This window comes from Pinus tabuliformis, chromosome 1_2 (assembly GCF_031772625.1).
Source record: "Pinus tabuliformis cultivar Carrire ecotype Pingquan chromosome 1_2, CPIR1, whole genome shotgun sequence".
Taxonomy (NCBI): domain Eukaryota; kingdom Viridiplantae; phylum Streptophyta; class Pinopsida; order Pinales; family Pinaceae; genus Pinus; species Pinus tabuliformis.
Window position 1 is genome coordinate 691,248,965 of NC_142298.1, and position 144,179 is coordinate 691,393,143.

The following is a 144,179-nucleotide window of genomic DNA, read 5'->3' on the forward strand; positions in this document are numbered from 1 at the left end:
AATTGATGTTATGAAAGCTAATGTGAGAAGGAAGTGGCACTTCTTGTTAAACCTCGGATATGTTTTCATTCCATCATGTTGATACTTGCATTCATGGCCTGTAGGTTGCATATCCACCAAGTGTTTGACAAACTGTTAGTCCCGGTTGTGTTGGTTAGGTCAAGTCCTGGTTTTAGTTTTTGGTTTACAGGCATTGCTTCTATATTATTTACCTTCTCTCAAAGTTTCATTGAGTTTTGGGTAGAGACCTGAGTCTTGGCCCTAAAAAAGTGACACAAAATTCGGATTCACTGCACAAAACTGAGCAAAAAATTCCATATTCGCATGGAAGCAGACTCATGCATGCAACTAGGAACCCATAGTCTCATGGAGGCCTTGGAAAGGGAGCGAATGGGGCTCTACCATAGGGAAAAAGTGAGTTTTCTCAGGGGTTGGACTCCTAGAGGGGTTGGGTTACTCCTAGAGGTCTCGTGGCACCTGAGGCAAGTTAGTAAGGTCTTAAGTTGTCAACTTCAGTTCAGTAAGGTCACCTAGGAGTTTGAGTCTTATTATAGTGACCCTCAACTCATGTTTATCTTGAATAGGCTGGTTAAAGTCGGTAGATATGGGAGGAGGCATTATAGGGTGGTATCAAAGCTTGGTTTTTCTCTCTTTGGGTAAGTCTAAATTTTGTTAAGGTTATGGTTTTCATGCATGGGATCATGGTATATAGTTGGTATGGTCATGCATGGTGATGTTGTGACATTACGTTAATACATGGATATGGTTATGATTATACATGTACATCCTAATGTGGATTGTTGCAGATGAGATAAGCCTCCCCTGAACATCACTGAGGTATGGGTTTGATTTTGGTATCTATTTGGTTTATCTAACATGGTATACTTGTAAGGAGAAGAAAATTCAAGATGACAAGAAAAATGGTAGACTATAGTTCCCGTGACACTTCCTACAGATCAGTTGGGAAATAAGGAGAAGAGTATTCTCCTGGTATAGAAGATACATTGAGGATCTTGAGGGCAGAGATCATAAGTTTCAAAGTTGACAATGACAGGTTGGTTGAGGCTTAGGAAAGACTTGCAATGGCTTAGGAGAAGTAGGTAGAGGTTATTGCAACAATCCTTTAGAGCTTGTCATAGTTGCATAAATAGGGATAGATGAGAATCTATCAAGAACAGGAAGAGAAAAAAAATGGAGCCTATTTTAGAAAATATCGTTCCAAATATAAATTGGATAGAGGGGACACAATCATAGGTGACAAATAAATGGATACACCTAGTAGGAGGACTGGTATGTATACACATAATTCTAGTTCCACATCCAAGAGACATCACCACAGTCATCACCCTCATCATCCTTATAGGAAGAGGGAGTATTTACCTGAGGAATTCAAGAAAGTGAAGCCTCCTACATTTTATGGAGAGATGAAAAATCCAGAAGATGTAGAGGCATGGTTTCTTGGAATGAAGAAATTATTCATATTGCATAGCTATTCAAAAAACATGATGTAACATCATCCTCCCACATTCACCCAAGTAACCATGACAACTAGGGTAAACATGAGATGAGAGGCTACTATGATGAGATTTGACCTCCTAGGTAACCTTAAGGAAGTGGAATCGATGAAACATCACACATAGTCATCCAACATTATCAGCAGAACCCTCAAGACACAAGTCAGCCACTCAGACACCTTGTCCCTGAGTCCCACTATTGTTCTGGACCTTTGAGGCCATATTCTCTCTAATTCTATGGGAAAGAGGGAGACTAGAGACCTAAAGTCACTCTCATAGGCCTACCTACTAGCGACTATGGACCAAACTTTCTAATTTTATGCTAGCAACCCCAGGAATTAAACCACATTTTTAGGCCTAAAGCCCAGGCCACTACCCAGAATGGAATGAAATCTCAAAATCAAACAAAGTATAGGGAAACAATGATGCAAAAGTAAATAGATGATCAAGGCCTTAACCAGACCCCTACTAGCCATGACAGGAATTTCATCAAACATATTGACAACATGTCACCTATAGGTGTAAACGACAGAATTAAGTGTAGGGATCTCATACTTATCTAAGAATCACCATGAACCATTGTTTCCACATGTCATTTGTTGCCTTATCACTTATTAGGTCATAGATACTGTATCAATTCAAATACAAGTAAAAACATGTTGAGAGCCATGCATAGCTGTTGTCAAAAGATATACATCTAACCAACATAATAGGAACATAATTACATTTAACATACTAGCCATCAAAATCCATATATATATATCTATATATATATATATATATATATATATATATCAGTACATTTACACATAAAAATTAATGGAATTAATTTCTCATTAATCAATGCAATGAACCAACTAGAGATGGGACTACCACGTTCCACCTAACCATAGATTGGTTGAGCCAAGTCTCTCTTTCGTTGATCACCCATGTGCCATATTCAAAGCATGAATGTGGAACTCATAGAACACATCAAAAACACTAATCAATGTGGATGCCACTGGAGTTCTCCACCTACACCGTGAGGAATTTGAGTGCCTCCTAGTCCTCAGGCTTTATCGTGAATCTGCAGTCTGATCTAGGGATGCCCTACATCGAGACATACTCTCCAAGTTTTACCGTGCATTACATACCAGAATCACTAGGCCCAACAAAGAGAAAATCCACCTCTTGGATTTACCGTATATCCCGCCATTCATCAACAAATATTCCTATGCCCACCGAGGCACACAATATGGATTTACTGCAACCCACAATCTAGTTCATGGGTTACTAGGCCAGTGGTTTCATTCATCCTTAGTCTGGTTCAGGGACCACTACACCATGTTTTTGTCAATTCGGATATCCATCCCACTCAACTTTGAATCCAATCCAACTATCCCAAATAAACCGAATGAGAGAACCCATCTCATCAAAGCTATCAGGAAATGGTAAGGCTAGGCTAAAAATATTGTCACACATGGAAAAACCCATGCCATGGTAGAAAATAAACACATGCAATCCCATGCATGCCAAATCTAGCAAGGAAAATACACATGCAAGTCGATACCTGCAATGAAGCCCACTGTAGCTGCTTAATCCTTCCTTTCCCTACTTGATCTTTGCTTCCTCTTGCCTTCTTTTCCTTTCTTTCTCCAATGCCAAAGTGCTCCAAGAAAACTCTAAGTGTCTAAGAGTATGAAAGAGAGAGAGAGAATAATGCAAGAGCTCCAAAGCTAAACTGAAAAAGGGTTACCAACTGATCCTCATAAGACTTTTTATGAATGAGGCCTTTATTTTCTTCATTTTCCGTTATTTTTCTTCATTTTCCTCCTCACATGCAATGTGTGACCTTCACCTCCTTTTATTCCTAATTTCCATTATTTTAATAAATAATTGTGCCAAAAAAACCATTTTTCCTTTCCAAAGCCTTAGCCATTTCCTTTTCCAATTTCCTTAGCCATAAACAACCAAATGAACACCCCCTAGGATCTCCTGCCCAACATTCAGCTTGGAATAAGTGTCCCATTCATCCGTGGTTTTTTTTATAACTTTTATTACATGAAACTTTCACCAGGGCTGTTACAGAACCCTCCCCCTTGGGGGACACTGTCCTCGGTGTTCAATCACACATTTACCTCAACAACCTTCTAAAAGAATACATACTTCTCATGGAGCTTTATAACACAACTCGATGCAATATTTACAATGAAATATCTACTCAAGAGAAAAGAACATCATGACAACATGACAACATACCACATAGTGGAGCTTTATATCACAACTCATTACGATATTTACAATGATCATCCTGCTAAGTGCCAATCCACATGACATCATAACATCATGATAACATAACCACATGATATCATAATAACATGATAACATAACGATAATGGCATGACACCCATACCGCATAGTGGATCTTTATAACACATCTCATTACGATATTTACATCAATACATAGGTGTACATATAGCAACATCACCATAAATATAGATACCAAAAGATATGCCAAATCATATACCAAAACATATATCAAACATATACTAACATCATATATAAGCATATATCAAAACATCATATAGCATGTATCAACCATCATAAAGCATATATTGATCACCAGAAAGCATATACTAAACCAACATAAAGCAAATAATAAACCACCTTTAAGCATATACCATGCCATCATAAGAAAATACTAAACCAGCATAAAGTAACTACCAAACCACCATATCAAATTTTCTTTGCCTCAACTGGCAAACAAGGAAGGATACATGGCCTGCATCCGATCTGTCATCTCCCATGTAGTTTTATGAGGCCCAAAGTGCTTCCATTGCACTTTAACTTGCTCGATTTCTTGTTTCCAGAGCATGAGCACCTTTTTTTGCAATATACATTGAAGTTCCAACTGGAATTATCCATTTGGTTCCACCTACAATACAGACCAGTCAATTACATGATCAACATCCTTAACATACTTTTTAAGCAAATATACATGGAAAACATCATGGAATTTCATTGTCGAAGGTAGTGCAAGCCAATATGCTACTGGCCTAATCCTCTCAATGATACTGAAGGGTCCATAAAACCGTGGTGTTGGATTGGCACATGAGAAAATCTGCAAGGATCTCTTCTTTGGTTTGATGAGCAAGTACACTTGTTCCCCAACCTGGAACTCCTTAAACAACCTATTCCTATCTGCATAACTCTTCTTCCTATCCTGTGTTGCCTTGAGATTCTTCTTGATCACCTGCATCTATTATTCCATGTCCGCCAACATATCTAGTCCAATCAATACTCTGCTAACTAGATCATGCCAACTGATAGGAATGTTACAACTCTACCCATATAGTGCCTCAAAAGGACTCATCCTCAATGACTCCTAATAACCGTTGTTGTATGAAAACTCTGCCAAAGGGAGATACTCTTCCCACTTCCTCTGTTGTTGCATCAAATACATTCTTAACATATCTTCTAATATCATGTTGACCCTCTTTGTTTCATCTGTCTGCGGATGATAATCTATGTTGAAGGCTAACTCTCTGCCCAAACCTACAAATAACTCCTTCCAAAACTTGGAAGTGAACTTCACATCCTTGTCTGACACAATCTTCTTTGGAACACCAGGTAGTCTAACCACATATCTGATGAACACCTATGCCACATCACTAGTTGAGAATGTAGACTTCACTAGAATGAAGTGTGCAACCTTTGTTAACATGTCCACAACGACCATGATGGAATCATGCTGCTTCACTATCTTCGGAAACCCTGTAATGAAATCCTCCCATTTCCATTATGGAATTGCAATCAACTGTAGTAGTCCACATAGATGTTTACACTCTGCCTTCACTCATTGACAATCAAAACATCTAGCAACAAACTCTACTACATCCCTCTTCAAATTCAATCAATAGTAATATCTCTTCACTGCAATCAATGTCTTCTAATAACCTGGGTGACCAGAATATGATTTCGCATGAAATTCCTTCAATATCACCTTCTTGAGCTCACTTCTATATAGTACATATATCCTATCTAGAAACCTAACCAATCCATCTGTTGTAAGACGATAGCCCATGACCTATGTACCTGCACCTGTACCTATACCTATACTTGTGCCTGTACCTATACCACTACATGTACCTATACCTATACTATCACCCTGCTGCAACCTATGCAAAATCTCCATATACATGACATCCTATTGTAATATCTGCAAGATCCTATCTTGTAAGTCCACCCCATAGGAGCTCATAACTTCCAAGTGATGTACCTATACCCATGTACTAAGAGCATCTGCCACCCTGTTCTCTTTACCTTTCATGTACCTAACCTCGAAATCAGACTCACTGATCATGCCAGCCATCTAGCCTGCCTGGCATTCAGATTCTGCTGGTCAAACAAATACCTCAACCCAATTGTTATAGGAAAATTTGGGCACATCAACCCCGACTTCCAGATCCATATTATTAAGGTCCATCAACCCCTAGTTCAATTGTTTTCATTCCCTAATGAAGTTAACCTACATCATGCTTGCCTCCCAAGATTTTCCATGTCACCATTCATCCAAAAAATGCCCCTAAGGAGATCAACACAGGTGGCCTTCTATCATGCTGCAATGCATTGTAGGAACTACATTATCTGGGTGCTATGCATCGCACCTAGCCTTTGTTCTACCTGCGCTGAGCGAGATTCATCGAATTTTTGAAATGAATCCATTGGATTCCTCATCCAATGGATGCTTCTGGAAGTTTCCAGATGGATTGAGCTCGCTTTTGGATGAGGAAGGAGATGAATGAACCTTAATCCATTATCCCTTCCTCCATGGAACCACTTCCCAATTTTGGAAAAGCATTCATGAGGGCCATTAATGGCTTAACCTCCTCTATTCAGCTATAAATTGACTAAGCATTCAAAGGCTAGTCTAGGTAGAGGTTGGAATTTCTGGAGCTAAGGAAATGTTGTTTGAATGAGATTAGTAAGAGTATTGTAATGATGTCGAATTGTTGCTTCATGAGGAGAGAAGGGTTTGAAGCTGGAAAGACGACACTTAATCGAGCATGCATCTACATGGGTTTTAATCTTTCCTTCTATTAATAAAGAATTCTCAGCTTTTTCCATTCATGTGTTTATATGGTGTATATCATATTCTTGATTCTATGATATGTTTAGTTAACAGATCGAAATTATTGTATGCTTTGATGGGTTTCTGTCTCGGCTTGTGTGCAAGTACTTTCCAAGTGAGTTAAGTATGAAAAGGAGTGGCGGAATCAATCAAAGGAGAGAGGGATCAAGTGAAAGTTATAGGTTAGTACCTTTTTTCTTCTTTCTCTTATCTGTTAACTATAGGAAAGGCCATGAATTACTTTGTCTATTATTTCTAGACTAGCTACTAGGTCTAGAGGGTTAGCCGTTTGAAGTACACTAAATTTTCCCAAAACACCAATGTGATCACTCATAAGCACAAACTATCTACCAAGAAGATAGTGCATCCACATCTTCAGTGCATGTATAATCATTGCTAGCTCAAGATCATGTGTCGAGTAGTTCTTCTCGTGCTCGTTTAGTTTTCGGGACTCATAGCATACCATCTGTCCATCCTGCATAAGGACTCCACCAATCCCTCTCTTGCAAGCATCTATGCATACCACAAACTCTTTGTCCGTATTTTCAATCTGTAGTACTGGTGCATGTGTCAACAACTGCTTAAGCTGCTCAAAGCTATCCTCTCACTCCTGTGTCCATTCAGACTTCTTACCTTTACTTTGCAATGATGTAATGGGATAAGCAATCTGTGAGAAGTTCATGATGAACCTCCTATAATAGCCTGCCAGACCCATGAAATAGCTTACCTCATCCACATTCTTAAGAGCTACCCATTCCATGATGGCCCTTATCTTCTTTGGATCTACTGCAATGCCCTCCTTGGAGACCACATGCCCCAAGTAGTGTACCTCGGTCTGAAAGAAGATACACTTGTTGAGATTAGAATACAAGTGATGCTCCCTCAACAATCTCAATACTGTTGCTAAATTCTCGTCATGCTCTTCCTCATTTTTAGAATATACCAGTATATCATCAATGAACACAATAACAAACTTATCCAAATATGGACTCAACACACTATTCATCAAACACATGAATGTAGTTGGAGCATTATTTAAGCCAAATGAAACAACAACAAAATGATAATGCCCATACTTGGTCTTGAATGTAGTCTTGTAAATGTGCTCTTCTTTGATGTGTACTTGATGGTATCTAGATCTTAAGTCAATATTCGAGAACATTATTGCTCCCTTCAACTGATCAAACAAGTCATCAATCCTCGACAAAGGATATATGTTCTTGATACTGACTTTGTTCAATTTCCTGTAATCAATGCATAATATAATAGTACCATCTTTCTTCCTCACAAACAAGACCGGTGTGCCCCAAGTTGGTACACTTGGCATAATGTATCCTTTGTCCAACAATTTCTTCAGCTGCAACTTTAACTCAACCAACTCAGGTGTGCACATCATGTAAGGTACTTTCGATGATGGAGATGCCCCTGGCATGAACTCAATAGAAAAGTCTACCTCTTTTTGAGGTGGCAACTTTGTAATGTCCTTAGGGAATAAATCCTGAAACTGCTGCAACACTGGATATTTGTTCAACACATTCACACCCTCATTCTCCTTACCCTTATCACTAGAAATGTGTACTGCAAATAGTTTGCACCCTTTTCTATGGCTACTCTTTTCTTGCATAGTTGTCACCATCCTAACTGATGTGGCTTTATTTTTACCTTGCAAGACTCTTGGTTCTCCATTGTCATCAACACACTCAATAGCTTTTTTATAGCAGTCAACCTTGGTTCTATATAGATACAACCAATCGATGCCCAAAAACATAATGTATGCTCCCAACAGTAACACATTCAAATGTGCTACTGTAGGCATACCATTTAAATCAAATGTGAAAGCTCTTACCCAATGATGAACTCGCTTCTTTGTACATGTAGCCAACTGCACTAACTAAGACTTTTCATTCAAATCCTTATTCAAACCACACTTATCCACCAAGTTAGGACTAACATAGCTATAATTAGATCCAAGGTCAATAAAAATAGAAATAACTTGATCACAAATCTTACTGTCCATCTTAATGATAGATTCCTGGTGTTCTCCTTTCCCATTGTCCACTTCTACATAGATACATGGAATACTTTGGCCAACATCCCCAATAGTATGTGCCTCATGTTCACTATATATCTTAGGCCTTCCACCCTGATTTTGCAGAAAATTTCTCCAAACGTGTTATTCACCACATGTCCAACACTCCAACTAACCAGTGCCCTCACCTCTATGTTGTTGTTGCTGCTGTTGTGACCCATGTCCCTGTCTAGTTGCATTAAATCTCTTTTGTGGAACCACATTTTCTTTCCCATCTGCATGTTGAGGCCTTGTCCTCTTAGACTTCCATTTACCTCTACCTTTGTCTTTTCCTTTCCATTCATGCTAAGATTCATTTTTATGCTTAGATTGTTCATAGTAATGCTTCAGTTTTCAAATAACTTCCTTAAGTGTCTGAGGCTCATCATACTCAATCCAATCTCTAAATACTAATGGAAAACCATTGACAAACCTTTGAACTTTATCCTTATCATCGGTAAGATACAGTACATACCTCAATAGTTACAGAAACTTGGTTGTGTACTCTTCATCTGTCAGTGATCCCATCTTTAACTCATATAATTCTTTTTCCTTACTCTCGTAGTACTTCTTCCTGAAAAGTCTCTTGAACTCCCACCAGCTCAAGTCATTTGTCCTGATGTCTCTAACATGCTTAACATCTTCCGACCTGATGTCTTCTTTACCTTTCAATATTGAGATAGATATTCTAGCATTCATGTTATATGTGTAGTCATGAAACTCAAAGAATTTTTTCATCCCAAGTATCCAAGCCTCTACATATTCCGGCTTCTTCACATCTCCATCAAAATTAGGTGGTTTTTCTTTATTGAATTCATCTAGTAAGTATCCCCTATCATTCCTCTTGTAAGGATGATAGAGATGGCGATCATGATGTCTATCAAAACCAAAACTAGAATAATACATGTACTCATCCCCCTCCATTTTTGAGTGTCTAAAAACCTACCATCTCTCACTGTATCAGATTTATCCGACCTGTGTTTACCAGGAGATCTACTGACATATGCTCCATTAGTCCCATCCTCATGTGCATGGTTGATCCAAAGCGGCCCTTGTCGCTATAGTTCTGACAAACTCTGAAGAAGTGTAGCATTCACCTCTGCTTTCCTCTCTTGTGATTGTATGATCCGATCATTATTTTCCTTACAACTCCTTATCTCTTCCTTCAATATTCTCAATGTATTGGCTAAATCAGAGGTATGCCCCACACCACGCTTCTCATTTGACGCATAGGGAGATTCTACATAATCTACCACCTTGCTAGACATTTGATCTCTTTCTTTGTGCAATGCATAATATGTCAGATAAACCAAATCACAATAAACCAACGTGCCTTACTATAGCTTGGGAAGGATACCTTGTCTGGAAGATCACCAAATCAAAGTGATACTTTTATAACATAATCATAACAGCATATAGAAATTCGCAAGTAATATTATCAACACATAATCACCACTCTAGCTAGGGTTCGGTCATCAATGCAAGGCCATATCAAAAATGCATGCTATGACCTTATACATGACAACAACCATTACTCCATTATACACATTGCTGCATGCAACCAACAATATGCATAAGAAATTCCTAGCCAACTACAAATATGTATAAATGCATGTATTCGAACATAATCGATCAATTCTTGCAATTAACCTATAAGACTGATACATGCAATCAAAATATTCAAAATGTATCCTAACATAAAAGGATGTAAGCAGGTGACAGAAAATCAACATGTAAGCGAAAAATAACCATATATAGTTAGTCACATACTCATGTCAAATACTCTTCATGAAATCAACATCAAATTCTCCATGATAACCATACTACAACCCTAATCCAACATCAAACAAATGTAACAAGTATATAAGTGTAAGAGACACATGTTCAACTGACATGCATGCTTGACTAACACATTCAACCCATCAAGTTCAAGAGTTGAACATTGCTATGATACCACTTTGTAACATCCTCTTCCCACATCCACCCAAGTAACCATGCCAACCAGGGTAAACATGAGACGAGAAGCTACTAAAATTAGATTAGACCTCCTAGGTAACCTTAAGTAAGTGGAATCGATGGAACATCACACACAACCATCCAGCATCATCAGCAGAACCCTCAGGAGACAAGTCATCCACTCAGACAACCTGTCCCTAGGTCCAACTACTATTTTGGACCTCTGAGGCCATAGTCACTCTCATGCTATGGGAAAGAGGGTGACCAAAGTCCTAAATTCTCTCTCATAGGCCTTCCTGCCAGCGGTTATGGACCAAACCCCAGGAATTAAACCAATTTTTCAGGCCTAGAGACTAGGCCACTACCCAGAATGTAATGAAAGCTCAGAATCAAGTAAAGTACAGGGAAACAATGATGAAAAACTAAATAGTTGATCAAGGCCTTAACCAGACCCCTACTAGCCATGACAAGCATTTCATCAAACAAATTGACAACATGTATTCTACAAGTGTAAACGACAGAATTAAGTGTAGGGATCTCATACTTATTTGAGAATCGCCATGAACCATTTTTTACTCATGTCATTTGTTGCCTTATCACTTATTAGGTCATAGATACCATGTCCTTTCAAATACAAGTAAAAACACGTTGAGAGACATACATAGCTATTGTCACAAAATATACATCTAACCAGCATAATAGGAACAAAATTACAATGAACATATCAACCATAAAAATCTATATATATATATAAGTACATTTACACATGAAAATTAATGGAATGAATTTCTCATTAATCAATGCAATGAAACAACTGGTGATGGTACTCATAGAACACATCAAAAACACCAATCACTGTGGATTTCACTGGAGTTCTTCGCCTACACAGTGAGGAATTTGAGTGCCTCCTAGTCTCTTAGGCTTTACGATGCATCCATAGTCTGATCCATGGATCACTAGGCCCTACAATGATACACACTTTCCAGGCTTTGCCATGCATTCCATCCTAGAATTAGTAGGCCCAACAGAGAGAAAATCCACCTCTTGGCTTTACCATATATCCCACCATTCACTGACAAGGATTCCTAGGCCCATCTAGGCACACAATCTAGCTTTACCGCAACCCACATTCTGGTTCAGGGGTTACTAGGCTAGTGGCTTTATGCATGCTCAATCTGGTTCAGGGGCCACTACACCATGTGTTTGCCAAATTGGAGATCCACCCCACTCAGCTTTGAATCCAATCCAGCCATCCCACATAAACCAAATGAGAGAACCCATCACATCAAAGCTATCAGGAAATGGAAAGGCTAGGCTAAAAATACTCTCACACCTAGAGAAACCCATGGCATAGTAGAAAAGAAATACATGCAATTCCATGAATTCCAAATCAAGAAAGGAAAATAAGCATGCAAATCGATACCTGCAATGATTCTTGTTGTAGCTTCTTGATCTTGTCTTTCCCTACTTGATATTTGCTTCATCTTGCCTTTTTTACCTTTCTTGCTCCAATGCCAAAGTTATCCAAGAAAACTCTAAGTGTCTAAGAGTGTGAAAGAGGGAGAGAGAATAATGCAAGAGCTCCAAAGCTAAACTAAAAAAAATGGCTACCAACTGATCCTCAAAAGCCTTTTTATGAATGAGGCCTTTATTTTCTTCATTTTCCATTATTTTCCTTCATTTTCCTCCTCACATGCAACCTGTGACCTTTCACCTCCTTTTTCTCCTAATTTCAATTATTTTAATAAATAAATGTGCCAAAAATGCCATTTTACCTTTCCAAAGCCTAAGCCATTGAATTTTCCAATTTCATTAGCCTTAAAAAACTAAATGAAGACCCCCTAGGATGTCTTGCCCAACATTCATCTTGGAATAAGTGTCCCATTCATCCATGGTTATTGTTTTTAACTTTTATTACATGAAATTTTCACCAAGGTTGTTACACATGAAATCGAAGATAGCCACCTTCAATCTTAAAGGGAAAGCATATATATGGTCGAAATATGTGAAGAATTTCAATGGAATTCATTAAGAACACTTGATTTGGGATGAATTTGAGACGATATTCAAGAAGAAATAATTATCGAAGAGGTACTATGATGATAGATCTAGGGAGTTTTATGAGCTACAAACGGGTTCTATGACAGATGATGAGTATACTAGAAAATTCTTGGAGTTCTTAAGGTATGTGCCATATCTTAAGGAGGAGAAGGCTAAGATTTAGAGATTCATTAGCAGATTTACAACAACATATAGAGACTGAATTGAGTTTGATGAGCATAAGAAGCCATCTAAAAATTGAAGCATTTTTATAAGCAGTCAAAGCGAAAAGTTGAGCCTAAATGTAGCTTGAAAGGAAATGAGAAAGTAAAATGGAAATGGCCACCGAAGCAGGGAAGGCCTCAAGATGCAGGTGAGAAATAAATTGTTGCTACTTACAAGAAGTTTAATGCAGTTGAGAAGGGACAAGTGTAACATCCTGGAGAGAAGCAAACTATAAGTGATAGTAGAGCACTGTTGCAGTATTGGATATGTTGGAAATACCATCGTAAGAAGGGTTGTACATTGTATGATGGAGGTAGGCCTCATATATATAGTGCTCAGGAGGTGTAGATAGTTTGGGGATGTTGGTCATACTATTCCTCAGATTTATACAGTTTTGGACAATAGGCATAGGGATCACTAGGTATCTATCATTGAACTACATGGTAAGATTTGTGATCAAGTTATTTGTATTTTGATTGTTCCTAGATCTAATTATAGTTATGTTAATCCTGACCTGGTGGATAAGTGTGGCTTGAGATAAGAAGTTCATGTAGAGTCTTGGTTGGTGCAACTGGCTACACTTACAAAGAAGAGAGTTCATCATTAGGTAAGAGCTTGTGCATTTGAGTTGAATGGCATGCCTACAACAACACATTTGAATGTACTACCATTGGGATTGTATAGTATGATTTTGGGCATGGATTGTTTGTATATTCATAGGAACAAAGTGGATTTCTTATTGGGTGTGGAGCCTAGTTATCTTTTGTATTCAAAAGTATCGCCGCATTGGACCCCAATTCGTAATGTGGCGGCAATGTCGCCCATAAATATTCATTGCAGGCGGGGGGTCTAGGGGGAGTCCGGGGGGGTAGATACGACCTTTGGGAGCCCCCCTTAGCAGGGGGGTCAGGGGCAGTGCCCCCAAAGCTCAAAATAGATGTAAAATTGCCTTGTAAAATGTTATAATTTCGTATTCAATCTGGGTCGTTCATTAGGCGGAGATCTGACGGTAAAGGTTATGTTTAATTTAGGGTTTTTTCCCTAAAAGGCAACCCCTTGCTATATATGAGGGAATTGTATTGCGTCTATGTAGATCTGTATTCTGAGTGAGGAAGAGAGAGAAGATTGGGAGCAAAGAGGGACTTACAATAGATCTGCTATAGATTGTATCTCTTCAGTTTGCTAGATAATATAAAAGGAAGGACTAGCTGTTTCTTCATGGACGTAGCCCAAACTGGGTGAACCACGTATATCAGTGTGTCTATCTTGTTTTATGCATTTTATGTGTTTATATTTCTGCAATATTCTATGTGTTCCATTGCTCTGTAATATATAATTTTCTAACATTTCTATGACAAGGCTATTGAGTGCTTGGATGATATTGGAGAAAAGAGAATCTTGCATGGAAAGAAGAATCCTACATCAGTGAGGATGGTAAAAACTATGTAGGCTAAGTGTAGTTGCCGAAAAGGGTGTGTGATGTTTTGAGTTCATATTTCTAGTGACAAGGGTAAGGAAGTTGAGAATGCAGAAATATTCAAGAGGTACCCAGTATTGCAGCATTTTTAGGATGTGTTTCCAACAGATATTCCAAAGTTTCCTTCACAAAGGGAAGTAAACTTTTCTATTGAGTTGGTACTAGGGGCAGCACCAACATCAAAGGTACCTTATGAGATGAGCAAACTAGAGTTGGTAGATCTTAAGTTGTAGTTGAAGTAAATGCTTGGTAAGGGATACATTAGGCCAAGTGTATCACCTTGGGGTGCACTAGTATTGTTCGTGAAGAAGAAGGATGCTATTGTTAGATTGTGCATTGATTACAAGCAGTTGAACAACGTAACGATCAAGAATAGGTACCCATTTTCAAGGATTGATGAATTATTCGATCAGTTGAATGGAGAAGCAATGTTCTCAAAGATTGATTTGAGATCAGGATACCATTAGGTACACATCAAAGAAGAGGACATCAACAAGACTGCCTCCATGACCAGGTATAGGCATTATAAGTTTGTTGTAGTTCCATCTAGTTCGACTAATGGTCCAACTACTTTTATATTTCTGATGAATAGTGTGTTTTGTCCTTATCTAGACAAGTTTGTTATTATATTCATTGATCACATCTTGGTATATTCTAAGAATGAGGAAGAGAATGTCAAGTATTTAGCAATAGCATTGAGATTGATAAGAGAGCATCAGTTGTATGCTAATCTTAGCAAGTGTAGTTTCATTCGAACAGAAGTACACTACTTGGGATATGTTGTTTCCAATAATGGCATAGAAGTAGATTGAGAAAAGATAAAGGCTATCATGGAGTGGTAAGCTCCTAGAAATGTGGAGGAAGTCAGATCATTCGTGGGCTTAGTAGGTTACTACATGAGGTTCATTAGGAACTTCTCACAAATTGCATATCATATCACATCATTGTAGAGGAAAGGTAAGAAGTTTGAATGGAAAGAGGAATGTGTGGCAAGTTTTGAGTAGTTGAAGTAGTTCTTGACAAATTCTCTAGTGCTAAATATTGCAGATCTAGATAAATAATTTGTAGTATGTACAGATTCTCGCAAGAGAGGTCTTGGTAGAGTGTGTATGCAGGAGGGACAGGTGATATCCTATTGTTTTTTGTGGAGCCTGGTTATTTTCTTGATTGAGAGGTATCACCTCATTGGACCCCATTTCATAATGTGGCAGTAACTCCACCTATTATTTGCGCTGCAAGGGGGGTCCAAGGGGGGTGACCATGATCTCTAGGAGCCGGGGGAAGTTCCCCCGAAGCTAAAAATAGATGTAAAACTTCCTTGTAAAATGTTGTAATTTCGTAGTCAATATGGGCCATTCATTAGGCGAAAATTTTAGAGTAGAAATTATGTTTAATTTAGTGCTTTTTAACCTAGAAGGAAACCCCTCACTACATATGAGAGAATTGTATTGCGGCTGTAGATTTTCATTTTGAATGAGAAAAAGAGAGATTGTGTGAGAATGGAGAGGGAATTACAGCGGGTCTGTTGTAGGTTGTATCTCTTCATTTTGCTAGATAATATAAAAGGAAGGACTTGTTGTTCCTCTGTGGATATAGCCCAAATTGGGTGAACCATGTATATCTATGTCTCTCTTGTTTTATATATTTTTTGTGTTTATATTTCTGCAATATTTTATGTGTTCCATTGCTTTGTAATGTGTAATTTTCTAACAACTGGTATCAGAGCCAAAGGTCTATTTGGCTGATAAACTCGCAGGAGAGAAGGGTTCCTAGTTGGAGTGGGAGAAATGGCGAAAGATGGTAGGTTCAAGGTCGAAACATTTAATGGCCAAAACTACTAGTTGTGGAAGATGCAGATGGAAGATTATTTGTATCAAAAAGATTTGTACCTACCATTGAGCAGAAATAAAAAGAAGGCAAGTATGACAGACACAGAATGGGATATTCCCGACAAAAAGGCACTTGGAACAATACGACTGTTCCTAGAGGCATCGGTAGCATTTAATATATCAAAGGAAATGACAACAGAGGGTTTAATGTCGGCATTTACCAAACTATATGAAAAACCATCAGCTTCAAATAAGGTATTTCTTATGAAGCATTTATTTAATATGAAGATGTCAAAAGGTGGATCTATTGGTGATCATTTAAATGAATTTAATACCATTACCAATCAGTTAAGTTATGTAGGGGTAATTTTTGATGATGAAGTTAGGGCTCTATTATTTTTGTGCTCATTTCTAGAAAGTTGGAATGGTTTAGTTATAGCCATTAGTAACTTTGTCTCTGGATCTAGTACTTTAATGTTTGATGATGTTGTCAGTGCAATCCTTAGCGAGGAAATGCAACGGAAAATCTCTAGTCAGACATCAGGTAATGCTTTGACTATAGAGACTAAGGGAAGAAAAATGGAAAGAGGAAAGAGCTCAGGATATCATAGTAAGTCAAGGAAAGGAAGATCCAAGTCTAGATCAAGGATAGTGTGATGTAAATGTGGGAAGAAAGGACACATGAAGAAAGACTGCAAGTATCGGAAGGGAAAAGAAGGAGACACGCAGCAAGAAAAAAATCATGAAGTGAATGTGACAGGTGATGTGTTGCAAGATGATTTGATTCTTTCATTACAAAATATTATTGATGCCTGGGTGGTAGATTCAGGGGCCTCATCCATGCCACACCTGGTAGGAAACATTTTCATGATTATGTTCAATAACATTTTGGATAGGTTCGATTGGGTGATGACAAACCCTGTAAAATCATTGGAATGGGTATAGTTTTCATAAAACAATAGAATGGAAATCGATGGTTGTTGAAGGAGGTAAGGCATGTTCCAAATCTAAAGAAAAATCTAATTTCAACAAGGCAGTTGGAAGGTGAAGGCTTTGTAACTAATTTTACAGATAAAACCTGGAAGGTCACTAATGGATCCCTGGTAATAGCAAAAGGAGAAAAGGTTGGTACATTGTATTTATGCAATGGTATTTCTAATTATATTAATGCTTTAACCTCTAGAGGAGCAGATACAACATTGTGGCATCATAGGCTTGGTCACATGAGTGCAAAGGGGATTTAGATTCTTCACTCAAGGAATTTGTTGCCAGGTTTGAACCATGTTGATTTGGAATTATGTGATAATTGTGTTTATGGAAAGTAGAAGAGAGTAATATTCCTCAAAGTTGGTAAAGAAAAGAAGAGAAAAAATTTAGATCTTGTGCATATAGATGTATGAGGGCCTGCTCAGGTATCATCTCTCGGTGACTCTCATTATTATGTTACTTTGATTGATGATGCAACCAAAAAAACTTGGATTTATTGTATTCGAAATAAATCTGATGTATTTGATACTTTCAAGAAATGGAAAGCTTTGTTTGAAAATGAGACAGGAAAAAGGTTGAAGCGTCTCAAATCAGACAATGGAGGTGAATATTGCAAGAAATATTTTGATATGTATTTTTCAGAGAATGGAATTCGTAGAGAGAAGACAATTTCAGGAACACCACAAGAAAATGGTGTGTCAGAAAGGATGAACAAGATAATCATGGAGCATGCAAGGTGCATGAGATTGCATGTAGGATTGCCTTTACAATTTTGGGTAGATGTTGTAGATACTGTAGTTTATCTAATAAACAGAGGGCCTCCAAGTTCCTTGGATGGTGGTATGCCAGAGAAGGCATGGACAAGTAAAAAGGTAAACTACTCATTTTTAAATACTTTTAGTTTTGAAGCCTTTGTCCACATTAATAAAGAAAATAGAACAAGTCTTGAGGCAAAATCAAAGAAATGTACCTTTATTGGATATGGTGTTAATGATTTTGGTTATATATTTTATGATTATGAAAAACAAAAAATCATTAGGATTAGAGATGTCATATTCAATGAAAACGTTTTGTATAAGGATCATATGAAGGAAAAGAAACAAGAAAATGAAATCAGAGAATACACAGTGCTTGATGAGATCACAGAAAAAGTTAAGGTGCCTAAAAATCATAATGATCAACAACCAAAACAGCAACAGCAACCACAACATCAACAAGCACCTCAAACACTTGAAAGTGGTGTTAGAATATCTACTAGGATAAGTAGACCCCCTGAACGATACTCTCCTTCATTATATTATGTATTGTTGCCTGATTTTGGTGAACCATAATGTTATGAAGAAGTAGTGCAGGTAGAAACCAGGAAGAAGTGGGAGCAAGACATGAAAGAAGAGATGGACCCCTTAGTACATAACCATAATTGGGACTTAGTCAGGTTGTCTGCAGGTAAAACATCACGGCAGAATAAATGGGTTTACAAGTTGAAGGAAGAAGATGGAGATAGAAAAAGGTATAAAGCTAGACTTGTGGTGAAGGGGTTTGCATAGAAAAAGGGTATAGACTTTGATGAGATATTTTCTCTTGTTGTTAAAATGACTTCAATCAAAACTATTTTAAGTCTAGCGATAGCTAAAGATTTGCATCTTGAGAAATTATATGTAAAGACAACATATCTTCATGGGGATTTGGAGGAACAGATATAATGCAGCATCCACAAGGATATGAGGTAAAAGGGAAGGAGAAACTAGTGTTGATCTGAAAATGGGGCTCTTAGGCTTCTTGTCTAACTTACAAGAACCTCTCCCACTTCCAAAGCTTTAAATATTCCCAAGTCTTCATGATTAACCGATGCGGAATTAAAAATGCTTGAAAATATAGGTGTATGCTGGTATTTTATTTAAACTGATTATATACTTTAAAATATGTTGTTTGTGCTAATATGTAAATGTGCTTGAACTGATATATAAATACATATAATAGTAAATAATGCAACAGCAAAAACAAACACAGAACAACAATACTAATTTGGATTTCACCCAAAACTCTTGGGCTACATCTCCATAAGCTCTAGTCAACTCAACTAGGCTCTCTGGGATTATGGTATAAGTCCTTTTTATAAGCTCTTGGCTCAACTCCTACTGTTTTGCACAGAAACAGTGGCTCCAGACACCATGTCATTCCCTAGATCTTAAAGCTCTGGCTCTTGGCTCTGACTCTAGCTCTTGGCTCTTGGTTCTGGCTCTTAGCTCTGACTCTGGCTCTTGGCTCCTAGTTCTGGCTCTTGGATCTGACTCTTTAGCTCTGACTCTGGCTCTTCAGCTCTAGCTTCTTTACCCTCTACAACCTTCAACTCTCTGGCTTTTCACTTGAACTTCAAGTGACCCCAAAGGCTCCCTCAGCTGCTCTGTGTAGTAGCTCTTCGGCTCTACAACTACTTTCAGCATTTAGCTTCAACTTCCGCTTCCCTCAATTGAGCTCTTTGCCTCCTTTAAGGTGAGCTTCCAGCTTTTTGGCTGCCCCAGCTGTTTCTTTGTGTGCAATCATCCTTCTGTGGCTCTTCGGCTTCCCTGCGCATTGTCTGCTCGACTGCCCTCTCTGAGCATTAGTAATCATTGCTAAATACCCTCAGGGATGGACGCCACCTATTCTGTAACGGATGAGTGCATCAGGCTTGTGAAATCCCTGAAATGGCCGCTTTCTATTAACACAGAGAAATGCACTAACACGGGAAAAATCCAAAGAGAACACTATTCCCCGGACTTCAAATCTTCATAATTGTGCTTTATAACATTATCGGGTCCGCCCATAATCGCTATCACAAGTCGCTTCGGCCCTGTTCTAAGGTTTCCCTTCGTATTTTAAAAATACGTTAAAAACATTACAATCCCACAAATATGGCCTTATATCGGATTTGAAATGTTTATGGAATATCATCTTAAAGTGCTATCGAGTCCGGAAATCAGATTTCATATTTATATATAACATATATCCGCTCCTCTAGTATGGTCTATGCCAACGCCGATTGCGATTCGCCAATATCAGTGATTGTGGTATCGCATCGGCTTGGTCATATCACATGTTATGCCTACGATTTCTTCCCCTATCACCATTGATGCGATATGCCGATCGGATCTGAGCCATTTATCAGCCAGATCTGACGACTCTTGTTCATTATTATGTTGACCTCCGATAGGCTCAATTTTCGTTGTTTTCTCATGTTTTTTGCCTCTTTCCCAAAGAACAAAAGGGGAACTTCTTTTTATGATAACTCCTTCATCTGAAGTTTGTTTTCGCCCATTCAAGTTGTGTTGGATTCAGAATGAGGAGATCTCTACAATGAGACTATTTCCAAGAGCAGCCTGCAATTTTCATTTTCCTCTGATTTACAAAGGATTTGTGCCATTTGGCACCTTTTACCTCTTATATGAAGTCTTTTAGACTTAGAGGTTTATCCAAGATATATTTTTGGATCACGCCTTCCCACTAAAAGAACTTTTGGTCTCCAAAAGACTGATATACTAATCTGAACATTAAATGAGAGTGACTCACCCTCTTCTTTTCAGCCTCCCTACACTTGCCTTTGCATAGTGTCTATGAACCAAAGTTTTTGACCACTTCCCTTCTCTTGATGGGTTGGTCTTCTTGGGAAGAACTATCTTCCTCCTTGCCTTACTGTAGAAAGTCTACTGAAATGGTCACAGAAGGTAGTTTGAACTTCTTTGCCTTGATCATTGATCCAAGGTGGCTCAAACAAATGTGAAGTTCATCTACTCCACAAAACTTTCATTTGTACCTGTTTGAAAGGATGCCAACAACAACTATTAACAACAACAGGCATACAGACAAAAACTGGATGGACTAACTCCTGCTTCAACAAAAGAAATAGATTTCACATCTTGTGAACACCTCCATGTCTTATATTTGCATACAAATGATGGAATAGATAACAAGCCCACAAAACATGCCTTTAAACGAATGACCCTTCAAGTCAAGCATGTAGAAAAAGACCATTAGGAATCTTTTTCAAAAGATGAAACACTACATGATTATCTCCATTTGGAGACCAAGTTAACTTCTTCCACGTCAACAAGGCATCACATGCATGTCAAAGCAATCAACCCTGCAAGTTAATTACACATACATGTTCAAAAACAAGGAAATCATGAGCATCCCTGTGTTCATGCATATCAAGCTTATGCATGCATTTCATCATTCAACTTTCGCTTAAGCACACTATACTTTCGAAGTTGAAATGAAATATAATGTAGATGCACCAATAGACATGCAATATTAATCGGATAAGAACTCTAACTGTTCCTTCCCAATCCCTTTCAAAGGTACTACCTTTGTCTGCACATCAGCATCACCATGTGAATCATTCTGAGACACATCATTCATGGAATCTTCACTTCCATTTATGCCATCTTATTTTTCCACTTTCTTCAGCTTTTGTGGAAGCATTGTTGGATTCAGGGTCCAACATTTTGCAGCAAGATGTCCTTTCTTATGGCAGTAAGTGCGCTACATGTGCATCCTCTTGACAGCATTATTTGCCTTGTCCAATGGACCTTTGGCTTCTTGCTTCTTTTCCTTCTTCTGCTTCCTGTATGTGGCCATTCTCTTCCAACATCTAGAAACATTATGGTTATCCAACCACAATCATGCAACTCTTTCCCCATACTTATGTGGAAATTTATCATGCTTTGCAAAATCAAAAGGAAAATGTTTGGAACAAGATTTATACCTTTCACTTTCACCTTTATTTCCTTCATGCGGAGGTGAAGCAAATGAAGAAGTGCCTCCCTTTGGAACACCATCAATCTCTTCAAGGTTGTTGGAGTCTCCCCAACTCTCTGGTTCAAGTGTGTGCTTCTGAACACCTGCATCCTGCAAATGATGTTTCAAGCTATTGCATTCCTCCTTAATACAATCTTCACACTCTATAATGCAACCCCTCCTTGGAGTTGTTTCAATGGCCTTCATGGCAGCTTTGGAACACTTTCCATAAGACTATCCATAGCCAAGACCCAAATACTTAGGCCTTTCCTCAACCATTATTGGTTCAACAATACCTTGTGCATGCTTTCCCAAGCCCTTTCCTTCATAGCCCATCTTGGACATTAGCTTGGAACCTATGCCTTTAGTATGTTTTTCAAAAGAACCAATATAAGCATTCTCAGAGAAATTTGAAGACAAATTGGAATGGTTTACCTCTTCTTCAAGCTAATAATTGACTAAGGCTTCTTGGGCAAAAAAGTGTTGTGTCTCCTGTTATCACTCAGATTTTCCTTAGAAGTTATTAAAAGAAGGAAAGGATCCAAGGTAACCACAAACCAATCTTTTAAGTACAAAATCTAGCCAATCTGTACTCAGAGAGGGCTCTCTCTTTATGATTTAGCTATGTTTGATGGGATATTAGGCTAGTTATTAATGTTCAACGTTATTTTGTTTGAGAGTGGTGGAATTCTGAAACAAATGGGCAAACTAGTCTTCAGGCCATTGGGCTATGGAGTCAATCAGGGATAATTCACTGGATTAAGTCAAATTGTTGAGGTATGAGTCCAACAGGCAGGGTAATAGAGTAAAAACAAACATTGTGGCTTGAATGGATGATATTTCTTCTCAAAACAAGAGGGCAATCAAGAATCCTCAAGTTAGTATTGGAAAGAGGAAAGGAAGATAGGTCAACCAGCATAAGGCAATTAAGAATCCTATACCAGGGACTTATTAGAGAAAACTACAGGGATAGAGGAGAAATTAAGAATTCCTTTATCGAAATAGTTTAGAAGAAAACATGTAAATGGTATACTGTTGATAGCAGAGAGCAATAAAGCTAATTCTGATATACTTTGACTATTTTACCATTTATTTTTAAGATGGATGAAACATTGAGACATGTAGAAAACACATAAAATCACAAGGATAGAATACTTATTTGCAATTGGACTAAACATGAATCTGATGAAATGTTCTCAACTTTTATTCCTTTTCCCGCAAAAATCTAGTCTTGAGTACAAAAACTTTCTTAACTCGATAGCATAGGGTTACAGAAATGTTATAGAATCCACCCTTTAATACTTTGAATGGAGAAGTATTTGTACAAAAATTACATCAAAATACCTCATAACTACATGAGATTTATTCTAGGAAATACAAAATATATTTTACAAAAATATAGACAGATGTAAAATTGATGCTGCTGTCCCTTTATTCATGGAAGAGCTGGAGTTTGAAACTTGAATTTGTCTCTTGTTTTTGCTTTGGTAATTGTGTGTTGGATCTTGACTGATTTTTTTTCCTACTGATACTCTTTACCTATCCTTGATACTCTTTACATGTTCACCAGACTTTACATTCAGTAAACATTTTCCTTTTACCTCTTATTTACCATGGTAAACTATAGGATATCGGTCATATTGGTCCACCACTCTTCATTGGGTATCTTCATCTTGATAAGTTTCCTGTATATTTCATTAGCCTCAGTGTGCTTTGAAAAATTGGGCTGGGTTGTGAACAAGTGTTTTACTTCATGCTCAATATAGAAAAAGTTTTCCAAACCATCATATAGCACTTTCCCAGTAGGTAGTGCTTTCGATGAGGATGAGTTGGCTTGACTTTCAGTTTGCTGGTGTAATTTATCAATGTAGTCTATCTGAGTCATCAACTTGTCATTTATGACCAGTGGGTTTGGAAGTCCTTTACTTCTTAAGATGTCAAATTTCATCATGAACTCATCTATGTCTTCTTGTATGCTTTGACATGTTCTTTCTAAGTTAAGCATCAAGTTCTTTTTGGCAAGAACATTCTTCACTTCAAGGATAGTACAAGTTCGATCCTCGATGTCCCATTTTTCCAGCTGTTGTTTGCTCTTGCTATTCAAAAAGTTTATTAACCGGGTTTCCTCTTCAGGATTTTCTCAATTCTTCCCTAGTCTTTTGTATGGCCTCAATAGCAAGCTTGACCAACTCTATCTGTTCAAAGATAATCTGAATAGAAGACCAAATATCATTGATGGAATCAATGATATTGGTCCATAAAATTTTCTTGATATCTTTTAAGGGCTTTTCAAATGTCAAGTCCTTTTCTAATGTTCTGATCTGATCAGTCATTCCCCTAATCTTCCTTTTCTCTTCAGTATAGTTGATCTTAGTTATCTCACAATCATTCTCCAAGCTAGTAACCTTTTCCTTCAACTTTTGTATTTTAGTTGCTTGGATTTTCATTTCCTCCATGGACTTGATTAAGTCCTTTGTTTTCTGTGTTGAAGTGGCTGTTGTTGTTGATGTTCCTACTGTTGTTATTGCTGGAAGAGCAGTTGCTATGGGAATGTTGGGTGCCAAATCTGATGCTATCGTCGATGGCACTATTGTAGAAACTATTGGTACTATAGTCTGGGGTAGGGTGGTCAACTCACTCTGTCTACTCTGTAAAGATTTTTCTAATTATTGCTCAGTCTCTTTCAGTTGTTCATTTAACTTAAGGACCAAGTCAATAAGTTCTTCCTCATTTCGTTTCTCAATGATTTCAACAGTCTGTGGATGTATGAGGGGAGGGAGTTTGAGTTGTTTTCTAAGTGCATCAATTTCTTCATTTTTCTTCTTTATCAAACTATCAGCTGCCTTTACATCTTTGGGATTGTGTCCCAATTCAATCACCAGGTCTTCCAATGATTTTATCCTAGTATCCTTAGCCTGAGAAGAGGCTTTCTCCAACTGCAACTGTGTTGTGGTGTTACTCAAGGAATTCTGCAACTGATGTGCCATCATGGCTTTACTGGTTAGAGTGGAATAGACCATCTCACCCGTTTGTTTGTGGAGCTCAATCTGATCAATAGGGTGGATGTCTTTGGCAAGAACTTCAAAATTAGTTCTAAAATAATCAGCCATGGACTTTGGCTGCTGTACTGTTGGTTTCAAGACGCTCATTTTCATCTTTCCTTCTTTGATGTCAAAAGCTGACATCAACCTTGTCTGATTTGTGGGGGCCATTTTCAAGTAATGAGCATAGGTTTGTGCTTTCAATTGCTCATTTCTTGTTTTTATTTCCTTGTATTTGCCCTTGATATCTATGCTCTATTCAGAGGAAGCCCTGAAAGAAGACACCTCTCTACTTTGCTACCTCTCCAGTATATGCATATGTGAAAAGGATGGTGTCCCACCTGTAGGGATAGTTTGTGGACTCTCTTCCTTTTCTGTCATTATGTTTCCTGTAGTTTCTTCCCCGAACTCTTCTTCTGAATAAGGATTTAACCTATGCCTTTTAGCAAAAGGTTGATCTGTAGGCCTGGAAGGAGTGGCCTCTTCCCAGTCTCTTTTCAAATTTCTTTCCTCATTAAGAGGAGTTTGTAAGACTGGGGGATTACTCATGTTTGGTTGAGGTGGATTTGGCTGAGGTGGAGCCAATTCCTATGAGATTTCTAGTTGTTCTGACTCTTCTTGATGTGTTGAGGTCTCTAGCTGTCCTGAAGTATATAGTTGTCCTGATGTCTATGCACTATGTTCCTGTGGTGGCCTATGTGAATATTCTTTAGGCACCTGTACAAAGGAATCTAGATCAAGTCTCTTTTCTAAATCTTTCATGACATTTTCTACTTCAACCTTTTCACTATCCTGTTCTATGAGTGTTCCCTCCACCCATTCATTTTGATTAGCATACTGCTATATCTCTGGAATTCTATGATGAATGTAAGGGGACAGCTTATGTTTTAGCCTTCTGTCACAAATAAAGCTGTGAGGATCATAAGGCCAAATAAAACTATTCTTCAAATGCATCCTCTCTAGGATCTCCTCTGCTACTTGTCTTGCTTTTCTATTGTTACAAACAAATGGGCCTAGGTGATATTTGATCCTCAACTGGGATTTCTTTTTTGCTTTCATGAAGTGAATTTGATCAGAGTTGATCATTTGCCTGTAGTACTCCAGGGCAAATAATCGCATGGGGACATATTTGGGCAATTTGAAGGGAGGCAATTCACACCCATAGACTTTGATCTCGGAATGGTTCTGGTATAGGTACCAGTCCCCAAACTTGTATTGTTTTGACAACTGAAGGATCCTTTTGATATCATTACTAATTCTAGGAGGGGAACTTCCTATCAGCATGGTAGTTACAGGATGGACAAACTGATCAATAAAATCTGTATAAGAATAAGGGGAAGAAGGTGAATAGTGAAAAATGGAAGTCCAGAAAACAACAGACCTGGGATTTCCTCTGGTGTCAAGCTTTTGGATAGAGAAAGGGAATTTATTAGGATGGTAGTAGAGAAAAAGATGATACAAGACTGAAGAATACTTAAAGACTCTCTCATTCTCTAATCTCATGAATTTGTCATGTATCTTGTCTGCAATGAATGTGGCATAGTCAAATTTGGCTACAGGAGGTTAACCAGGGGTAAAAATAGTCATGAAGGCTAAGGTAAATTCATCTATATATTCACTGGTGGTAAAACCCATAATGCAGGCAATCATGATAACAATATCTTTACCCAAATCAATGAAAAAGCATGACATGCAGGGAGGGGGGTCTTTTGATATGTATCTTTCTACCATGAAAGTCTAACAGACTCAAGTGATTTCTGAACTAGAGAGCTTGGAGGATTTCTCAAGTAATTCTGCAATGGACAAGGGAGTGAGGTCCTGGCCAGGTTGTGATTGCAGAATTTCATTAATTGACTCAGTTGTGATGGTAAAAAGGACTTTCTGGTCAAGATACATCATGGCTCTGAGATTGGGATTGTAGTTAGCATGGCACTGATGGACAATATCTAGGAAAATGTGCACAATGGGGAATTGGTACTTAGAGAGTGGTTTAGGTGGTTGTCCTGGTACTTGCAGTAGAATTTCAAGGGGCTATCATCAAAATTAAGGTCTTTAATTTGAAAATCTTTATCGGCCAAGGGGAGGTAGTCCAAATCTTTGTGGGGAGCATTGAAAGGAGCAACGTTTAGGGCAACTAGGGTTTCCATCCCTGGTTCTTGTGTATTCAAGGAAGGAAGACGAGGTTTTTAAGGTTTTTCAGATGAAACAAGTACTTGAGGTAACCTTAGGGTCAAGGAACAGTTCAATTACACCAAATTACTTAAATTAAGAGCAGTTCGATGGAGGCTTTAGTTTGAAATAGGGATTTTTAGACTGAAATGTGGTAAATACCTGTTTTTGGATGGTTGAAGGGACAATTGCCTATGGTGACGGCTTTGCAAGGTGCGCATAGTAGACTGGAGTAGTTTGAAGTTCAGTAGCTGATGGTGGTTGATAGTTGGAAGCAAGTCGCTGGTCTGGACGTACTTTGTGAGTGCATGGGAGGCAGAACTTTCTTCCCTCGGTAAAAAGACAAACAATGGATGTTTTTTGTTTTATATACAAATTCAATGTCTTTTGGCGAGTTAAGGAAAACAACAGTTGGCTTTAACTGACTGATGGGACAACTTGTCATTTAGTGGAGGCAGTAAATGGGAGTGGTAATGGTTTTCATTGCACAACTTATGGGAGGCTGATGGTTTTGGACGAGGGTCATGTGATGCCACAGACTGGCTAACACGTAACATCGGCGAAAAGTAAAAAACCACTTACATCGCGCATTTAACGTTCGACCAAAAGGCTCGTGCGATGTGTGTGATAGTCGTTGGATCTAGGAAGGATGATTGGACGGTAGTCGGCATCGGGAAGTGGTGGAGGGTTAATGGAGGGACCCGATTGTAATTAAAAGGTCTTTAATTATATAGGGGGTGATGTGATTGGCGGGGAGGTTATTAATTAATCCCTTTTTAATACACCGAGGGTTTGGTTCTTAATTAATCGCGGATCAATTAATTAATCCAACTTAATTAATTTTATTTTAGTTTATTTCACAAACCATGGGGCGGGATATTTATTTATTTTTTCAGGAATTTTTTTATTAGTAATACGGGAAAGGGTAATTTGTTGTGGGAGTTAAATACATAATAAAAGTTAAAAGTTAATATGACTATGGAAAAAATGAAATGCGCTAAGTAAATGTTTATGAATATTCATCATATAACATAATAACTTAGGCTAAAATGTATTTGGGGGCTTTTGTATAAAAAAACATTTTAATTTTCCTAAGTAAAATCGTGATTTTACTTAGGAAAAGCATTTGAAGGGGATGAGTGAGTTATGAAGGGGGTGACTTTTGATGAAGGGGCTTTAGTACTTTGGTCCTTACAAGTTATTGGGCCAAGGGTCTGGTCCCTCCAGAAGTCAGAGAAATGCTCTAAGCCCCTTTAACTTTGGTTGTAGGTGCCTTTAGTACTTAGGGGAAATTAGTAAAAATTTAGGGAAAAATGAGTGAGGAAGTTAATTAGTTTAACTTTGATTTCTAATGTAATTGTATTCATTGTCATCCATGCTTTGTCCAAGTGATGAAAGAAAAATATTTGAGCTTTTAACTTAACCATTCATCCCACATTATTCTGCAATCAATCATCTACTTACCCTATCTACACATCCTACCATTTTGACTCCTGTATTATGGTGCACTTAAGCTAGCAAACCCTTATCAACTTTTCTTTTCTTTTACAATGAAAATCTATCTAAGTCTATCCTTATTACATCTAAGGGCTCAGATTAAACTATTGAGCTCCTTTTATTCACTCTACCTATCTACTTATTTGCCAAGATTAAATAGTTTGGTCATATTTTTATTCTCTATCTCTATAAACATGAAATTGAAAACATGGAATAACCAAGATTAAACTATTTCGTTACCATGAATTGTGGCCTAAGTAAAAAGTTGCACACAATCTTTATTATTCATAAAGTAAATAGTAGTGGCATTTGGGCTTGCACACTTTCATGGTCTTTTTATTTTTCTTGGGGTTCATTTTCTTTCATTTTTTCTAACCTTTTCATTCTTTTTGCCCTATGATTTTTCTTTTAGTCCATACCCTCTTTACATCTTTTAATTTCTTAATTTTTTACAAATATGGAAAAAATTTGCAACAAGCAAAGGTATGTACATATTTCAGAGCTAAACCAAGTCAATCATGATATATGACACCTATTGGTATAGGAACATAACAGTGGCTCCACTTGGGGATGGCTTTCCCTGGTGGAATGTCAAGAACTGTAGATCAATGGCCTTCTAAGAGACTGTGATTTTACTCTGCAATTTCCTTTTTCTTGCTGCCTTGTTTGTATGTACGATAGTAATACTTCTGAAGCTTAGGGCCTTCTCTTCGGGCTTCAACTCCAAAACTTAACCATCCAAACAATACTAAACTGTAAAAGGATATAATATATACAGTTAAAAACTTGGTAAGATTAGAAACTAGGGTCAATGTAATGCTTTAACATTCAAACATTGACTGGTCCTCCTTCGATCTCTGCACCATCCACATTTTTGAGAAAATATGAATTATTTCCTCTGAAGGCATATATTATGTATGGGCCTTTCCACAGGAAGTCAAACTTCCCATTCTTCCCTTTGTCCTCTCTTCTTGAATCCCACTTTAACACTTTGTCTCCCAGATAGAAGTCTTCTGCTTTGGTCCTTTTGTCAAAAATCTTCTTAAGTTTTTCTTCCTGTACTTGAGTTCTGTGGTATACTTCCTCTCTAGTTTGTTGTAAATGGATAGTCTGGTTAATTCTCCTATGTATATCATTCAATTCCACTTGGGCTTCTTGAATTAATTTCATGGCTGGAACTCCTAAAGATGAGGGGAAAACTTCCTCCATTCCATATACGAGCTCATAAGGACTGATCCCAATGGATTTCTTGGTTGTAAGCCTATCTGCCCACAAAGCATTGGTTAATTTCTTGTTCCAAGTTTTCTTATTATCTTCCAATAGTTTTTGGATAATATTGATTAGACTTTTGTTAGAAGATTTTGTAAGTCCATTCCCTTGAGGATAATAAGTTGTGGAATGACCAAGTGTTATATGATACTTGTGATAGAAATCAATCATTTTCTCTGACTTGAAGGCTGCAGCATTGTCTATAATAATTTTATTGGGGCAACCAAATCTGGACAGAATATTGGCCTCTAGAAAACCTATGATAATAGTGTCAGTGGCTTGTCTAGAGAGAATGGCTTCTATCCATTTGGTAAAGTAGTCAGTTGTAGTGAGTATCCATTTATGCTGGGCAGAAGAGGGTGGATGGATTTCTCCAATGAAGTCAAGACCCCATTGTTGAAAAGGTTTTTCTGTGGAAATAGGTTTCAAGGGCAAGGTTAAAAGTTTTCTTTTGCCTTCAAAGATCTGGAATTTATGGCATGAAGTTACAAATTTTTTCACATCTGCAAACAAGGTTGGCCAATAAAATCCAACTCTTAGAATTTTGTCTTCAATTGATTTCCAGTAGAGATGTCCACCACAATCCCCTACATGAAATTCTTGGAGTAGTTTATCAGTTTCTTCTTTTAATAAACAATTTAACAAAATACCTTTATGATTCTTCCAAAATAAAGTATTATCCATAATGCAAAATTTCAAAGCTTTCATTTTCAAAAACCTACTCTTAGTTCTGGATAACCCTGGAGGATCCTGCAAGTTTTGTAGAACATATATTATATCAGCATACCAAAGTGAGTTTAAAAAGGCCTGGCTAATATGTGGAGTCACCATCTCCTGTTTGTTATCTAGCTCTGTAATAAGATTTATGTCTAGGGCTTGACAATTTGTTTCTTCCATGAGTTTGGCCAACCCCTGACCTTTAATTAACTTGGTAGGTTTTATCACTATATCATATTCTAAAATAGTAGCTATCCATTTTACCCTTTTGCCATCAACTCCATCATGTGTCAAGATGTCTTTGACTACATCATTAGGAACATAAGATATTACATGAGAATACAAAATATAGACCCTAAAATCCTTAATAGCCTTTACGAAAGCAAAAGCTTGTTTCTCTATTATTTTATACTTTAATGATGCATCTTTGGTTTTTTGCATCCTTGATCATCCTTTTGTAGTAAAACTGCAGCTATGGTGTGTTCTGATGCAAAGGAAAAGATAATGAAGTCTCTATCAAATTTTGGGCTTGTGAGGACTAGTGTTTGAGTTAAGGCTAACTTAATTTCTTCAAATGATTGTTTAGCCTCTACTGTCCATTTAATGGTTGAATCCTTTTTCAACATGTTATTCAATAATCTAATTAGCTCAGCTAGGTTAGAGATGAATCTTCTTAAAAAAATTATTTTTCCTAAAAATGCCTAAAGTTCTTTGATGTTTCTGGGGTGAGGTATTTGCAAGATAGCTTCAATCCTGGTTGGGTCAATCTGGATTCCATCTTTAGAAATGATGTGACCTAATAGTTTCCCTTCTTCCAAACCAAATAAAGATTTCTTTGGGTTCAGAGAGACCATATTTCCTGCATTTAAGAAAAACTTGTCTAAGATGATCCAGGTGTTGTTGATCTGACTTAGAAAAAACTGTGATATCATCAAGACATATAACCAGGAAATCATGGATCTCCTTAGCAAAGGAAATATCCATCGCTCTTTGAAAGGTAGAACCTGCATTTTTCAATCCGAAAGGCATTTTAACATACATGAAGGTGCCCCATGGTGTTTTGAAAGCAGTTTTTGCTTGGTCATCAGGATGGACTAAAATTTGGTTCTAACCCGAGAATCCATCTAAAAGTGAAATCCTTGTGGAACCTACTACCCTTTGCAGTATGTGATCCATTTTAGGTAAGGGATAATTTTCTTTGAGTGAGACTTTGTTCAAATTTCTAAGGTCAACATACAGTATGATTTCTCCTGTTCTCTTTCTTGTAGGGACAAGATTAGATACCTAATCTGAAAAACCTAATAGGGGCAATGATTCCTACTTCATACATTCGTTTGATCTCTTTTTCAATGGAAGGTAATAAAACAGGATTAATTCTTCTTAACTTTTGCCTAAAATGTTTTTAATTTTCTTTCAAAGGGATAGTGTGTTGTATGATAGTGGTATCATAGGATTTTAAGTCTTCGTAACTCCAAGCAAAAACATCTTGGAATTCTCTCATAAGTTCAACATACTTCAGCTTTTCATCAGGAGGTAATGATTTAGATAATTTTATCAACTTTGGATTCTCCTGAGTTTCTATGTTGCATTCTTCAATGTCTGCTTTCAAAGGCTCCATCTTAGGCTTTTTAGGAATATCATTAGAATCAAATAAGTCCTCCAAAGGAGTTAATCCCTTGGGTAATTGATTATCTTTGAGATTTATGACTTCTGTTTCATCGTCAATTATTTCATCAACATCCATTTGCTTTAAGTCCTGAATATCTGTTTTTGCAAACGTAGTAGGGTGAAGCATGTTTATTGAGTTTTCTTCGAATTTGTTAACATCTACCTCATTAACATCATTAAAATTTGAAACTATGTCTACATCTATATTAGTGCTAGCAAATTATTCATCTAATGTTAGGAAGTGATTAATCTGATTATCATTTTCAAAAACTTGCCAATTCTTAAGATTATCAGGTATAGCTGGCCTATGTCTGACCTCAGTAGTGTATTGGTGATTGGGCTGAAAATGCAATTTGCAAGTGCTAGCAAACATGGCCAGGCTATGAGCTTGCATGTTATGTTTTCTAGGAATGGTGACAAGCCTAGTTTCTAAAAATGTGTTAAGGATTTCTACAACTGTACCTCTGTAAAGTCCAAATCTATCATCCCTTGTTAGATAAGCTCCTTTGATCTGTTTAACTATCAATTTTGAATCTCCCATAATTGACACCCTTATGGCTCCTAAGATCTTAACCAATTTGAGACCTAATAGGAGGGCTTCGTACTCTGCCATATTGTTTGTACATCTGAAATTTAACCTATAGGCATGGCCTTCTACATGATAATTTTCTAAATTGTATATCCAAACCCCTGCCCCTGCACCTAGTTTATTAACCGAACCATCAAACTCTAATTGCCATAAAATTTCATGTTCATAGTTTCATCTGGTGTGGTGGAAACTTCCTTAGCTAAGGCATCTGGGTTTTCTTTATCATCTGATATCTCTTGAATTTGGACAGTTAACTTTTCTTTTTCAATTTCTTTTGGTTCTGTTGTTAAAACTTTTGATTTTTCAATTTCTATTGGTTCTGCTGCTAAAACTTTTGGAATATCTGCTGGGTTAGTTTCTGCATTATAGAGAATAAAGGAATCCATATCAGAATGTATTGAGTAAATAGGAAAGTTTTGAGGCTTCTCCTAACTACTCACTACATACTTCATTAAAGTTTCTCTATATAGCTTCTTGGGTTGTCCAAAGACAGATATTGTCGCATAGGACATGTCTAATTGTAGAGATCCTTGAAGTTTAGCACCCCAGGATCTAGACAACAGCATGCCATACTTGGGTGGAATCTCTACTACCATTATGTCCATAAGTATTGTTTTGGGAGGGTATTGAACCAAAGAAACACATAAATCCTTTATAAGTCCTAAACATCTCACTTGACTGGAATCAAAGGAAAATAAATCCTTATAGGGTCTAGTGATGTCTAAATTAAGTTTCTCCATAACAGATTTGGGCATGAGATTGTGCGAGGCACCAGAGTCAAACATGGCACTATGCAAAATTTTTTCATGGATATTGAGACTGACATAGAAAGGTGGTATACCTCCTTCCAATGGTTTCCCATTTACTTTAGGGCCAAAAATCAAGTCGGGCTGGTCATCAAAAAGATTTACAGCGTCTTCATTTTCAATGATATTTAATGATTTATTTATCTCAGTCCTGTAAACATCATGTTTTTCCAGTTCTGTCAAAGGAATTGAAATTTTAAGCTTGGCTACCTCTGCTCCAAGATTAAAGGGCAAAGTTACTTTGTCTGTTTGAACTTTTGGATTTCTGGCAGCAGTGTTTTCTATGTTTTCTTCTCTTTCAAGGTTTGGGACATCCTTTGCTGATTTTTCTAACACTATCTTTGGAGATTCTTCCACTGTTTCCTTGGAGGGAAGGGAGGTGGAAGGTTGTTCATTGTTGGGTTGATTATCAGACACATCTTCTATGGTGGGGCTGGGAGGATTTTGGTTTGATCTGGAAAGGATCTGGAGTGTTTTTGTTATTGGAACTATTTTACCCTTTTTAGGCTGATTGGGACCTATTTTCTGGTTTATTTCTAGGTTATCAGTGTTTTTCCTGCTTCTCAAATTATACTGCTTATGTACCTCAAATATGGCAGAATCATACCCCTGTCTGAAGTCAAATGATTCCCCTGTTTGGGTTTTGAATTGTTGGAGTATATGAGACTCCTGATCATCCCGGCTTAGAAAAACATCTTCCGCATCATCAAGACCCATTAAATTTATCTGAGTGTCCTCTTCAGGGTTTTTCGAGCGTGAAGCTTCTGCGTAGTTTTCCTGGAAAGGTGGTCTGATATTCTAGTCAGGAATGTTCTTTCTAGCATTTGGGTTCTAAGTTTTCCTGAAGTTAGGATTTCTCCCTAAACTAGCTTGTTGGCCATCCCAAGGAGATTTCCTTTCAATAATGTCAACTCTGTCAAACAATTTGTCCATTCCTTTAACAATAGCATCAAGCTTTTGTTCAAAGGGTGTACTTTCATCCTTTGTAGGTATTCTTCTTTCATTCCTAGCTTTAGCTCTTTTGGAAAGTAGGTTAGCCTGAACACTTACAGCTACACTTTGCATATCTTCCAAAGAGGGGGGGTTTCTTTCTATTAACTGGAAAGCCATGTATAAATCAAATCCATCAGGAAATTTGATCAGGGCCAAGCCAAGTGGAGGTCTAAGGTCGAGCGGAATGGCACTATAAACACTGTTGAACCTAGTGCAATATTCCTGAACAATTTCATGAGGTCCCCTTTTAAGGTTCTCATATTTAGATAAAATCTGAAGAGGGTCTTTCCTTTTCTCCCACCTATTTAAGAATTGTTGGTAAAGAACTCTTAGGCTATCTATGCTTTGGGGATTTAATGATCTAAACTAGGTTCTAACTTCCCCAGATAAACTTTCAACAAAAATTCTCATTTGAACATTAGCAGTGTCTATCTCATATATCTCAAAGTAGTTAGTCATTTTCTTGGTGTGTTGCTGAGCTGTGTAGGTTCGAGTGCCATCAAAGGTAGTAATTTTACTCTGATATTCCTGAGGCATGGTACCTAGGGGAGCAGGCAACACAAGAGGAGCATATCTATTGGCCATGGTTCTAGACTAGGTAGAAACAGAAACTGGAGTTGGAGTAATAGGAGGTGTTTGGGTTGTGGATGGAGAACTAAAAGTAACAGTCAAGTGTGGAGTGGTGTTTTGTTGTGGAGAGGATGAAGGAATGAATGGGGGAGTGGTTTGGGTTTCAGAGGAGTGAAGGAATAATGATGAACTATCAGAAAAAGAAGTGGTTTCAGAAAGTTCAGGTGTTCTTTCAGTGGTAAGGGATGACTGAGAAGAGTTCTACAAATATTGATCAATTGACAAATTGGCTCGTTGGGTTTCAAGTTCTCTGAGGAATTCTAGATCTTGGACTAGGTCCAATAGCTCACTGTCAGATGTGGTTCTGAACAAAGAGAGTTAGAAATGTTAGTCAAAGGGAAGGTCTTCTAGGAAAATCCACTCAACAGGACATGAAAGGGATCTGAAAAATGGTTGAGGGCTGACAGAACTTTCTTGTCTTTAGATGATTCTAGGGATCAGGTTGGGATTCTCAAACACAGGTGGTGGATTAGGATCAGGATTAGCCCTGGTGTAATGAGTCCTTTCTGAAGCCAGATTTCAAATTTTTGAATGTTTTCTTATATAGAGTTTTTTTCAAAATAACTTCTAAAACCCTTTTAAGATGATTTAAAATCGAACTTTTGAGTTTCCTAAAGGTTTTATTTTAACTGACGATCTTATCTCCCCAGTATGGTCGCCATTATGTTATCACTCAGATTTCCCGTAGAAGTTATTAAAAGAAGGAAAGGATCTGAGGTAACCACAAACCAATCTTTTAAGTACAGAATCTAGCCAATCTATACTCAGAGAGGGCTCTCTCTTTATGATTTAGCTATGTTTGATGGGATATTAGGCTAGTTATTAATGTTCAAGGTTGTTTTGTTTGAGAGTGGTGGAATTCTGAAACAAATGGGCAAACTAGGCTTCAGGCCATTGGGCTATGGAGTCAACCAGGGATAATTCACTAGATTAAGTCAAATTGTTGAGGTATGAGTCCAACAGGCAGGGTAACAGAGTAAAAACAAACTTTGGGGCTTGAATGGATGATATTTCTTCTCAAAACAAGAGGGAAATCAAGAATCCTCAAGTTAGGATTGGAAAGAGGAAAGGAAGATAGGTCAACCAGCATAAGGAAATTAAGAATCCTATACCAGGGACTTATTAGAGAAAACTACAAGGATAGAGGAGCAATTAAGAATTACTTTAACGAAATAGTTTAGAAGAAAACATGTAAATGGTATATTGTTGATAGCAGAGAGCGATAAAGCTAATTCTTATATACTTTGACTATTTTACCATTTTGTTTTAAGATGCATGAAACGTTGACACATGTAGAAAACACATAACTTCACAAGGATAGAATACTTATTTGCAATTAGACTGCACATGAATCTGATGAAATATCCTCAAATTTTATTCATTTTCCAGCAAAAATCCAGTCTTGAGTACAAAAATTTTCTTAGCTCGATAGCATAGGGTTACAGAAATGTTATAGAATCCACCCTTTAATACTTCGAATGGAGAAGTATTTATACAAAAATTACATCAAAATATCTCATAACTACATGAGATTTATTCTAGGAAATACAAAATATCTTTTATAAAAATATGGAGAAAGATGTAAAACTGATTGCTACTGTCCCTTTATTCATGGAAGAGCTGGAGTTTGAAACTCAAATTTGTCTCTTGTTGTTGCTTTGGTAATTGTGTGCTGGATCTTGACTATTTTTTTTCCTACTGATACTCTTTACTTGTCCCTGATACTCTTTACCTGTTCACCAGACTTTACCTTCAGTAAACATTTTCTTTTTACCTCTGATTTACCATGGTAAATTACAGGATATCGGTCATATTGGTCAACCACTCTTCATTGGGTATCTTCATCCTAATAAGTTTCCTGTATATTTCCTCAGCCTCATTGTGCTTTGTAAAATTGGGCTGGGTCGTGAACAAGTATTTTACTTCATGCTCAATATAGAAAAGGTTTTCCAAACCATCATACAACACTTTTCCAGTAGGTGGTGCTTTCGTTGAGGATGAGTTGGCTTCACTTTTAGTTTGCTGGTGTAATTTGTCAATGTAGTCTATCTGAGTCATCAACTTTTCATTTATGACTAGTGGGTTTGGAAGTCCTTTACTTCTTAAGATGTCAAATTTCATCATGAACTCATCTGTCTTCTTGTATGCTTTTACATGTTCTTTCTAAGTTAAGCATCAAGTTCTTTTTGGTAAGAACTTTCTTCACTTGGAGGATAGTACTAGTTCAATCCTCAATGTCCCATTGTTCCAGCTGTTGTCTGCTCTGGCTATTCAAAAATTTTATTAACCGGGTTGCCTCTTTAGGATTTTCTCCCGATTCTTCCCTAATCTTTTGTATGGCCTCAATAGCAAGCTTGACCAACTCTATCTGTTCAAAGATAATCTGAATAGAAGACCAAATATCATTGATGGAATCAATGATATTGGTCCATAAAAATTTCCTGATATCTTTTAAGGGCTTTTCAAATGTCAAGTCCTTTTCTAATGTTCTGATCTAATCAATCATTCCCCTATTCTTTCTTTTTTCTTCAGTATAGTTGATCTTGGTTATCTCACAATCATGCTCCAAGCTAGTAACCTTTTCCTTCAATTTTTATATTTCAGTTGCTTGGATTTTCATTTCCTCCATGGACTTGATTAAGTCCTATGTTTGTTGTGTTGAAGTGGTTGTTGTTGTTGATGTACCTGCTGCTACTGTTGTTGGAAGAGCAGTTTCTAGGGGAATGTTCGGTGCCAAAGTTGATGCTATAGTCGATGGCACTACTGTAGAAATGATTGGTACTACTATTTGGGGTAGGGTGGTTGACTCACTCTGTCTACTTTGTAAAGAATTTTCTAATTCTTGCTCAGTCTCTTTCAATTGTTCATTTAACTTAAGGACCAAGTCCACAAGTTCTTCCTCATTTCATTTCTCAATGATTTCAGCAGTCTGTGGATGTATGAGGGGAGGGAGGTTGAGATGTTTTCTAAGTGCAGAAATGTCTTCATTTTTCTTCTTTATCAAACTCTCAACTACCTTAACATCTTTGGGATTGTGTCCCAATTCAATCGCCATGTCTTCCAATGATTTTATCCTAGTACCCTTAGCCTGAGAAGAGGCTTTCTCCAACTGCAATTGTGCTATGGTGTTACTCAAGGAATTCTACAACTGATGTGCCATCATGGCTTTACTGGTTAGAGTGGAATAGACCATCTCACCCGTTTGTTTCTGGAGCTCATTCTGATCAATAGGGTGGATGTCTTTGGCAAGAACTTCAAAATTAGTTCTAAAATAATTAGCCATGGACTTTGGTTGCTATACTATTGGTTTCAAGAAGCTCATTTGCATCTTTCCTTCTTTGATGTAAAAAGCTGACATCAAACTTGTCTGATTTGTGGGGGCCATTTTCAAGTAATGAGAATAGGTTTGTGCTTTCAATTGCTCATTTCTTGTTTTTATTTCCTTGTATTTGCCCTTGATATCTATGCTTTGCTCAGAGGAAGCCCTGAAATAAGACACTTTTGTACTTTGCTGCCTTTCCAGTATAAGCATATGTGAAGAGGATGGTATCCCACCTGTAGGGATAGTTTGTGGATTCTCTGCCTTTTCTGTCATTGTGTTTCCTGTAGTTTCTTCCACGAACTCTTCTTCTAAGTAAGGATTTAACCTATGCCTTTTAGAGAAAGGTTGATCTGTAGGCCTGGAAGGAGTGGCCTCTTCCCTGTCTCTTTTCAAATTTCTTTCCTCATTAAGAGAAGTCCGTAAAACTGGGGGATTGCTCATCTTTGGCTGAGGTGGAGCCAATTCTTCTGAGATTTCTAGCTGTTCTGACTCTTCTTGCTGTGTTGAGGTCTCTGGCTGTCCTGAAGTATCTAGTTGTCCTGATATCTATGCACTATGTTCCTGTGGTGGCCTTTGTGAAGATTCTTCAGGCACCTGTACAAAGGAATCTAGATCAAGTTTCTTTTCTAAATCTTTCATGACATTTTCTACTTCAACCTTTTCACTATCCTTTTCTATGAGTTTTCCCTCCACCCATTCATTTTGATTAGCATACTGCTCTATCTCTGGAATTCTATGATGAACGTAAGGGTACAACTTATGTTTTAGCCTTCTCTCACAAATAAAGCTGTGAGGATCATATGGCCAAATAAAACTCTTCTTCAAATGCATCCTCTCTAGGATCTCCTCTGCTACTTGTCCTGCTTTTCTATTGTTACAAACAAATGGGCCTAGGTGATCTTTGATCCTCAGCTGGGCTTTCTTTTTTGCTTTCATGAAGTGAATTTGATCAGAGTTGATCATTTTCCTGTAGTACTCCAGGGCAAATAATCGCATGGGGACATATTTGGGCAATTTGAAGGGAGGCAGTTTACACCCATAGACTCTAATCTCGGAATTGTTCTAGTATAGGTAGCAGTCCCGAACCTTGTATTGTTTTGACAACTGAAGGATTCTTTTGATATCATCACTAATTCTAGGAGGGGAACTTCCTATCAGCATGGTAGTTACAGGATGGACAAACTGATCAATAAAATATGTATAAGAATAAGGGAAAGAAGGTGAATAGTGAAAAATGGAAGTCCAGAAAACAATAGACCTGGGATTTCCTCTGGTGTCAAGTTTTTGGATAGAGAAAGGGAATTTATCAGGCTGGTAGTAGAGAAAAAGATGATACAAGACTGAAGAATACTTAAAGACTCTCTCATTCTCTAATCTCATGAATTGGTCATGTATCTTGTCTGCAATGAATGTGGCATACTCAAATTTGGCTGCAGGAGGTTGACCAGGGGTAAAAATAGTCATGAAAACTAAGGTCAATTCATCTACATACTCACTGATGGTAAAAGCCATAATGAAGGAAATCATGATAACAATATCTTTGCCCAAATCAATGAAAAAGCATGACATATAGGGAGGGGGGTATTTTTGATATGTACATTTCTACCATGAAAGTCTAACAGACTCGAGTGATTTCTGAACTGGAGAGCTTGGAGGATTTCTCAAGTAATTCTGCAATGGACAAGGGAGTGAGGTCCTAGCCAGGCTGTAATTGTAGCATTTCATTAATTGACTCTGCTGTGATGGTAAAAAGGACTTTCTGGTCAGGAGACATCACGACTCTGAGATTGCGATTGTAGTTAGCATAGCACTGATGGACAATATCTGGGAAAATGTGGACAGTGGGGAATTGGTACTTAGGGAGATTTGATTCCCAAAGACCTATGTTATCAGAGTGGTTCATGTGGTTGTCCCGGTACTTGTAGTAGAATTTCAAGGGGCTATCATCAATAGTAAGATCTTTAATTTGAAAATCTTTATTGGCCAAGGGGAGGTAGTCCAAATCTTTGTGGGGAGCATTGATGGGAGCAATGTTTAGGACAACTGGGGTTTCCATCCCTAGGTCTTGTGTATTCAAGGAAGGAAGACGAGGTTTTCAAGGTTTTTCAGATGAAACAGGTACTTGAGGTAACCTTAGGGTCAAGGAACAGTTCAATTACACCAAATTACTTAAATTAACAGTAGTTCGATGGAGGCTTTAGTTTGAAACAGGGATTTTGAGACTGAAATGTGGTAAATACATTTTTTCGGATGGTCGAAGGGACAATTGGCTATGGTGATGGCTCTGCAGGGTGTGCACAGTAGACTGGAGTAGTTTGAAGTTCAGTAGCTGATGGTGGTTGACGGTTGGGAGCAAGTCTTTCTAACACTATCTTTGGAGATTCTTCCACTGTTTCCTTGGAGGGAATGGAGGTGGAAGGTTGTTCATTGTTGGGTTGATTATCAGACACATCATCTATGGTGGGGCTGGGAGGATTTTGGTTTGATCTAGAAAGGATCTGGAGTGTTTTTGTTACTGGAATTGTTTTACCTTTTTTAGGCTGATTGCAACCTATTTTCTGGTTTATTTCTAGGTTATCAGTGTTTTTCCTGCTTCTCAAATTATACTGCTTATGTACCTCAAAGATGGCAAAATCATACCCCTGTCTGAAGTCAAATGATTCTCCTCTTTGGATTTTGAATTGTTGGAGTATATGAGACTCCTGATCATCCTGGGTTAGGAAAACATCTTCCTCATCATCAAGACCCATTAAATTTATTTGAGTGTCCTCTTCAAGGTTTTTCGAGCGTGAAGCTTCTGTGTAGTTTTCCTGGAAAGGTGGTCTGATATTCTGGTCAGGAATTTTCTTTCCAGCATTTGGGTTCTGATTTTTCCTAAAGTTAGGATTTCTCCCTGAACTAGCTTGCTGGCCATCCCAAGGAGATTTCCTTTCAATATTGTCAACTCTGTCGAACAATTTGTCCATTCCTTTAACAATAGCATCAATCTTTTGTTCAAAGGGTGTACTTTCATCCTTTGTAGATATTCTTCTTTTGTTCCTAGCTTTAGCTCTTTTGGAAAGTAGGTTAGCCTCAACACTTATAGCTATGCTTTGCATATCTTCCAAAGAGGGGGGGTTTCTTTCTCTTAACTGGAAAGCCATGTCTGAATCAAATCCATTAAGAAATTTGATCAGGGCCAAGCCAAGTGGAGGTCTAAGGTCGAGTGGAATGGCACTATAAACACTGTTGAACCTAGTGCAATAGTCCTGAATAGTTTCATGAGGTCCCCTTTCAAGGTTCTCATATTCAGATAAAATCTGAAGAGGTTCTTTCCTTTTCTCCCACCTATTTAAGATTTGCTGGTAAAGAACTCTTAGGTTGTCTATGCTCTGGGGGTTTAATGATCTAAACCAGGTTCTAACTTCCCCAGATAAACTTTGAACAAAAATTCTCATTTGAACATCAGCTGTGTGTATCTCATATATCTCAAAGTAGTCAGTCATGTTCTTGGTGTGTTGCTGAGTTGTGTAGGTTCCAGTGCCATCAAAGGTAGTAATTTTACTCTGATAGTCCTGAGGCATGGTACCTAGGGGAGCAGGCAACACAAGAGGAGCATATCTATTGGCCATGTTTCTAGACTGGGTAGAAATAGAAACTGGAGTTGGAGTAACAGGAGGTGTTTGGGTTGTGGATGGAGAACTAGAAGTAACAATCAAGTGTGGAGTGGTGTTTTGTTGTGGAGAGTATGAAGGAATGAATGGGGGAGTGGTTTGGGTTTCAGAGGAGTGAGGGAATAATGATGAACTAGCAGGAAAAGAAATGGTTTCAGAATGTTTAGGTGTTCTTTCAGTGGTAAGGGATGACTGAGAAGAGTTCTGCAAATATTGATCAATTGAAAAATTGGCTTGTTGGGTTTGAAGTTCCCTGAGGAATTCTAGATCTTGGACTAGGTCCAATAGCTCTCTGTCAGATGTGGTTCTGAACAGAGAGAGTTCGAAATGTTCGTCAAAAGGAAGGTCTTCTAGTAGAAGCCACTCAATAGGACATGAACAGGATCTAAAAAATGGTCGAGGGCTGACAGAACTTTCTTGTCTTCTGATGATTCTAGGGATCAGGTTGGGATTCTCAAACACAGGTGGTGGATTAGGATCAGGATTAGCCTTGGTGTAATGAGTCCTTTCTGAGGCCGGATTTAAAATTTTTGAATGTTTTCTTATATAGACTTTTTTTCAAAATAACTTCTAAAACCCTCTAAGATGCTTTAAAATCGAACTTTTGAGTTTCCTAAAGGTTTTATTTTAACTGACGATCTTATCTCCCATGTATGGTCGCCACTATGTTATCACTCAGATTTTCTTTAGAAGTTATTAAAAGAAGGAAAGGATCTGATGTAACCACAATCCAGTCTTTTAAGTACAGAATCTAGCCAATCTATACTCAAAGAGGGCTCTCTCTTTATGATTTAGCTATGTTTTATGGGATATTAGGCTAGTTATTAATGTTCAAGGTTGTTTTGTTTGAGAGTGGTGGAATTCTGAAACAAATGGGCAAACTAGGCTTCAGGCCATTGGGCTATGGGGTCAATCAGGAATAATTCACTAGATTAAGTCAAATTGCTGAGGTATGAGTCCAACAGGCAGGGTAACAGAGTAAAGCAAACTTTGGGGCTTGAATGGATGACATTTCTTCTCAAAACAAGAGGGCAATCAAGAATCCTCAAGTTAGGATTGGAAAGAGGAAAGGAAGATAGGTCAACCAGCATAAGGCAATTAAGAATCCTATACCAGGCACTTATTAGATAAAACTACAGGGATAGAGGAGCAATTAAGAATTCCTTTATCGAAATAGTTTAGAAGAAAACATGTAAACGGTATATTGTTGTTAGTAGAGAGCAATAAAGCTAATTCTAATATACTTTGACTATTTTGCCATTTAGTTTTAAGATGCATGAAACATTGACACATGTAGAAAACACATAAAATCACAAGGATAGAATACTTATTTGCAATTAGACTGCACATGAATCTGATGAAATGTCCTCAATTTTTATTCCTTTTCCAATAGAAATCCAGACTTGATTACAAAAACTTTCTTAACTCGATAGCATAGGGTTACAGAAATGTTATAGAATCCACCCTTTATTACTTCGAATGGAGAATTATTTATACAAAAATTACATCAAAATATCTCATAACTACATGAGATTTATTCTAGGAAATACAAAATATCTTTTACAAAAATATAGAGACAGATGTAAAACTGATTGCTGATGTCCCTTTATTCATGGAAGAGCTGGAGTTTGAAACTCGAGTTTGTCTCTTGTTGTTGCTTTGGTAATTTTGTGTTGGATCTTGACTGATTTTTTTTTCCTACTGATACTCTTTACCTGTCCCTGATACTCTTTACCTATTCACCAAACTTCACCTTCAGTAAACATTTTCTTTTTACCTCTGATTTACCATGGTAAATTATAGGATATTGGTCATATTGGTCCACCACTCTTCATTGGGTATCTTCATCCTGATAAGTTTCCTGTATATTTCATCAGCCTCAGTGTGCTTTGCAAAATTGGGTTGGGTTGTGAACAAGTGTTTTACTTCATGCTCAATATAGAAAAGGTTTTCCAAACCATCATACCACACTTTTCCAGTATGTAGTGCTTTCGCTGAGGATGAGCTGGCTTGACTTTCAGTTTGCTGGTGTAATTTGTCAATGTAGTCTATCTGAGTCATCAACTTATCATTTATGACCAGTGGGTTTGGAAGTCCTTTACTTCTTAAGATGTCAAATTTCATCATGAACTCATCTATGTCTTCTTGTATGCTTTGACATCTTCTTTCTAAGTTAAGCATCAAGTTCTTTTTGGTAAGAAATTTCTTCACTTGGTCCATAAAATTTTCCTGATATCTTTTAAGGGCTTTTCAAATATCAAATCCTTTTCTAATGTTCTAATCTGATCAGTCATTCCCTTGTTCTTTCTTTTCTCTTCAGTATAGTTGATCTTAGTTATCTCAAAATCATTCTCCAAGCTAGTAACCTTTTCCTTCAATTTTTGTATTTCAATTGCTTGGATTTTCATTTCCTCCATCGACTTGATTAAGTCCTCTGTTTGCTGTGTTGAAGTGGCTATTGTTGTTGATGTACCTGCTGCTGTTGTTGCTGGAAGAGCAGTTGCTAGGGGAATGTTGGGTGCCAAAGCTAATGCTATAGTCGATGGCACTGCTGTAGAAACGATTGGTACTACAGTCTGCGGCAGGGTGGTCAAGTCACTCTGTCTACTCTGTAAATATTTTCTAATTCTTGCTCAGTCTCTTTCAGTTGTTCATTTAACTTAAGGACCAAGTCCATAAGTTCTTCCTCATTTTGTTTCTCAATTATTTCAGCAGTCTATGGATGTATGAGGGGAGGGAGTTTGAGATGTTTTCTAAGTGCAGCAATGTCTTCATTTTTCTTCTTTATCAAACTCTCAGCTGCCTTTACATCTCTGGGATTGTGTCCCAATTCAATCACCAGGTCTTCCAATGATTTTATCCTAGTATACTTAGCTTGAGAAGAGGCTTTCTCCAACTACAACTGTGCTGTGGTGTTACTCAAGAAATTCTGCAACTAATGTGCCATCATGGCTTTACTAGTTAGAGTGGAATAGAACATCTCACCCATTTGTTTGTGGAGCTCAATCTGATCAATAGGGTGGATGTCTTTGGAAAGAACTTCAAAATTAGTTCTAAAATAATCAGCCATGGACTTTGGTTGTTGTACTATTAGTTTCAAGAAGCTCATTTGCATCTTTCCTTCTTTGATGTCAAAAGCTGACATCAACCTTGTCTGATTTGTGGGGGATATTTTCAAGTAATGAGCATAGGTTTGTGCTTTCAATTTCTCATTTCTTGTTTTTATTTCCTTGTATTTGCCCTTGATATCTATGTTTTGCTCAGAGGAAGCCTTGAAAGAAGACACCTCTCTACTTTGTTGCCTCTCCAGTATATTCATATGTGAAGAGGATGGTGTCCCACCTGTAGGGATAGTTTGTGGACTCTCTGCCTTTTCTGTCATTATGTTTCCTATAGTTTCTTCCACGAACTCTTCTTCTGAGTAAGGATTTAACCTATGCCTTTTAACAAAAGGTTGATCTATAGGCCTGGAAGGAGTGGCCTCTTCCCTGTCTCTTTTCAAATTTCTTTCCTCATTAAGAGGAGTCTGTAAAACTCAGGGATTGCTCATGTTTGGCTGAGGTGGAGCCAATTCTTCTGAGATTTCTATCTGTTCTGACCCTTCTTGTTGTGTTGAGGTCTCTAGTTGTCCTGAAGTATCTGGTTGTCTTGATGTCTATGCACTATGTTCCTGTTGTGGCCTATGTGAAGATTCTTCAGGCACCTGTACAAAGGAATCTAGATCAAGTTTCCTTTCTAAATATTTCATGACTTTTTCTACTTCAACCTTTTCACTATCATGTTCTATGAGTGTTCCCTCCACCCATTCATTTTGATTAGCATACTACTCTATCTCTAGAATTCTATGATGAATGTAAGGGAACAACTTATGTTTTAGCCTTCTGTCATAGATAAAGCTGTGAGGATCATAAGGCCAAATAAAACTCTTCTTCAAATGCATCCTCTCTAGGATCTCCTCTGCTACTTGTCCTACTTTTCTATTGTTACAAAAAAATGGGCCTAGGTGATCTTTGATCCTCAGTTGGGCTTTCTTTTTTGCTTTCATGAAGTGAATTTGATCAGAGTTGATCATTTTCCTATAGTACTCCAGGGCAAATAATCGCATGGGGACATATTTGGGCAATTTGAAGGGAGGAAGTTCACACCCATAAACTCTGATCTTGGAATGGTTCTGGTATAGGTACCAGTCCCCAACCTTGTATTGTTTTGAAAACTGAAGGATTCTTTTGATATCATCACTAATTTTAGGAGGGGAACTTCCTATAAGCATGGTAGTTACAGGATCGACAAACTGATCAATAAAATCTATATAAGAATAAGGGGAAGAAGGTGAATAATGAAAAATGGAAGTCTAGAAAACAACAGACCTGGGATTTCCTCTGGTGTCAAGCTTTTGGACAGAGAAAGGGCATTTATCAGGCTGGTAGTAGAGAAAAAGATGATACAAGACTGAAGAATACTTAAAGACTCTCTCATTCTCTAATCTCATGAATTGGTCATGTATCTTGTCTGCAATGAATGTGGCATAGTCAAATTTGGCTGCAGGAGGTTGACCAAGGTTAAAAATAGTCATGAAGGCTAAGGTCAATTCATCTACATACTCACTGGTGGTAAAACCCATAATGCAGGCAATCATGATAACAATATCTTTGCCCAAATCAGTGATAAAGCATGACATGTAGGGAGGGGGGTATTTTGATATGTATCTTTCTACCATGAAAGTCGGACAGACTCGAGTGATTTCTGAACTGGAGAGCTTGGAGGATTTCTCAAGTAATTCTGCAATGGACAAGGGAGTGAGGTCCTGGCCAGGCTATAATTGTAGCATTTCATAATTGACTCAGCTGTGATGGTAAAAAGGACTTTCTGGTCAGGAGACATCACAACTCTGAGATTGGGATTGTAGTTAGCATGGCACTGATGGACAATATCTGGGAAAATGTGGATAGTGGGGAATTGGTACTTAGGGAGATTTGATTCCCAAAGACCTATGTTATCAGAGTGGTTCAGGTGGTTGTCCCGGTACTTGCAGTAGAATTTCAAGGGGCTATCATCAAAAGTAAGGCCTTTAATTTGAAAATCTTTATTAGCCAAGGGGAGGTAGTCCAAATCTTTGTGGTTAGCATTGACAGGAGCGACGTTTAGGGCAACTGGAGTTTCCATTCCTTTTTCTTGTGTATTCAAGGAAGGAAGATGGGGTTTTCAAGGTTTTTTAGATGAAACAGGTACTTGAGGTAACCTTAGGGTCATGGAACAGTTCAATTACACCAAATTACTTAAATTAAGAGCAATTCGATGGAGGCTTTAGCTTGAAACAGGGATTTTGAGACTGAAATGTGGTAAATACCTGTTTTCGGATGGTGGAAGGGACAATTTGCTATGGTGACGGCTTTGCAGGGTGTGTATAGTAGACTAGAGTAGTTTGAAGTTCAGTAGCTGATGGTGGTTGACGGTTGGGAGCAAGTCGCTGGTCTGGACATATTTTGTGCGTGCATGGGAGGCAGAACTTTGTTTTCTCGGTAAAAAGATAAACAATGGATGTTTTTTTATTTATATACAGAGTCAATTTCTTTTGGTGGGTTAACGAAAAAGACAATTGGCTTTAACTGACTGATGGGACAGCTTTGTCGTTTAGTGGAGGTGGTAAGTGGGAGCGGTAATGGTTTTCATCACACAGCTTTTGGGAGGCTGGTGGTTTTGGAGGAGGGTCACGTAATGCCACAGACTGGCTGACACGTAGCATCGGTGAAAAGTCAAAAACCACTTACATCGGGCATTTAGTGTTCGACCAAAAGGCCCGCACAATGTGTGTGATAGCCGTTGGATCTGGGAAGGATGATTGGACAGTAGTTGGCATCGGGAAGTGGTGGAGGGTTAATGGAGGGGCCTGATTTGAATTAAAAGGTCTTTAATTATATCAGGGGTGATGTGATTGGCGGGGAGGTTATTAATTAATCCAAGTGATTAATTAATCCCTTTTTAATACAGCGGGGGTTTGGTTCTTAATTAATCGCAGTTCGATTAATTAATCCAACTTAATTAATTTTATTTTGGTTTATTTCACAAACCATGGGATGGGATATTTATTTAGTTTTTCTAGAATTTTTTATTAATAATACGGGAAAGGGTAATTTTTTGTGGGAGTTAAATACATAATAAGAGTTAAAAGTTAATATGACTATGGAAAAAATGAAACGCGCTAAGTAAATGTTTTAGAATATTAATCATATAACATAATAACTTAGGCTAAAATGTGTTTGGGGGGTTTTGTATAAAAAAACATTTTAATTTTCCGAGCATTTGAAGGGGATGAGTCAGTTATGAAGGGGGTGACTTTTGATGAAGGGGCTTTAGTACTTTGGGCCTTACAAGTTATCGGGCCGAGGGTCCCGTCCCTCCAGAAGTCAGAGAAATGCTCTGAGCCCCTTTAACTTTGGTTGTAGGTGCCTTTAGTACTTAGGGTTAGTAAAAATTTAGGGAAAAATGAGTGAGGAAGTTAATTAGTTTAACTTTGATTTTTGATGTGATTTTCTTCACTGTCATCCATGCTTTTTCCAAGTGATGAAAACAAAAGATTTGAGATTTTAACTTAACCATTCATCCCACATTATTCTGCACCCAATCATCTACTTACCCTATCTACACATCCTACCATTTTTACTCCTTTATTAGGGTGCACTTAAGCTGGCAAACCCTTATCAACTTTTCTTTTCTTTTACAATGAAATTCTATCTAAGTCTATCCTTATTACATCCAAGGGCTCATATGAAACTATTGAGCTCCTTTTATTCACTCTACCTATCTACTTCTCTGCCAAGATTAAACAATTTGGTTAGATTTTTATTCTCTATCTCTATAAACATGAAATTGAAAACATGGAATAACCAAGATTAAACTAATTCGTTACCATGAATTGTGGCCTAAGTAACAAGTTGCACACAGTATTTATTATTCATAAAGTAAATAGTAGTGGCATTTGGGCTTGCACACTTTCATGGTCTTTTTATTTTTCTTGGGGTTCATTTTCTTTCATTTTTTCTGACCTTTTCATTCTTTTTGCCCTTTGATTTTTCTTTTAGGGCATACCCTCTTTACATTTTTTAATTTCTTAATTTTTTAAAAATATGGAAAACATCTGCAACAAGCAAAGGTATTTACATATTTCAGAGCTAAACCAAGTCAATCATGATATATGACACCTATTGGTATAGGAACATAACATCTCGAACTCATGCATCCTTTTCAGGTTCATATTTGCAATATGAAGTTGCCTCTCCATTTCCTGCAGTCTGTCAGAAAGCAACTGCTTCTCTTCCTCCACGGAATTCAACTGCTCTCTAAGTCTGCTACTCTTCCTTCCATCCTCATATATTTCTCTCACCATATCCATCATGGTGGACAATTCTTGCTTCATATCTTCATTAAAGAATCTTGTGAAGAATGCAGAAATTGAGGACCCACTTGTAGAAGTTGTCATTATGCCAATGAACAAAAAAAATTCAACAAGATAAATAAAGAGCTCATTTCAGCAACCCTTTGCAACAAACCTCTTGTGCTTTGGATTTCCTTGAGGTCCTTGGGATAGAAGAATGCCTTTAGCCTTCTTCCTATTTGTCCTTCTTGTACTAAGCTAGCAGCAGCTTTCCCTTTACCTCTGCAAACTCAGAAAATAGTCAGTCTGCAACACAAGCATACAATCAACCTCTGATTGTTTAAACACCTTTTAGACAAACAATATTTGCTCTGTCAGTCAAACATTCTGATATAACCTTCTTAAAGGTGTGGCTAACCAAAGTTAAGCTTTGATACCACCTGATCTGAAAATGGGGCTATTAGGCTTCTTGTCTAACTTACAAGAACCTCTCCCACTTCCAAAGCTTTAAATATTCCCAAGTCTTCATGATTAACCAATGCGGAACTAAAAATGCTTGAAAATATAGGTGTATGCTGGTATTTGATTTAAACTTATTATATGCTTTAAAATATATTGTTTGTGCTGATATGTAAATGTGCTTGAACTGATATATAAATACATATAACAGTAAACAGTGCAGTAATAAACAATCACACAAAAATAGTGGGTTCAGACACCATGTCATTCCCTGGCTCTTGAAGCTCTAGCTCTTGGCTCTGACTCTTGGCTCTTGGTTCTGGCTCTTGGCTCTAACTCTGGCTCTTAGCTCTTGGCTTTGACTTTGGCTCCTGGCTCTTGGTTCTGGCTCTTGGCTCTGACTCTTCAGCTCTGGCTCTGGCTCTTCAACTCTGACTCTTTGGCTCTGGCTTCTTTGCCCTCTACAACCTTCAGCTCTCTGGATTTTCACTTGATCTTCAAGTGACCCCAAAGGCTCCCTTAGCTGCTCTCTGCAGTAGCTCTTCAGCTCTGCAACTACTTTCAACATTCAGCTTCAGCTTCCACTTCCCTCAATTGAGCTCTCTGCCTCCTTTGAGGTGAGCTTCCGACTTTTTGGCTGCCTCAGCCATTTCTCTGTGTGCAATCATCCTTTTGTGGCTCTTTGGCTTCCCTGCGCGTTGTCTGTTCGACTTCCCTCTCTGAGCATTAGCAATCATTGCTAAATGCCCTCAGGGATGGATGCCACCTATTCTATAATGGATGAGTGCATCGAGCTTGTGAAATCCCTGAAACGGCCACTTTCTATTAACACAGAGAAATGCACTAACGCGGGAAAAATCTGCAGAGAACACTATTCCCCAGACTTCAAATCTTTATAATTGTGCTTTATAACGTTATCAGGTCCACCCATAATTGCTATCACAAGTCGCTTCGCCCCTGTTCCAAGGTTTCCCTTCGTATTTTAAAAATATGTTAAAAACATCAAAATCCCGCAAATATGGCCTTATATCAGATTTGAAATGTTTATGGAATATCGTTTTAAAGTGCTATCGGGTCCGGCGATCAGATCACATATTTATATATAACATATATCCGCTCCTATATAATGTGCTAATGCGATATTGCGATGCGACTTGTCACAATCGCATATCGCATAAGCCCGAGGCCTTTCCATATAGTATGGTCTATGCCAATGCCGATTGCGATCTACCGATATCGGCAATCGTGGTATCGCATCGGCCCAGTCATATCGCATGTTATGCCTCTGATTGCTTTCGCTTGTCACCGCTGATGCGATATGCCGATCAGATCTAAGCCATTGATCGGCCAAATCCGACGGCTCCTATTCATTATTTTGTTGACCTCCAATAGGCTTGATTTTCGCTGTTTTCTCATGTTTTTTGCCTCTTTCCCAAAGAACAAAAGGGGAACTTGTTTTTATGATAACTCCTTCATATGAAGTCCATTTTCGCCCATTCAAGTTACGTTGGATTCAAAATGAGGAGATCTCTGCAATAAGACTATTTCTGAGAGAAGCCTGCAATTTTCACTTTCCTCTAATTTACAAAGGATTTGTGCCATTTGGCACCTTTTACCTCTTATATGAAGTCTTTTAGACTTATAGGTTTATCCATGATCCATTTTTGGATCAAGTGTGAAGGTTGAAGAAGAGCTTGTATGGCTTAAAACAGACTCCAAGTCAATGGTATCTAAAATTTGACAGGTTTATGTCTGAACAAGGTTATACTAGATGTCACTCTAATCATTATGTTTATCTCAAAAGAAAAAATGATGGAAACTATATTATATTGTTATTGTATGTAGATGACATGCTTATTGCAGGTTCTAACATGCAAGAAATAAATGTGCTCAAAAGAAAATTGGCAAACTCATTTGCAATGAAGGATTTGGGGGCTACAAAGCAAATCCTTGGTATGAGAATAACTAGAGACAGGAAGAATCAAAAATTAACATTGTCTCAAAGTGAGTACATACAAAAGGTGTTGAAAAGATTTAATATGCAAAATGAAAAACCAGTTATTATACCTTTGGCTAACCATTTCAAACTAAGGAGGGGAGTCCTAAGACTCAAGAAGAAATCGATTATATGTCTAAAGTTCCATATGCATCAACTGTTGGAAGCTTAATGTATGCAATGGTCTACACAAGGCCCAATATTGGACATGCAGTGGGAGTTGTAAGCGGGAACATGAACAATCTAGGAAAATAACATTGGTTGGTGGTGAAGTGGATTCTCAAGTATTTGAGAGGTACCACAAATCAAGCATTATGCTTTGGTGGTTCAAACATTGCTCTATAGGGATATGTTGATGCAAATATGGTGGGTGATAGAGATAATAGGAGGAGAACCACAGGGTATGTTATTACTATAGGTGGGACAACTGTAAGTTGGGTTTCAAAATTGCAAAGTTTTATTGCACTCTGAATGACGAAAGAAAATTATGTTGCTGCTACAGAGGCTAGTAAAGAAATGATTTGGTTACAAAGGTTTCTAGATTAATTAGGTAAGAAGCAGGAGTTGGGAAGGTTATACAGTGACAGAAAAAGTGTCATACATCTTGCAAAGAAATCTGCATTTCATTCCAAGACTAAACATATACATCTCAAGTACCATTTCATACGGTTAGTGTTGGAAGACGGACAATCGAACCAAGAAAAGATACACACTAGCTAGAATCTTGCAGATATGTTAACAAAAGTTGTAATGAGGGAGAAACTGAGATTCTACTCAGTTTTAATTGGTCTTCAAGTATGATGATGAAGATGAGAAACATCTAGGTCCAAAGTGGATTCATTGTCTAGCAAATGAAGCAGCATTGGAGTTGCTATAATCAGTCTCCAAGTGGGAGATTGTTTGGTGTGCAGCTTGATTATCTTCTTTATTCAGAGGTATCGCCACATTGGACCCCATTTCATAATGTGGCAGAAACGCTACCCGTTATTTGCACTGTAAGGGGGGGGGGGGGGGGGGGAATGATCTTTAGGAGCCCCCCTTCGTGGGGGATTGGGGGCAGCGCCACCGAAGCTAAAAATAGATGTAAAAATGCCTTGTAAAATGTTGCAATTTCATAGTCAATCTAGGTCGTTCATTAGGTGAAAATATGACGGTAGAAGTTATGTTTAATTTAAGTTTTTTGCCCTAGAAGGCAACCCCTCGCTATATATGAGGAAATTATATTTCGACTATGTAGATGTGTATTCTGAACAAGAAAAAGAGAGGAGATTATGTGAGATCAAAGATGGAATTACAGCGGATCTGCTATAGGTTGTATCTCTTCATTTTGCTAGATAATATAAAAGGAAGGACTAGTTGTTTCTTTGTGGACGTAGCCCAAATTGGGTGAACTACGTATATCTGTGTCTCTCTTGTTTTATGCGTTTTTTGTGTTTATATTTTTGCAATATTTTATGTGTTTCTTTGCTCTGTAATATATAATTTTCTAACAGCTATGAGTCCAGGAAACTGAATAAACATGAGCAGAACTATGTGACTCGTGATCTTGAGTTGGCAGTTATTATTCACACCTTGAAGATGTGGAGACATTATCTTCTTGGCAGGAGGTTTTTGTTGATAAGCAATTATAGTGGATTAAGATATATGTTTGACTAGCCTAATTTGAATGCCAGGAAATCTAGATGGTTGGCTTCCCTTAGTGAGTTTGACTTTGAGATTAGGTACATTGAGGGAAAGAAGAACAAGGTTTCTGTAACACCCTCCTCCCACATCTACACAACCAACTGACCAGCCAACATATACATTCAATGAGAGGCCACTATGATATGATTCAATGTCCTAAGTCACGTTAAGGAAGTGGAACCGATGGAAACACACCATACATACATTCACCATCAGTTTTACGACTCTCCTGAATCAATCTAACACTTTAGACAGCTTTCCCTTGGGTCCCACTAAACTTTTGGACAACTTAAGCCTCATTCACTCTCATGCTATAGGCATGACAATGTCCAAAAACCAAGTGTCTCTCTCACAAGATTTCTTGCCAGTGTCCAAAGACTCATTTAATTAGTGGTATGCCCATGTCCTCGGGATTTGGGCCACTTTTTTAGGCCTCAAGGCCAGGTCACTGCCCAGAATTGAACCATCTCTTTAGATCAATAAAATAACATGGAAATGACAGTATTAAAGAAAATACTTGTTTAAGACCTTGACTGGACCCCTACTAGCCATGACAGGCATTTCATCAAACATATCACGAATATGTAAACTACAGGTGTAAATAACATATCAGAGCATAGGGGTATCGTACTTATATGAGATTCGCCATGAAGCATTTATTCCTCAATGCATTAACTACCATTCCATCCATTAGTCCGTAGATACATTGATTATTAAATTAAAAGTAAAAATATGATGATATCCATACATAGATGTTGTCATAAAACATATACATAACCAAAATAATAGGGACAAAAATATCAGTGAAATCACAGCCATATAAACCACATATAATCCATCATAATACTCATATAAATACAAGGATAAATAACCTCTTATTGATGATGCAAAATCCAACCGGGGATGGGACTTCCACATTCCACCCGACCATAGAATAGCTAAGCCAAATCTCTCTTTGACCATTCACCTCCATGACATATTCCAAGCATGAATGTGGGATCTCATAGAACACATCAGTCAAAACTCATCCAGGGCTTCCAAAGGCCATCCACCTCAACCCATCAAAAAGTGATTCCACCTCACGGTCGGACATCACAAAACCATCATCAAATCGGTCTCTATCCCAACCATCCAGGGTTCCAGAGCATTTGTTCCAACCAATTCTCTAGTACTAGTAACTCAACCCACAGTTGTCCCTAGGCGCCAGAGTGTTTGTCCAACCAAGTCTCCAGGACTAGTAACTCAACCCACCAAGGGCTCTAGAGCATTTTTCCAACCAAGGCTATAGGACTAGTAACTCAACCCAAGTTATTATAGGGCTCCAGAGAATTTGTCCAACCAAGGCTCCATGAACTAGTAACTTAACCCAAGCTAAGGAAACATGAGAACCAACAAAAAAAACAATGAAATTAAACCCATAAGCACCATCACTATCTAGGAAATGGCAAGGCTAGGCAATCTAGGAAATCCTCCATGCCAATGACAAATCACAACCAATAATCCACATGCATATGCCATGCATGCCAAAACTAGTGAAGAAATCGTACATGCAACTCGATACCTACAAGAAAATATGATGTAGTTGTTGATCCTGATGCCTTCTTGCGCTTTCCTTCTCTTCCTTTGCCTTCTTTCTCCAAGAATCCAAGTATGGCACACCCTCCAAGAGTGATCTAAGAAAACTCTAAGTCTCCAAGAGTATGAGAGAGATAAATAGAATAATGAGAGAGCTCCAAAAATGAATAGACAAACGGTTACCAACTGATCCTCAGAAGAATTTTTATGAATGAGGCCTCTATTTTCTTCATTTTCAATTATTTTCCTTCATTTTCCTCCTCACATGCAACCTGTAACCTTTCACCTTCCTTTTCTCCTAATTTCCATATTTTCATAAACAAAATGCCAATAAATTCCTTGTGCCTTTCCAAAGCCTTAGCCATTCCTTTGCCAATTTCCTAAGCCATAATAAACCAAATCAACGCCCATTAGGATGTTTCCCCCACCATTTAGCTTGGAATACATGTCCCATCATCTGTGGTCATATATATATTATACATGGAATTTTCACGAGGGTTGTTATAGAACCCTTCCCCTTTGGGGAACACCATCCTCAGTGTTTAATGACACCTATAACCAATAAGGCTTTTGAAAACAAAACATATTGACCATGGAACTTTATAACAAAACTCATTGCAGTATTTATAATGACCATTGCTGAAACATGAAAAACATATTTTTTACTATAGCTTTATAACACAACTCATTACAGTTTTTATAATAACCCACATATGCATTTTCTTCAACCAACAAATAACCATACTGTCTATGGAGCTTTATAAATCTAGCTCGATATAGCATTTACAATATTACACACATATACACATTTTCTCAACCAGCAAATGAAAGGATACGATGCTTGTATCAATCAAAAAGGGAATCTAGAGGTTCACAGATCCACCCTCAAAGTAATACTAGGATTCACCTCCTTCCCAAGAAGTCCAAAATCCATTGTCAAAGTCAAAGATGCATCCAATGTCCAAAGCTAAAATCATGTGCCACTTGTCCTCTCAGTGAACAGTTGTCGACTCATTGTTTTAGGATGCACTCCCAATGTGCATCTGATTCCATATTGAAATTCTAATGACCAAAAAAAATCCACTCGTGACCTTCCCTTCTCTGTTATACATTCCCTCGGGCAATCCATTCATCCCCTTCCATGCAATCACTCACCTTCTAAGTTCCACTGGCACCCCCATCTCGGGTAGTCCATCCCTTGACAAGGTTTCCTTGCATTAGAAGATATAAAAACCAAGGCATGTCCCTGCCTTAAAAGCATCATATTGGATATAGCATGCTCATGGCAATCTAAGAACACTATTGGGTACTAGTGTCCCACAATGGCTTTGCTCCTAAAGTTATTTACTAGCATATTGCTGCATTTTCCAATTCCTTTTGTTGATGCTTCGAATTCTTGCAGTTGATTTCAACCACCCAACCAGGCATGTTCAAGCATTCATGTACAAAGCACATAATTTCCGTTAGATTCAAAATAAACTGAAATAAGTTCAAACCATACCTCATTGGTAGCTCGTCAATAAGGTATATTTGCAATTCTATTCGATTCCTATCAAAACAAGTCAAACTAACATCTTTGACCAAATCATCAGGTATAACATATCAAATCAGGTTAGCTCGAAACATAACCATCATAGATAAAAATAATAAATCACACGTAACCATCATAAACCAGAATCATAATTCAGATGCACAATAAAACTGAAATAAAATATTGATATTTATCCTTTAATCAATCCCTAGCTTCCACATTTGTCCTTATTTCGTACACACACTGGATTGGTTTCCACACCTGTCAAACACCAAGTGCCTTCTTGTCAATTGTGTACACACACACATATACAAATGACATACCACACCATGCAATACATTCATCTACAGCAAATGTACAACACAATACAATACATACTCCTATGTTTGGTGTACGACACAACACAACATGTATACATACACAATGTACATCACAAGATATACATCTACACACAATGTGAAACACCTCAAAATTCATACACATACACCCGATATGAAACACAACTCATACATCTATACCCAATGTACAACGCCCCACAATACATGTACCCACACAGAGTAAAACACAATGGATACACATATCATGATACCGCGACAACACAATTCACATACATAGTATTGCATGCCCGCAACACATCATGTATGACATGCACATAATACCCCATGTACACCAGTACCACATGTACAACATGTACACAATACCATTTGTACACTACACCACCTATGCAACTTGTGCACAACATCACATGTACATGACACCACATCCACAACGTGTATGCAATGCCACGTGTACACTGCACCACCTGTACAATGTGTACACAATACCAAATACACATAGTACCACCTACACAACATGTACACAACACCACCTGTACATAGCACCATATGCATGACATGTACACAACACCACTTGTACAACATGTACACAACACCACATGTACACAACACCACTTGTACAAGCATGCACACAACACCATATGTACATAGCACCACATGTACAACATGCATGCAGCACCACATGTACATAGCACTGCATATCCAACATATACATAGCATTATCTGTACCCAGCACTACATATCCAACATGCAGATAGCACCATGTTCACACAACACCGCTTATACATCATGCACACAGTACAATATGTACACAACACCGCGTATGCAACTTGTACATAGCACCATCTATACCCAACACTACATATGCAATATTCGCGCAACACTATCTATACCATCCTATACATAACATTGCATAAACAACATGTACACACATTATATATATATATATATATATATAACTGCATGATCACAACATCACATATGCAACATGTACAACATATACAACTTATGCACAACAATAGTACCACACATCCAAAACCACATTGCCTCTGCCAAGCAACCTTGATTCTAGTGTCTTATCCAAGCTTTTCCCAGCATGTCGCAGACCACACTACTTTCATTTTGCTGATGTAGCCCTCGGTATAACTTGTCCATAACATAGACATAGGCATAATACAAGCATACAATATCAATTCATATCCACATGATATTGACCTCATATAATTTCCACGACTACTCTTCCCACTTGATTCCTCATAGACCAAGAACCTCTCCATGTCATTCACCTACATAAGAAATCATTCTTCCACAAAAATGATTCCTAACAACCTTGTCAGAAAACAATATGAATACATACATATGTATACATATAAACATGAACATAAAATAATTATGATCCTGTCAGACAATGACATACATACATATATACATATAAACATTAGCATAATCATGATCACAACATAATTACCAGATAACATAAGGTCTAGGTTAAGAGAACTTACTCATTCATGCCTAGCATGCACATCTGTTATGAAACCAGCTCAAGAAAAGATAGATCAACGCCTTAGAATTCAGCCTCTTCAAGGGGGCAACCTCCTTTACATTACATAAATGAACAATTCTTGGATGATACAAATGAAAAGACCTCCTTTCTATATATAGGAGTCTAAGGGGTCATAACATAATTAGAGTCGACATAACAATAATAATGTAAGGGCACAATAATAACAATAGTGGGCTTCTATGGGGCACAATAGTAACAATATGGGCACTACATGGGTACATCAATATAATAAGTGGGTTGTACTAATAACAATAAGGGGTTACACTAGTAGTATAGGGGCCTAACATGCCCCTCTCCTTCAAAAAGCGTTGTCCTCAACGCTTGAGTAGTTCTTGATGCTTCTGTATAAAATTCTTGTCCTCCCATGTGGAATCTTCAGCGGGTAAGTTCTTCCACTTGATGAGATACTTTGAAATTGATCAATTTCTTAGGTGTCGGGTTCTTTTTTCTGTGACTGCTCCAGGTTCCAATATGATATTTCCTTCCTCTTCAATTTATGGAAATATTGTTTGAATTGGGATCTTTTGCAACTTTTGAATAAGTGGCCATACTTCTTCATCCTTCTTCCATTCATCCCTTGCTTCGTTTATCCAATCTGGTTGGATAATGGAAATAGCACAAAAAAATGCTTCCACATCCTCATCCTTGAAGATTCTTCCCATTCGGTAAGGTCGCCATTTTTTAAGTGCATGTAGTATTGCCAACATTTCCTTCTCATAAATAGCTTGCTTGAGATGTAGTAGTAAAAATACCCAATCACCTACATAAAAACATTTTTCACTACGATGTTGATCTACTTGTTGTTTCGTTTGATTTTTCACCGAAGTGGTGTTATCCTTTAAAATTTCGAGAACTTGTTGTTGATGCTTGATGTGATCTTTCATTGCTTGAACCTTTTTCTTCTTGATATGTCCTTCTATCTCTAGAGTTTGAGGAGTGGTAATTTCTTCCAATCCTTTACAAGATATGGTTGGATTCATTTCTTGATGCTCGATGACATCTTTCACTTCTTGAACATTTTTCTTCTTGATATGTCCTTCTATCTCAATAATTTGAGAAGTGGTAATTTCGACCAATGAATTACAAGATATGGTTGGATTCATTTCTTCTTTCTCGATGTGATCTTTCACTTCTTGCACCTTTTTCTTCTTGATATGTCCTTCTATCTTAAGAGTTTGAGGAGTGGTAATTCTTGCCAATGCTTTACAAGATATGGTCTGATTTATTTGTTCTTCATCTAGGCTTTGTTCCTGGAGTATATCCTCTTCTTTTGACCTTTCTTTCTCCTTTTCTTCTTCCTCTTCACAATCTATGTAGAATAATTTCTTCTCAGCACACTTATGACCTTTAGTGTATTTGCTATCACAATTGTAACAAAGCCCTTTTGCTCTTTTTTCTTCCAATTGTTGTGGTGTCAACCTTATAGGTTGTGGAAGACTAGGGGAAACAACACTTCCGTCTTTATAGTTGTGAGTGGTATGCTTCCTGGTTGCCATAATTTTGCTTTCCATTTTTCTTGCTAACCTGAATGCCTTCTCTAATGAATCAGGTTCCTAAAGGCAAACATCATGTTGGATATTATCCTTTAAAGACCCTATGAACACATCAATCCTATGCTCCTCTGGAATATATTTTACCCTTATGTTCAATTTTTGGAACTCCTCAATGTGCTCCATTATTGAACCCTTTTGTTTGAGACTTATCAATTGGCTAAAGCAAGTGTTGCTTCTTGTATCCTCATAATGTGCTATCAATTCTTCCGTAAAAATTGCCCAAGTGATAAATTGTTTACGAGAACAAAGCCATTGATACCATACAAACTGATTTGGTTCCAAATATAAAGTTTCCATACGTACCTTTTGTGTGTTTTGCACATTATTGAGATCGAAGAATTGCTCCATCTGTAATATCCATGTGGCGGGATCCTTGCCATCAAACTTCCTCATATCGATTTTTGGAATATGGTGAGTCTTCGATCCAACATTAGAGTCTATGGAATCATGATTAACATTTCTTTTGTTCTCATCATGAGTTTCCTTTAGTACCCTTTCACCATTAGTGACCCTTTCTTGTAGCAACTTATTCATATTTATCTTCAATTCTTCCATCTTATCATCCATGCCATCAATTTTAGCGTCCATGCCATTCACCTTAGCTTCCATGCCATCCATCTTAGCTTCTACACCTTTCTTTAAACAATCCATCTTAGCTTCTACACCTTTCTTTAAACCATCCATCGTAGCTTCTACATATTTCCTTAAACCATCCATCTTAGATTCTGTTACTTTTTGTGCAAGTGACACTTGTTGCATTTGTTCTTGTAATTTTGATATATCATATAGCATTTCTTCTTCTTCTTCATGAGTCATGCTAGAGCTTTCAGGTTCCTTACTAGGTGTTTGCATTTTCTTTCCTCGGGGCATCAGTTACTGATAATAATGCTCTACTAGCCCTTTGAATTCCTTCAAAATAAATTTTCAAACCACTCTTAAGCAAAAATTTAAAAGAATCTACACACCTTTTTTTCACTTTGTAGGAGCTCTATATTGCCTCTGATGTATCTCTGTACTTTCATATCATCCAGTTCTGAAATTGCAACCTGTGGTAACCCTCTGTGTCCTCTTTCCAATGCCACCAGTCTGATCCAATTTGGATTCTCCAAGGAAGAGTTATGCGAAATCTCCCACAGTGACCTGATTATAGACTAGTTCAGTAGAGAGAACTTGTACGACGTGCCACGAGTCATTGTTTCATCCTTTGGCTTTGAAAAATATATACAAGAAACTACAGTCCGTCCTCTTTCTGCACCTTCTTATGAAATTTCAATCCAATGCTCAGGGAAAAAGTTATGATGATTTTCCCCAGGTCACCTGTTTGGAATGTAATTCAGGAGTCTGCAAAAAGACCAACTAACTCAGATCATATCTCCACAAATATAGCGCAAAAAGCTCTAAAATTCAGACCTGAGATTCAACACGATGTCTTATCAAATGGGTTTTTTTTTTAGTTTCTGAAACGTCGCAGAAAAAAAGTTATAGCGAAAATTCCACGATGACCTATTTGGAGCAGTGAAACCCTAGAATCCAAAGCTCTAATACCAAATGTTATGAAACCAGCTCAAGAAAAGATAGATCAACGCCTTAGAATTCAGCCTCTTCAAGGGGGAAACCTCCTTTACATTACATAAATGAAAAATTCTTGGATGATACAAATGAAAAGACCTCATTTCTATATATAGGAGTCTAAGGGGTCATAACATAATCAGAGTTGACATAACAATAATAATGTAAGGGCACAATAATAACAATAGTGGGCTTCTATGGGGCACAATAGTAACAATATGGGCACTACATGGGTACATCAATATAATAAGTGGGTTGTACTAATAACAATAAGGGGTTACATTAGTAGTATAGGGGCCTAACAACATCATTGAGAACCACAATTTCTAACTTAGCCAAGGCATCCTACACCTCATATCCATTTCCTTAGCTTTTTTGGTTACCTTTCTCATGTTTGTACTACCACCGTCCATTTACCACAATGGACCCAACCAATCCAACCGACTGTATAGTCTTACCTTCTGCTACGCTTACTCGAGATTCATCTGTGTCTTACATTACCTGTCGAGTACCACATAGCTCTCCCTGACCTCCATCAACTTTCCTCTTTCCCCAACCAATTCCTAAGAATCAAAACATAAAAGGCAAACCAAGAAACAAACAAGAAGAAAATCATGAAAACCAATAACAATAATATGACGCCACAAACAAAGTGGCAAGGCCTTGCACTAGACATAACAAAACCACAATCAAGCACAACAAATCACCAAAAGACCAAAAGCACAAGACTAACAACAAACACCATGACTCAATCCCCATGGTTCCCAGTGCTTTCAAGGGAAGCTTAAGTTGAGCCTTCTTCAGAATCTCATGGAAGTCTCTTTGCCATGTAATTCCCTACATCATATTTCCATGAACGAATAATTGTCAATGCATAAATAAACATAACAAGATACTAGTTACCTTACCTTTTTGTTCCAAGCATGTTTCTTGCAACTGAACACATCCATGCCATCTCTCAAGGGACTCCAATTCCCTTGACAGATCCACCTACAACTAGAGACTAGCTAATATACATGTTGAATACAAGTTCATGAATCTAGCACATATCTACATAATTTCAAACAACATTAAGGTTAAGAATACTTCCTACATGCAAAGCACTCATTCGTTTGGAATTAGGGTTTCCAAATATAGCCAAAGGAATTCTTGAATAGTTCATTTCCTTTACCTTTTTACCTTGATGTAATCGATGCTTACTATGTACGGTCACATCACCTAACTGTTAGTTATATAAACACATCAACTATTACCTTGTCATGCTAATACCATGAATGTTTCTTGAAACTCTTCACACATGTCAACCACATGTTCCAAATATAAAGACAATCATACCTATCAATTTGAAATCAACCCTTACCAATACTAACAATCATGTAATAATCCATAATCAACTCATAGTCATTAGACATAATGCTACAACTATCACCTACTTACACACAAGTACATATCAACTATCTCAACACATATTTATTAGTACACTCATCTTAGAACAAGACCATTTGAACACATACTCATTTTATGCAATTCATCAAATATTCAACCAACTTGCAACCATATCATGTTAAATAAATCAACTAGATGACTTAATAGACACCAAAAACTCAAACACCCAATAGATGACATAATCAAACAATCAAGCACCAAGTATATGATGTAAGAAAACTCATACCTTAATGTATCTCAGGGGAGGATTTATTGTCTACATGATAAATCTAGTTAGCATGATATAACTTCACAACATATCAACTCAAGCATAAATAAGATCATGATATCCATAATAGTCACTATCTAACATGTTCACATCATAAGCTCATAAACATTTGTTGTTCATGCATAAAAATCACATATGTACAATCAGTCTAGATTAGTACAACACAATGTCACAATAAGTTGACTCATACTTGAATGTCATAACCCTAACCATATGCATAGGCCAATCCAATTTAGCATGATACATATAACATCAAGATCTTAATGCAATAACCCTAATCATCAAGTTACTAGCATATAACAACAACAAGCTATATATCATGCTCATCAAAAACATATAACCTAATCATCAAGTTATCTAACATAAAACAACAATAGAAATGCATACAACCACAAGTTACTATCATTCTTAACTATCTGACACATGTGCATATGACTACACTAATCAATTATCATCTATCATGTGCGTAACCATAACATCAAAAGACATGTACATAAACCTAATGTATATAAAGCTAATGCATATAACAATCCTGAACATACTTACCTGCATGCCCAACATGCAAACCTATATGACGATATGCTTTTATCCCAAAGTCTAATACTACAACCTCTTTATGATGATCTGCATCTCCTACTCTATCTCAGCCAACACATTAGCCTCATAACAACCAATAGAACCATGATGACCTAAATTGCATACAATGACTTCACAAGGCATGTTTGACCTACTTTTCAAGCATTACTATAACCAATACCATACATGCATAACAATTTCATATAGAAATATAACACGAGTACAAAACCATATACACATCATTCTAGCTAGATTCCAGTCATCTATGCATGACCATATCAACTAAAAAATCCATGACCTCATGCATGAAAATAGCAACCACATCATGTGCACTTGAAAACATTAGGGGAATTTTGAGGTCTAAAATGGGCCTCCTAAGGAAATTATAAAATAGTGTAAATAATAAAATAATATTAGATTACATCATCAAATTTTAGAGGGAAAAAATAAAAAACTATTTTTTCAACTCATATTTTCAACTTAGTTCCCTATGGTTTTACTCAAACTTTGAGCAAGAACACTTGTTGGATGCATAATTTGATTCCTCATCCAAGGAGTGCCCATGTTTCATACTTTCAATGGACTATACTATGCGAAAAATGAGAAATACACGAAAAATGTGATTGCAATCATGTGTTTTCATGTATTTCTCATTTTTCACGTAGCAGAGTCCATCAAAAGTATGAAACATGGGTACTCCTTGGATGAGGAATTAAATTTTGCATCCAAGGAGTTCTCCCACTCAAAATTTGAGTAAAACCTTAGGGAGATAAGTTGAAAATACATGTTGAAAAAAGTAGTTTTCTTATTTCATTATTTTATTATTTTTTAATCTTTTTACTTTTTCACCCCAAAAATGGTGAATTGACCGCTATGGTTGACATCATCATCTTGAATCCTATTGGTTCTTATAAAGTTTATTTTGGTTGTACATTTTTCTTAGGAGACCTATTTTAGACCTCAAAAGTTCTCTAATGCATGTGAACACTGATGTGTATAACAAATGCATATACAACCATACATTCATGATGATGACACCATAAACCTTCACGTGGTGACATCACTGCAACCATGATCAACACCATGCAAATGCAACAAGCACATAGACTATAAGCATAATCAACACATATGCAACCGACATGAAATCATGATGAACACACAACCCATCCAGTCTTAGGGGTGAACCATGCTCTAATACCACTCTATAACACCCTCCTCCAATATCTACCCAAGCAACTAGCCATCCAGGGTAAACATGCGACGAGAGACCACTATGATATTATTCAACCATTTAAGTCACATTAAGGAAGTGGAACCGACAGAAACACACCATACAGACATTCAACATTAGCTTCAAGACCCTAAGGAACCAATCGAACACTTTAGACAACTTTCCCTTGGGTCCCACTAAACTTTTGTACAACTTAAGCCTCAATCGCTCTCATGTTATAGGCATGACAACATTCAGAAACCCAGAGTCACTCTCACAGGCTTGCCTGCAAACGTCCAGAGACTCCTTTAGTCAGTGTTATGCCAACGTCCATAGACTCATTTAGTCATTGTTATGCCAACGTCTTCAAGATTTGAGCCACTTTTTTAGGCCCAGAGCCCAGGTTACTTCCCATAATTGAACAATCTTTTCAGATCGGTAAAATAACATGGAAATGACAACACTAAAGAAAATACTTGTTTAAGACCTTTACTAGACCCCTAATAGCTATAATAGGCATTTCGTCAAACATATCACGAATATGTAAACTACAGGTGTAAATAACAAATTTGATCATATGGGTCTCATACTTATTTGAGATTCACCATGAAGCATTGATGCCTCAATACATTAACTTCCATTCCATCCATTAGTCCATAGATGCAATGATCACTCAATTACAAGTAAAAACATGATGATATCCATACATAGTTGATGTCATAAAACATATACATAACCAAAATAATAGGGACATATATATCAGCTAAATCACAGCCATATAAACCTCATATAATCCATCATAATACTCATAGAAATACAAGGAGAAATAACCTCTTATTGATGATGCAAAATCCAACCCAGGATGTGACTTCCAAGTTCCCCCTGAACATAGAATGGTTGAGCCAAATCTCTCTTCAGCCATTCACCCTTATGCCATATTCCAAGCATGAATGTGGGATCTCATAGAACACATCAATAAAAACTCATCCAGGGCTTCCAAAGGCTACCCATCTCAACCCATCAAACAGTGATTGCACCTCATGGTCGGATAGCACAAAACCATCATCAGATCAATGTCTATCCCATCCATCCAAGGCTCCAGAGTGTTTGTTCTAACCAATGCTCCAGGACTAGTAACTCACCCCACAGTTGTCGTCAAGCTCTAGAGAATTTTTCCAATCAAGGCTCTAGGACTAGTAGCTCAACCCACCAAGGGCTCCAGAGTGTTTTTCCATCCAAGGCTACAGGACTAGTAACTCAACCCAAGTTGTTACAGGGCTCCAGATTATTTTTCCAACCAAGGCTCGAGGAACTAGTAACTCAGCCCAAGCTAAGGAAACATGAGGACCAACCAAAACAAACAATGAAAGTAAACAGACAATCACCATGGGTATCCATGAAATGGCAAGGCTAGGTAGTCCATTTCCAATCCAGTCAATCCTCCATGCCAATCACAGATCACAACCAATAATCCACATGCATATTCCATGCATTAAAAAACTAGTGAAGAAATCGTACATGCAACTCGGTACCTGTAAGAAAATCTGATGTAGTTGCTAATCCTAATTCCTTCATGTGCTTTCCTACTCTTCCTTTGCCTTCTTTCTCCAAGAATCCGGGTATGCCATACCCTCCAAGAGTGCTCCAAGAAAACTCTAAGCCTCCAATAGTATGAGAGAGAGAGAGAGAGAATAATGAGAGAGCTCCAAAACTAAACTGACAAAAGGTTACCAACTGATTCTGAAAAGCCTGTTTATGAATGAGGCCTGTATTTTCTTCATTTTCCATTATTTTCCTTCATTTTCATTCTCACATGCAACCTGTGACCTTTCACCTTCCTTTTCTCCTAATTTCCACACTTTCATAAATAAAATGCCAATAAATGCCTCATGCCTTTCCAAAGCCTTAGGCATTTCCTTTCTCGATTTCCTCAGCCATAATAAACCAAATCAACACCCATTAGGATGTTTCCCCCACCATATACGTGTCCAATCATCCATGGCCATATATATATTTTACATGGAATTTTCACCAGGGCTCTTACAATTTTTTATTCTCTCAGCAAGAAAGTACAGTTGAACCATGTTATAGCAGTGATCTCATATAGGATAGATTTACAAGATCAGATCTTACATGCAGGACAATAGGATGATATGTATATCGACCTTATGCACATGTTACAGTAGGGTACATGTGATTAGGATGTGTATTATCATCTTATTGCATATGGCTTGGTGAAATTTAGGGATAAGATCTATGTGTTGGATGATAGTGAACTCAAGAAGCTTATCTTGAGGTAGTTTCATGTAAAACCATATTCAAGTCACCCAAGATATCAGAAGATGTTGACAGTAGTAAATAAGTTCTACTACTGGCCAAATATAAAGAAGGAAGTAGCAGAGTTTGTGGCAAGATGTTTGGATTGTTAGCGGTTCCAAGCTGAGTTGAGGAATGTAGATGGTTTTCTTCAGCCTATTCTGATTCTAGAGTGAAAATGGGAATTCATTTCCATGGATTTCTTCCAATGACATCGAGGTAACATGACTCTATCATGGTTGTGATAGATAGGTTGAGCAAGGTAGCTCACTTCATTTCAGTGAAGACTACTTATTCAGCTAGTGAGGTAGCACAGGTCTTCATCAGGGAGATCGTGAGATTGCATGGTGTTATGAAGAAGATTGTGTTGGATAGGGATGCCAAGTTCACTTCCAAGTTTTGGAAGGAGTTGTTTGCAGGATTGGGAACAAAGTTGGCATTGATCACATCTTATAATCCATAGATAGATGGACAGACAGAGAGGGTCAACAGGATACTGGAGGATATGTTGAGGATGTATGTCATGCATCAGTAGAGGAGATGGGAGGAGTACCTTCCATTGGTTGATTTTTCATACAATAATGGTTATCAAGAGTCACTAAGGATGATTATGTTTGAGGAACTGTAAAGGGGGATTTTTAACACTCCCATAAGCTAGAGTGATCCAGTGAACAAGGTACTTATTGCACCAGACATGTTGAAAGACATGGAACATAAAATGCATGTTATAAAGAAGAATCTAAAGGCAACACAGGATAGATAGAAAATTTATGCAGACTAGCACAGGAAATTTAAGGAGTTTCGGGTTGGGGAGCATGTGTGTTTTTTAATCAACCCCAAGAAGAGCCCATTGAGGATCGAATCATGTTCCAAGTTGGCACCACTGTATTGCAGGCCTTTAAAGATCCTTGAGAGGATTGGATCTGTGGCCAAATGACTTTCATTTCCTCTGACAGTGAAATTCCATGATGTTTTTCAAGTTTCATTGCTTAAAATATATGTAAAGGATGTTGATCTTGTCATTGATTGGTTTGTATTGTAGGTGGAGCAATAAGGAAACATATCATGCTCCAAAACAAAGAACTTGAGTAGGTTAAAGTGCATTGGAAGAATTTTGGGCCCGATGAAGCTACATGGGATATTCATGATCAGATGCAGGATATGTATCCTTCATTTTTTTCTAGTGAAGGAAAATGAGGTTTGGTATGTTGGCCGCGGGATCCCCCAAGAGAAGTTTTGGGGCCTTAAAGCTCAGATTTTGGTCAAACTATGTAAATCCGATGTAAAGACTCTGCATTTTGTGGGCGCGGAGCGCAAAGTTTGTACATGAGTCATAGGGTTATCTGCCCTTAATTTTGTAATGTAATGTCGGCTTTAGAGATCTACCCATGGTCTGCGGACCATGGGATTGTATAAATAGAGCGAGGCTCTAAGTTGTAAACAAGAAGGAAAAAAAGGATCTAAGGATGGAGAATTAAGTCTTGTCTTACGTGTAGAGTTGAGTCTTTGGGTCGTAGAGTAGGAGAAGGCTCTGCAGCTGAGTGTGTAGAGGCCTAGTTGTCTGCAGCTGAGTGCGCAGACCCCTGCAACTGAGTGCGTAGGGTGAGTCAAGTCTATAACCATTCAAGCATTAATAAAGAGAATTTTTGCATCAATTCTGTGTATCTATTTCCTATTTTTATTCTTTGAGTATATTGGGTATGGATTGCATTTTCACTATTTATATGGTGCACGAACTTATATGATTGTGTTGATTAAGCAAATGTGAGATAAGTATCTGTTATGCAAAGATAACTAACAATTGCAAGAAGATAAGTAAGATCCGCGGTGTAACTTGGGGAAATAGCTTAGATTGCTACCATAAGCATTGCGAAAGCACCTCAGCCCCTAGTGAGGGCTATGCAAAGGCAGTCATAACAGATCACGAAGGTATCGCAAGTTAGGATAGTGTGCGAAGTGACCTATGCAAAGGTATTCACAGTTGGACTAAATCGACCCCTCAAACATCTTGAGGGTGCGGAAACTTTGTTCCATCATCCCCCCCATACTACTTCCGGTGAGACTTTAGTCCGTGCACTGTGGGCTGTTGCCGAAAGGGCCAGTGGTTGAGGGATTTGTTTGGCTAATTAACTCCGAACCTGGGTTAGGCTCCAACAAGCCAACAAATGGTTCCATTGTCGGGACAGGAATCTGCATAGAGATGTCTGATGTCATATCATTGGAATCCAACTAAGAAGGAAATTGAAGGTTGGTTGGACAGGAGAATTCACGAGTTCGTGGCACAGGAGAACAAGAATCCGTGACTGAAAAAAGAAGAGTGGTTATACTGCTACCTGTACATAGAGATCCATGAGATCTTCTTCGCATCTTTCCCTATTGAGCTGTACGAGTGGATCACGAAGCTAGCAAATAGCCAAGGAAGGTGGAAACTCGATGGTCCTATTGTGTGGACCCCAGAGTTGGTGTGCAGATTGGAAGCATCAAAGGATAAGATCACGCACGTTGTTGATCACTGGCTCGATCGAATTATAGGAGGATTCATTACTGAGTTCGTGGTAGACACTTCAATCAGCTATAGCAAGGCAGAGCGATGCTTCCTCAAAGGACCGCGAGGTAAGTACGTAAAGTCTCTGAATACTTGGATTAAAATGCTATTGTGTGAAATGCAATTACCTTGATGTTTGAAGCTACACGAAGCAGAAAAAACTACAGAAACAAAGGAAGTAAGGGACCAGAGAATAGCCCTTTGATTTCACCTCCATGAGGGGACGAGGAAGAGCTCGCAAAGGTCTCTCCGCAAAGTGCGATCCATTTGATAAGGAAGAGGATTCTGCGCATACAACCCCCACCCACACTGCCACCACCATCACCTCCATCTTCACCCGTACCACCTCCGCCACCATCGCGATTCAAGATGGCAAGCACAATAAAGTTGCCTATGTTCAAGGGATTGGGAAATGAAGATCCGGACAAGTTTTGGTTCATGGTAAGAGCCGTATGGGAAGTGCAGGGAATTACAGATGATAATATAAAGAAAGCAACGTTGGTCAGTGCTCTGTAGGATCACGCATTGACCTGGTATTAAGCATTCTAATGACAATCCGAATGCGGGAATCGTAGATATAACACATATTTCATTAAATTTATAGCTAAATAGTGGGTCTAGAATTTCAAAGTAACCAAAAAAGTTAATTCTATTGATGTCTTTGTAATATAACTTTTCCAATTTTAATGAAATATGTGTTATATCCAAATTGATCTAAATAAGGAATTTAGCAGGTCGAAGTCAGAGGTGTAGTCGATCATTGGATTCAAAGAGATCACAATGATACCAAGCGAGACTCCCTGGGAGCTAGATCAAAGGTTGAAGTGCATGATTCGTGAAGCTAATATGAATCTGACGGATGGACAGCACCATGAATGGTTTGTAGCATCACTAACGCCACATCTGAGGAGCGCGTTGTTGCATTAGAAGTTAACAACTCAGGTAGAGTCCCTAGAGATCGCGATGAGGCTTCACAAGACCTCCATGCAAGATCCTAACTTGGGAGTTCAGCAGATATACGCGCAGTTGAAAAACTTATGCCTTGAGATGCAAAGTCTGAAATAGGACCGGACAGCTCAACTAGAAGTGCGCGAAGAGGTGTGGTGTGTAAAATGCAAGGGTCAGGGTCACGATAAGGACCACTGCCCGGTATTCGAAAATTACCTCGCGGGAGTAGGACTAACGCCGTTAAGACCTTGAGGGCAAGAAAACCTAACACGGTGCCTACTTTGTGGTTCGTGATTTTTCAAATAGGTGGAAAGCATGCTACGGACAACTACCATTTGTTACAGAAGTACACGCAGAATACGCAACAATTGTTCTGTAATTTCTGTAGGTCGGTTGGACACGATGAGCGCACTTGTAGAAGCTATGAGTTGATGATGGATAGAACTCCCACCTACAGAGTTCAGGTCAAAACGCAACCCCTAGACTAGAACACAGGAGTGGCACGAGTAGGATTTCAAGGGCGTGGACGGGGCCGAGGTGGAGGAGGACTTGGAAGAGGTCGTGGACAGCTGATATGCTACAATTACAGATGGGCAGGACATTATTCTCACGATTGTATGAACCCAACACGTCCATTGTGTCTGTAATATACCTTGTTTGATCATGAGACAGAGGATTGTCCTACGCTAATAGCCAGGATACGCGACAAGGGAGCGCTACCTCCCCTGAATCAGAACCTACAGATGATGAGGTCTGAGCCACGCGAGGAAGATCCGAATGTGAACATTATGCTCTGAAGTGGAATTATGACGGGAGATGACAAAGGCAAAAAACCCGAAGATAGTTCTTGGGTTCGCAAACCTCCGTCGAAAGAAGCGGAGTTTGATTTGGAGTGCGCTTGAGAAACCTTTATGGAAGCTAAGAAGAGTTTCACGGATGCCTCCACTTCAGAAAGCAAAGGTAGACTAGAGCCGAAGATGGACCCATCTATGCTTACGACGTTCCTATAAACATGCATGAAGTTACTGTGCAACAGTAAGGTTGTAAAAGGATTGTAGGAACTCATTAACAGATGTGTTGGGACCGCGCCAGGAGAACCACACATAGTCCAGAATAAGACAAGGACGGGGAGAGAAATGAGGTTAACCACGCAAATTTGAGAATATGAGATGGACCAAGTAATTTTGGATTTAGGATCAGATGCGAACGTTATGTCGAAGAAAACATGGGAGCGCATGGGGAGACCTACGCTACAATGGTCTCTTATTTAGCTGCGAATGGCGAACTAGCAGAAGATAATACCTATCGGGAGATTGCCGGGAATTACTGTGGATATTGAGGGAGCGAGAACACTAGCAGAATTTGAAGTAATAGAGATTGTTGATGATAGCAATCCCTACCCTGTGCTGTTAGGAATTGATTGGGCCACTGACACGAACGGGGTGATTAATCTGAAGAAGCGCAAGATGATTTTTGAGAAGAAGTCTCTGCGCATAGTTATACCTTTGGACCCTACTAAAGGCTTGTGTTATGTAGAGCCAGTGCGTGACTATGAAAGTGATGATGATTTGGATTGCATCTATAAAATAACCACATGAGAGCAAGATTGGGTAAATCCCACCACGGACGGACAGATCTCATGGGAGCATGAAAGCTCATGTACGTCGGATTCTGATGAGGAGATAGAGCGATGGTAGAACCAGTTACACGAGGTAACCATGCTGAACTATAATATGATGACAAGATCATTGCGCTACGTATCAACAGAAGTGAGGGATCTGCCTACTTATGATGGGTTAAGTGAGGTAGATACTTTCCTAGATAAGTTTGAAAGGGAGGTGTCGAAAAAGCAATGTTTCCAGGCCTTGAATTGGGTACTGTGCGCTACGCCCGCGAGGTGGTGGGGTACGCACAAAGGAAGCTTTGATGCCTAAAATGAGTGTAGGAGGATGATGTGCACATGATTTGGCAAGCCTAGAGTATGATTGATAGAAAAATACAATGGGCGAGATGATCCGATCACGCATTTGGCCGGGTGGATGCAGGCATTTGGAAAACAACCTACAGGGATGTGCATGAACTCCGTGTTGAGAGGTATGTTCAATAAGCGTGTGTTAGGGGGGGCAGATGTGCATTTGGCTCTTAAGGTTGGACAGACAGTGTGTGGGAAGAATAATCATGTAGAATGTTTACCCGCAGAAGAAATTGACAAGGAGTGCAACGCGCTGAACATGGTATGCAACGCGCAGTGAAGTGATTGGGACCTACACGTACCCGTACAGACACCTTTTCGGCTAATCGATGGAGTAGAAGCCGTAATTCCTATGGAGTCTATCATGTCTAGTCCGTGCATAGTGGCACCCACAGGGGTAATGGACCATGGAGCCCTGGAAGAAAGGCTCACGCAATTGGAAGATCTCGAAGAAGAACGGTTGGGACTCGATGAAGAGATCTAGCAGGGTGATCTTAGGCTCCAAGAACCCATGAATGGAAGAGTTTGGTTGAGGGATAAAAGCATCATGGCGGAAGTAGAGGTCAAGAAGCTTGAGGAAGGAATAAAGAAGGACTTTCTTGATAAACAGACCATGGTGATAGAGCAGGAGGAGCTCGATTACGTTGACGGACTTGGGGACTACCACCGAGAGTTTATCATTTTGATTGGGTCGTATAAGGATCTCATAGATGGTGGCACGATGCAGTTGATGAAGTTAAATGGTGAACTCTTTCCAGGAAAGGTAAACAGTAGTCAATTGAAGCAATATACAGGTGGTCCGGCCACCTGACTAGCCGCGGGAAGCATAGTCTTAGTGCCCCAGACAGCTAAAAAGCGGTGCGGGACTATAAACTGTGCTGCTCAGGAGTTACGCGGTGATAGGACTCCACATAGGAGCGAAGTGTCACAAGGTCCACGACAACGCAAGGGTAGCTATGTTTCCGTGCAGGTTGGCTGGAAAGTGACCGTTGCAGTCACTATTCATGATGTGATGCCTGGTTTAAGACCAAATGGGGCGGGCAGCAAGAATTTAACACAAACTTTATGGGCTAGATTTGGGAAAATCTGCTGCCAAGGGAGCATTAATGGACAGAATTTGGGGGGAACGATTGAATTCAAATTCAAAAGCCGCTATAAATTGCAAAGGGCTGCCTAGAAAACAACACTTGGCCATTTGAGAATTGAGCTGCTACGCGCCCTGAGATTTGGGAACTTTGATCTATTCGATCCTTTGAAGTCGAAGGCATTATTTGAGCACCTACCTGAACCGTTGATAGATTTGTGGAACAGCAGCATGACTATGCTAGAGGAAGCGATGGATATCAGAGAGATGACCGCTGAAGAGTCCATGCAATCCATGACAATAGGAGACGCCCAAGAAAGCATTGGGATAGTTGCAAAAATCCCTAAATCGCCATGCATGTCAAGGCCCAAGAAAGACAAGTGGTTTATGGTACCAGTGTGCATGTCCCCTAGAAACCCACTGAGAACTAAATTGACCATGGAAGAAAAGGGGAAGGCGATTAATTTGGAAGTTGAAGAGGAGGAGGAAGACCTTGAGGAAATCCTGGTAGAAGAGGAGGAGGTCAAAGAAATGGAGGAGGAAACCAAGGGTGCGGACCTTCTAAACAAGTTTCCTGCGTATGTTCCACCATAGAAGGGGAAAGCAAGGGTGCCTAAAGACCTAGATGAGAGAAAAAGCTCTCTACAGACTCCACTACTCCCTGATGATATGATTTTTTAAGGAGCGCTCTTAGGACAGGTGCCTATTCTAAAGTTTGAAGATTGGGATCTCGTGGACCATGATAAATTCCCACACTTGGCAAACACACAGCTAATGTGGCTGAAGAAAAGCACAGCGACGAGAGTCATAGAGTTGGAGCCACACAAGTGGTTGCATGAAGTCGAGAAAGCAGGGTTGTTAAACCTGCTCTGGGTGTTGCATTACCATCGCACCCCAGTAACTATTTTTGTCATCAAGAAGTTGCTCTACCTAGTGCATGATGTGTGTTTGTGGCTGGAGGAGCCCATTCCCATCACGGACCACCTAATCCACAGAATTACCTGACTCCCTTGCAAGGGAGAGGACCTAGCAAATATTTCGAAGGGTAAAAGTAATGATCTGGCCGTCGCAAAGGCCATGAAGAAAAAATTCAAGTTGGAGAATAAGAAGAGGGGGTACGTGATCTCCAGTATCAACAATAATGCAGTCAAAGTCGCGACACAGATACTAGCTGGCAAGGTTATGTGGAAGTGTCATGCAGATGAGGTGCCCACGCCAGTGGTTGCACTTGCCGTGCAGTGCGCAAAGGGGGTCCAGTTTAACTGGTCAGAGTACTTGTGCAAGGAGTTCCTGGAAAATTGTCACGAGGCATAGGAATAGGGGAAGACTTTCCACTATGCGTGGCTTCTGCTATCCATAGTGCTGGTGGCTTGGGAATTGCCTGAGGACAGCCAGTTCCCCACGATTACGAAGGATCTTCTGGAGACAGCGAAGTACGCTTCGCCTTGGCAACTAAAGACGTGCAGAGGATTAGAGACAGTAAGATATTCTGGGTGTTCATGGATATGAACATCAAAATGGGGATTAACCATAAGCCACGGTTATCACCCACTGTCTACAAAAGTCTGTAGAGCTTTGCGAATTTCAAGGCAAACTTCCATCACATATACATCTGGATGCACAAGGACCTCACAAAGAAATGGAACAAGCTCCCCTACTTGGCCACGGACAATGTCATATTTTCCATGCTTGAGTCGTGGCCACCGGAGTGTCATGCTCTAGCCAGCTCCGTGGTGGAAGCAGAGAAGTCTGCTACACAGAGAAAGGAGGAGGAGGAAAAACTGGGGATGGCGGAGTTGGTAGAGAAAAGAAGGAGCGAAGCAGCAGTGGCCAAGGTACAGGAGGCACAGGATGCTATGAAGGTAGTAAGAGAATAGCAGAAGGTAGTAGAAAAGGAGTGCAAGGGCCAGAACTCACCTTTGTTGGAACTGAAGACAGAAACAGAGAAAGGTGGCAGGGGCCCACAAACAGCATCCACACAGCTGAAGCGACAACACCCAAGAGAGCAAGTGAGGCAGTGAAAGAAGTCAAAAGCCTCCAAGACTTCTTTCGACCCGATCACCCTCACTGAGGGGGATCTACATGATATAGGGGAGACAGTGCATGACATCACCGTGGAGGCCCTCCAACAGTTCACGGAGGAAAAGCATATGGTGTTGGGGGCCCTCCGAGCACAGATACAGGAGTTGCAGGTGCGCACTCCTCACGCTGGTACTCTGTTGACCAACCTCGTAGTAGGCATAGACGCGGTTGAGAAAATGTTGTGCACCCGCATGACCAACATTGTAGTGCTGCCAGAGGGGGAACTGGTTACAGAAAATGAGGCCAACAGGCCTATGGTTAGTGCATTGAAGGGAGTTGGGATAAACATGGTTGCACACCCATGGGAGATTCTCTATGTTTTGTAGGATGGAGCGACTGTAGACTGAGGGCAAGGGAGAATTGCGCACTCCAGGTGATGAGAGAGCAACAGATTAATATGGAACAACTGAGCGTGCAACATGATGAGGTTGTCACACAAAACAAGCAGCTAGTGCAGGTGGTCAAGGAAGCCTGCCAGATGGTCCCTGAGTTGGCCATCCCAACAGAGGCACCAGTAGAGGCGCGCATCTGGAGATTAGCAGCAGGGGTGCGTGAGATGAAAGAAGAGATGGCTAAGGTTCATCTGGAGTTGAATATTCAAATAGTTGAGCTGTAATTGAAGGCGCAACCTTCAAATCCACTAGAGGTGAAAGAGCAGTGCGCCAGCACTATTACAGCAGCAATAGCGAAGATCAGCAGTGCAGTGACAGATTGCAACAATTTTTTTAAAGAATCGTTCGAGGTCCCCACCACTACAGGAGGACCCGAACATACAACACCTAGAAATAGAGGCATGCGAGCTGCAGCAATAGTATGATGACATAAAAGGGACTGCGCATACGATGGCCCTTACACAGAGGCTCGCACAGATGCAGCAGGAAAAAGCGCTCAAGCAGCAGATAGACATTGTGCGACATAAGGAAGTTGTCCTAAAGGTGCATGTACAACCATGGATCGATGAGGCATTCATCATTACAGCCTCGATTGAAGCCAAGCTCACACAGATGCAAGGAATGCAGGAACAGGTGTAGGGTAGCAGTTCAGCTACAACAGTCTCTGAACAGTGCGTCCAGGAAGTACATTAGGTAGTTGTTCAGTGTGTTTCCGATCTTGCAGCAGTCCAAGCTGAGTTGGTTGGTCTTCACGCAAAGATCTTTGCACCAATAGAGTGACTCGAGGGTGAGTCACGATGTTTGTGTTGGGGGCCTGTTGGGTGTGGGATCCCCCAAGGGAATTTTTGGGGCTTAAAGCCTAGATTTTGGTCAAAAGATGTAAATCTGATGTAAAGACTCCGCATTTTGTGGGTGTGGAGCGCGAAGTTTGTACATGAGTCATAGGGTTGTCCGCCCTTAATTTTGTAATGTAATGTCGGCTTTAGAGATCTACCCATGGTCCGTGGACCATGGGATTGTATAAATAGAGCGAGGTTCTAAGTTGTAAAGAAGAAGGAAAAAAAGGATCTAAGGATAGAGAAGTTAGTCTTATCTTAAGTGTAGAGTTGAGTCTTTGGGTCATAGATTAGGAGAAGACTCTGCAGCTGAGTGTGCAGAGGCCTAATAGTTCGCAGCTGAGTGCACAGACCCCTGCAGCTAAGTGCGTAGGGTGAGTCGAGTCTGTTGTTGGCATTATGATAAAAGTATTGTCCTTGATGGCAACTCTACAGGTCAACTCAGTGTTGATAAGAGGCTAACAGGAATATTCATAGGAAATAAGGCAGTGGTACAGAGGATTAGGAAGATTGAACTAAGGTCTATTGATCAGAATAAAGAAGTTGAAGGAAGAAAATGATGTAAGAGCAGTTTAAGAGACACACTCAAGTTCACTTAGTCCAAGCAGTGTATACACGTAGGTACTCAGAACAGAAATAGCGTATAACGTACACATGCACTCCCACAGAAGGCAAAGCACGTACATGCTCAAAACTATGGTTTTGGTCCGAGGTATTTGGTCCAAGGTATCTTTAGACCATGATATTGACCCTAGGTATTTAGTCCGAGGTATTCAGTTTGTGGTATTTGATCCAAGGTATTGGTCCTAAGTGGATTCGGTCCATGGTATTAAGAAAGGCCAAAAAACATATGAAGAAGAGAGGATCATAAGGCCAAGTATGCAAGTGAATAAGATTCTAAGGAATACTTCTAACTGAAGTATATTTTATGTTACAGGGTTATGTTTGGGACTAGATCTGAAATATTTATGTGCACCTTGAGTTCAATATTGGATCAGGATCATGAGACCTGAAATTACTTATTCTTGAATGATCTGATATTGGTTGAGGCTAGATCTAATGTTTGCGTCTATTTTATTCATTATCTATCATGATATGGGCTTGTCTGAAGTCTGGAATTGCAGCAAAGTTCCAAGTCCATATTTGCAAATTTGTACGCATGTTTGTCTCAGCAAAAGAGTGTATACACGCAGGTTTTGTTCTTTCAAGTAGCATATACAAAAGAAAGTCTTGATGTTCAGACATGACTCATCTATCATATCAATATTGCTGATTTATTGTTGCTGCTATTTTACTGTTGTCTGTCAATGAAGTCTTCTTAGATCTAAATGTAAATCTGAATGCATAAGGAGGTTGATATTTGATTGATTATATAAGTGAGAAGAAGTGTTTTATGTTGCCTGTCTGTGTAAAGTTCTGTAAGTTGACAGTGGATGTTCAGTACACTATTGGTTGGTACAGTTTTTGATTCAGAGATTTTATGATTCAGAATCTTTAGAGGTATACGTAGGTTAAGCTGAAGGAAGTAGCATATACACAAAGGTTTTCCTCATTGAAGTAGCGTATACAGTCTGACACATGAATTTTTTAGGTTTCAGTTGGTTATGAATGTTGATACAGGTTTCTGGGTTTAGTACAGTGTTCTAATGATAGTGATATGATTGTTTCAAATTAACTGCATGTTGGTTGATGAAGTTTGAGTTTGTAAATTTCTAATGGGTTATTGATGAGTCAAGTTCTTCATATGTCTTGATATGTGCTAGGAGCATCCAATCTGAAAATTCATGAAACGTGATCCCTGGTGGAAGAGTGGAGTTTTATGTAGGCTGGCACCTATGTACTAGTAAACATATTGGCTAGTACAAGAGCTAGGGGGTTGTAGCTCCCTTCCAGTAGAAGCTGGAGAATGAGAGAAGGTTGTAACCTTCTGCAGGTAGAAGCCTGCGTATTGGTATGAGTCTGCACCAGTACAAGATTGTAAACAGATTTTCTTATTATTAAAAGAAGACAGAGACGATAGCAGTAGGTGGTTTTCACCCACATTGGGTTTCCACCTTAAATCTTGGTGTTCATGTGTGTTGCTTATGTGTAATGGTTTATTATTTTTATACTGCACATGGTTACTATTTAATGATTGATGAATTATTGATGCACTGATCAAAGATCAACATATGATGAATTAACGGAATCATATGTTTACTGCATAAACGTTGGTTGCCTTAAAGATAGTTGTGTGTACACGCTAGTTCCCCTCTCTAAAGTAGCGTATATAAATATGATTATGAAAAAGAAAAATTCTTGATCTGATAATACTGATTCACCCCCCCTCTTAGTATTATTTCCAACAATTGGTATAAAAGCAGGTCCTTCAGAAGAAGCTTGATCGCTTGAAGGAAGATCCATCAAGATGAATAATCACGAAAGCATGGGATCCATCAAACCACCAATCTTCGATGGGAGCAACTTTGTTTATTGGAAAATAAGAACCACATCCTATCTACAATCTCTTGGAACAGATGTTTGGGAAATTGCAGAAGGAGGATATAAATTTCCAACAACAATTCCTACAAAAATGAAAGGTAAAAAGCAATATGAAACCAATGCTAAAGTTGTCAATACTTTATTGGGAAGTTTGTCACAATCATAGTTTTTCAAAGTCATGCAGCTACGAAGGAGACTCTCAATTAAAATGTGCTAAGCTTCAAACTCTCAGAATTCAGTATGAAACTCTTAAGATGCATAGTGATGAGAGTATAGCTAGTTACTTCTTACGTATAGATGAGGTTGTTAATTGTATGAAGAATCTGGGTGAAGAAATAAAGGAAGTTACCTTATTTGAGAAAAATTTGAGATCCTTGTCTGCTAAATTTGAATCAAAAGTGTCTGCCATAGAAGAAAAACAGGATCTGCAGAATATCACTATAACACAGCTTCATGGAATCCTAACTACTTTTGATATGAGAAAAGGAGTTCCATCAGATATGAGAGAAGTCACATTTAAAGCTTCAGCAAAAGGAAAATAAAAGGAAGAACATAATGAATCAGGACACATTTCAGAAGAAGAAGATGAGGTAAATTTTGTCAAGAAGCTTCAACGGGGTTCTAGAAGGTTCAGAGGTAAGCTACCTTTCAAATGCTTTGCTTGTGGTAGAGTCAGTCATTATGCTGCCAGATGTCCTCATAAAGATAAATATGAAAAAGGAAAGGAATATGCAAAAGGGAATAGGAAACAAGTTGTGAATAGGAGTTACTATACTCATGAAGATAGCAATGGTTTATCTAATAGTGATGAAGATGAAACTGGTCAAGATTACAGACTTCTCATGGCTTATGATAGCGATGATTTTTGGGATAGTTTAGAAGAGGATAGTGATGGTTTATATAATAGTGATGATTATAGACTTCTCAAAATTTGTTTAGAATAAAGGAATATGATCATAGATACCTTGACATACCAACTTGCTGAAAAAGAAAAACACAATGAAAACTAGAATGTGAAATTGTGGGTCTAAGAAAAAATCTTGAGAAAACAAAATCTCTCAATATTAGATTTGCTAAAGGATCAGAAACTTTAAATGAAATTATCAAAGTTCATCGTCCCCTGTGATAAAGACAGGTCTTGGATATATTGAAGCGGCATCTCAATCATAGAAGTCGTCAACCTCCACCAAAAGCTATCTTGATGCAGCAAAGACCAGTGAACAGTGTGACAATCGTCAGTAAAGGCATAAAGTTGATCACGAGGTAAATCATACTCAATTTTCTCCAAGAATGAATATCAATAAAAACTACAATCAACAAGTAAATAGATTCGATAGTGCAAAAACTTCTTTAATGGGCAATGTTTTTCATGTCATAATTTTGGGCACAAAGTTGCTCAATGCATTTCATAAAAACCATCATGACTAGAGAAGCACAAAATCAAAGGAATGTAACAAGGATTAAGAGAAGTTCCTATAATAACTTTTCTTCTCTTGAAAATGAAATAGAATGCTCAATTTGTAACAACTTTGGTCATGAAGAATCTGAATGCAGGAACAAATTTCAGCAAACACCTCAAACGGAGCAAATGCCATTAAATCCCAAGATATGGAGAAGGAAAGAATCTCAAACAAAGAGATGTGGTATAGCCTTGTATGCAAAAGGACAAGAAAATCAGTGGTACATCGACAGTGGATGCTCCAAACATATGACAAGCGACAAAGAGAAACTTTACTCATATAATTCCTTAGAAAAGGAAAATAATGTCTCATCTGGAAATGACACTCCAACTGTCATAAAAGGTAAAGGTTATGTTTTCTTGAAAGAAAAGGTTAAAGCTGGAAATGTTATGTATGTAGATGGTTTAAATCATAACCTGTTGAGTGTCATTCAAATGTGTGATCAAGGAAATGAAGTGGTGTTTCAATCAAACAGATGTGTTTTTCGTGAGCTTGATATAGGAGAGACCATGATCAAAGGTACAAGAACTCCAAAAAACTTATACATACTCAAAGGAGGACAAAAACAATGCTATCTAACCAAAAATGATGAAAATTGGTTGTGGCATAGAAGATTGGGACATCTAAGCTTTTCTCAAATAAGAAAAGCAAGCAGACTCAAGGTTGTTCGTGATCTTCTAGATATCAACATCACAAAAAATACAATATGCAAACCATGTCAAATCGGTAAGAAAACCAGAGTTCACTTCATGGAAAAACAAGGGTCAGCTAGTAAGCCTCTTAAACTTATCCATACAGATTTATGTGGACCAACAAGGAAAAAGTCACCTCGTGGAGAAGAATACTTTATTTTGTTCATTGATGATTTTTCCAGAATGTGTTGGATAGGTCTTCTAAAGCATAAAGATGAAGCATTTGAAAAGTTCCAAGCCTTCAAAGTTTTGGTTGAAAATGAATGAGATCGAAAAATCAAATGCCTTAGAGCTAGTCGAGGAGGGGAATTTATATCGGATGAATTCTTTGACTTTTGTGAACAACATGGAATAAAAAGGGAATTCTCCACTGCAAGAACACCTCAGAAAAATGGTGTAGTAGAAAGGATGAATAGAACAGTTCAACAAATGGCTCGAGCCATGCTAGATGAATCTGGAACTCCTGCAACCTTCTGGGGTGAAGCTGCATTCACTGTCGTGACTATTCTCAACAAAGAAAATGTTTGGGTAAATAGCACTCAAACTCCACATGAACTTTGGTATGGTAAGACTCCTATTGTAAAATACTTTTAAGTTTTTGGAAGCAAATGTTCTATCAAAAGGACTGATGAAAAACTTGGTAAGTTTGAACCCAGAGTAGATGAAGGGATTCTTCTTGGTTATTCTTCCAGAAGTAAAGGATATAAATGTTATAATAAAAGACTTGGGAAAATTGTTGAAAGCATTGATGTTGTAGTTGATGAAGCATGCAGAAATCCAAAATAGATAAAATCAACAGAATATTATGACAATGAGGAATATTGGGATTACTTTCCCACATCAAATCAAAATTATATTGAAGAAGAAACCAATGAATCACCAGAAGAACATATAATGGTATAAGAAATGACTCTGTCCAGGTATGTTCAGAAAAATCATCCAGAAACTCAAATTTGAGGAGAAAGGGAGGTTGGTGTACAGACAAGAATAACTATTGCAGGGACGTCAAGCTATCTAGCATTACTATCCTACACCGAACCTCAAAATTTAAATGAAGCATGCAAAGATGAATGTTGGGTCAAGGCCATGGATGAAGAACTTGAGCAAATTGAAAATATTGACACTTGGGAATTAGTTCCTAGACCTCATGATAAAAATATTATAGGAACTAAATGGATATTCAAGAACAAGCTAAATGAAAATGGAGAAGTCATTAGAAACAAGGCCAGACTTGTTTGTAAAGGGTATGCTCAACAAGAAGGTATAGATTTTGAAAAACTTTTTCACCTATTGCCAGACTTGAAGCCATAAGAATGTTTCTTGCTCTTTCCAGTTTTTCTAAATTTTAAGTATACCAAATGGATGTAAAATCAACCTTCCTTAATGGAGATTTAGAAGAAGTTTATATTGAATAGCCAAAAGGATTCATTCTTGGAAATGATGCAAAACTTGTATGCAACTCAAAAAGGCTCTCTATGGTCTGAAACATGCTCCAAGGGCTTGGTATTACCGCCTTGAAAAATATCTACACCAACAAGGTTTTACAAAAGGTTCCATAGATAGAAATTTATATACAAAGATTGAAAATCATAAATTGCTAATTATTACTGTTTATATTGATGATATCATTTTTGGTAGCAATGAAGAATCCGTGAGTCGGAATTTTTCTTCAGTAATGCAACAAGAATTTGAAATGTCCTTTCTTGGTGAACTTACCTATTTTCTTGGTCTACAAGTTCAGCAAACTAAAGATGGTATTTTTCTTTCACAAACCAAATATCTCAAGCAGATCTTGAAAAAGTATGGAATGGAAGATTCTAAACCTGTATGTACTCCAATGGTAACAGGATGCAGTCTCAACTCAAATGATGAATCAACAGCAGTACATCAACCAACTTACAAATCCATGATTGGAAGTCTACTTTATCTAACAAGTACCCGACCTGACATCATGCATGCAGTAGGAATAGTTGGAAGATTCCAAGCAAATCCAAAGGAATCACACCTTCAGGAAGTCAAAATAATTTTCAAATATCTTCAAGGAACTCAGGACTTTGGACTATGGTATCCTAGAGATGCAGATCTTACTCTTCATGCATATACAGATGCAGATTGGGCAGGAAGTGTTGATGATAGAAAAAGCACTAGTGGTGGTGCATTCTATATGGGTTCCAAGTTAGTGTCTTGGTTCAGCAAGAAACAAAGTTCAATTGCTTTATCTACAGCTGAAGTAGAATATGTGGTTGTTGCATCTTGTTGCACACAACTACTTTGGATGATGCAAACTTTGCAAGACATTCAGATCACATGTACTCCACCCATCTCCATTCTATGTGATAATACAAGTGCCATCAGTATTTCAAATAATCTAGTCATACACTCCAAGACCAAGCACATACCCATCAAGTACCATTTTCTACGAGAACAAGTGCTTGAACAAAAGGTCAAATTGGAGTATGTCCCCTCCAAAGAATAGGTTGCTGATATATTCACTAAACCACTACCCAGAGAAACATTTGAATATCTCAAACAAAAGATGAGAGTTGTTGATGCATCATCCTGCTGTTAAATCTAGTTTTTCAGAGGAAGTTTACTACACGCTAGTTTCATGAAGTATATGCGCGGGTACACGTGGGTTGCCTTGGCTGAAAGCGCATATAAGTTTTTCTAACAAAAAAAATAGTGGTAGCACAGTTTCAAAGGGAGCTTTCACATTCCACATTGTTGGCATTATGGTTGCTGAACTCAGCTATTTCTTAGTTGCATCAGTCATTAGTGTGATATAACTTCTTCTGTCATGGTCTATATTTTAATAAGTTCTATTGGTCATATGATGTAATGTATTTCCCCAATATCCTTGGGATGGATGATGTAATAATTGTTGTATTTTTGTCATGTATAAACTTTGGTATATCCCCACTTGGTTGGGCAGATGAGTCAAATATGGTGTATCCCCACTTGGTTGGGTGATTGATGTATGTATGAGTTTGTGGTCATAGGGAGGTCATACTCACTTTGTTGAGTTATAGTGTCATGTTATTATATTGAATCATCTCTCTGTAGACTCGACATGTACTCAAGGGGAGTATGGATAGAATCATGCAAAGGAGGAAGGTAGAGTGGTGCGCCCTTTGCCCTTGATGTCAAAGGGGGAGAGTATTTTGGTATTTTGCTATTGTATGGTATCTCTAACAGTCTTTACAGCTTGCAGTAGTCAACACCATCATGGTTTCCATCAAGTCCAAAGGGGGAGATTGTTGGCATTATGATACAAGTATTGTCCTTAATGGAAATTCTACAGGTCAACTCATTTTTGATAAGAGGCTAACAGGAATATTCAGAGGCAATAGGGCAGTGGCATAGAGGATCAAGAAGATGGAACTAAGGTCTATTGATCAAAATAAAGAATTTGAAGGAAGAAGATGATGTAAGAGAAGCTTAAGAGATACATGCAGGTTCACTTAGTCCAAGCAGCATATAAACATAGGTACTTAGAACAACAATAGTATATAACGTACACACGCATTCCCACAGAAGGCAAAGTGCATACATGTTGAAAACCATGGTTTTGGTCCGAGGTATTTGGTCCAAGGTATATTTGGACCATGATATTGACCCTAGGTATTTAGTCCAAGGTATTTGGTTCATGGTATTTGATCCAAGGTATTGGTCCTAAGTGGATTCGGTCCATGGTAATTGAGAAAGGCCAAAAACTATATAAAGAAGAGAGGATCATAAGGCTACGTGTGCAAGTGAATAAGATTCTAAGGAATAATTTTATCTGAAGTATATTTTATGTTGCAGGGTTATGTTTGGGACTAGATCTGAAATATTTATGTGCACCTTGAGTTCAATATTGGATCAGGATCATGAGACCCGAAATGACTTATTCTTGAATGATATGATATTGGTTGAAGCTTGATCTGATGTTTTACGTCTGTTTTATTCGCTATCTATCATTATCTGGGCTTGTCTGAAGTCTTGAATTGCAGCAAAGTTCTGAGTCAATATTTGCAAATCTTTACGCAAGTTCATCTTGGCAAAAGAGCGTATACACACAGGTTCTATTCTTTTAAGTAGCGTATACAAAAGAAAGGCTTGATGTTGAGAGATGATTGATCTATCATATCAGTATTGCTGATTTATTGTTGCTGTTATTTTACTGTTGTCTGTCAATGAAGTCTTCTTAGATCTGAATGTCAATCTGAATGCATAAGGAGGTTGATATTTGATTGATTGTATAAGTGAGAAGAATTGTTTTCTGTTGCCTGCCTGTGTAAATTTCTGTAAGTGGATAGTAGATGTTCAGTACACTGCTGGTTGGTACAGCTTGTGATTCAGAGATTTTATGATTCAGAATGTTTAGAGGTATATGTAGGTTAAGCTGAAGGAAGTAGCGTATACACGTAGGTTTTCTTCATTGAAGTAGCGTATACAGTCTGACACATGAATTTTTGAGGTTTCAGTTGGTTTTGAATGTTGATACAAGTTTTTGGGTTCAACACAGTTTTCTGATGACAGTGTTATGATTGTTTCAGATTAACTGCATGTTGGTTGATGAAGTTTGAGTTTATAAATTTCTAATGGGTTATTGATGATTCAAGGTCTTGATATGTGCCAGGAGCATCCAGTCTAAAAATTCATGAAACGTGGTCCCTGGTGGAAGACTAGACTTTTCTGTAGGCTGGAACCTATGTACTAGTAAACATATTGGCTAGTACAAGAGCTAGGAGGTTGTAGCTCCCTACTAGTAGAAGCTGGAGACTGAGAGAAGGTTGTAACCTTCTGCAGGTAGAAACTTGCATACTAGTATTAGTCTACACCAGTACAAGATTGTAAACAGGTTTTCTTATTATTAAAAGAAGGCAGAGTCGACAGCAGCAGGTGGTTTTCACCCACATTGGGTTTCCACCTTAAATCTTTGTGTTCATGTGTGTTTCTTATGTGTAATGGCTTATTATGTTTATACTACACATGGTTATTGTTTAATGATTGATGAAGTACTGATGCAGTGATTAAAGATCAACATATGATGAATTAACTGAATCATAATTTTACTGCATAAACGTTGGTTGCCTTAAAGACATTTGTGTGTACACGCTAGTTCCCCTCTCTAAAGTAGCGTATATAAATCTGATTATGAAAAAGAAAAATTCTTGATCTTATAATAATGATTCACCCCCCCTCAGTATTATTTCCACCAATTGGTATCAGACCAGATCCTTCAGAAGAAGCTTGATCACTTGAAGGAAGATCCATCAAGATGAATAATCACGAAAGCATGGGATCCATCAGACCACCAATCTTCGATGGGAGCAACTTTGTTTATTGGAAAATAATAACCACAACCTATCTACAATCTCTTGGAACAGATGTCTGGGAAATTGTGGAAGGAGGATATAAATTTCCAATAGCAATTCCTACAGACACGACAGGTAAAAAGCAATATGAAACCAATGCCAAAGCTGTCAATACTTTATTGGGAAGTTTGTCACAATCAGAGTTTGTCAAAATCATGCAGCTCAAATTAGCCAAAGATATATGGGACAAAATCGTTTAGAGCTACGAAAGATACTCTCAGGTAAAACGTGCTAAGCTTCAAACTCCTATAATTCAGTATGAAACTCTTAAGATGCATAGTGATGAGAATATAGCTAGTTACTTCTTATGTATATATGAGGTTGTTAATTGTATGAAGAATCTAGGTGAAGAAATAAAGGAAGTTAACTTAGTTCTGAAAATTTTGAGATCCTTGTCTACTAAATTTGAATCAAAAGTGTCTGCCATAGAAGAAAAACAAGATCTGTAGAATATCACTATAACACAGCTTCACGGAATCCTAACTGCTTTTGAGATGAGAAAAGGAGGTCCATCAGATATGAGAGAAGTCGCATTTAAAGCTTCAGCAATAGGAAAAGAAAAGGAAGAACAAAATGAATCAAGACACATTTTAGAAGAAGAAGATGAGGTAAATTTTGTCAAGAAGCTTCAACAGGGTTCTGGAAGGTTCAGAGGTAAGCTACCTTTCAAATGCTTTTCTTCTGGTAGAGTCGGTCATTATGCTGTCAGATGTCCTCATAAAGATAAATATGAAAAAGGGAAGGAATATGCAAAAGGGAATAGGAAACAAGTTGTGAATAGAAGGATTTACTATACTCATGAAGATACCAATGGTTTATCTAATAGTGATGAAGATGACGCTAGTCAAGATTACAAACTTCTCATGGCTTATGATAGCGATGATTTTTGGGATAGTTTAGAAGAGGATAGTGATGGTTTATCTACTAGTGATGATTATAGACTTCTCATGGCTTATGACAATGATGATTTTTGGGATGCTTTAGAAGAGGAAAACTTTAATGAAGAAATCGCTAAACTCAAAATATGTTTAGAAGAAAAGAATATGATCATAGATACCTTGACATACCAACTTGCTGAAAAATAAAAACACAATGAAAAACTAGAATGTGAAATTGTGGGTCTAAGAAAATATCTTGAGAAAACAAAATCTCTCAATCTTAGATTTGCTAAAGGATCATAAACTTTAAATGAAATTATCAAAGTTCAGCGTTCTCCTTTGATAAAGACAGGTCTTGGATATACTGAAGAAGCATCTCAATCACAAAAGCCGTCAACCTCCACCAAAAGCTATCTTGATGCAACAAAGACCAGTGAACAATATGACAATCATCAGCAAATGCATAAAGCTGATAACCGGGTAAATCATACTCAATTTTCTCCAAGGATGAATATCAATAGAAACTACAATCAACAGGTAAATAGATTCGATAGTCGTAGAAACATCTTTAATGGGCAATGTCTTTCATGTCATAATTTTGGGCACAAAGTTTCTCAATGTGTTGCTTACAAAACCATCATGACTAGAGAAGCACGAAATCAAAGGAATGTAACAAGGATCAAGAGAAGTTCCTATAATAAATTTTCTCCTCTTGAAAATGAAATAGAATGCTCAATTTGTAACAACTTTGGTCATGAAGAATCTGAATGCAGGAGAAAATTTCGGCAAACACCTCAAAAGGAGCAAATGCCATTAAATCCCAAGATATGGAGAAGGAAATAATCTCAAACAGAAAGATGTGGTATAGCCTTGTATGCAGAAGGACAAGAAAATCAGTGGTACATCAACAGTGGATGCTCCAAACATATGACAGGTGACAAAGAGAAACTTCACTCATATAATGCCTTAGAAAAGGAAAAGAATGTCTCATTTGGAAATGACACTCCAGCTGTCATAAAAGGTAAAGGTTCTGTTTTCTTGAAAGAAAAGGTTAAAGATGGAAATGTTATGTATGTAGATGGTTTAAAGCATAACCTGTTAAGGGTTAGTCAAATGTGTGATCAAGGAAATGAAGTGGTGTTTCATTCAAACAGATGTGTTTTTCGTGAGTTTGATACAGGAGAGACTATGATCAAATGTACAAGAACTCCGAACAACTTATACATACTCAAAGGAGGACAACAACAATGTTATCTAAGCAAAAATGATGAAAATTGTTTGTGGCATAGAAGATTCGGACATCTAAGCTTTTCTCTAATAAGAAAAGCATGTAGACTCAAGGTTGTTCGTGATCTTCCAGATATCAGCATCCTAGAAAATACAATATGAAAACCATGTCAAATCGGTAAGAAAACCAGAGTTCACTTCATGGAAAAAGAAGGGTCGGCTAGTAAGCCTCTTGAACTTATCCATATTGATTTATGTGGACCAACAAGGAAAAAGTCACCTCATGGAGAAGAATACTTTATTTTGTTCATTGATAATTTTTCCAGAATGTGTTGGATAGGTCTTCTAAAGCATAAAGATGAAGCATTTGAAAAGTTCCAAGCCTTCAAAGTTTTGGTTGAAAATGAATCAGATCGAAAAATCAAATGCCTCATATCTGATCAAGGAGGGGAATTTATATGAGATGAATTCTTTGACATTTGTGAAGAACATGGAATAAAAAGGGAATTCTCCACTGCAAGAACACCTCAGTAAAATGGTGTAGTAGAAAGGATGAACAGAACAGTTCAACAAATGGCTTGAGCCATGCTAGATGAATCTGGAACTCCTGCAACCTTCTGGGGTGAAGCTGCATTCGCTGCCATGACTATTATCAACAAAGAAAATGTTCAGGTAAATAGCACTCAAACTCCACATGAACTTTGGTATGGTAAGACTCCTACTGTAAAATACTTTAAAGTTTTTGGAAGCAAATGTTTTATCAAAAGGACTGATGAAAAACTTGGTAAGTTTGAACCCAGAGCAGATGAAGGGATTCTTCTTGGTTATTCTTCTAGAAGTAAAGGATATAAATGTTATAATAAAATACTTGGGAAAATTGTTGAAAGCATTGATGTTGTAGTTGATGAAGCATGCAGAAATCCAAAACAGATAAAATCAACAGAAGATTATGACAATGAGGAAGATGGGGATTACTTTCCCACATCAAATCAAAATTATATTGAAGAAGAAACCAATGAATCACCAGAAGAAAATATAATGGTAGAAGAAAATACTTTGTCCAGGTATGTTCAGAAAAATCATCCAGAAACTCAAATTTTAGGAGAAAGGGAGGCTGGTGTACAGACATGAAGAACTATTACAGGGACCTCAAGCTATCTAACATTACTATCCTCCACAACACCTCAAAATGTAAATGAAGCATGCAAAGATGAATGTTGGTTCAAGGCCTTGGATGAAGAACTTGAGCAAATTGAAAATAATGACACTTGGGAATTAGTTCCTAGACCTCATGATAAAAATATTATAGGAACTAAATGGATATTCAAGAACAAGCTGAATGAAAATGGAGAAGTCATTAGAAACAAGGCCAAACTTGTTTGTAAAGGGTATGCTCAACAAGAAGGTATAGATTTTGAAGAAACTTTTCCACCTGTTTCCAGACTTGAATCCATAAGAATGTTTCTTGCTCTTTCCAGTTTTTGGAAATTCAAAGTATACCAAATGGATGTAAAATCAGCCTTCCTTAATGGAGATTTAGAAGAAGAAGTTTATATTGAACATCCAGAAGGATTCATTCTTGGAAATGATGCAAAACTTGTATGCAAACTCAAAAAGGCTCTCTATGGTCTAAAACAAGCTCCAAGGGCTTGGTATTACTGCCTTGACAAATATCTACACCAACAAGGTTTTACAAAAGGTTCTGCAGATAGCAATTTATATACAAAGATTGAAAATGATAAATTGCTAATTATTTTTGTTTATGTTGATGATATCATTTTTTGTAGCAATGAAGAATCCATGAGTCAGAATTTTGCTTCAGTAATGCAGCAAGAATTTGAAATGTCCTTTCTTGGTGAACTTACCTATTTTTTTTGTCTACAAGTTCAAAAAACTAAAGATGGTATTTTTCTTTCACAAACCAAATGTCTCAAGCAGATCTTGAAAAAGTACAGAATGGAAGATTCTAAACCTGTATGTACTCCAATGGTAACAGGATGCAGTCTCAGCTCAAATGATAAATCAGCGACAGTACATCACCCAACTTATAGATCCATGATTAGAAGCCTTCTTTATCTAACAGGTACCCAACCTGACATCATGCATGTGGTAGGAATAGTTGGAAGATTCCAAGCAAATCCAAAGGAATCACACCTTCAGGCAGTCAAAAGAATTTTCAAATATATTCAAGGAAGTCATGACATTGGACTATGGTATCCTAGAGATGCAAATCTTACTCTTCATGCATATACAGATGCAGATTGGGCAGGAAATGTTGATGATAGAAAAAGCACTAGTGGTGGTGCATTCTATATGGGTTCCAGGTTAGTGTCTTGGTTCAGTAAGAAACAGAGCTCAATTGTTTTATCTACAGTTGAAGCAGAATATGTGGCTGCTGCATCTTGCTACACAAAACTACTTTGGATGATGCAAACTTTGCAAGACATTCAAATCACATGTACTCCACCCATCTCCATTCTATGTGATAATACAAGTGCCATAAATATTTTAAATAATCCAGTCATGCACTCTAAGACCAAGCAAATACCCATCAAGTACCATTTTCTACGAGAACAAGCGCTTGAACAAAAGGTCAAATCGGAGTATGTACCCTCCAAAGAACAGGTTGTTGATATATTCAATAAACCACTACCGAGAGAAAAATTTGAATATCTCAGACAAAAGTTGGGAGTTGTTGTTGCATCATCCTGCTGTTAAATCCAGTTTTTCAGAGGAAGTTTACTACACGCTGGTTTCATGAAGTATATGTGTGGGTACACGTGGGTTGCCTTGATTGAAAGCGCATATAAGTTTTTCTAACAAAAAAAAACAGTGGTAGCACAGGTTCAGGGGGAGTGTTCACATTCCACATTATTGGCATTATGGTTGCTAAACTCAGCTATTTCTTAGTTGCATCAGTCATTAGTGTGATATAACTTCTTCTGTCATGGTTTATATTTCAATGAGCTCTATTGGTCATATGATGTAATGTATTTCCCCAATATCCTTAGAATGGATGATGTAATAATTGTTGTATTTCTGTCATGTATAAACTTTGGTATATCCCCACTTGGTTGGGCAGATGAGTCAAATATGGTGTATCCCCACTTGGTTGGGTGATTGATGTATGTATGAGTTCGGTCATAGGGAGGTCATACTCACTTTGTTGAGTTATAGTGTCATGTTATTATATTGAATCATCTCTTTGTAGACTCGACATGTACTCAAGGGGAGTATGGATAGAATCATGCAAAGGAGGAAAGTAGAGTGGTGCACCCTTTGCCCTTGATGTCAAAGGGGGAGAGTATTTTGGTATTTTGCTATTGTATGGTATCTCTAACAGTCTTTACAGCTTGCAGTAGTCAACACCATCATGGTTTCCATCAAGTCCAAAGGGGGAGATTGTTGGCATTATGATACAAGTATTGTCCTTGATGGCAATTCTACAAGTCAACTCAGTTTTGATAAGAGGCTAACAAGAATATTCAGAGGCAATAGGGCAGTGGCATAGAGGATCAGGAAGATGGAACTAAGGTCTATTGATCAAAATAAAGAAGTTGAAGGAAGAAGATGATGTAAGAGAAGTTTAAGAGATACACGCAAGTTCACTTAGTCCAAGCAGCATATACATGCAGGTACTCAGAACAGAAATAGTATATAACGTACACACGCACTCCCACAGAAGGCAAAGCACGTACATGTTGAAAACCATGGTTTTGGTCCGAGGTATTTGGTCCAAGGTATCTTTGGACCATGATATTGACCCTAGGTATTTAGTCTGAGGTATTCGGTCCATGGTATTTGATCCAAGGTATTGTTCCTAAGTGGATTTGGTCCATGGTATTAATAAAAGCCAAAAACTATATAAAGAAGAGAGGATCATAAGGCCAGGTGTGCAAGTGAATAAGATTCTAAGGAATACTTCTATCTGAAGTATATTTTATGTTGCAGGGTTATGTTTGGGACTAGATCTGAAATATTTATGTGCACCTTGAGTTCAATATTGGATCAGGATCATGAGACCTGAAATGACTTATTCTTGAATGATCTGATATTGGTTGAGGCTAGATCTGATGTTTTGCATCTGTTTTATTCGTTATATATCATGATCTGGGTTTGTCTAAAGTCTAGAATTACAGCAAAGTTCTGAGTCAATATTTGCAGATCTGTATGCAGGTTCATCTCGGCAAAAGAGCGTATACACGCAGGTTCTATTCTTTCAAGTAGCGTATACAAAAGAAAGTCTTGATGTTCAAAGATGATTGATCTATCAGGTTAGTATTGCTGCTGCTATTTTACTGTTGTCTGTCAATGAAGTCTTCTTAGATCTGAATGTAAATCTAAATGTATAAGGAGGTTGATATTTGATTGATTGTATAAGTGAGAATAAGTGTTATCTGTTGCCTGCCTGTGTAAAGTTCTATAAGTTGACAGTAGATTATTAGTACACTGTTGGATGGTTTAGTTTGTGATTAAGAGATTTTATGATTCAGAATCTTTAGAGGTATGCGCAGGTTGGGTTGAAGGAAGTAGCATTTACACGCAGGTTTTCTTCATTGAAGTAGCTTATACATTCTAAAACATGATTTTTTGAGGTTTCAGTTGGTTCTGAATGTTGATACAGATTTATGGGTTCAACACAGTGATCTGATTGTTTCAGATTAACTGCATGTTGGTTGATGAAGTTTGAGTTTCTAAATTTCTGATGGGTTATTGATGAGTCAAGGTCTTCATATGTCTTTATATGTGCCAGGAGCATCTAGTCTAAAAATTCATGAAACGTGGTCCCTAGTTGAAGAGTGGAGTTTTCTATAGGTTGGTACCTATGTACTATTAAACATATTGGCTAGTACAAGAGCTAGGGGGTTGTAGCTCCCTTCCAGTAGAAGATGGAGAATGAGAGAAGGTTGTAACCTTCTGTATGTAGAAGCCTACGTACTGGTATGAGTCTACACCAGTACAAGATTGTAAATAGATTTTCTTATTATTAAAAGAAGACAGAGATGACAGCAGCAGGTGGTTTTCACCCACATTGGGTTTCCACCTTAAATCTTGGTGTTCATGTGTGTTGCTTATGTGTAATGGTTTATTATGTTTATATTGCACATGGTTACTATTTAATGATTGATGAAGTATTGATGCACTGATTAAAGATCAACATATGATGAATTAACTGAATCATAAGTTTACTGCATAAATGTTGGTTGCCTTAAAGATAGTTGTGTGTACACGCTAGTTCCCCTCTTTGAAGTAGCATATATAAATCTAATTATGAAAAAGAAAAATTCTTGATCTAATCATACTGATTCATCCCCCTCTCAGTATTATTTCCAACTTTGTAACCATTGAAGCATTAATAAAGAGAAGTTTTGCATCAATTTTGTGTATCTATTTCCTATTTTTATGATTTGAGTATATTGGGTATGAATTGCATTTTCATTGTTTATATGGTGCGCGAACTTATATGGTTGTGTTGATTAAGAAAATGTGAGATGAGTATCTGTTACGCAAAGATAACGAACAATTGCAAGAAGATAAGAAATATCCACGGTGTAACTTGGGGAAATAGCTTAGATTGTTTCCATAAGCAGCGTGAAAGCACCTCAGCCCCTAGTGAGGGCTGCGTGAAGGCGGTTATATCAGATCACGAAGGTATCGCAGGTTAGGATAGTGAGCGAAGTGACATGCGTGAAGGTATTCACAATTGGACTAAATCGACCCCTCAGACATCTCAAGGGTGCGGAAACTTGGTTCCAGCATCCCCCCATACTGCTTCGGGTGAGACTTCAATCCACGCACCACGAGCTGTTGCCGAAAGGGCCAATAGTGTAGGGATTTGTTTGGCTAATTAACTCTGAACCTGGGTCAGGCCCCAACAAGCCAACATGGTATTTGTACATATTTATGTACAGTTTCTATTGTAAATACCACAATGAGTTGAGTTATAAATCTCTAATAAGAGGTATGGTTGTCATGTTGTCATGTTTTTCATGATGGTTATGCCTTTGAGAAGGATTTTATTGTAAATATTGCAATGAGTTGGGTTATAAATCTCCATAGATAGTATGTTTTTCTTTACAGCAGTATTGTTGGGTATAGGTGTGGTTTAACACTGAGGACGGTGTTCCCCTAAGGGGGAGGGTTCTGTAACAATCCCGAGTAAAAATTTTATGTAATAAAAGTTAATAAAAGGTAAAATAAGACCATGGGAAATTGGTTCATTAGTCCTAGTGGGCATCACTTTTTGTGTTTTATGGCTAAGGGGAAATTTGCAAAGGCAATGGCTAAGGCTTTGGAAAGGAAAAATAATCTTTTTGGAAATTATTTATGAAAATAAAGGAAATTAGGAGAAAATGAAGGTGAAAGGTCATAGGTTGCATGTGAGGAGGAAAATGAAGGAAAATAATGGAAAAGCAAATAAATTAGAGGCCTCGTCAATAAAAATACCTCAAAGCTTCAATTGGTGTTAGAATTGGTCTCAGAGAGGAGAAAGCACCAAGAAGAGAAAGAAATCAAGCAAGGAAAGGAAAAGTAAGGAAAGGAAAGGAAAAGCAAAGAAGAACAAGGAAAGAAAAGGAAGGAAAGGATCAAGAAGCTTCAGCGAGAATACTTGCAGGTAACAGATTGCATGTGTGATTTCCTAGCTCGTTTTGACATGCATGGTATGTGCATGTTGGTATATGGTTCTTTTGTTGTCATTGGCATGGATTTTTCTGGGTTTCGACAATGTATTTTAGCCTATCCTTGCCATTTCTAGATAGCCATGGTGTGATGGGATTGTTCTTGGTTTTGAGATTTGGATTGTTGGATGGTTTCAAAATCTAGGGTGAGGTGGTCTCAGGAAAATTCCTAAAAGCCTAGGAATACCTTGACCGGTGATGGTGGGATAAATGGTAAACTTTGAGGGTGGATACAAGAAAATTCATCAAGGATGGTGAAGGAATTTTGAGGCATCCAAGCTTGGTTTAGTTTTGTGATCTTGACATTGGTTTAGGGGTGATCACGGTATGGAGAGGGTGGAGGTGGTTTAACCTCTAGATTCCCTTAGTTGTGTTTGGATTGGTTTATCCCATGAGATCCCACATTCATGCTTGAAATATGGCACTTGGGTGATTAGCTGAAGAGAGATTTGGCTCAGCCAATCTATGCTCGAGTGGAATGTGGAAGTCCCAAACCCGGTTTGTATTTGCCTATGTTAAATAAAAGTTAAGTTTCTATTTCTTTGGATAAGGAAATATATTGGTTATTATGTCAATTTAATGGTTGTTCTCTTGTTGTTATTTATTTGGTTATATGTTAGTTATAAGCATGATTTCATGACAAATCTTAGTCATGGATCTTTTCATGTTTTCACTCATAACTGAATAAACAATGAATGCAAGACCTAATTGGTGTTATGACATCTAATGTGAGAAGGCAGTGACCCTTCTTGTTAAACCTCAGATAATTTTTCAGTCCCTCATATTTAGACTTGCATTCATGACCTATAGGTTTCATATCTAGCAAGTGTTTGAAAAAATGTCAGTCCCAGTTGGGGTTGGTTAGGTTAAGTCCTCGTTTCAGTTTTTGGTTTACAAGAATTTCTTGTATTTTGTTTACCTTCTCTAGAAGCTTCACTGAGTTCTTGGTAGAGGCTTGAGTCCTGGCCCTAAAAAGGTGGCACATAATTCAGAGTCGTTGGCATAGAACTAAGAATAAATTTCCATAGTCGCATGGAGGCAGGCTTATGTGTGCGAATAGGAACCCATAGTCACATGGAGGCCTTGGAAAGTGAGCAACTAGGGCTCTAGCTTAGGGAAAAAGTGAGTTGTCTCAGGGGTTGGACACCTGGAGGGGTTGGGTTACTCTTGGAGGTCCTGTTGGACCTGAGGGAAGTAAGTAAGGTCTTAAGTTGTTGACTCCATTTCCTTAAGGTCACCTAGGAGGTTGAGTCTTATCATAGTGACCCTCAGCTCATGTTTACCCTAGATAGGCCAGTTAAAGTGGGTAGATATGGGAGGAGGCGTTAAAATCAAGAATTTTAGTGATATTTGTGCATTCATCATTGAGATAATTAAGAAGGATAGACAACCATTTTGTTGGAAAGCAGAAGCAGAGAAAAGCTTCCAGCTCTTGAAGAAGAAGATCACTGAGAATCTGGTGTTGAAGCTACCAGACTTCAATCAACTTTTCCATGTCAGATGTGATGCTAGCAGTACAACCATTGGAGCAGTATTGAGTCAAGAAGGCATACATGTTGCATATTTCAGTGAGAAGTTGAATTAATCAAAACAAAAATACTCCTCTTATGATAAGGAATTCTATGTGGTGGTTCAAGCACTAAAGCATTGGAGGCACTATTTGATGCCTAGTGAGTTTTTTTTCTCTCTGACAATTTTGCATTACAGTATATAATGCAACAACCAAGTTGAACCATAATCATGCCAAGTGAGTGGAATTCCTATAAAGTTTCACCTTTGTTCTCATACATGTCAGTGGACAAGAGAACAAGGTAGCTAATGCCTTGAGCATGAGGATCCTACAAGAGTGTCATGTGAAAATTTTGGGCTTTGATTATTTGAAGGACCTGTATAAGGATGATAATGATTTTTTGTGAGGCCTTTAAAGCATACAAGAACCCTATGAGTAGAGATAACAACCCATGAAGGGAGTTTATGTTGCAAGATGGTTTGTTGTTTAAGAATAGTCAATTATGTATCCCTCTTTGTTCAATGAGAGAGAATATGATGCAAGAGAAGCACAATTGTTGATTGGAAGGGAATTTTGGTGTGGACAAGACACTTGGGTAGCTAGAACACTTCTACTTCTAGCCAAATATGAGAGTTGATGTGTAGAAATATGTAGGAAAATGTAGAGTATGTCAACATGAGAAAGGAAGGAATCAAAATGTTGGACTATATACTCCTTTTCCCATCCCTAGCATACCATGAGACTCAGTTAGTATGGACTTTGTTTTGGGTTTACCAAGGACATAGCAAGGTAAGCATTCTATACTTGTAGTTGTGGACAAATTTACGAAGATGGATCACTTTATTCCATGTTGTGAGACTAGTGATGCTACACATGTGTCTCATTTGTTCTTCAATGAGATTGTTAGATTGCATGGCTTGCCGAAGAGTATAATCTTTGACAGGGACACCAAGTTCACAAGACATTTTTGGAGGACCTTGTGGAAGAATATTGGAACAAAATTGAACTTCGGCTCAGTTTATCATCCATAATCTGATGGGAAACCTGAAGTTGTGAATAGGAGTATTGGAAACATATTAAGGAGCCTTGTGGGAGAGTATCCCAAGCAGTGGGATCATGTATTAGCTCAAGCTAAGTTTGCATACAATGATTCGCCAAATAGGAGCATCGAGAAGAGTCTATTTTAGATCTTGTATGGAATGAATCCTAGAGGAGTCTGTGAGCTAAGATATTTGGGAAAACTTGAGGAAAGGAGTGTTGATGGGGAGGAGTTTGGAGAAGCAATGAGTGAATTACATGAGAAAATAAAACAGAATCTACATGAAAACAGTCACAAATACAAACAAAGAGAAAATTTAAGAAGAAGAGAGGTAAAGTTTTGGGTAGGGGACATGGTCTTAGCACAACTAAGAAAAGAGATATTCCCAAGATGAGAGTATAACAAGCTCAAAATGAACAAAATAGGACCTTGTATAATACTAAAAAAAATTATGCAAATCTTATGAAATGGAGTTACCTATGGGCCTAGGTATCTCACTGATCTTTAATGTGGCTAATTTGTATCCCTATCAAATTGGTGATGAAGGTACCACTGCAACAAATGGGGGAAGTAGAGAAGTTAGTGAGAAGATTTGGATGAAGAAAACACCTATGGTAGAAGGTCTAGAGGTTGAAAAAGCCTTAGACACCAGTGTTGCAAATGACACTAAGGGAAAATAATATCTGGAGTTTTTGTTGAAGTGGAAGGACCGTCCGATGGAGGATGCTACATGGTTGAGTGTTGCATCTCTAAAGAAGGAAGGTTTCTCTATCTATGATCTTATTATTAGGACCTCACAAGTTTTCCTTTGTGGGGAGTATGATGCAGGAACATTAGATCAAGTCTGTGATGAAGAAATGGAGGGGGCTTGACAATGTGGTGGATTGGCCACATGTCAAGCTAGAAAATATATTTTATTACCTTTGAAGAAAGTTTAAACATTTAATGTAAATACATATTTTGAATAAGTTGAAGAGTTTAGGAATGAAGAGTCATTTATGTTGTGTCTTTTCAACTTCCCTCAATTAGAGATAAGGGGAAACAAATCAGTTGCAAATATTGTGCATAAAAGGAGTATTGATTAGGAAGGAGGAGAGATTCTCTTGCCTCAAACCTATACATGTGAAATAAATTAAAGAAATGTACAACACATTTACTCCATAATTCTATGTTATTATGTTTCAATTCGAATTGTATGTACATTTGATTTGACCCCAAAACTCGTGTGACCCAAGGCATTTAGCGTTATGTGCTTGTGGGTGTTCATTATGTGTACTTGTTAATGTGACCCAAACCATATTTATTCAGTGTCTTTTTTTTGTAGGTAGTGACACATATTTTTCTAGTGTAGTACTTCCCATTAATTTAATGAGGGATAACTGGATGTAAAGAGGTAGGAGGAGATCATTTTTGGAACATAAAGGTGTGGGAATTCAAGTATGTTGAGCATTGAAATAGAGCCTTTAGCCTGGATGATGCCATGATTGTTTTGATGGAAACTTGAGCATATCTCTTGGTAAGGGAGACAAGAGAGGTTATTACTAAGCATGGATGATGTGTTAAGATTTTGGATAGTCGAGATGAGCGAGAGCTAGTCATTTTTCCTTCCACAAGCTGAAACAAAGTTTTTGGAAGTGCTACAAAAATATTTTGTAGCGTCTACAGGTTTTTAAAAAGTTCTACAAACATATTTCGCAGCGCCTACAACCAGTTTCCTTTCTACTCTGCATTGTGTTTAGATTTCCTTACGGGTTTCTTGCTTCCATCAAATATTTTTGGGTGCAAGATTCGCAAGAATATTTTTAAGAACACAGTAAGTAAAGCTTGTGCACAAATTTTTATGTAGTCTTCCTTCAAATAATAATGCTAACTTAACTTATTTTTTCTTAGGCATATAAACATTTTAAATTTTTCAATAAAATCAATCATATGCTTATCTTTTATGCACAATAGCCATGAAGTCCCATGTGCATACCTCATGTTCAGGAATACCTTTCGTTGGAAGCACAACATTCCTACCCAAAGTTGTGCCAACCAAAAGGCATGCTTTCAACAAAATCCATGAAGGCTATGTCCATGGACATGTTGGAAATGAACTCTGAGCTATGTCGTGAGACTCTGAGCTCTCACCTCCGCAACATAAAAGAGAGTTAAACATGCAATGAACTAATGAATTATTAAAAACTTGGAAACACAACCAATGAGAGTCAATATATATCACCTCGCCATCAACCAATCTGCAGAAAGCAATATTTCTTTCTTGAGGCAATTATTCTATTCAAGAACTATTCTAGCCATTGAATTCAACAATTTCTAGGGATTATACATGCATTTTCCCGTGGAAGTTCCATCCTTGATAACCTAATATGTAACTTATTTATGGATTTACCAATATTTCAAAATTCCTGAGCATGCTCAATGGATTTATCACTATTGTTAGCATTCATTTTCCATTAAATTTATTCTACATATTACAACAAATTTGGCAAGTCAAAAACAATACATGAATCTCTACTATATATTACTAAATATTGAGCATACTCAAGTATTGAGAACATAAAAAAATTCATAAACAAATCCAAATCAACTGCTCAAAATTTTAAATTGTTAAAAATTGTTTCCAGGTTAAAATAAGTCCACATATATATTAAGATAGATGGATCGATAGAAAAATTGGCAATCAAAGGAGAAATAAATATCAATTTTTGACTTGCACACAAGGATTTGTAGCACAAACTATGCCAGTGTACATACCTTGTGACCACAACCTTCCTATTTTTCTTCCGTTATTTTTTTTTCCATAGGGAAATGTAACTTTGTTAAATTAGTTACAAAACTTCAAATCAGTTACATACTGATTGTAACTGTTATTGGCATCAACTTCTCTTTTATAATCATTTTCATTTTATTTGTTAATTCTCCTCCAAAATATGTTATAAATACATTTAAATTCAATTATCAAATTCACCAGCATAACCTTTATGTTTTTTATTACATCTTGTAATTTGTAGTGGTGGTAGGGATATTACATACTCCCCCCTTTAAAGAAAACACTATCCTCGGTGTCTACCATAAAATTTTACTCATGATATAATAATCTAAACCACCAAAATATAATCCTTCCCCTTCAAAATGAAGGATTTTATTTCTAGGAAATACCATTAAGAAAAAAAATTAATTTTTTATCCATAGTCATAAGCATTTTCAACTATAAAAGTAAGAAATTTCTACTTTCCATCACTTAACCATTATTCAATTTTGTAGAAATAAAAACAAAATTTCTATACCAACTTATCATTACTTACCAATTACTCTTGGAAACCATGACCACTTTATGCAAAGGTGGTTTCGCAGCCTCCGTGGCAAGCACCCTATAATGTATCATAAACAAATTAAATGTAATCACATTAGTCACAACATTTTCAATCAAATAAAATACTTTTAATTATCAATCAATTATGAAATGTCAAGTTATATTTTAATCACAGTACTTCTACAAGTACTCAAAGAGAACCTAGCTCTCTAATCATCAAAATGATCAATAACTGCACCAAGTGCATACTTGTCTTATCCCCTGCTAAAGAAATTCACAAGAATAGTAATACAATAAAGGAACTACACTTCCAGTAATTCCTTTCTGAGCACTAAGCTCCTTTCCTATCAAGATGTACATAAAATTCTTGCCCAATCATATAGAAAATTCATTTTTAACACAACACATAACTGATTAGAACCACGGTAGGAAAAAGAATACCCCTCCCAACCAAGGGAACAAGTTTCCACATGATAGAAAATTATATATTACAAAGCAATGGAACACATAAAATATTGCAGAAATATAAACATAGAAAACGCATAAAACAAGAGAGACACAGATATACGTGGTTCACCCAGTTTGGGCTACATCCACGGAGAAACAACCAGTCCTTCTTTTATTATATTATCCAGCAAACTGAAGAGATACAACCTACAGCAGATCCGCTATAACACCCTCTTCGCTCTCAATCTCCTCTCTCTTCCTCACTTAGAATACTGATCTACATAGACGCAACACAATTCCCTCATATATAGTGAGGGGTTGCCTTCTAGGGCAAAAAAACCCTAAATTAAATGTAACTTCTACCGTCAGATCATGTGCCTAATGAATGGCCCAGATTGACTAGAAATTACTAGACTTTTACAAGGCAATTTTACATCTATTTTTAGCTTCAGGGGCGCTGGCCCCCGCACCCCCCCACATGGAGGGGCGTACAGTCTTCCTGGGGTATACATCTGGCTGAAACTTTTGAATACAGAAGATAATCAGGCTCCACACCCAACAATCTCCCACTTGGAGACTGATTATAGCAACTCCACTACTACTTCATTTGCTAGACAATGACTCCACTTTAGACTTGGTTGTTTCTCATATTCTTCATCATACTTGAAGACCAATTGAAACTGAGCAGATTCTCAATTTCTCCCTGGTTACAACTTTTGTTAACATATCTGTAGGATTCTGGCTAGTGTGTATCTTTTCCAGCTTCAACTCTCCATCTTCCAATGCTGACCGTATGAAATGGTACTTGAGTTGTATATGCTTAACCTTGGAATGAAATGCAGAGTTCTTTGCAATATGTATGGCACTCTGGCTGTCACTGTATAGCCTGCCCAACTCCTGCTTCTTACCCAATTCCTCCAGAAACCTTTGTAACCAAATCATTTCTTTACTAACCTCTGTAGCAGCAACATACTCTGCTTCTGTTGTTGAGAATGCAACAACACTTTACAGTTTTGAGACCCAACTGACAGTTGTTCTACCTACAGTAAACACATATCCTGTAGTGCTCCTCCTGTTATCTCTGTCACCTGCCATATCTGCATCAACATATCCCTGTAGAGTAATGTTTGAACCACCTAAGCATAATGCTTGATTTGTGGTACCTCTCAAATACCTGAGAATCCACTTCACCACCATCCAATGTTCTTTTCCTGGATTGTTCATGTACCTGCTTACAATTCCCACTGCATGTGCAATATTAGGCCTTGTGCAAACCATTGCATACATTAAGCTTCCAACTGCTGATGCATATGGAACTTTAGACATATGAGCCATTTCTTCTTGAGTCTTAGGACACACCTCCTTACTTAATTTGAAATGGCTAGCCAAAGGTATACTAACTGGTTTTGCATTCTGCATATTAAACCTTTTCAACACCTTTTCTATGTACTCACTTTGAGACAATGTTAATTTGCGATTCTTCCTATCTCTAGTTATTCTCATACCAAGGATTTGTTTTGCAGCACCCAAATCCTTCATTGCAAATGAGTTTTCCAATTTCCTTTTGAGCACATTTATTTCCTGCATGTTAGAACCTGCAACAAGCATGTCATCTACATACAATAACAATATAATATAGCTGCCATCATTTTTCCTTTTGAGATAAACACAATGATCAGAGTGACATCTATTATAACCTTGTTCAAAAATAAACCTGTCAAATTTTAGATACCACTGCCTTGGAGCCTGTTTTAAGCCATACAAGCTCTTCTTCAACTTGCACACTAGTTTCTCCTTCCCTTTTACCTCATATCATTGTGGCAGCTGCATATATATATCTTCCTCCAAATCCCCATGGAGAAAGGTTGCCTTTACATCTAACTGCTCAAGATGCAAATCTTCAACTGCTACTAGACTTAAAATAGTTCTGATTGAAGTCATTTTAACAACAGGAGAAAATATTTCATCAAAATCAATACCTTTCTTCTGTGCAAACCCCTTCACCACAAGTCTAGCTTTGTACCTCTGTTTTCCTCCATCTTCTTCCTTCAGCCTGTAAACCCATTTATTCTACAATGCTATTTTACCTGCAGGCAACCTAATTAAGTCCCAAGTCTGGTTATGTGCTAAGGAGTCCATTTCTTCTTTCATGGCTTGCTTCCACTTCTTCCTGGTTTCTACCTGCACTACTTCTTCATAACATTCTGGTTCACCAGAATCAGTCAACAATACATAATATAATGAAGGAGAGTATCGTTCAAGGGGTCTACTTATCCTGGTAGATCTTCTAACACCACTTTCAGGTGTTTGAGGTTCTTGTTGCTATTGTGGTTGTTGTTCTAGTTGTTGATCATTATGATTTTCAAGCACCATCACTTTTCCTGTGATATCATCAAGCACTATGTATTCTCTATTTTCTTTTTCTTGTTTCTTTTCCTGCAGCTGATCCTTATACAAAACCTTTTCATTGAATATTACATCTCTGCTCCTAATGATTTTAGGATTTTCATAATCATATAAGCAATAACCAAAATCATTAACACTATATCCAATAAAGGTACATTTCTTTGATTTTGCCTCAAGCTTTGTTCTATTTTCTTTGTTAATGTGGACAAAGGCTTCACAACCAAAAGTCTTTAAAAAAGAGTAGTTTACCTTTTTACCTTTCCATGCCTCCTCTGGAATACCACCATCCAAGGAACTTGAAGGCCCTCTGTTTATTGGATAAACAGCAGTATCTACAGCATCTGTCCAAAATTGTAAAGGCAATCATGCATGCAATCTCATGCACCTTGCACGCTCCATGATTGTCCTGTTCATCCTTTCTGACACACCATTTTCTTGTGGTGTTCCTGGAACTGTTTTCTCTCTACGAATTCCATTCTCTGAACAGTACCTATCAAACTCTTTGCTACAAAATTCACCTCCATTATCTGATCTGAGACACTTCAACCTTTTCCTTGTCTCATTTTCAACCAAAGCTTTCCATTTCTTGAAAGTATCAAATACATCAGACTTATTTTGAATACAATAAATCCAGGTTTTTCTGGTTGCATCATCAATAAAAGTAACATAATAATGAGAGCCACCAAGAGATGATGCCTGAGCAGGTCCCCATACATCTGTATGCACAAACTCTAATTTTTCGCCCTTCTTTTCTTTCCCAACTCTAAGGAATCTAACTCTCTTCTGTTTTCCATAAACACAATTCTCACAGAATTTTAAATCAACATTCTTCAAACCTGGCAACAAATTTCTTGAGTGAAGAATCTGCATCCCCTTCTCACTCATGTGCCCGAACCTATGATGCCACAATGCCGTATCTTCTCCTGTAGAGGTTAAAGCATTAACAGAATTAGAAATACCATTCCATAAATACAATGTATCAACCTTTCCTCCTTTCGCTATTACCAAGGATCATTTAGTGACCTTCCAGGTTTTATCTGTGAAAGTACTTATGCAACCTTGACCACCCAACTACCCTATTGAAATCAGATTTTTCTTCAGATCTGGAACATGCCTTACCTCCTTTAATAGCCATTGATTTCCATTCTATTGTTTTATGAAAACTGTACCCATTCCAATGATTTTACAGGGTTTATCATCACCCAATCGAACCTATCCAAAATCTCTTTGAACATAATCATGAAAATGTTTCCTATCAGGTGTGGCATGGAATGAGGCCCCTGAATCTACCAACCAGGCATCAATAATATTTTCTAATGAAAGAATCAAAGCATCTTACAACACATCACCTGTTACATTCACTTCATGATTGTTTTCTTGTTGCACGTCTCCTTCTTTTCCCTTCTGAGACTTGCAGTCTTTCTTCAGGTGTCCTTTCTTCCCGCATTTCCAGCACACTATCCCTGATCTGGACTTGGATCTGCCTTTTCTTGACTTACTGCGATATCCAGAACTCTTTCCTCTTTCCTTTTTTCTTCCCCTAGTCTTTGCAGTCAAAGCATTACCTGATGTCTCACAAGAGCTTTTCTGTCGCATTTCCTCACTAAGGATTGCACCGACAACATCATCAAACTTTAAAGTACTAGATCTAGAGACAGAGTTACTAATGGCCATAACTAAACCATTCCAACTTTCTGGCAATGGGCACAGAAATAATAGAGCCCTAACTTCATCATCAAAATTTACCCCTACAGAACTTAACTAACTTGTAACTGTATTAAAATCATTTAAATGATCTGCAACAGATCCACCTTCTGACATCTTCATATTAAATAAATGCTTCATTAGAAATACCTTATTTGAGGCCAAGGGTTTTTCATATAGTTTGGCTAGTGTCGAAATTAAACCCTGTGTTGTCGTTTCCTTTGAAATATTAAATGCTACCGATGCCGCTAGGCATAGCCGTATTGTTCCAAGTGCCTTTCTGTCGATAATATCCCATTCTGTGTCTGTCATACTCATCGACTTCTTTATCTTTCTGCTCAATGATAGGTACAGATCTCTCTAATACATATAATCTTCCATCTGCATCTTCCACAGTTGGTAGTTTTGGCCATTAAATTTTTCGACTCTAAAGCTACCATCTTCTGCCATTGCTCCCACTTGAACCAGGAACCCTTCTCTCCTGCAAGTTTATCAGCCAAATAGACCTTTGGCTCTGATACCAGTTGATAGAAAATTATATATTACAGAGCAATGGAACACATAAAATATTGCAGAAATATAAACACAGAAAGCGCATAAAACAAGAGAGACACAGATATACGTGGTTCACCCAGTTTGGGCTACATCCATGAAGAAACAGCCAGTCCTTCTTTTATTATATTATCCAACAAACTGAAGAGATACAACCTACAGCAGATCCGCTGTAACCCCCTCTTCGCTCTCGATCTCCTCTCTCTTCCTCACTCAGAATAATGATCTACATAGACGCAATACAATTCCCTCATATATAGTGAGGGGTTGCCTTCTAGGGAAAGAAAACCCTAAATTAAACATAACTTCCACCGTCAGATCATCCGCCTAATGAATGGCCCAGATTGACTAGAAATTACTAGACTTTTACAAGGCAATTTTACATCTATTTTTAGCTTCCGGGGCGCTGCCCCCGGACCCCCGCGTGGAGGGGTGTACAATCTTCCTGGGGTATACATCTAGCTGAAACCTTTGAATACAGAAGATAATCAGGCTCCACACCCAACACCACAACCAGATTGAGCCATTTTCACATCCAGATAGTTTTCTGACATAGACCATACGAGGTCCACCTAGGGATCTCCAACCACACCAGGTCCAACCTAGGATTTCTTCGACCACATAGGGTTCACTATGTAATTCCACTGGACAATCAGCTCAAGAATTCCAAAGACCACACAGGGTCCAACACATGATTCCTCTTGGCAGTGTCATGCCTATTCCTCCGAAAGCCTCCTATCCATGAGGAATTTTGGGCCTCCAGCAATAGGTTCCAAATTAAATAAAGTTTCCTTTGGATTTTTCCCCTCTTCACCATCTTTTCAAACTCTTTCCCCTTACTGAGATCATCTATCTCTAGGGAGAGGAAATTCATGCAGGAAACTACCTCAGCCCAAGGCCTCCTTGGCATTTCACAACTTTCTCATCACTATCTAGCTTGTGAAATTCTCTTTAGCATCTTTTTCCCACTGTAATTTACATAACTGACCATATGCATATTAACATTAAAACAAAATCAACATTTATGTACATCATGTATTCATACTTGACCCTTAGCATAGGTCCCAAAATCTGTAAAATAAAATTGACACCAAATCATCACATGTCATACAGGTGGTATACATACCAATTATCCACATAATAACAATCATGCAGCTTAGAAAAAACATTACCATATCTCGCATATCATAACATTATACTTTCTCACTTGTGGTTGGAATTCACATTGCAACGTTTTACCTTCATAGGTTATCATGTTGCCAGCAAACTAACCCTTCTTATTTACATCAAAAACATTAGTCACGGTTGATTTTAATAAATTCATACCTTCTAAAAAATACTATTATGCACAAAACATTTGTCAAATACATCCAAGATGCATTTCACTTCCTCATGCATCTATGTTCTCAGTATTTCAACATAGTAAAAAGGTATTGGTCTTGTTACTTTTCATAAACAATTTTTAAGAGTTAATAGTAATATAACAAGTAAGGATACATTCTCCATAGGCCAAAATGAAGTTTCCATAAATTTTTTTTTCCAAAACAAGAGTTAAGGGAACAATACTTTAATAATTAACATTCCCATAGTTTCTAACTCATGCAACATGTCATTTCACATACGCATATGCATCTAATCAACAATAATTAATGCATACCAACTAACATCACCATTGAATCATCAATTCGTAGAGTTGTGAAGTTTAAACAAACAAGGTAATCAGCATCGTCTGATTACTACTAGTTCTATCATTTGGTAGAACCATTAAATCAGCCACTTAAACAACACTATTGTATCATGATCAAATTTATTTATAAGTTTGAAGAACTTTCACTCATATGTATGCATTTATGAATAAGTATCCACTTTCGAAATACAATATTGTTATGCACAAAAGCATATGCAGATATTTATTCATATAAACCATTGATTTATAATTAATGTCTAAATTTCGATAGCATATATGGTAGAAATCCAAGCATCAACAATTTCCATAGTGTATTATTACTAATAGACCAACAAAATGCAGTAAACTGCTAGAATCACTTGTTTACAAATTTCAATAATCTTTAATCAAACCGATTCAAGCATATAAGTTTTAATAATTAGTACTATAATACTAACTAATCAATGCTACCAACCATCTTAAATTCAATCATGATAAGACTCAATCATAATTTAGCCATTACAGTCAAGTCTTACCACTTGACTCATCTGAAGGGGTTCTTTCAAATGTCTTTTAAACATTTTGTTGTCTTCTTCAAGGATAAACTCCACCTTCTACGTTCTTTCAATATCACATAAATCAATGCATGCATTCATTCTTTATAAGTAGTGCAATGTCACTTTAGTCATGTTCTTTAAATGCACCATATTCATTATCATAATAATATGCAAAGGTTGGTAGTGAATCCACACTATCACTAATGAGTGCTCAAGATTGTTCGCAAATGCAACAAAGGTTTTATTGTCTTTTATTCGCATCAAGATTCAAATTTCATGAGCATAGTTTTAGGGTAGACATTTTCACTTACTATTCTTTAATGCAGTTATTAATCATGCATCACACATATCATGTCAAATATAGTCTACTGCAAATTTAGTTGGAGTCATACCTGAGTTTATGCCCACTAGCATCATACCTCTACTTCTTTTTTCCTTCTGGATTCCTAAAAGATGTCAGTGTTGCAACCTTCAACTCTGATACCACTTGTAACATCCCTCGATAACCTCGTGGAAAAATGCATAGAGTTAGAATTTTTTTACGGAATTACCAATGTGTAACTTTCCGAATTAATATTCCATATTCGTTCATTAATCGTTAGATTTGATCATCATTCTGTGAAAATGTGAAGTTGGGTTACACTTTTTGCCCTTTTTTGAGAAAAAAATATCATTTTTAGAAGTTCTTCAACTTTCGGCAAGCCAAAGAAAATTTTCTATTTAGAATTTCATTTTATAATAAAAAGAAAACTTGTCAGAAATTTTATTAGCTTTCTATTATTTATTTTTTGGGAATTTTTTATTCACATTTGATATGTCAACTTAGCAATTGTTTGACTATGTGTTCTTTAAAAATCAAGGGATTCATAACACGTCATGTTTTTTAGCACTAGTGTATTCTTTGTTAACTTGGCATTTTTGAAAGAAAAAAATGTGTTGCAACAATCTAGACAAACTCTACTTCAATATTGTTATATTTACGAAACCAACTGATGCACATTATAATTACTAGAATTTTTTGAATTGAACCAATATGAAAAAACTGCAGATTTTGAAGATGTTTAGCTGAGCGTAAAATTTCTCAACATATTAGTTATAAACTAAAAATCTAAAAACTACCCATTACAGAAGATGGACCAATGTAATGAACCATACATTTTTCATATTTTTTATAGTGTATTTTGGAATATAAATAATTCACTGAATCATAATGACCTTCAGAAATTTTTTGCGCACAAATTTTTAGAAAATTAATTAAAATTAGCAAATTTCTATAAAATTCCATAAAATTTATATCTACTAAAACTATATTCAATTCTGCAAATGTTGATATTGGTTCTAATAGTAAATTCACCAAATTTGATGGAGTTTAAGCATTCTGAAGTTGGAAAAAGGTGACCAAAGCCGCGTTGTTGTAGAGTTGAAGGTTAAAATAGTTTGGTTGAATTAAAATTACATTCGGCCAAACTTGTGTTTGTCATCAACACTCATTAAATTAAATGAAAAATAATTCAGCCGAATTACTTTAAAAGTTCAACCGAATTATTTTTAAAAGTTCAGACGAAAATGTGTCGATATTTTCCGTCAACCGCAAAAATGAACCACTCTGCAAATAGACTTGTCTTATTTGAACAAGTTGTTCAATGGTGCTCGACGCTGCACTAATCCATCAGAGTAACCCATCAAGGGAGGTATGAAGGTATGTAGATATATACAAATTAACTTGTATATAATTTTAATATATGGTATTTTTTTTTAATTTTCTAATTTTAAACATTTATAAATTATATAAATTAAACAGTATGAGGATGATTATATTCAACATATATAAATTGTATTTTAAATAACATATTTAAATTCTTGTTTGAATTTACTATATGTTTTTTTGGCATATTGGAGTCGAAGATGTAGATAGATCGATTACATATGAAGCTGAAACAGTGAAAGGGACTCGAAAATTACACTCATTTAAAACAAAGGATTAACAAAATGTGTTTACATTTGATAAAATAAATATTCTTTTTTTTTTCATGTTTGCATAGAGGGCACACAATCCAATGATGTTTGTGAAAATAATATGTATGTAAAACCTTGGCAACATACAAAACTAAATACAAAGGGGAAAATGTCAATTGCAAGCTTCGAAGAGATAGAATCAGAGAAGACTATAGTATCATCTGAAGGTGATCAAGTTTATAATTTTGTTAGAGAAGGTAACATTTCAATTGATATATGTGTGTGTGTGTGTGTTTTATGTTTCTAAAATCAATGTGTATAAGTATCTAGAGATAATAGCTAAAATATAGAGATCTAGAAATAAATAATAAAATCAAGTCCATATTGATATTTAGTTAATTTCATGTTAATTATGATCTGAATTTACACTTGTTTTATTGTGCAGGAGATGTTTTTGTTGTAGTTTCACCCATTAACAACATAGAAAATGTCAAGTATTACTTGATGTAGTGCACTGAATGAAAAATGAAGTCATTGGAAGACTATGGTGATAATGATTTTATATATGAAAGAGGGTATATTATATTGAAAGGTTGTTTTTTCCAAGATGTTATGCCCCTATACCAATAGGTGTCATATATCATGATTGAATTGATCTTATTCTAAAATATGTTCATACCTTTACTTGTTGCAAAGGTTTTCCATATTTGTGAAAAAAAGAAAATTAAAAAATGTAAAGAGGGTATGCCCTAGAAAAATACTAAAAGGGTAAAAAGAATAAAGAAAAGGTCAAAAAATGAAAGAAAATGAACCCCAACAAAAAGAAAAGACCATGAAAGTGTGCAAGACCAAATGCCACTACCATTTACTTTTATGTATAATAAAGATTGTGTGCAACTTGTCACCTATGCCACAATCCATGGTAACCAAATAGTTTAAACTTGGTTATTTCATGTTTTCAATTTCATGTTTTAGAAATAGAGAATAAATATCTGACCAAACAGTGTAAACTTAGCAGATAAGTAGATAGGTAGAGTGAAAAGGAGCTCAACAGTTTAATCTGAGCCCTTGGATGTAATAAGTGTAGATTTAGATAGGAAAATCATATGTAAAGGAAAAAGAAAAGTTTGATAAGGGTTTGCCAGTCTAAGTGCACCCTAATAAAGAAGTGAAAATGCTAGGATAAAGTAGGTAGGGTAAGTAGATGATGGTTGCAGAATAAATGTGTGGTGAATGGTTAAGTTCAATGCTTAAATCTTTTACTTTCATCACTAGGAAAAGGCATGTATCACATGGAAAGACACATCAACATTCAAAGTCAAAATAATTAACTTCCCTAGTCATTCCCATAAAATCTTCACTAATTCCCTAAGTGCTAAAGGTAATTGCCAAAGTTAAAGGGGCTCAGAGCATTTCTCTGACTTTTTGAGGGACCGGACCCTTGGCCCAATAATTGGAAATGCCTAAAGTACTTAAGTCTCTTTCATCAACATTACCCCCCCCCCCCCACCATAAGATCACTCATTCCTTTGATAAAACTTTTCATAAGTAAAATCCTATTCTACTTAAGGAAATTGAAATAAATCCCCATAAAAACTCCTTTTATACACTTTAACCTAAGTAAATATGCTATATAATGAAATATTCTCGGAAAACATTGGACTTAGCGCTTTTTGGAAATGGCGATAGGCCGATCGCCGATATCGCATCGGCGATCGCCCATTGGGCAGTCAAATGGAGAAATGGATATATATGGAGCGATGGCGGGGAGCGATGCGAAATGATCAGAGCCGTTGATCCGGGGCCCAATCCAACGGCTCCCGATCAATCGCGTATCAGCAGTCGGAAGGACCAGGGCGGGGCCCATATAATATGTAAATGCTTTAAACATAGCGATATGTCGATCGGCGAAATCGCTATCGGCCAATATCCATCGGAGGCACACATTTGTGCTTGTGTTAACACATGACTCCCCTCCCGACTACGATATCGCATCGGAGGGGGTCCAAAAGACCCCTTTTCATATCGGAGCATGATTTTTGTAAAAAGGCAAAGGCTCATGAAATCGGAGGGGTATTCTTAGTGCTTTGGAAGGGTTTTGGGGGCTTCGGAAGGGGTCCGAAGTGTGAAAAAGAGGGCTTTTAAGTGGATTTGAGGGTTTTTCATGTTTTTTGAATGATATTTGGGTATTGTAGAGGGTTTTTAAGGCATCAGAAGGGGTTTATGCCTTGAGAGGGTGAAAACAAGGCAAAAAGGACAGTTTTTATACATTTGAAGGGAAATCTATGCTTTGGGAAGGAGTCCCAAAGCATTTGGGAGGTTTTATGGAGTGATGAGGGGTTTTATGCATCGGAAGGAGTCCAAAATGCATGAGAAGATGGTTTGAGGGGGGAAATGAGGGCTCTTGCTAAGTTTCAGGTAAACTTAGCAATTCCCAAGTGTACTTATGGTTATTTTTCAACCAGGGGGAGGGGATAAGTATATAGGGGAGCTATTAACATAGTTTTAATAGGGGGAGGGAAATAGATAGGGAATTACATAATAGAGTTAGTAGTTAATATGAAATGTGATGAGAAAGCGCTAAGTATGAGATCTTAGGCTATTAAGGGGGAAAATGACTCATAGAGGAAGTATGGACATTCCTTGAGTAAAGCAGATATTTACCAAGGTAACTGATATGAAAATGATGATACTAAGAGATATCAAGCAGATCTTGACCTCTTTAGGGGAAGTTAATGAGTGATTTGGGGAAGAGGAAGAAGGGGAAGTTAGACATGCCTCGCTTGAAGTCCTTCAAATGGAAAACTGCTTCAAACTTGTGATATGAATAGATATGACACTTGAAAATATGAAATGGATCACAAGCCATGATTCTACAACCACAAAACTACTTACCCGACCTACTTGCCTAGCATTTTCTCTTCTTTTTGGTTTGGGTGCACTTGAACTAGCATACCCAGCTTTTCATTCTTTTCTTCTTGCTATCCTCCTATCTACATCTACACTTATTGCATCCAAGGGCTCAGATTAAGCTGTTGAGCACCCTTGTTTCTCTACCTATCTACAAATCTGCCAAGATTAAGCTGTTTGGACAAATATTCATTCTCTATATTCTACAACAAGAAATTGAAACCTAGGGAGGCCAAGATTAAGCTGTTTGGCCTTCCTCTTAACTGAAAACTCATAAAAAATGGATTAACTCATCAAAATTTGGAATACAGTAGTGGCATTTAGACTAGCACACTTTCATGGCCTCTTCTTTGTCCTCTTAAGGAAATATGGAACATTGCAGCATGCAAAGTATGACATATTTGGCATGTAAAAATGTCGATCATGAAAGATGAATACCTGTTGCAATAGGAGGCTAACAGTGGCTCCACTTGGGGATGGCTTTTCCTTGTGAAAAGCCAAGAACAGCAGGTCAGACTACCTTGATCTTCTATTGTTGTTGTAAACTAAGAAACTTCTTTGTGCTGATTGCTGAATGACTAAAACTTTGGCATTTGATCAGCACTATCCATAACTGAATTTTTGTGAAATGCATAGCACTGCCTGCTTTCTTCTGCGTGCTTGATTTTATATTCAACCTTGCTTGAGCATTTGTTGTTTGAGATAGATTCAAAATATGGATCAAAACTGATGTATTCCTCTTATTTTTTGCCTTTGAACAGGCTACAGATGTAAAACAAAAAATGCTCCTCTCTTTTGATACTATTGACTGAAGTTGTAGAAGCCTGTTTTGCAGCACTCTTTTAACTGAATCGCTGTAAAATACAACACTTGCCCTTTATCCACTGAGTGCTTTAAATATACTGAAATCATCATTGCGCACTCCTTTGAAGTGATTTCACCACCGGGATAAAAAATGGTGCAACATTTTTCTTTGAAATTAATTTCAAACTAACAGAGGGCTGAGTGTTGTGTTCCTTTGGTTTTTCTCCTTAAAACTGCGCTGCGCTCCTTTGCTGAAACCAATGTAATGACAAAGCTTTGAACTGGAGGATTTGCGTGGGCCGTTCCTTTAAAACACTCCTGCTATGATGTTCTTGTGATCGGCCTGCTGTATAAAAGGAATGAAAGCGCTGATATATATACAAACATTTATGTACAAATATATACACAAGGCTTTGTATTGTGCAAAATTCCCTTTGGCGGCTGCCTTATTGATCCTACCTGCCTACCCTAACCAACACTTACTTTGCTATTAGGTGAAATGAAACAACCAATGCAGCCACTTGAGAAATATAAACATCAGTGAGCTTTGCTGCTTGTGCTTGCTGGTGCTTGAGATGGAGATCTTGGAATCTGATATTGCTTTGTTAACCATTGAGAAGATCAAGAAACTGCTGACCTTCTTTGCTGAATCTAAACACTGTACAAAAGGATCCTGCAACATATATATACAATTGCTGGGCTGAATTAAAGAACTATACAAAGGTTTGGGACAGCCATCATGCTTTGGAATAGGGAGATCATCAGCAACTTGATATTGAGCCTCGCAGCCTTCTAATGGAGAAGAGTAGTGATTTACTTCATCACTCAACCTTCCATCTAATGGATTATTCAAAACTTGGAACGAAACCTGCAACTCATAAAAAACAGTCTCAAATGGCACATGACTAATTTGCGCTTGTTGTTCTTCTTCTTCAAATACCTGAGATGGCTGAAAACAAAGAGGCAGGGGATCCACTTGAATCATATGATCACATGCTGCTGCTTCTAAGTCTTCCTCAATCTGATATTCGATGGCCCTTTGGGGCTGCAAAACTAGAGGCAATACATTTTGAACAATGATTTGATTATCCCCCAGACGGTTAATATCAACACTGGCTGACACTTGATTATACACAGCATGATGGTTATCCTTAAAAAATTGACAAGATTCGAAACAAAAAGGCAAAGTTCCTTTGCTGAAATGAAAACACTCTGCATTTTCCTCTTTTTCTTCATAGCTGAAATGGGCACGCTGATCACTAGGTTCAGGCTGCTGAACCTGAACTCTGCTTTCACCCAAAATAGCCTCTGTTTCCTCTGCAAGGTTAATATGGATTTGAGGAGCATATTCTTCATCATATTGATCATATTTGGGCAAACAACTGAAAGAAGAAAAGCTACCATATTCACATAGTATATCAGGAGATTGCTCCTTCACATATGGCTGTATGAATATGTCATCTGTTTTGTGGTAGGTTTGTTCATGAATATCATTACTTTCCTTTTGCAAAATAGATCTGCTCTGGTGCTCTAAACATTCCACTTCCATTTTGATTAGCTGCATCATTTCCTCTGAATTTTGTAACAAACTATGAAGCCTTTCCTTTTCCTCTGCTTTGCGCTACTCCTCCCTCATTTTTAGATTTTCCTCCACGTCCACAGCTATGTCCTGCATTTGTTTCATGGTGGACGGACATATTTCTCTCAAACGGAACTCAGTTTCTAGATCAAATGCTCTAGGATAGTGCAATAGAGCTAGATCAGGAGGAGGCCTTATATTTAAGGGCATAGAAAGATAGACTTGATTGAATCGATCAGAAAATTGCTGAACAGATTCATTAGGAAGTCTTTTTAACTGATCATAATCTTGAATGAGCAAGAGGAAATTAAGTTTGATCATCCATCTATCAAGGAAAATATTGAGAAACTGCTGAAGTTTAGAGATGCTAGCCTCAGGCAATGCTTTAAACCAAGTCCTAACTTCACTTTGCAAAGAAAGGGAAAACAGCCTAATACTAACATCCTCATCTTCCACTTCAAAAATATTTAAATAGTCTTCAAAAGCCTGGACATGCTTTTGGGCAGTAACTCCATTCTCTCCATCAAATCTTGGGAGATACTCAAGATGATTTTTGGGCAAAGGATTGAGCATGGGAGGCAAAATGAGTGGCTTATATCTATCAGGAACTCTACGAGGCACTGGAGTATGTGCAGGGATTGGAAGAATGGGCTCGACATGAATAGGGTTAGGATGATTTGCTTTGACATTTGCTTCCTCCTTGGCTGTATGATGATCTTCAACTGCATTTAAAGGCTGCTGTTCTAATGTGCAAGGAGGCTTTTCCATAACATTTTCAAAAGGAAAATCACAAAAATCAAATCTAAAAATCGCTTTTAAATACAATATACACAGCAAAATTTTATGGAAGAGAAAGAACATGACCTCTTGGATGATAATCCAGGTCAAAAGCCTGATCTGCTCATATATTTGCTTTGGGTTCATTTCTCCAACGGAGTCTTTATTATGAGGATTATGTGGAGTCGCCAGGTGGATAAATCAACTTTGAGGGGTCTGATCTCTGTCCACCAACACAGATCAGAACTAATATGAAATAAATCTGAAGAAAGGGGAGATTTTCTCCAGGAAACAAAATATTTTTGAGATTTTTGAGATTTTTTGATTTTTTGGGATTTTTCAAAACAACTTTGAGACTTATTCGAAAGGAAAACTGATCAAAATTGGGGATTTACAGCAATAAACAAATGATTCATCCCCAGTGGAGTCGCCATTATGTTAACACTCAGGTTGTTCCCTTTGACTCCTAAGGGAATACGGCCGAGGTAACCACAAACCAATATTTGGACTGCAGGTCCTAGCCTACCAGCAGTCAGAGAGGGCTCTCTCTTTAGGATTTACCTTTGTTTAAGGGATGATTTTAGGCTAGATATGATGCACATGGGTTTTGTTTGAGTTTGGTGGGATGGTTGATCTATTCAAGCAGAGTTGGCATGCAAAGTGTAAGAAGTTCAAACCATTGGGCATGGAGTCCATGAATGTGAACTGAAGGGTGTGTTTTCCTTGGCAGAAGAGGAGAATATGGAGCAGGATAGCTGCACATGGCACAATGATTAATGCTGGAATGAGGATGAAATGGAGGTCAGGGGATGAGAGGCAATTAAGGATCTCTCATCTAGCCAAAGAGGGAAAGTGGATGAAGGCTAAATAGGAGCAATGAAGGATTCCTAGACAGCATTCAAAAATGATAGAAATAGCTTAAACATGATCAATTAAGTAGGCACATTCATCACTAATTCAGAGGAAAACATAGAAAAGTTACAAGAATTGAGCACAGAGGGCATGAAAGCCAGTTCTGATCTATTCCTTCTTCCTGCAACTTAGATTATGATATATAGATGATACAGATACATATAAATTGATAAACAGAGGGAGGAAAGACTTATTGGACCATGAGCAAGCACGAGAATTCCATATCAAGCTCTTCAGCCATTGAAAGCACAACCAGCCAGTTCAGATGCAAATATTCCAGCAATCTTTGATTACAGAAGGTTCTTAAACTCACAGCACAAGTCTAGAATGAGAAATACAACCAACCAACCCATAAAACAGTGCATAGGGTGGTTTATATAAAAAATATGTACAGACTGGCCCTTGAGCAGATGTCAAGGGAGAAAAAATCTGAAAAATATCTATGAAACAGATCCAAAACAGATCTGATGTAATAACTGTCTTTACTGCTAAAATGTACTCAAAATAAATGCATAAATGATCTAAAACAGCTGCGCTGGGGCAGCTGGCAACTCAAAACATTGATCTAAGGCTGCTCATGAGACAGCAGCCTCAAAAATGAATTCATATGGACTCTTGAGCCACGCGCTGTCCCTCTGTGTAATAAGTGTGCATTGGGCCCAGCAGCGCCGCTCCAAAATGTGGTTGGATACATTGTTTGTCCAATAACTGTGCTTTTAAATCCTTGTCTGCGCCTTCAAGTGGCTTTAAAGCCAAAAACTACAAGTGGGTGAGCCTTTATGGCTCAATGATGCTTTGTTGACTTTGAGCGAATTCCATTAAAGTAATCTGCCTTGCAAATATGTCTGCCTGCTTTTGGAAATGCAGATTTCCACTGAAAACACCAACTGATACACTTCGCTGCTTCCCTGATACTCTTTGGCATGCATCAACTGTTAAATCAACCCATTATGACCGTTGTTCGGCCCCAAAATCTGCAGCGAGGCCCTCTGCCGCCTTAGGGAGGTTATCGGCGCTTTGCCGACCAAGAAATCCTTCAAAAATGCTAAATAATTGCAAACTGGACGATTAGAGGAGCACTAGAGGCAAGCCGATGGCGAAATCATGCTTTTGGAGGTATTCTGGGCAATGAGCGATGTAATATAATCGAGGAATGCTTCGTTTCCTTTGTAGCTGTGTCGGGCGGGAGCGCTGCTTACAAAACCTTAAAAATGGCCCTTTTTCTATAACAGGCAGAAAGCCATAAATCTGTGCATTTTTGTTGAAAAATTGGCGCTGGCGGCAACTGTAGCAAAAATTAAATCCTGGTCGTTGGATCCGGCATGGGCCGATCCAACGGCCCAGATCTTATCGCAATGTCGCAGATCGATGGACCATTGGGTGGCTTTAAACATATATTTTGGAAATGGCGATGGGCCGATTGCGATATCGCATCGGCGATCGCCCATCGGACAGTCAAATGGAGAAATGGATATATATATGGAGCGATGGCGGGGAGCGATGCGAAATGATCAGAGCTGTTGATCTAGGGCCCGATCCAACGGCTCCCGATCAATCGCGTATCAGCAGTCAAAAGGACCGGGGGGCGGCCCATATAATATGTAAATGCTTTAAACATAGCGATATGCCGATCGGCGAAATCGCTGTCGGCCAATATCCATCGGAGGCACACATTTGCGCTTGTGTTAACACATGACTCCCCTCCCGACTGCGATATCGCATCGGAGGGGGTCCAAAAGACCCCTTTTCATATCGGAGCATGATTTTTGTAAAAAGGCAAAGGCTCATGAAATCGGAGGAGTATTCTTAGTGTTTTGGAAGGGTTTTGGGGGCTTCGGAAGGGGTCCGAAGTGTGAAAAAGAGGGCTTTTAAGTGGATTTGAGGGTTTTTCATGTTTTTTGAATGATTTTTGGGTATTGTAGAGGGTTTTTAAGGCATCAGAAGGGGTTTATGCCTTGAGAGGGTGAAAACAAGGCAAAAAGGACGTTTTTTATACAATTTGAAGGGAAATTTATGCTTTGGGAAGGAGTCCAAAAGCATTTGGGAGGTTTTATGGAGTGATGAAGGGTTTTATGCATCGGAAGGAGTCCAAAATGCATGAGAAGATGGTTTGAGGGGGGAAATGAGGGCTCTTGCTAAGTTTCAGGTAAACTTAGCAATTCCCAAGTGTACTTATGGTTATTTTTCAACCAGGGGGAGGGGATAAGTATATAGGGGAGCTATTAACATAGTTTTAGTAGGGGGAGGGGAAATAGATAGGGAATTACATAATAGAGTTAGTAGTTAATATGAAATGTGATGAGAAAGCGCTAAGTATGAGATCTTAGGCTATTAAGGGGGAAAATGACTCATAGAGGAAGTATGGACATTCCTTGAGTAAATCAGATCTTTACCAAGGCAACTGATATGAAAATGATGAGACTAAGAGATATCAAGCAGATCTTGACCTCTTTAGGGGAAGTTAATGAGTGATTTTGGGAAGAGGAAGAAGGGGAAGTTAGACATGCCTCGCTTGAAGTCCTTCAAATGGAAAACTACCTCAAACTTGTGATATGAATAGATATGACACTTGAAAATATGAAATGGATCACAAGCCATGATTCGACAACCACAAAACTACTTACCCGACCTACTTGCCTAGCATTTTCTCTTCTTTTTGGTTTGGGTGCACTTGAACTAGCATACCCAGCTTTTCATTCTTTTCTTCTTGTTGTCCTCCTATCTACATCTACACTTATTGCATCCAGGGGCTCAGATTAAGCTGTTGAGCACCCTTGTTTCTCTACCTATCTACAAATCTGCCAAGATTAAGCTGTTTGGACAGATATTCATTCTCTATATTATACAACAAGAAATTGAAACCTAGGGAGGCCAAGATTAAGCTGTTTGGCCTTCCTCTTAACTGAAAAATCATAAAAAAATGGATTCACTCATCAAAATTTGGAATACAGCAGTGGCATTTAGACTAGCACACTTTCATGGCCTCTTCTTTGGCCTCTTAAGGAAATATGAAACATTGCAGCATGCAAAGTATGACATATTTGGCATGTAAAAATGTTGATCATGAAAGATGAATACCTGTTGCAACAGGAGGCTAACATAACCAATCAAATCAACCCCGATATGATTAATCTCTTTAATTTATATCGGGCCCTGTTTCCGGGAAAACTAGTGTCTATTTGATCTGCTAGTCCCACTAAGACGAGTAGCTATCTTAAAAACAAACAATTCAAAGTAACTTGTGTTTTCCTTTATGTATGATAGATAAGAGAGAAGCAGAGAGCACCAACTTTAATCTTTTGCTTGGCTCCTTGCTTGTTTCCTCTCTCCTTTGATAGAGCTTGCCACTCCTTTCTCACTTGTCCCACTTCAAAGAACACCTGTAGAGGCAAAGCAACAAAATACCATCAAAGCATAGAGATCTATAATACCATAAACAATGCAGAATCAAAAGTACATTAACCATACAATTGCATTCACAAATACAAGATTTACAAGTACACAAGTATATGGAAGAAAACTCAAATAACTTTATTGATTGTAGAAGTAGAAGAGAGGATTACAACCCAGCTGTCTGATCCAGCATCATCCTCCTAGCATGAAAGCCCTCTTCACCTCATGGAAAGCAAGATCACCCAATAATACAATGTCTCAAAGAGAAACCAACAACACTTCCTTACAAATTACAAAATTCCAGCCTTTGGATCTCTGGGATGAGGGATCCATTTATAGATATTTACATAGGGGTGAGTCAGCTTCTGGGTTTTTGATTAGTTTCATTTCACTAATAATTCTTGGTTCCACTTGGAGATTTCATGATCTCTTACTCATCCCTGGGCGAATTCAGAGAGGCAATGTCATAGGAGGAGTTTCTAGAAGATTCCATGAGCATCCACTTAGCAAACTGTCTCAGACATTTGTCCATTCTCACTCATCGCACCCCACAGAAGGCATTTTTAGTATGCATCACACTTCCCATGTGTAGTAGGTGAGATGCATCACACCCTGACAGTGGAGCATTCAGTATGGTCCAATTTTGGCCAGTTCTGAGTGGTTTTCAGGTGGAACTTCTAGGAAATGATGTAATCAGTTGACCATGATCCTTTAGGGTATAAAACAACAATTTTAGGGGTTAAAAAGCCCTTGGTTTATTGACATATATGATTGGGGTTGAAGTGCCCAAATATTTCTATAAAAGTTGCCCCCTAAAGCATGAGGTCATAAATCTTTTGATGTCCGTTGAAATGCTTAATCATGAGGATCCGAGGTATTCGAACTGGAAGGTGACCTATATAAAATATAATACAATACATTATCTTCATATTATTTTCACGATCTAGTTGAGGCAGGCATTCCCATGCTCAGCTTTATAAATTGATTTTCATGTACATAGGACAGACAACCATCTGTGTTGCAGACTGGTGATTCTTATAGAGTCATCATCCCTTAGCTTGGATGATCATCTGTGCAGCTATGGTGTACATTTGATGTCTTTATTTTCCTGAATATATCGTAGCCTGGATGGATGAAACTAGATCTGGGGTCTTCAAACTCGTTCAATCTTCGCCCGATGTACAAGTCGATCCATGTGAAAAGATGTTCTGAAGTCAAACACGGAAAGACATTGCCTGATTACCAGCCAATGATGTAAGTTGTTAACAGGCGCGAGAGGAATCACCGATAATGATAATGACCCTCAAGGTACTACAGTACAATTCACGTGGTGTGAATATAGGATCTGATGTCGAACACCACGCAAAATCTTTTGGTCGAAGGCCATTGATGTAAACCTGTCGCCAGAAGTGAGAAACTTGCCATTGAGGCATGCAAGCTTCAAAGTACTGAAAGGGTTGTTCCTAAGTCAACTTCTTGGATAATGAGCTGATGTCGACAAGAAGTGACCCATCATAGGAGGGCCTTAATGAATCCCACATCTACGACACGAAACGAAGAAAATGATTTTCTGGAGGTGAAAACGATCTGATGATACAAGGTTCAGGAATGGCGGTCATGAAAAATGGAGAGTGAAGGTATTGCAGTGGATGAGGCGTTAGCTGGGTTGGTGAATTCTCTGAATGACTTCTCTTGAACATATTGGTGACACTGAGATGGATTGGTAGCGTTAACCCAAAAAATGGATGGTACAGAGGACCAATGGTGATGTGACCGGTGAACAGAATAACCCAACCCGACTCAATCATGGTGATGGAGTGAAAGTGTCATGTTCAAGAGCGACCTGCTACCAATGAAGTTCTTCAAGTTTTCTTCCCTTTTTCCCCAATCATTGTTGACCAGTACCTCTTTATTTTTGTTAAGCTTGAGGAGGATAACATATGCTTGTTTTATAACTTTCCCTTCGGGCAAACCTGTCGCTATGCTTTAGCAAGCCTAGCGACAATGAAATTCGTTCTTGTCCGGATGGACAAGTTTGTCACTATTGTTTTAACGAGTTTAACGACAAGGATAACTCGGTCCTTTTCATGTTTAGAGAGTTTGAAAAGGGACGGAAAGGAAACTCCAGTAGTCATTTTTCATGGCATAATCCCTTAAGTCCAAAAAAGTATAAAATAATATGAAAGGGATGACTTTTCGATAGATTTAACGAGCCGAAAAAGACAAGCGCTCGATCTTTTTGTGTGATGATCCCTCAGGTCCAAAAAGATTAAAATGTAGAGGAGGGATGGTGCTTCCCTTTACTTTAACGAGCTAGAAAGGCCAGTAGCTCGACAATCTTTTCATATTTTACGAGTCTAAAAAGAGCTTAAAAGAGACTCGTTTTTTAGGAACGAGTGATGTTTTCAGGTAGCAACTGGTTCTAGGTAAGTTTGGAACTTCTCAAACACGGCAGTGTAACGAGGGTGGCTAATAGAATCACTCATCGCAGCTATTCCTCAAAAGGGTAAAAAATCAAGTGGAGGTGTATGATCAGCTAAAAGAGTGGAGGTGACGGTAAGAACATGACCAAGGCTCAAAAGGCTGATAGTAATGCAATCACAAAGGTTATTTACCGAGGGTGGATTCATTTTTTAATGAGCTTGAATCTTTAGAAACTATGCTCAGTGGCGGGTTTATTTTTTAACGAGCTTGAACCCTGCGGTAACATTGCTCATCTTCGGTTTCATGTTTACACAAGCTTAAAACGAAAAAACTATGCTTGTTATAAGTTCACATGCCCCCAGCATAATGATGCAAATCGAGGTGCATGCCCCCCAAGCTTCATTGCATTCAACGCGGTGGTTGGAATGAAGGTTTACCTTCGAGATCTTTGAAAGACTCGACTTGGATTTTACGAGATCGTAATCAAAGACTCGATTTGGAAAGGGAGTTGTTTCATTTTTTAATGAGGTTGACACAATAAAAGAACTATCCTCATAACCCTTGTTTCATTTTGTAACGAGGTCGACACAAGATAAGAACTGTCCTCAGTGACCCATAGTATCAAAATGGTCAGAGTTCTTCTTAATCTTTGATGATGTAGAAGATATCATATGACAGGTTTCCACTGTGGCCACTTCCCCCAGATTACTTGGAGGTGGGAGGGCAAAAGTACCCATTAAGGCAGGGTCTTTTAGGAGGCCTACTCCGACATTTTGAAGCGATTGAGAGCTTCCATGGATCATTGGAATGTATCCCGTAGCTTGTGAACTATTGGGGAAAAAGAAAAAGGTTAGTTGGTCAACGATTGTAATTCCATTGCCCACGGGGTTTTGGATTGACGGTGAATGGGTGCACTGTTAAGGCACTCCTTGCGATAGGTCACCGGTTCAAATCCCCGTGGGTGCGTAGGTTAGTCTTAACAAGCAAAAAAAAAAAAAAAAAAAAAAAACGATTGTAATTCCACCTTGGAAGGGAAATGCAATCTTTCTAAAATATGTTGACACAACAACAGCCATAGCATAAATCTAGGGCCTTCCTAGTAGGATATTGTAATCGAGGTTTCCATCGATAACTTCGACTTCAATTTCTACTGTCTTGCCCCCCAGTTCAACTTGCAAGTTACTTAATATCCCATACGGCGTGTATGTTCTTCCATCAAACGCTTTTAATGTTGTTGATGATCGCAACAAGGGTGGTGAGCCTAAAGTTTTCCAGCAACTCATTGACATAATACAGGTAGATGCCCCCTCATCAATGATTGTTCTATGAATAGTTTTGTTGAGGGCTTTTACCTGTATAAGGAAAGCAAGTTGTGCTAGTAACTGAGGTTCATATCCTTTGTGGTTAAAGGCCACAAGATTGGAATCTGTTGGGTCAATCCTACCTATTGCTCATAATAAAGCTTGCTTTTGGGAGGGGCAATTCTGTAGTACTTCAAGTGTCGACATAGCGGATGGCGATTGAGCCAGATCCTCTACTATATTATAATTCTGTGCTGCTCGAGCACGAGGATTAAATGTCGATTTATGTACTACTCCCTTTGGCGGCCTTATTTTTAATTCAGGAATGATGGGTGGCACAACTTCTAACGAAGTTGTTGTCGAACTACTAGGTTTATCTGTAGCCTTGTTTTTCAACATCTGTGGATTCCCATAATCTTTATTCCTCGTTAATATCAAAGCATTGTTTTGTTGTTTCGAAATGGACAACATAAGCACTTGGGATGGGGAAGCATGATCAATAGAAACCAGGTTAGTTTCTGGGTTTGGAAATGGATCAGTCAACACCGTTGAGGTAGTTGAAGTCTTTAAAAATTTCGCAACCTTAGCTCGATGTGGACAATATTTCGTGAAATGCTCGTCGTCACATATTAAACATGGATAACGAGGTTTCTATTTCCCAGCAGGGTTCTCAGAAGATTTCTCAGGAGTCGAATCTTCCTGTTTCTTCTTTTTGTTTTTCCCTTTCTTCTTGCCCCCTAGTTGCTTTGGTTCTTTGCCCTTGTCAGATGACACGGCATTAACCTCCGAGGCAAGAAGTTTATCATTTGATTTTTGACTAGAAACTGCAAGGGCTTTACTAGTTTGAGCCTTTGTGGTTTGCGTACTTGAGGTACCAATCACGCCATCGCTGGCATGAGAGTCCCTGTTTGATTTAGGAGGGGGAGGAACGGAAAATTCCAATCTAGGAGCATCAGGAATTTTGTCACAGAGCGTGCCAGACTGAGTATAGATCAAGTCTAAATATTGTGCACGAGCAATGACTTGCTCTCCAGTGACAACTCCTCCTTTTGCCACATCTTCTATAATAGAAGGTAATAATGACTTAATAAACCACTCAAGTAGAAGTCGATCAGGAACATAGGTCTTTACCATTCGACGACATCGTCGCCACTCATGAATATGATCAGATATGTGAGTGGCTGTTGTCTGGTTAAAATTGGTAAGGAGTTCTGTTCTTGTTTCATACCTTATGGGTAATTGAAAGTGGGTTAAAAAGGTAGTGGCAAGGGCGCTGAAGTTATCAAATGATGGTCTAGGCAATTTGATGTACCATTTCGCTACTGGACCAGTTAGCGTTCACTGAAAAAGGTGAAGCCTAATCGAATCATCATTGAGGGTGTTGGATGAACACCACAAATGAGAGGTCATTACATGATTCGATGGATCTTCACCTGGATTTCCATTGAATTTAGGAATATCTGAGGGAAGTTTATGAGGAATCGTTGGCCACCAAGGCACATAGGCAATTGGATCATTGGTTAACCGGTTCAAATCTAGTAACTCTAGAGTTGCTACAAAGGGTAATTGTTGATTCAGGTTTGGCGAAGCGTACCCAGGATAAGATGGGCTCGCTTGAGCAATGGGTCTTTGCATACCAGCATAATGTATCTGATGCTGATAACTTTGATAAGGTTGATGGACATAACCAGTATAGAATGGTTTTTGATAACCGTTGTGGCAATGCGGTTGTCCATTACCTAAAGTGCCTTGTTGCTCAGGTCCTAGGTAAACTTGCTAGAATTGGGTTTGTTGATATTGCACCAGCCATGGTTATTGAACCATTTGTTGTTTCCCAATACTGGCTGATTGACCAAGATGCGGAGTCATAATACCTGTTTGAGCTTGAGTCATCCCAGCTAAGGAAGCACTAACCTGAGATTGTGACGGAGCCCTAGAGACAAGAGGCTGTTGTACTGCAACCTGAGTAATTTGAGGTTGACATACAATAGGTTGTGCTTGTACTTGTGACACAGTCACAATAGCAGGCGTAGTGGTAATATTTGACACAGGGTGTGTTGGTTGCATTGAATATACAACCCTTGGTTGTTGAGGCAGTATTGGTATCCAACCACCGGATGTAATTCCAGTTTGACCTGAATTTTGTTGTGAGCTCTCATACAGTTGTTCTCCAGGAGGGAACAATGAAAAAGCATACTACCCCCCGTATGGTGGTAATCCAGTGTTCAAAGGATAGATGGGTCTTTGAAGACTGGGTTGCCCAAATTGAAACTGGTATGCAGGATCAATTTGCTGAGCTTCAACATAGGAAATGCCAGATAGGGTCCCGAAAGAACCAATGGGAATAGACCATGTCGTCGAAACAATCCCTGGGTGGACTCCATCTAGTGATTGATAACTAGTTGCGACAGATGGTATACCAGCAAACATCGTAGGAGTGGTAGCAGGAGGTTCTACTGCGGCTATATCGGATGACACAGTCCTAGATGTTTATGGTTGTTCAGACATGTTCAGTCTATCCAAAAAATTTCCTAGCGATTCGATAGGAACTTGCAATGAAGGATGATTGAAATAACTAACTTCAGGAACAGAAGGGTATAAGTGGATCCCAGCTCCAAAATGCAATGGAGTACTAGATAGAAAATCCTCTACAAATTCTTCTATAGCAATCAGTCTAGGTGGAAGAGGTAGACCGTCAGGTCTATAAAATATTTCTGGGGCCGAAGAAGGTATAGTTTCTGCAGTGACAGATACTGGAGGGGTGACACCTTCTGAATTCTGGAACTCAACTCCCAGATGTTTAGGCGAGTGAACTTCAATTTCTGGATTAGCTCTAGATGGAGTTGTTTCAGGTATCGAGGCATCTACCATTACACTAGGATCAGTTCTAATGTCCTCTTGTAACCGCGGAACTTCTTTTGTAAAGGTAGATGTACCAGAAATGATCGGAGTAACTGTAGTCTCTGATGATGTTGAAACACAAGTTTCAAATAAACCAATAGAGGTGGACTCAGTTAAATGAGACTGTTTCGCCCGGAATGGTTTCGTTTCCGGAGTCAAAGATGGTTGACTCGCTAGCCTCTGCAAACGACGGGGTTTTGATTGACTTTCTTCCATGATTGCGGATTACTTGATCAACTCAAAATTAAAAGGGGAAAATGTTATTCTGAATTAAATGAATTTTATGACGCTTTGACACAACTTGCTTTTTCAATTTTTAAGAGTCGAGAAAAAGCTAAAGGTGACTCTAGTCACCTTCGATTTTTAATGAGCCTGAAGTGACAAGTGCTCAGATGGACCTTTTCTTTTAAGGAGTCGAAAAGGAACGAAAGTGACTACTCTAGAAATCTAGACAGAGGGATTACCAAACCAATCGCAAAACTGCAATATACACCTTGGTGGTAAATTAAAGAGAAATTACCAAGGACTTTACATATGGCAGTCAATCTTCCCGAATGTTGTGTTCAGTGCATTGTGATCAATAGGGCAGCAGACACGGCTTCCTAAGGATAAAGGATATTAGCCTATTGTGGTCTCCCAATATATACTCGACGGTACGGGGAGCACAAGTCCGTACTGGCACTTGTTGTATCAAAGAGGAGGAATCACCCAACCTTCGATGAAAATGATAGTTACCAGGCTTTACGACGCCAGAATACGTCTCTAGCCTAGACTTCTAGATGTTGTGCATTAGGTTCCAAAGCGTTTTTATGTTCATTGAGGTTTATTTTATAGTTGATCTTTTTTAAGAAGTTTTCCTTTCAAGGTTCATCACGTGATGTAGATGTAAAATTCCTAAATATGCAATCTAAAATGATAAACAGTCGTTTGTTTTCTTTTAGCAATGAAAATCCTAGCTACTAAGGAAAGAAGAGTACAATTCTTTCAACAGAGAGCAGAGAGCACACACTAAATGCACTTTTCCTAAATCATTTTCCACATGCATTCTAAATGCAAATGCACATGCATGTATTTGTTTTTCCGTTTCCTTAATGTGAGAATGCCAAAAAGAAAACTAAGTACAGATCTGAACTACTTTTCTTCAAAGTGACACTTTAGCAATTTCTTTTCAAAATGAAAGGAAGACTAAGACGACACTTTCAATTTCGAATGGAAAACTGCTTTCGACACTTCAAATACTGAAAATTCAAATCAAATACAATGGAAAAAGTACAATCGACTATCTAGAAGAGGAAGACTTTACAACACTCTTCTTTTCGACTCATAATGATAGTTGCGACACTTTTGAATCAAAAGACGACAGTTCGATTAAGCTACTATTTGCAAAGGAGGACTGTAAATGATGAAAAATACATAAAAAAACATTCACAATTCCTTATCAATGGAGGCTAAATAATGTAAAGGAAGAAGGTTTCAACAATGATATACTGATCATAAGCAGCAAAACTACTGAATAGAGTTGAAAACAATGAAGAAAGACCAAATTTCAGAGATGGAAACAGTCTCGTTCAATCATCGCATTTGTCCTTAAGGGAAACAGGGATGCATCTCACCTGCAACACACGGGAGATGTGATGCATCTAGACTGCTAGTTAGAGACAGTTCGATGGACCAAGGAGCAAAACTGAGCTTGGTTTTTACTCACAATTTGCAACTAAGTTCAGTGATTTAGGCTGAGCTTATGATGGACAGTAACAACAAAGTATAGGGGTATGATCTTATGAGGTTAATGAGCTACCACTAGGGCACTTAGGATGTTTGCAAGTCAGATGTTCAGTTCATAAACCAACCCGGAGATTGACTGAAGCAGCGTTGATCTACTTTGCACTTGCATAGCAAGTGCAGTTCGAAGGCTAGTTGGCTTAACTTCAGGCTTCATCTGTAGTTTATAAAGAAAACAACAGTAACAAACAAACAAACTATTCGTTCCCCAGCGGAGTCGCCATTTTGTTTCCAGGAAAACTAGTGTCTATTTGATCTACTAGTCCCACTAAGATGGGTAGCTATCTTAGAAACAAACAATTCAAATTAAATTGTGTTTTCCTTTATGTATGATAGATAAGATAGAAGCATAGAGCACCAACCTTAATCTTTCTCTTGGCTCCTTGCTTGTTTCCTCTCTCCTTTGATAGAGCTTGCCACTCCTTTCTCACATGTCCCGCTTCAAAGAACACCTGTAGAGGCAAAGCAGCAAAATACCATCAAAGTATAGAGATCTATAATACCATAAACAATGCAGAATCAGAAGTACATAAACCATACAATTGCATTCACAAATACAAGATTTACAAGTACACAAGTATATGGAAGAAAAATCAAATAGCTTTATTGATAGTAGAAGTAGAAGAGAGGATTACAACCCAACTATCTGATCCAGTATCATCCTCTCAGCATGAAATCCCTCTTCACCTCATGAAAAGCAAGATCACCCAACAATACAATGTCTCAAAGAGAAACCAACAACACTTCCTTACAAATTACAAAATTCCAGCCTTTGGATCTTTGGGATGAGGGATCCATTTATAGATATTTGTAGAGGGGTGAGTCAGCTTCTGGGTTTTTGATTAGTGCCATTTCACTAATAGTTCTTGGTTCCACTTGGATATTTCATGATCTCTTACTCATCCCTGGGCGAATTTAGAGAGGCAAGTGTCATAGGAGGAGTTTCTAGAAGATTCCATGAGCATCCACTTAGCAAACTGTCTTGGACATTTGTCCATTCTCACTCATTGCACCCCACAAAAGGCCTTTTCAGTATGCATCGCACTTCCCGTGTGTAGTAGGTGAGATGCATTGCACCCTGACAGTGGAGCATATAGTATGGTCCAGTTTTGGCTAGTTCTGAGTGGTTTTCCAGGTGGAACTTCTGGGAAATTATGTAATCAGTTGACCATGATCCTTTAGGGTATAAAACAACAATTTTATGGGTTAAAGAGCCCTTGGTTTAACGACATATATGATTGGGGTTGAAGTGCCCAAATATGTCTATAACAGGCCTGCCTTCCATATCCGCCAGTCACTTCATCTCCCCCACCACCGTTCGATCGAATCCCGCAGATCCGACAGTCATCGCACATATCGCACGGGCCTCTGTGGTCGACTTTTAGCATGCGATGGTGTGTAGTTTCGTGAAGAGTACCCATGCTACATGTCAAGCAGCGTATGGAATCACGCGGTCCCTCCACAATACCACTTACCCTCTAAAAGCGGTGCGATGAAACCCGCTTACCGCCTCCCACTAACGACAAAACGTCTAAGCGCCCCTCCGCTGATGCCACCTATCCATGTCACAAACCCACCAAAAGCTTTGAATTTGCATAAAAAAACAAAGTTAATACAGTTTCCGTCCTTATTCCAAAAATTCATGCATGCAACCAGAACGTAGAAGTCGACTAGCTCGTACTCTAACCATCAACCACACTGAAATTTGTAGTCTGATGCCGCTCCAGTCCACCATTTGCACCCAGTGAACTAGAACTCCATTTCCAGACACTCAAAAATAGGTATTTACCAGTTTCCTTCCAGAAACCCTGTAAATACTTAATTTCCTCTGTGATTACATTGAAAACCCCAAAATTCAGTGTAATTCAGTTGCTGAACTTAAAATTAAAGACTCCCAGGACCCCTGTTTCACCAACTCTACTCAAAAACCCCATTTCCATCTCTGAATCCACAAGAACCAGAAATGGAAACCCCCTTGGCCCTCAATGTACTTCCTATCACTACTCCTCATAGAGATTTGGATTATCTGCCCTTAGCAGATAAAGATTTTCAAATAAAAGACCTTGAAACTAATAATAACTCCTTGAAAGTATTTTGTCAATGTCGGGACAATTACATGAATGGCTCTGATACCATAGGACTTTGGGAATCAAATCTCCCAAGGTATATGCTCCCTTCTGTGCACATTTTCCCTGACATTATCCATCAATTTCAAGCCAATTATAATCCCACCCTCAGAGCAATAATGTCCCCCAATCAAACTATTCTCTTCACAATCACTGTAGACTCAATCAATGAAATGCTACAGTTTCAGCCCGATCAAAACCTCACCCCCATTTCCCTTGGGGAATTGCTAGAGAAAGCTTCTAAAATGTCCCAGTCTAAACTCAGTCACCTTTGCCACACTTTCATAGACAAGGATCACATACCCAAAAATCCTCCTCCCTATCTAACATGTTTTTTCACTGAGATAGGAAAAAATATTGTTAATATGATTGCTGTTGTAATGGGTTTTAGTACCAGTGAGTTTGGTGATGAATTGACCCTAGCTTTCATGTCCATTTTCACCCCTAGTCAACCTCCTGCTATCAAATAAAAATATGCTTCTTTCATTGCTAAGAAAATCCATGACCAGTTCATGAGACTGGAAAATGAAAAGGTATTCAAGTATTCTACATTCATATATCACCTTTTCCTTTACTATCAGTCTGACAAGTTCCCATTCTCTATGAATAAGCTTGATACCAGAGGTAATCCCAGATTAGTCATTTTTTGGACTTCCATCTTTCACTACTCATACACTTGTCCCTATTCATACAATGAATTCATTAACCAGTTTGTCCACCCTGCGACCACCATGCTGACAGGAAATCCTCCTCCTAGGATTAGTGATGAGATTAAGAAAATTTTGCAACTATCAAAGTAGTACAAGATAGGTGACTAGTACTTGTACCAGAATCACACTGAGATCCAAATCTATGGTTGAGAGCTCCCTCCTTTCAAGCTGCCTAAGTATGCCCCTATGAGATTTTTTGCCTTGGAATATTACAGGAAAATGTTAAACTCTGACCAAATTCATTTCACCAAGGCAAATAAGAAAGCCCAATTAAGGATCAAAGACCACTTAGGTCCATTTGTATGCAACAATAGAGAAGCGGGGATTTAAAGAGCAGAAGAAATCATAGAAACAACAATGAAACTCAAGAAAAGCTTTGCTTGGAGATATGATCCACAAGGTTTCATTTGTGATAGGAGAATTAAAAATAAGTTGTCACCCTATATCCATCACAGAGTCCCTGAGATAGAACAATATGCAAATATGGATGAATGGAAGGAAGGAACTCTAGTTGAAATGGATAGTGATCAAGTTGAGGTAGAAAATGTGATGAAAGACTTAGAAAAGGGACTTGACCTAGACTCTTTTGAATAGGTACCAGTTGAATCTACTCAAAGGCCAACATCAGAGCCTAATGCCTCTACAGCAGAGACTTCTCAAAGGCACACATAGGAAACTAGTGCTCCCCCAGCACAACCACCACAGGAACAAAACCAGGAAACAAGTACTCCAGCATCAGAACAGCCACAAATATCAGAACAACCAGAGATATTAGAGCAGCCTGAAATCTCTGAAGAATGAGCTCCACCACAACCTCATCCAACTCAGGTTAATATGGGAAATCCCCCAGTTGTGCAAACTCCTCTGAATGAGGAAAAGAATTTGAAAAGAGATAGGGAAGTAGCTACCCCTACTAGTGGTCCTCTAGACCAGCCTGGTGCTAAGAGGCACAGGCTAAATCCATATTCAGAGGAAGAATTCTTTGAGGAAACAATAGGGAGTTTGAGAAAAGAAGGTGGAGATAGCCTACATACATTCCCAACAGGTGGGACACCTTCCAGCTCACAAAGACAAGAGCTTGAAAGACAACAGAGTGTAGAAGTTTCATCTTTCAGATCTTCATTTGAGAAGATCATAGACATAAAAGGAAAATTCAAGGAGATAAAGACCAAGAATGAGCAGCTGAAGGCCCAAGCCTATGCTCAATACTTGAAGATGGCCCCAACAAATCAAACTAGATTGATGTCAGCTTATGACATCAAAGAAGGCAAAATGCAAATGAGCTTTCTAAAGCCCACAATACAGTAGCCCAAGTCATTTTCAGACTACCTCAAGACTGATTTTGAGGTCTTAGCTAAAGACATCCACCCCATAGATCAGATAGAACTGCACAAACAAACAGGGGAGATGGTTTATTCTACACTGACTAGCAAGGCAATGATGGCACATAGGTTGCAAAATTCACTGAGCAATACTACTGCCCAATTGAAACTAGAAAAGTCCTCCTCATAGGCAAAGGACAATATAATCAAATCATTGGAGGAGTTGATTATTGAGTTGGACCATAACCCAAAGGATATCAAGGCTACAGAGAGTCTAATAAAGAAAAAGAACGAAGATATAGCTGCATTGAGAAAGCAGTTGAAATTTCCACCACTTATGCACCATCAGACTGCTGAAGTGATTGAAAGGAAAAATGAAGAAAAGCTTATGGACCTGGTCCTTAAGCTAAGTGAGCAACTAAAATAGACAGAGTAGGAACTAGAGAAAACACTACAGTCAAGGTAGAGTGAGTCGACCACAGAGCCTCAGACTGTAGTGCCTATAGTTTCAACAGCAGTCCCTTCCACATTGGCATCAGCTTTAGCACCAAATGTTCCTTTAGCAACAGCTGCAACTATAGAAGCAACAGGTACAGGTACATCACAGGCAGGAGCACCAACACAGAGTACAGAAGAATTGATCAAGTCCATGGAGGAAATGAAGCTCCAAGTCACTGAATTGCAGAAAGTAAAAGATAAATTCACAACTTTAGAACAAAAATATGATGTCTCAAAAATCAATTTTGTAGAAGATATGAGGAAAAACAAAGGCTTGACCCAACAGATTAAAGCACTGGAGAAAGACCTTACATTTGAAAGTCTTTGACAGACATCAAAAAGATATTATGGACCAATATCATTGACTCCATAAATGATATTTGGTCATCAATTCAAATCATTTTTTAACAAATTGATCTGGTTAAACCTACTCTTGAAGAAGTTCAAAGGACCAGAGAGGAACTAGGAAGTAAGCCTGAAGAAGCAATCCAGTTAATCAATTTGCTGAACAGTAGAAACAGGCAACAATTGGAACAATTAGAGATAAAGGATAGGACTGCTACCATCCTCGAAATAAAGAAAGTATTGACCAAGAAAAATCTGATGCAAGGTTTGGAAAAAAGATGTCAAAATATGCAGGAAGACATAGATGAGTTCATGAGGAAGTTTGACATCTTACGAAGTAAAGGACTCCCAAGTCCTTTAGTCATAAATGATAAGCTTATGGTTCAGGATGATTATGTCAACAAATTACATCAGCAAGCTAACAGTCAAGCTAGTTCATCTGCAGTCAAGGCATTGCCCATAGGGAAAGTTCTCTATGATGGTTTGGAGAACCTTTTTTACATTGAACATGAAGTGAAGCACCTATTCCCAGTGCAACCAAATTTTGTTAAATATACTGGAGCAGATGAAATCTACAGGAAGCTAATAAGGACAAGAATACCAAAAGATGATTGGTGGAACAACATGACAGACATCTTATGATTTACCATGGTAAAAAGTGAAGTAAATTGAAGTATTTACCATAGTCAATTTTGGTAAAAAGGGATGAATGATGGTAAAACAGGTAAAAAGTATCAGTCACAGGTAAAAGAGTATCATTGAAAAGATAAAATCAATCATCCAACATAGAATTACGAGCAAGACAGCAAGATACACATTCATAGGACCTGCCTCCAGCTCCTTCAACAAAAACAGGGACAGCAATAATCAGTTCACATTCAGTTTCTACATTCAAGACCATCTGTCTCTACATTCATGTAAAAGATATTTAGTTTTCCTAGAATATATCTCTCTTGGTTAGGAGATATTTTGATGTAACAATCTATATAAATACTTCCTCATTCGAAGTATTGTGTGTGGATTCTTAGACATTTCTGTAGACAATTTACTTTTGGAATTGAAGTGTTGTTGAACAACTTTTGTATGGCTGGCTGGACAAAGTAATAAAGAAAAGGACTTTTATAGGATACCTGTGTCAAACGAGAAACAAATAAGTATTCTATATCTTATGTTTTTACAGTTTTTCTGGTTTAATTAGATATTCATATGTGTTTCATATCTGAATGATAAGCGAAAAATTATATTTCAGAAAGAGCTTTATTGCATTCTGTCTTTAAAATCGTTTATTTTCTTAATGTTTTCTTCCAAACTATTATAGGTAGGGAATTCTTAATTGCTCCCTGCTTTCATAGTTTATCACTGTGATCATTTAACAAAGAATACTTAATTGCTTTTTGTTAATGAACACCCCTTTTTCATCATCTTGGACCTTGTTGAAGGATTCTTAATTTCCCTTCATCCTTGTTCAAAACCATTTCACCCATTCCAAGCTATCATTTGTCTTTTGTTTAGCTATCTTTCCCTGTGAAGCTTTCCTTTGTTAAATCAACTTGATCCAGTTAAGCCAACACTTAGTTGACTCCATAGCCCAATGGCCTAAAATACCTTGTTCTATCCATCTACTCCCAAATTCCACCACCAAGCAAAATCAAAACCCCCTAAACTGTCATAACTAGCCTAATATCCCATAAAACAAAGCTAAATCATAAAGAGAGAGCCCTCTCTGAGTACAGATTGGCTAGATTCTGTACTTAAAAGTTGGTTTGTGGTTACCTCAGAGCCCTTTCCTTCTTCTAACAAATTCAAGGAAAATCTAAGTGATAGCACAAGAAACTCACCAAACTAAGAGTAATGTTTATTTTCAAGGCTATCAACCTGATGTCATAAGTTGCCAATATAATCACTTGCTGTCTGCAACACGCATAAAGTTGATAGAAGTTCAATAAAAAAAACAATTGAAAGTTTAAAAATGGAGAATGTCAAAAGTTGACCATGAACTGATCATTGAAGATGGAATTCCATTAGAATTTTTTTAATTGAACTGCCCAATAATTTATTCTACTTGGATTCATCTTTGAGAGTTTAGAGTTCAAGTACATTGTTAGCATATCTTTTTGTGCACTCTTAAGTTCTACATTCTTAAGAATGTGATGATGTGAAAGTGATACTCATTGGGTCATGTATTGAGTTACAAAGTTATATGTATATTCCTTGTTATGTAGCCTTTTATTGAGGATTTATTGCTCTATTAATTTGTGATGTGTACTGCGTTGTTATTGCTCTGTTAATTTGTGATTGTGGTTGGTTGAGCCGAATGGTGTTACTTCTATGTTAATTTTTGATTGTGGTTGGTTGAACCATTTACTAAAAATCATTTGCAAATTGTACCAACTAAATGCAAATTTACTTCCATTTCTAAATATTCAAGAACTTCAATTATATGTAAAACATTTAAAAGAATCAAACCATGCATGCATCATGAAAATTGTGGGTATTCAAACTTATGTAACTTATGTAAATTTAATGTTTTATAATGAAATTTTTTCTAACTAATGTAAATGTGCATTCTAACAACTTTATATTAAAAGTTAACTATCAATGGACATCTATAGTAGCCTTTCTATACATGAATGCAAAATGTACATACATATTTTATAATGCAATTTTAAGTTATCATTGTTTTAGACATCTATATCAAATTATAAGATTCATTCAAATGCAAAATGTAGACCTCAAATTTTGTAATTTGCAATTTTAATATATTCATTTTAAATAAGCCAAGACAAAACAACTTTAAAAAGAAACCTAAGAATCATCTACTAACATTATAGGAATGATTGAACGAAAAATGTACCAACTAAATGAAAATATGTAAAACATTTAAAAGCATCAAACCATGCATACATCATGCAAATTGTGGGCCATGTTTTATAATGAAAATTTATCTAACTTGTGTAAATGTGCATTCAAACAATTTTATATTAAAAGTTAACTATTAACCGACATCCATAGTAGCATTTCTATACATGAATGCAAAATGTACATACCATATTTTATAATACACTTTTAAGTTATCATTGTTTTAGACATCTACATCTAATTATAAGATTCATTCAAATGCAAAATCTAGACCTCACATTTTGTAATTGGCAATTTTAATAGATTCATTTTAAATAATTCAAGACAACACAACTTTTAAAAAAACCTAAGAATCATCTACGAACATTATATGAATGATTGAATGCAAAATGTACCAACTAAATGCAAAATGTAAAACATTTAAAAGCATAAAACCATGCATGCATCATGCAAATTATGGGCCATGTTTTATAATGCAATTTCATCTAACTTATGTAAATGTGCATTCAAACAACTTTATATTAAAATTTAACTATCAACCGACATCCATAGTAGCCTTTCTATACATGAATGCAATTTATGTACATACCATATTTTATAATACAATTTTAAGTTATCATTGTTTTAGACATCTACATCGAATTATAAGATTCATTCAAATGCAAAATGTAGACCTCACATTTTGTAATTTGCAGTTTTAAGAGATTCATTTTAAATAAGTCAAGGAAAAACAACTTTAAACAAAACCTAAGAATCATCTACTAACATTATAGGAATGATTGAATGAAAAATGTACCAACTAAATGAAAATTTACTTTCATTGCTACATATTCATGAACTTAAATATGTAAAACCAAGTTTTAAGCATCAAACCATACATCATGCAAATTGTACCATGCAAAATGTACATAAAATCCAAAATTAGCATGTATTAAATCATAATAAAGAGTTCAAGATTTAAAATATGTCCAAAATTTATATCATTATAAAAGTAAAGTAATAATAAAAAGTTGTCAAATAATAAGATGCATCAATTCATAATAAATATTTTTGCTTTAAATATGTCCAAAATTTATATCATGATAAAAATAAATATAATATAAAAAGACCGTCAAATAAAAAGTTGCATCAAAGAGAATCTCGCTAAAATATATGATTTATCAACATCCTCGTGCTCTCATCAAAATCATGGGTTCCCTTCACAACATGGGTGCATATATACATAAGATTATGTACTTTAAAATTAAATTTTAATGTTTTAAAATTAAATGAGAATGTAAGATCATCAAACCAAATTATAAAATGTTTCAAATTCCATGCAATACCTCATGGTGTTCCCCCTCCATTGTGCCCTTTTGGTGTTCACCATTCATTGCGCCCTCCTGGATGCCTTGTACAATACATGTACATGTATATATTAAAAAATTTAAATTGCACATGAAAATTATGCATAAACTCACAATATTAAAAAAAATTGTTACACAACTTTTTCAAATTATTTAGATGATCCTATCCCCATTTTTGACTCCATCGCTAAAGTCCCTAGAGAATGGAAATCATCTCCCCAAACCTAAAATTCCAAAATTTTAAAACTATAACATAAATCTATCTCATTTTTAATGAAACTTGCACTTCAATTTATAACAAAACATAAGTGAAATATTCAATACTTGTGGTACATCTCCTAATAGGGAGGAAGAGGGTGGCATTGTGTCCAAAACATCAGTTGGAATCAGAATCTGTTAACATTTAATTATATATACATAATTATTTCTTTTAAAAATATGTCCTCACAATATACTGATATAATAAAAGTAGAATAATAATTGTATCAACATGAACTCTTCAAAAAAACTAACATCTCTCAAAATATCTTCATTGGAACTTGAACCTAGGACCGTGAAATTATCAAAATTTTCATTCAACAAACGAGTTAACTGCAAATGGTGAACATATGATACATTTGTGTTAGATAATATCTGAAAATACATTACAAATTACATTAAAATATCCACCCTAACCATTAACACATATCGATCCCACACCCTTTTCTTCATGAACAATTAGGTCTTTCCAACCATTACGATAAGCCTTTGCATATGATTTAAGCTCCTCAGTATTCATATTATCTATCTCCTCATTTGCTTTATATAAAAAAATTAGCACGTGAATCAACTTGTTCTCTTTTCTGATTTAGACCGATATCAATTCCGATCAATGCAGTTTGTATGTTATCTATAATGGCATCCCTTCCTTCTCGACTAATTTGAGAAGTGGCATCCATCTTTGCCCACAAATTTACCAAATGAGGAGGTTGGCATACCAAAGGTGGTTGAGGGTGAGGCAATTCAGTATCACATAATGCACCCTTACAATCATATAACCGACCTTTCCCAGTACCATAATATTCATATGGAAGGTCAGTATAATCGGGTTTCATACCCAAAAAAAATTCTACATAAAATAATTTTGCAAAATAAACTGGAACCTCATCATTCCATGCCAACTTTCCATACGTTGCAAGGAACCTATCATACAAATGGCAGGCCATATCAGGGTGCTTGAAATATTTCACCTTGAGCATCTTTCTTTTCGGCCCTTCTTTGAAATTAAACATAGATTTTGCATTTTTTTTGTAACCCTTTTATTAACCTCCACCCATTTATCAGGACCCATCACTGCTTCCTTTCTATGCCTCATCATATGTATAAATGAATCTGTGGTTGGCCCAATCTTCCCGTAAATATCAAGAAATGAGCTTAGAGAGCGCGTAACTATTTCTAAGATTTCTCTACTCTCTGCAGAGAGCTCCAAACTTCGAAGATCGTTCCTCAATTTAGAATAATTAGTTTTACACCTTTGTGATGTGCATTGTTGGAGTTTTGTCTCCCAAGGAATCTCATCCGAAATATCAGATGGATACATGGTATTTGGTGTCTGGCCTTCTTCTTAAATTGTCTAGCTTCACTTACGTCTATTGAGACCAACATTTTCACCCTTTGGATCAATATATAAAATTACATATATATAAAAACATGTGAAGAAATGTGTTCATACATGTATGCAAGATAGACATGTATACGCATATGTACATACAATTCATTTACATGTACAAATTTCTTTTAACATATTTTTTTATATAATTCACCAAAATGATGTTGACCACTCGAAGAATGTTGACCACCCTGAGATTGATGACCACCCGAAGAATGTTGACCACCTGAGATTGATGACCACTCAGAGAATGTTGACCACCCTGAGATTGATGACCACTTGGAGAATGTTGACCACCGTCACGCGACAACATTGTGAATGAAGCATATATAAAAAAATATAAAATCAATTCAATATTTATGTGTACATACATATGATTCTATATATATATATATATATATATATATAGAGAGAGAGAGAGAGAGAGAGAGAGAGAGAGAGAGAGAGAGAGAGACCACGATGTGAATGATGGAGCTCCTCCAATTCATTTGATATTCTCTTTGATCCATGACCTTGAACTCCCGCTCTAGTAGATGCATGAGACTCTATTGATGTTCGCCTCGAAGGATCATGTGGAAAATGTTCATCCATGATATGGATATATATAGATATATAGATGCATGATATTTAAAAATTTACCTCGTGCATTTACAATTCTTTTTAAAAATGTTAAATATTTAAAAAGATCAAGAATTCAAATATATATATATAAATTTGTTGTAACCCTTGAAGTTACCTCATGCATTTAAAAATATTGAAATTTCTATTTAAAAAGATTAAGAATTCAGAAAATTGATCATATAACCCTTGAAGTTACGTCATGCATTTAATTGATGTAACCCTTGAAATTACATCATGTATTTTAAGATCTTAAAATTGTTATTTAAAAACATTGAAAGAATTCAGAAAATTAATATGTAACAATCCAAATCTCTTCATTTAAAATATACTCAAGAATAACAACAAAAATGTTGAAGCACGCACAAATTGAAAATTAAATACAAAATTTTCTAAAACATGTCAAGTTCATCAAGTTGTGCTTACATAGTGGGGGCACATTTGGTATAGAATTGAAAAAAACACATGGTCATTAAAAATGACACATTGATAACTAAAAAATACACACATATCACAGATATCTTACAATGTCCATCAATAAATATTGATGGAGAAATTCTTAACACTAATTCATCTTTCACACACAAATCTTGAATTGGCATTGCCCCATACTAGAGATCACTTGACATCCTATTAACATTTGCACAATAGATTATGCTAAATGATTGAAATTGACTGAAAATATTTTTTACTTCTTCATGCAGTTGTTTTAACCTCTCCTTTTTAACTTGGTACACACCGTTCATCTAGTTACACACAAGTTCGTAATTGGTGTAGACTACAATTCCATTGGATCCATACTCGCTAGCTTTTCCTAAGCCTTATATTGATCCAGGAGGATCTCATCAGGTCAGTTGCACAGGTTCTTCGTCAGTATTCATTGTCATCATCAATTCAGTTTGGTCTCATCAACTTCAAAAGTGTTGGTTAATGGATCAGGTTGTTCAGGTAATATAGTTTTTCATGGGGTTCAGTTGAGATGGTTTAGCACCTGGCTGTCAAATTGTGTTCATCGACAATTTCGCTAGGATTGTTCGACGACATGTGTTTGTCGTCCGCCTCACAAAATTTGGTGTCGAAATGGATTTTTTCATCCACTCACAAGTTTTGTTGTCGATGGGTTCATTGTCATGTGACAAATGTCACTAATGTCGCTTGGTGATGCTTGATTGTAAATGGGTTTTGATGAGCTCTATGTATTAAAACCTTAATCTACATCTAAACACCTAATCAAAGTATAATACAAAACCTATGCTAAAAATCCATCTAATCCAAAGCCTAAATCATAAACCCTAACCTATGCTAAATCCCTGTATCAAACCTAACCTAAAGACCTAAACCCTATAATATAACCTATCGGACCTTATTGCAACATTGCTATAGCATAAAACTGTGTGTTAAAAGTCCTAACCCTAAGTCTAAAAACCCTAAGTTACACCTCTCAGGCTATATTAATGTTAAAACATTAAAAAACATTACAATAACAATACACAGTCCTTAGCCCTATGCTTATACCACAGGGGAACTATTGGCATGTGAGCAGATGTGAGTTAACTGCAATTAATTAACCACAGGAAAACCGCAGCAGAATATACATGTCATGTGAACGGGAAAGCGGATAGGTATGAGGTAAGCCGTCAATCTTCAAATCGTGCAGGGTTCTAACCGTGGTGTTTACATGTGACCAGAGACAAGGTAGCAGATTCAACAAGCGGAAGTTTAGTTGCAGTGCCAACCATAGCCGAAATTGTCGCGAATATGCACTGTCACATGGACACATCCCAAATCGGTAGCCGAAACCACCGGCAACTAAAATGCAAGGTGTCGGGCTATGGCACCAGTCACATGTAACCGTTCTGCACCTCTGCCCAGTTAACCTAACCGCCAGTGGTTCTGTGCTTATCCAATGTATTTTTGGGTTTTTTTGTTAAGTTTTGTTAAACAACTAATGCGAAGACCTAGAAACCTAATCCTAAGTGTCACTTTGTGACTATACCGAGGCCCAAGGACCCAGAATGTAGAAACTTCATGCCATGATTAGCCAAAGGAGGTTTTGATGTACCTGTAGGCCTATAAGAGGCGGTTTTTCTTCATTGAAGAGGAGATTAGTGTTTTTGGTTTTTGTATGCAGATTCTAGAGGTCATAGGCAGTTTTGTTTTCAGTATAACAGGAGCATCCGGAGTCGGAATTTGGAACCGTGATAGGCGTTGGAAAGCTAGTTCAGAGAGCTATCCATTGACAGTGATCAAAAGTGCCTTCATGCATATTCAGTCTAGTAAAATCTCTCTGTAATCGACCTCTATTGTTTTAATCCTAATAAAGCAGTCGCCCATCTTGAAAGCGGACC